General features: G+C 51.9%; 3 protein-coding genes and 1 non-coding gene across 5 annotated transcripts; 1 reads left to right on the forward strand and 3 right to left on the reverse strand.

Moving 5' to 3' along the window:
- Positions 1-25,291: 25,291 nt before the first annotated feature.
- Positions 25,292-42,743, reverse strand: LOC102450711 (E3 ubiquitin-protein ligase TRIM10-like). Of its 2 annotated transcripts, none has more exons than XM_075913608.2 (9): positions 42,543-42,743; positions 39,277-39,742; positions 36,748-36,843; positions 33,402-33,632; positions 33,123-33,145; positions 30,321-30,436; positions 29,189-29,398; positions 28,133-28,177; positions 25,292-27,228 (listed from the first exon to the last, which is right to left on the reverse strand). In XM_075913608.2, the coding sequence occupies exons 2-9, from the start codon at positions 39,691-39,693 to the stop codon at positions 26,690-26,692; spliced, it is 1,677 nt and encodes a 558-aa protein (XP_075769723.2). In that variant the 5' UTR covers positions 39,694-39,742; positions 42,543-42,743; the 3' UTR covers positions 25,292-26,689. The 2 variants fall into 2 exon arrangements, with proteins under 2 accessions (XP_075769723.2, XP_075769722.2); XM_075913607.2 differs by having other exon boundaries at positions 25,294-27,228; positions 39,277-39,734; positions 42,543-42,742.
- A 17,882-nt stretch (positions 42,744-60,625) lies between these two features.
- On the forward strand, positions 60,626-60,815 carry LOC142823304 (U2 spliceosomal RNA). The gene has a single exon (XR_012898569.1). It is a non-coding gene; the product is annotated as a U2 spliceosomal RNA (small nuclear RNA).
- Positions 60,816-66,753: 5,938 nt separating this feature from the next.
- LOC149522238 (butyrophilin subfamily 1 member A1-like) lies at positions 66,754-85,778 on the reverse strand. Its single transcript, XM_089770659.1, has 4 exons — positions 84,214-85,778; positions 83,263-83,283; positions 71,050-71,082; positions 66,754-69,179 (listed from the first exon to the last, which is right to left on the reverse strand). Exons 1-4 carry the CDS (start codon positions 84,281-84,283, stop codon positions 68,674-68,676), a joined length of 630 nt encoding a protein of 209 aa, XP_089626785.1. The 5' UTR covers positions 84,284-85,778; the 3' UTR covers positions 66,754-68,673.
- A 4,925-nt stretch (positions 85,779-90,703) lies between these two features.
- Positions 90,704-99,003, reverse strand: LOC102448626 (myelin-oligodendrocyte glycoprotein-like). Its single transcript, XM_089770660.1, has 4 exons — positions 98,672-99,003; positions 93,632-93,748; positions 91,988-92,335; positions 90,704-91,259 (listed from the first exon to the last, which is right to left on the reverse strand). Exons 2-4 carry the CDS (start codon positions 93,729-93,731, stop codon positions 91,078-91,080), a joined length of 630 nt encoding a protein of 209 aa, XP_089626786.1. The 5' UTR covers positions 93,732-93,748; positions 98,672-99,003; the 3' UTR covers positions 90,704-91,077.
- Positions 99,004-120,252: the final 21,249 nt, after the last annotated feature.

Consider the following 120,252-nt stretch of genomic DNA (forward strand, 5'->3'; position numbering starts at 1 on the left):
CATACACACATACACTTATACACACACACTCAGGAGGACTCTTGGGCCAGCTGAGTAACAACCCTGTTTCCCCTGAGAGAGGGAGGGGATTCCTTAGCAGAGGTGCGGACAGACACACCTGTACATCCAGAAACATGGCAGGAAAGCAAATGTGTAAGTGTACAGCCCTTCAAATTGGGGCGAAAGGAGGTCTAAGTTGGATATTAGAAAATCTATTTCCTAGGAGGGTGATGAAACACTGGGCTGGGTTCCCGAGGGAGGTGGCAGAATCTCCATCCCTAGAGGTTTTTAAGTCTGGGCTTGACAAAGGCCTGGCTGGGTCAATTAACTTGGGATTGGTCCTGCTTGGGGTAGGGGACTGGGCTTGATGACCTCCTGAGGTCTCTTCCAGCTCTATGATTCTTCCAGGGATCAGCTGTGTGACAATGGGGCTGCCTCATTCCCAAGTCCTGTCATTCCCTGAGGTGGCTCCAAGTAATCCACCTGAGGTGAGCATCAGCATAATCATGCAACAAGTGCCCATTGCTGCTAAGAAATGTTCTTTCTAGAGATGAAGATAATTCATTCTCCTTCTCCATTCTGTAGTTGGCATCTCTGCTGAGCATACCAGCCAGGGTACAAATTTGTACTTGCTGTAAGTGTGATTTTGTGATGCACCTGCCCTCCACAGAGTGGTCTGAACCTAAACTGGTTTCACAGAGTCCATCAAAGGCATCAAATGATACCAAGTTTCATTCATTGCTGTTCTGGGGAAACAGATTAGAACTGGCATCAGTGAAAGACATTGTATCATGTTTCCAATCCCCTTAGCCATCCAGATTGCTTAACAAATAAATGTTTTTGCGGAGATGCCTGTGGCTTAAAGATGAAGTAATGATATTTCTAAAGTACAATATATAAAGAATTCTTATGTTCCTCATATGGATGCTATAGCTGCTTTTAAATTTTAGTCATGTTATTCGCTTTCATGAGCCTGATCCTGCTAGGTAGCCTTTAGTTCTGTTAACTTCAGTAGACTTTAAAGGGCTTATTGCCTCTTATATTTTATGACACTTTGAGAAAAAGTACTCACAATAGAGAATTATCTATTATTTACATATGAGGTGCAGAATAGTTGATGAATGAACTTAATGATTGATGATTCAAGCATTAGAGGAACCAGTGTGCAACTTTTCTGTATGCATTTATTATACCATATAAATAAAAGTTCACAAAGTTAAATCAAGTTTATATTGCAGAAACAAATTAACAGATTATTAAGGTCCCTTCTTCAGACCTTATGAAGTATTAATTATTAGTTTAATGAAAGTATCATATATCTTGTCAAGAAGTTTTTATTTGGCTAGTTATTTTTTACTACAGAATCATAGAATCATAGAGCTGGAAGAGACCTCAGGAGGTCAAGTCCAGCCCCCTGCCTAAGGCAGGACCAATCCCAACTAAATCAACCCAGCCAGGGCTTGGTCAAGCCAAGACTTAAAAACTTCTAGGGATCGGGGTTCCACCACCTCCCTAGGTAACCCATTCCAGTATCTCACCATCTTCCTAGTGAAATGGTTTTTCCTAATATCCAACCTAGACCTCCCCCACTGTAACATTATCTGTAAGTTAATCACCAATTTTCTCTTCAGACTTAAATCATATAACTTTCCCAATTGTTGAATGTTATATATTATTGGAGCATCAGATATACACTTTACTAGATCTGTTACACCTACAATTCATCAACATGCTTGCTGTGTTGCACATCAAAGGCATTGATGAATTGTAGGTATAAGAGATACAGTACACGTATCCATACATATATTTGCCTCAAAAACTTTAGAAACAGGCACAGATAGATAAAAAACACAGTCATTGTCTTAAGTTTGCAAGTAATGCACAAAGAACTCTGGGATTCATTTTGGCAATGCACAGGGATCATAGGAACTGTAACCACTTGCAGAAAAATTCCCTGCATAGAAGTCAGTTCAGGCCACAATGCAACCCTCTGCAATTCCTCATAGCACTCAGATAGAATCCATGTTAGGACATGAGGCAAGAAGAAGGGTACGAGAGGTAGAAACCAGAGTATCTGCAGCACTAAGCGCAACTGAGATTCTTGGCAATGGCACAGCTCATAGGTTATCTGACTAAAACTGTCGTAAATTAGAGCAGATCCCACCAACCCAAAATCCAGACAGTGCAAAAGAGGTAGTGCTAAGGCTGCATCTTCTGTGCCTTGGTATTGTCCCATTGATCTGAATGTGACTTCTGCATACAGGTCAGATTCAGATAAAAATATGTGCATTTATAACACACACCTTCCCCTTCCCCACCTCTAATATCATTGACTCACTGGCATTCACCTTCCTTCTCCCTCCCCCCCCCCCCAAATCCCCCTTCTGTTCTGTAATGTGATTTGTCCTTTTCATGTGTGTTCATTTTTTTTAAATTGTATCCTTTGGTATATATGGTTGTGACTATTTTCTTCCATTATTTGATCTGAGGAAGTGGGTCTGGCCCACGAAAGCTCATCATCTAATAAACCATCTTGTTAGTCTTTAAAGTGCTACATTGTCCTGTATCTTGAAAGTTCAGTTTCTTTGAGGTCTGCATTTGTTTTCATCTGTTTCTCATGGATTGCCATTAAAACACTGCATGGAAAATACAACAAGGTTATCATACACATATAGGCACCTATGCAGTTGAGAATTGTGAGGAAAATATTTATTTCATTTAATTGTCTAGTGTAGGTTAGCTATAGGCTTTCTACATAGTGTACAATACAGTGTAACCTTAGTCAATGGTGAAAATGACCTATCATGTTTCTCTAAAATGTACTCATGGGTTAAGTTCACACCCACTCTAGGAAACTGTGTTCATCCAATCTTCAACTAAATTGAATGCTCACTAATTAACAGGCATCCCTAATTTGTAACTGAAAAATAAAACAAAGATCAGGCAAAGAGTCACTGGTGGCAAATTATTAGCAGAAATGGACTTTCTGCATTCAGCTATATTTTGGTGTGTATATTTGCCTAAAGGATGGGGGTCATTGTCAGTCTTTAAACGTTTTGCTGTATCATTTTATTTCTCTAGGATGGATCCTCGGCTGATGTAAAACTGTACCCATATTGTTTTATTTTACCCCAAAACTGAGTGGATGGAAATCAGGAGAGCTCATATACAGTGGAAGAATCTAGCACAAATATGTGCATACAAGATTGAAGTCTATTTAATTAAAAATACAATGAATATTTTAAAGAAATCAGCCTAGAGTTATTCTAAACTTTAGTGCCTGAATCTTCATTGTATTACTGGATTATTTTGCTACTCTAATTTAACTGAATAGTGTAATCTATTACTGTACTAAAACTGGAGTAATGCCAGTTGTGAATTAGGCACACTTGGTCTGATTCTTATTTATACTAAGGGCTCTTCTACGCAAGGAAATTGACTGTAATAGCTACCATAGAATGACTGTACTGCTGTAACTTTGTATAACTCCACATTTTCAGAGCTGGCAGTAGGCGTAAGTAGACTAAGCAATTGCTTAGGGCCCCAGGTGGCTCCAGTGGCCCCCTGTTAATTATTATTATGTATTGTGGGAAGGGGAAAATATTCTTGCTTAGGGAATCCAATAGCCTAACACTGGCATTTCTATTTTATAATTTATTCTTCTGTAACTTTATAATGTTATTCTCAACTCTACTATCTTTACTCATAGGCTACATGTGTCTACACGGCACATTGTTGCGCAAGTAGATATGCAAATGAGGCATGGAAATGAATATCGCCGTGCCTTATTTGCATACTTTATAAGCTGCCATTGTTCACAAGGCGCTTTTGCACAAGAAGGAGCAGTGTAGTACAAAACCCCTCTCTTGCACAGGAGGGGAAAATAAGCGGCAGAAGGACTCTTGCTCAAGGGGGGGGGGTTGCGCAAGAAGGAGCAGTATAAACTTCTCCTTCTTGCGCAAAAGCCTCTTGCGCAAAAATGGTGGCTCATTTAGTATGCAAATAAGGCACGGCGATATTCATTGCTGTGCCTCATTTGCATATGTTCTTGCTCAAGACTGGGCAGTGTAGACATGGCCTTGTAGTGTAGAAATAGCCTCCGAGACCCTGGAACTTCATTTGCATATTCATGATGCATCGCGCAGTGTGACCCGTGTCCCTGGTCTGCAATGTCACACAAGGCGACGCCAGAGCAGTCCAGAAAGTGGACTGATGGAGACACACTGATGTCCCTTGCGCAGCAGGACAAGCCGTACAAACGATGCTCCAGGGGACAGACCAGCCCCCACAGGGACCAGCCACCTAGGGCAGGTCTGCGCACACTGCTGCCTTATCCCCTGTCCATGTGCCATGCCTGGGCTGCTGCAATCCGGCAGCAACTATCCCCCTAGCTTCTCCTGGTCTTCCCTCGGCCGTTCAGGGTCAGGTGCAAATCACCACGTGGGTGATAGTTCACATCACAGGACCACTGGATGTCTCCACGCTAGCACTCCACAAGGCCACCTGAGCCTCGGAAGAGGTTTGGGGTCCCTAAGAGGAACAGGAAATAGAGCAAGAATGTGGCTGCAAAAAGGATGGAGATGGATGTTTCTGCCACAACATCCTCTGGCAAGGAGTTCCACAAGTTGACTTTGTGCTATGTGAAGAAATACTTCCTTTGGCTTATTTGAAATTTGCTCCCTATAAATGTCATTTGGTCTCCATCTAGTTCTCGTGTCCTGGGAAGAAGTAAATAACACTTCTTTATGATTTTTCTCCATTGATTATAGGATTGTAATTTGTTTACTTGATAGTAATTTCTCCTTTAGTCTTCCACTTGGAGAAACCTAAAATGTTTCAGCCATGGAAGTGTTTCTACTGAGAAATTGGCTGTAATACAAAACATCATATTTCCCCTTGGAAAACTTGATCTGCAACTAGAAAAAATCCAGTTTTTGACAGGAAGTGTTTACAATGACCAAACCCATTTATTTTCATTTCAAATTGAAAAGTTCATTCTGGTTTTACAAAGCAGGACTGTCGCTGCTCCCTTTGTTCGAACGACTGAACTGCCCTGACAGTAGGTCCTGCCATGGGAAAGGGATCCAGGCGACTCCCCAGACCCCCAGGCAGAGCATTGCCACTGCACTGTGCCAGCAGCGGGTGTATTGTGGGAACAGGTGAATCCCACTTCTCTAGCCACGTGTTCATGCACCTTTTGTCCTTTGATAGACACCCCTCAGATCCCGTGTTAGCTGCCTCGTCTCTAAGTTGTGCAGCGTGATACTTTTAATTGTTCCTCGTCCGGACCCACTCCATGCTCTTTGTCATCCCTGGCCCTGGCTCTGAATTTTTTCTGTTCCCCCAGGGTCCTTTACTCTAAGTCACCAGCCACTAGATCCTGAAGAACCCATGCTCAGAGGGACACTAATATGGCCCTTTCTGATTGAGCGGCATGTTTCCAGCCCTAGTTTGGGACTCAACAGACCTGGATCTACCAGTTTCCAGTGGGGTGACTTTAGGCAAAACACCGCCCCTTTCTCTGCCTCAGTTTCCCCTTCTGCAGAATGAGGATAATGAACCTTCTGTCCTTTGGAAAGTAGGGTGAGTGCTGCTGATGAGACAAGCTAGAGGCGCTTTGCCAATGTATCAACTGTCGTTAATGTGGGGGAAGGAAAAAACTACCAGGGAATTGGTCCCACCTGTGTGAAAGAGTTTCTAGCAGGAGCTGATTCCAGCTCAGGACCTACCTTCAAGTCTAGGAAGAGAAGGGTCCATTATAGTATCCACGCTAGGGCTTAGACCAGTCCTATTAACAATTCCCCCCAGCCCTCCAACTTGTTACAGTGGCCTAATGTCTCAGGTGTTGGGGGAGGGGCAACTTTTACTGAATGGGCTTGTCTGGCCTGATACTCGGCTAAGGACGGACAAGCTGGGTGGAGCTGAGGGAGCAGCCCCTGGGGCGTTACTGCCCAGCCGGCTCGGCCCCAGACCTAGCTGCCATTCAGTGGGGTCCCAGGGGAACCCCTCAAACACCCAGAGGGGCCGGCCAGGGCCAGGTCATCAGCCTTGCAGGGGAGGGGTGGGTGTGGCAGTGACATCACAAAGGCCTGTGGCAGGACCTCAGCCTATTGGGGGACAGGGATGACCTCACAGAGAGACTCTGACAACAGCCAATCAGGACAGAGGCGCAAGGCCGGGGCAAGCTCAGAGATTCCCGTGGTTTGGCAGCAACGCGGCCCCTTCCCAGGGTCTCTGCGGGGGCCAGATGGAGAATTGGGACCGAGGGGCGGGGGCAGGAGGAGCCTCGTCGGCGTTTTCTACTTCCCTGCGGCCGGCAGTGTCGGACCCGGAGAGACGGTCGGAGCCTCAGAGAGGTTTGGAGCCTGCTCAGTTTGGTTCCCCTTTGCCCCCTCCCCTCCCTCTGTCTCGCCTTCTTCTGCGTCTTCCCCCCTTTCCCTGCTCCACCAAGCAGGGTGGGTGGGTGTTGGAGGGTTGGGGCAGTTGGAGGCCTCACTCAGAGCTGAGCTGGCAGAGCGCTGGGAGCCAGAGGTGACCTGGCCCGTCCTTTTGAACATCTGTTGAGCCCTCTCCCCTCCCCCTGCTGCCTCGGAGCTCCAAGTCTTGCTGCAGATTGGTCGAGTGGGTGGTTACTGACAGGGGAGACTCAAGGCCTTTTATTCTCTTTAAAACTGTTCTCGGTGAGTCGTTATTAATGGTTCCCAGCCATGCTGGAAGGGCCTAACACGTGGGGCTCTGCAGGGGCCTGTTCTGGGACGGTTCTGTTCAATCCTCATCAGTGATTTAGATATTGGCATGGAGAGGGCGCTTATTAAGTCTGTAGATGATACGAAGCTGGGCGGGGTGGCAAGTGCTTTGGAGGAAGGGTCAGAATTCAAAGTGATCTGGACAAACCGGAAAAATGGTCTGAGGTAAATAGGATGAAGTTTAATAAAGACAAATGCAAAGTGCTCCACTTCGGAAGGGACAATCCACGTCACACACAGAGAACAGGAAGTGACTCTCTAGGAAGGAGTCCTGCAGAAAGGGATCTAGGGGTCAGAGTGGACCACAAGCTAAACAGGAGTCAAAAGTGTGACACTTGTAGAAAAAAGCAACCATGATTCTGGGAGGCACTAACAGGAGTGTGGTGAGCAAGACAGGAGAAGTCGTTCTTCCGCTCTACTCTGCGCGGATTAGGCCTCACTTGGAGTCGTGTCTCCAATTCTGGGCACCATGTTTCAGGAATGAATTGGAGAAATTGGAGAAGGCCTGGAGAAGAGCAACAAAAATGTGGAACAGTTTAGAAAACATGAGAGTGAAAGAACTGGGCTTGTTTAGTCTGGAAAGGAGAAGACTGAGAGGGGACATGAGAGCAGTTTTCAAGTATCTAAAAGGGTGTCACAAGGAGGAGGGAGACAAACTGTTCTCCTTGGCCTCTGAGGACAGGACAAGGAGCAATGGGCTGAAACTGCAGCAAGGGAGGTTTAGGTTGGACATTTGGAAAATGTTTCTGCCTGTTGGGAAAACTTCCTGTCAGTGTTGTGAAACACTGGAACAAATTGCCTGGGGAGGTTGCGGAATCTCCATCACTGGGGATATTTCAGAGCAGGGTGCACAGACACCTGTCAGGGATGATCTAGACGGAGCTGGGTCCTGCCGTGAGGGCAGGGAACTGGACTTGATGGCTTCTCAATGTCCCTTCCCATTCTACTGTTCTGTGATTCACAGACCAGACGGATCAGTCCCAGACCAGCAGGGCTTGCGGGGGAGGTGTGTGTGTATCGGCAGGAGGGGGAGTGATCAAGCTGTTTCTCTACCTACCTATCTCTGGGCAGTTCCCGAGTCTCTCTAAGGGCCAGGGCTGCTCACACACTTGCTGGCGGTGCCCATGAGCAGTGGTTGGGCTGTGGCTGGTTGTACAGCTCTGGGCTCTGATTGTCCAAGTGTCCCAAGGTGCTGGCTGGGGGCAGGACACCAGCCATGTGGGGGGAGGGGACGGTGATGCCACAAAGGCCTGTGGGGGGAAGGAGCTGGGGGGGGGCGGGGGGGGCTGAGCTCATGGAGATCCCCTGACATCAGCTGCAAGGCAGGGCAGCCTCAGACACCCCCCCCCCCAGCCCTTTCTGGCTGTGTGGGAGCCCCCCAAAGAGGCAGGGCTGGAATCGCTCTGAGACCGACCCCTCGGGGGTGACCTGGGCCAACCCTTGGGACGTCCCCTGAGACCTCTCGGCCGCCCCCTCTCCCAGTCTCACTACTGATTGGCTGAGCAGGGGGCCATGGCGAGGGAGGAGGTTTCCCAGCGGTGACCCCGGCTCCTCTTCCTTTGCAGGCTCTGCATGGTGGGGTCTGGCCTCGGGCCGGCCCTGCGGGGGGACCTGCGGGCAGAGCCCCACACGGGCGCTCAGACAGCGGGGAGGTGAGCATGGGCGAGCAGGGGGAGGCTGTTTTCCTTTAGCACTGGGGGGTGGGGGTGGGAAAGGGGAGACAGGGACCCTTGGTCAGGGCTGTGTTGGGCCCTTCCCCCTCCAGGGTCAGGGCTGGGAGTGGAAGTTGATCTCAGGGCCTGGCTGGTTCTGGGAACAAGAACCTCAAATCCCATCCCCTCCCCCTCACAATTCCCCCCCTCCCCCCACTATGGGATCCATCCACATTGCCCTAGTCTGGAGAGACAAGGCCCTTCCCAAGAGCCAGGCCCCATGGATCCGACTCGCTCCCCTGAGCACCAGGGCCCAGCCCCGGGGATGGGGATGGGGGCTCGTTGGCACAGCCTGGGCACGGGTCGTGAGGAGGGAGGCGCCTGGCCCAGGGGGGTTGGGAGCAGGACTCTGATGGGCCCCATCTCCTCCCTTCCATCCCAGCTCAGCACACCCCCAGTAGGGAGCTCGGGACCCAGCTGGGACGGTCCCTCGGGGGCCCAGCCAAGGACATCGGCCGGTCGGCCAGGGAGGGGGCTGACCCCTCTGCCCACTGCTGCTGGGCCAGAGGTGAGGGACCCCGCTGGGCAATGGGCTGCTAGAGCAGACACCGGCAGATGCCAGGCCGGGGGCCCTGTGGAAATGACCCGCCCAGGCTCCCACCTGCAATGGGAGTAGGGTTACCAGGTGAGTAAAAAAATATCGGACACACTTGATCTCAGATGAGGGTGGGGGGCCGGGCCGGGAGGGAGGCAGGGCTGGCCGGGGGAGGGAGGGGGGTTGGGGCGGCCAGTGGGAAGCAGGCCTGACGGGGGGGGGGAACAGGTCGGGGGCAGCGGGACTGGACGGGGGAGATGGGGGGGAAACCAGTCGATGGGAATCAGGGCTGGGTGGGTTAGGTGTAGCGGGGCTGGCCGGAGGACATCGGGGGGAGGGGGGGAGAACTGGCCGCCGGAAGCAAGGCTGGCAGGTGCAGCGGGACTGGCCGGGAAAGATCAGGAGGAGAAGTGGGGAGAACCGGCTGCCGGGAGGGTTGGGGGGAGCGAATCGGCCGGCGGGGAGCGGGACGTAGCCGGGCATGTGCAGATCCCAGGGCGCTGCCTGTTCCGCACACGGTCCTGGCGCAGCGCCAGTGAGTTCTGCTGCGGCTGCACAAGGCGCTTGCCCAGCGCTCAGGAGCACAGACGGGGCTTCCCCCCCCCCCCCCAGGCGTCACTCCAACCAGAGGCTCCCAGCGCCGATCGCGCCCCCCTCCCAGCCCCTCCCCCCCACCAGGCTTCCGTCGGGCGCCCAGCCGGAAAACCAGAAAGTCCCGACATTGCTCATGCCCGGTGAGTTCTGACTGTTCTCACCGGGCAGAGGGCACAAAAACTGGACTGTCTGGTCGAACACTGGACACCTGGGACCCTGAATGGGAGCCCTGGGGCAGCCGGATGCTGTGGGGGAACAGCTGGCATGGGGGGGGGGGGAGGCGGTAGCAGCTCCTGCAGTGATAGGCCAGAGGGGTCTGGCCCTGGGGGCCCTAGAGAGGCACCGCCCAGGGCCAAGCCCCCACTGCCCCCTGGGTCCCGGGCCCCGCATATGACAGGCCCTTGCTGTCTTGGGACAGGAGGAGCCCGGCCACGGGGATGCACCAGCTCCCCCACCCCCAGCTTGGCTCCAGGGCCGGTGTTGCCTGCAGGGAAGGAGCTGCCAGCGAGAGTAGGAGCATCAGTCGGAGCTTTTCCTGCTCACGCCGGGACTGGAGCCACGGACCCGACCCGGCCCTGGACCGGGCATCAGGGGAGAAGGAGGAGCTGCCCCTCCCCCCCGCAGGGGATAGAACCTCCCCTCCCCCATCTCCTGTCCCTGGACAGGGACCTGCACAGCCCAGTGAGTCAGGGCCAGCTTATGGACTGTAGCCATTGGGCTGCACAGCCCTGACTAAAGGGGCAAGGTACCGACACTGGCCATTGGGCCACACTGGTTGGACTAAAGGGGCAAGAAACTGACCTTGGCCATTGGGCCAAACTTCCCTTAGAAAAGGGGCAAGGTACTGACACTTGCCATTGGGCCACACTGCCCTTAGAAAAGGGGCAATTACTGACTCTGGCCATTGGGCCATACTGCCCTTAGAAAAGGGGCAATTACTGACACTGGCCATTGGGCCACACTGCCCTTAGAAAAAGGGCAATGTACTGACACTGGCCATTGGGCCACACTGCCCTTAGAAAAGGGGCAATGTACTGACACTGGCCATTGGGCCACACTGCCCTTAGAAAAAGGGCAATGTACTGACTCTGGCCATTGGGCCACACTGCCCTTAGAAAAGGGGCAATGTACTGACACTGGCCATTGGGCCACACTGCCCTGAGAAAAAGGGCAATGTACTGACACTGGCCATTGGGCCACACTGCCCTTAGAAAAGGGGCAATTACTGACTCTGGCCATTGGGCCACCCTGCCCTTAGAAAAGGGGCAATTACTGACTCTGGCCATTGGGCCACACTGCCCTTAGAAAAGGGGCAATTACTGACACTGGCCATTGGGCCACACTGCCCTTAGAAAAGGGGCAATGTACTGACACTGGCCATTGGGCCACACTGCCCTTAGAAAAGGGGCAATTACTGACTCTGGCCATTGGGCCACACTGCCCTTAGAAAAGGGGCAAAGTTCTGACTCTGGCCATTGGGCCAAACTGACCTGAGAAAAGGGGCCAATACAGACTCCACCCACTAGGCCGCTCTGCCCTAAGGCAAGCTCTGCCAGAGGGAAGCTGGGAGCCTGCAGGCTTTGTGGCGGGAGAAGCTGCCGTCCCCTCGGAACCAGGCGCGGGCTGGACCCAGCGATCCGACGGAGACGATTCCAGCCCAGAGACGGGGAGTGTCACGGCGCAGACTGAAGACTAAACAACCCGCCCAGCAAGCAGGACCAGACGAGGTCACACACGGGACCAGGGCAGCGGAGGAGGAAACCGGCCGGCCAGGGCAGAGAGGGACCTGCTGAACCTCGGGGACCTGCTAAAGCTGGAACAGACGAAGGGACCTCCCCGTCGTGCCGCTTCCCCCAGACCCGAGCTCGGGCTGCCGGTGCCCTTCAGCCAGGACGCCGGGCACAGAAGCCCCAGCAACCGCGGCGCCTCGCAGCCCTGCCCTGGGCGTCGGAGACCTGGCCAGGCCCTTCCCAGGGAGACTCCCATCCAGTGCAGATCCCTACGGCGGGGGTGGGGAACCTCAGGCGCGGGGGCCGGATGCAGCCCCGGCTGGGGGGGGTCCGGCCCCTGAAGGTCGGGGCTCCCCCCTGCACTGGGGGCCCACGCTGGGGAGGGGAGGGGGGCTGTTTCTCACTTGTGTGCAGCCCCCCATAGATTTTTCTGTGGGTCAGTGGCCCCGACCCAACAAAGGTTCCCCACCCCTGCTCTGTAGGGGGTAAAGGTCCCTGGGAACCTGACTAGGGCACCACCCATTTCACAGCCAGGAGACGTGCACTGGGGGGCTGGGATGGTGGGGGGGAGAGGAGGGGATGGAGGAATGGCGAGGGGAGTCTGAGGTCCCAATGTGGCGAGGGGCCTGAGGCACCAGCTGCTCGCCTGGCCCTGCTGGGATGGGACAGGAGTTGTCCTGCCCCGACATGGGCACTTTCAGAGGGGGCAGATCAGAGCCACCCTGAGGGGCAGGGAGAAGTGAGGGTGGCTACTGGAAAGTGAAATTGGCACTCTTGGGACGCCCCCACCCCCACTGCACACAATCCTAGTTTGGGCCAGGACCCCGGGAGTGTGCCAGGGAGCAGTGTGGACACGGTCTGGCTGTGAAATGGGCGAGGTTGCAGGGGGACGCGATGGGGCCCTAGTTCCGGCGTATTCCCTGGAAGTTGTGGGAAAGGGTCTGCCAGAAACTCCTGGCCCTGTTGGTCTCCAGGGTCATTGGGGAATCCCCTAGTGCAGCCTTTCTCCAGCTGGGGCTCCCCACCCAAAAGGGGGTCCCAGGGCCAGGGGAGGGGGCTCGCGAGCAGGGTCACTGGCCGCCTGGGTTTTCCCAGCCATGACCTTGTCTTCAGGCCACAAATCTTCCTCTGGGCAGATGTCTGGAAATATTAAAAACTGTCGGATTTCTCCCGGCTTTCCCAGCTGAGTGGCTGGAGAGCAGCGGCTACTGTCTGGCCATCCGGTTTGGGGGCAGCCCCATTGACAGCAGCAGCACAGGAGGAAGGGAGGCCTGGTCCGGTGTTGCCACCCTTTCTACTGCACTGCTGCTGGCGGGAGGGCTGCCTTTCCATCTGGGTGGCTGCAGAGCAGCGGCCCCTGGCAGGTCACCCAGCTCAAAAGTCAGCGCCACCACCAGCTGCAGCGCAGAGGGAAGGGGGCAGTGCTGCAGGGTGTGGGGCTGCCTTCTGAGCTGGGTGGCTGGAGAGCAGTGGCTGCTGGCCAGGGGCCCAGCTTAGACGACGGCGTCCCTGCCAGCAGCAGCACAGAAGCAGGGTGGCTCCGTGTTGTGTCACTCCTACTTCTGCACCACTGCTGGCGGTGGCCCTGTCTTCCGAGCTGGGCGCCCCAGGAGCAGCCACGACTCTCTGGTCACCCGCTCGGCCGTCAGTGCTGCCCCAAGAGCGGTGCAGCAGGAAGTGCAGGAGGGGCGGGATTGCAGCACTTCCTTCAGCACCGCGGCGGGTGTCAGCCCTGCCTCCCAAACCGGGTGACCAGAGAGCGGGTGCCACGGGCCAGGGGCTACTTCAGAGGGCAGCGCCGATACCAGCAGCAGCACAAACTAGGGGTGTCAACGTGTGTAGCTGGCTACACGATTAACCGATACGTCTGGGCTTATTGGTTAATCCTGTCACCTCCACACACCCCTCCCCCGGCTGCCTCAGGAACAGAAGCAGCAAGAGGGGGGGAAGGTGGGAGCTGGTGTCTGTGGGGATCCAGCATTTAAGCTGCCTCCCCGTGAGCACCAGATCCCATGGAGCTGCCTGGCCCCCACCACGTGCTGCAGCCTCTCACAGAGATGAAGCAACATAGAGGTGAGGGGGGCAGGCGGGAGCTGATGCACACGGGAAGCAGCTTTTAAGACAACTCCCCATGTGTATCAGCTCCTATGGAACCACGTCTCACCCATCCCCCTCCACTGCTGCCTCCCTATCAGCATGCGGGCAGGGCAGAGATGAGATGAGCTGTTCGGGGAACTATCTTCTAAGCCGGCTCTCCACACAGGCCAGCTCCATGGAGCCCCCTTTCCTCCCTCGCTGTCTCACATAGAGGCGAGGGGGATGGGGGGCTGCTCGAGGGGAGCTGACTTAAAATCTAGTTCTCCATGAGCACCAGTTCTGCGGAGCTGCCTGCTCCTGCCTCTCATGTTCCAGACGAGGCTGCTGCAGAGCAGCCTCTGTCCAGGGCTGGCACAAGCTCTCGTCGCACAGAGGCTGCTGTGTGGGATGCCGGTGCAGCCTCTGTCTGCTGTGTGGGATGCCGGTGCAGCCCCTCATTGCTGACTCAGGCCCCAGGGACTATCAAATAATCGTGGAATTGCTACAGTTTGATGTAGTGACATGATTGTTCAGTGACTCCCTGTCTGACATCCCTAGCAAAAAGGGAGGGTGGCCCTGGACAGTGCTCCCCTCGTCCTCTGCCATCGCCGGCGCCACCTCTCACTCAGGGCAGCTGGACAATCCGCGCTGTCTCCGGTAACAGTGCAGAAGGCAGGTGGGCTGCTGCAGCTTTGCCTCCCTGCCTTCCGCGCCGCTGCTGCTGGGTAAGGATGTTAAATAACGATTCATGGACAAGTTGAGGAGTCGATGGAATTTCCATTGGCTACTCGACTAGTCGATGGGCACTTTCTGCACTTTGAACTGGACAAGGGCCCCAGCAGGGCCTCCTGTGCACTTCAAAACGGGAACTCCGTGTGCAGCCCGGGGCCAGCAGGAAGTTCCACTGACTCGGCTTTACGAGGGTCCTTCCGCTTTGAAAGGCTCAGGATCCTGGAGGCTCTTGTGCATTTCTGAGTGGAAGCACCTGCATGGAGCCTGGAGTCAGTGGGGGACTGAGACCTCTGGGAACCCGAAAGTCCATGTGGCGCTGCTCCTTTGGAGAACCCCCTTTTCACCCCTTTTCCCATGAGCAGGCAGCGCCAGCACCACCAGCAGCGCAGAAGAGAAGGTGGCCTGGTGTGGTGGTGCCTCCCTTCCCTCTGCACTGCTGCGGGCAGAGGCTCTGCCTACTAATGGGGAGGCTGAGGAAGTTATAAGGGGTCAGGTGCCCAACCTGGATGGCAACCCCACCACCAGCAACAGCGCAGGAGGGAGGGGAGCTGGTCTGATATCGCCACCCTCCCTGCTGTGCCGCTGCTGGCCGTGCCTCTCGCTTCTCAGCTGGGCAGCTAGAGAGCGCAGGCACCATGTGCACAAGGCCGCCTGCCCCCAGCGAACGCACATAAGGTCTGCGGCTGCTGCCCTCCCTTTTGTGCCACTGCTGGGGGCAGCCCTGCCTGCCACACTGAGGGTACGTCTAGACTACAGGCTTCTGTCCTCATCCCACGAGGAATAACGGGGCTGCCGACAAAGGGCTTTGATGTCGGCAGGGGAGTGTCCAGACTAGCGTGCTGAGCTGACAAACAGATGATCAGCTGTTTATCAGCTCAGCGCGGTAGCCATGTAAATTTAAATGAAGCCGCGATTATTTAAATCGCGGCTTCATTTCCCTTTGCCTATCTGTCTAATCTACATGCCTCCATCGACGGAGCCATGTAGTCTAGACACAGCCATACTGTTGAGAAAGCTTCTGTCGACAAAGAGTGTCTAGACTAAATCTAGTTCTGTCGACAGAGCAAGCCGCTTTGTTAACATGACAGTGTAAACGCAAAGGACAGTGTAGATGCAATAGCGCCTTCTGGTGACAGAACTCTCTCGACAAAAGGCGTTATTCCTCGTAGATGAGGTTTACAGCCCTCGACAAAACTGCTGAGTTCTGTCGACGTTGTTTCGACAGAATTCAGTGGCAGTGTAGATGAAGTCCATTTTTGTCGACAAAACCCTGTAGTCTAGACACACCAGCTACGTCTACATTGGCACCCTTTTCCGGAAATGCTTAAAACAGAACAGTTTTCCATTATAAGTATTTCTGGAAAAAGAGCGTCTACATTGGCAGGATTCTTTTCCGGAAAAGCCCTTTTTCCGGAAAAGTGTCCGTGGCCAATGTAGACGCGCTTTTCCGGAAAAAAGCCCCGATCGTCATTTTTGAGATCAGGGCTTGTTTTGCGGAAAAGACTACTGTGCTGTCTACTCTGGCCCTTTTCCGGAACAGTTTTTCCAGAAAAAGGACTTTTGCCCGAGCAGGAGCAGCATAGTTTTTCCGGAAACACAATGACGATTTTACATTAGATCGTCATTGCTTTTCCGGAAAAGCAAGCGGCCAGTGTAGACAGCTCGCAGCTTATTCCGGAAAAGCGGCTGCTTTTCTGGAATAAGTGGCCCAGTGTAGACACAGCCACCCTGAGTGGCCTGCGAGTGGCCCATGCTGGCAGGACTCCCAGCTGCAAAGTCGGCGCCAGCAGCAGCGCAGGAGGAAGGGAGGCCTGGTCTGGTATCTCAGCCCTTCCTTCTGTGCCGCTGCAGGCGGTGGCGCTGCCTTTGGACCTGGGTAGCAGCAGAGCAGTGGCTGCTGTTGTGGGGCCCAGTTCGGAGGGGGCCCCACTGAGCAGCGAGTGAGGGGTGGTCATTGACGGGTCCCCCAGCTCAGAAGTCAACGCCGCCCCAGCAGCAGCGCAGAGGCAGGGTGGCCTGGCATGTTGTTGCCACCGTTCCTTCCGCACTGCTGCTGGCAGGGCTGCCTTCTCCGCTGGGGACCACAGAGCAGGGGCCACAGGGGAGGTGCCCAGCTCGGAGGGCAGCTCCGCTCCCAGCAGCAGCGCAGAAGGAGGGGGTGTGGCTGCCATTGCATCCTTCCCTCTGCCCCGCTGCTGGGGGCATCGCTCCCTTCCAAGCTGGGTGGCCAGAGCGAGCGGGATCCCAGCTGTGGGGTCAGTGCCAGCAGCAGCAGCAGCGCAGGAGAAGTGGAGGCAGCGATGCCGTTTCTACCCTTCCGTCTGCGCCGCTGCTGGCCAGGTTGGGGGCAGAGAGCAGCTGCCCCTCCAGCCGCCCAGCTGGGGAGGCCAGGAGAGATCAGGGGCATTTCTTCTTATTTCCAAACTCCGCCGGGATGGGGACCTGGGGACTGAACACGAGGCCACGGCTGGGAAAGCCCAAACGTCCGGTGCCTCCGTGAGCGACCCTCCTGCTCTCGCCTTGCCGCCCCCTTCTGGGCAGGGACCCCCAGGGGGAGAAACGCTGCACTAGGGGATTCCTCTACGACCCCGAGGGCCACCACGGCCAGGAGTTCCCGGCACCCCTTTCCCACCACTTCCACGGAGGAGGCGGCAGGTTCTCAGGGGAGGTTTCCCCAACTCAGAGATCTGCCTGGATGGAGAGTGGAGGAGCAAAGGGAGGGCCTGGCCAGGAACGCCCAGGGCCAGGGCGGGCTCACACGGCAGCACCCACGGCAGGGAGTGGCCAGAGACTCCTGGGAACCGACGGGTGTGAAAAGAAACCTGCTGCTCAGCCAGGCCCAAAACTCTGTGTCTGCCGGCCACTGGGGCCAGCCCAGATGTATCCAGCCTCTCGCTGACTCTGGAGTCCCTGCTGCCTTCTCCTGCATTGCCTGGAAGAGGAGAAGTGATTCGCAGGATCCAAGAGATGCTCCCTCGATGCAAAAAATCTCCCCCCACCTCAGGTGCAGCAACAGCAGGAGCCAAGTGAAAAAATTGTGAGATTGGTTTAAAATAAAGAGAGTGCAAAGAAATAAACCGACCATTGATTTCATGAGCTTTGCTTTCTGCACGGCCTCCTCCCCAGGCAAAGCCCTCCCAGACTCCTGGCTGGAGCAGTCATGCCTAGCAGTCAGAGCAGGGGCTGTGGGTCAGAGCTGGGGTCAGGAGTCCCAGAGCAGCCCAAAGGTCGGTCTCCTGGTCTCAGACTTGAAGGGCCAAAGGAACCATCATGGTCATCTGGTCTGACCCCCAGCATCTTGCAGACCCCAGAACCTCCCCCACCCCTCCGGTCCCAGCCCCACTCTCCCTGGCTGTTACTGAGGCCCCCACGTCATGACTCAGCGATGGCAAGGGATGGAGAATCCCCCATTGACACGACTTGACCCCAGCCTGGGACTCTGCAGAGGGAGGCAGCCGCACCCAGCCAACCCCCACGGGCTCTGCACATCTGACCCCTTGACAAGCCCTTCCCACCCCCAGACACGGGGTCAGTCCCTGACTAACTGCCCGTCATTCCCCACAGAGGCGCTATGTACCTGACTAACTGCCAGTCTGTGCCCCAAAGGACAGAACCCCCCTGCCAGCCCCTCCCCACGTATCTGAATACCAGCCCCCCACTGCCCCACATCCCTAACTACCTGTCAGTTTCCACAGAGCCCCCTCTAACAGCCCCTCCCCCACGTTCCTAACTGCCAGCCTCTGCCCCACATCCCTGACTGCCAGACTGTGCCCCACACATAGAGCCCCCTTTCTACCTCCTAACCCACATTCCTGACTAATTGCCAGTCTGTGCCCCACACACAGAGCCCCACTCTGCCAGACCCGGTGGTACAGGGTGTGTGGGGCACATGGTCAATTTGCCCTCTCCCCTGGCTTCTCTCCGCGGCTGCTGAGAGGCTCCCCCTGCACCCTCCCGCGTCAGGCCTGACTCCCAGGGCCAGGCTGTGATGGGTGACGGGGTCACCGCTCCCTGCTGTGTCCTGTCCAGCCGCAGGCCAAGGGGGAGCCGCACCCGGCTGGAGTCCTCTCACCCTGAGCTGGAGCTAAGCTGGGGGGGGGGTCAGACGCTCCCTGCAGCCCCCCAGCACCCAGGAGAACATGGACGGTAAGTGGGGTCGGGGGCCGTGGTCATGGGGAGCTGCTGCACTCAGAGGGGCTGGGAAATTCCTGGTACCTCGATCCCCAGTGAAAAACCCCCCGACATTCCCAAGAGGAGGGGGCAGGGAGAAATCTCTGGTGTCCTGCTCACGGGCATGGAAACCTCATCCCTGCCCCCACCCCACACACACACAGCGGGAACCCCAAAATCATCTCTCCCTCCCCTCTCAGTGTTCAGTCCCTTCTCCCCCCCAGCCTGAGTTCCTGCCTCCCCTCCTCTGCCAGGCTGTTCGCTGCCTCTTTGCAAAATATACTGCAAGGCAGAGACTTTTTGTGGGTTTTCCTGCCTCCAGCCACAGTCTGGGGGCCTCTAGATGCCCCTGTCCCTGCCCCTCCCGATGCAGGATGATTTAGCCCATCCTAACATGTCACAGTGTTGGTCTGTTTACCCCCCTGCACCCCTGAGAACTTTCTAGATCCCCCCTCCCTCCAGGGAACGTGGTTCCCAGCCTTGGGCTCTCAGTGCGGATTCTTGCCTTGTCCACCTGTGATGCCTACAGGGAAGTTGTGACGTCGCGGGGTCTGTGTTCACTCTGTTTGCCTGGTGGTGCTGTATGTGAGTCTACTGTCCTGTGCTGTTCTATAATAACACTGTGGCTACGTCTACACTGGAATGATTTTCCAGAAATGCTTTTAATGGAAAAGTTTTCCGTTAAAAGTATTTTCGGAAAAAGCGCGTCTAGATTGGCAGGATGCTTTTCTGGAAAAGCACTTTTTGCAGAAAAGCGTCTGTGCCAATCTAGACACGCTTTTCCGCAAAAAAGCCCCGATCATCATTTTCATGATCGGGGCTTTTTTGCGGAAAAGAAATCTCTGCTGTCTACACTGTCCCTTTTCCGGAACAGTTTTCCAGAAAAAGACTTTTGCCCGAATGGGAGCAGCATAGTTTTTCCAGAAAAGCACTGATGATTTTACATTAGATCGTCAGTGCTTTTCCGGAAATTCAAGCGGCCAGTGCAGATAGCTGGCAAGTTATTCTGGAAAAGTGGCTGATTTTCCGGAATAACTGGCCAGTGTAGACACAGCCTGTGTGTGTGTGCCTCAGTTTCCCTGGGCACTGCAACACTGCTTGGTTGAGGAAGGGGAAGGCTGGACATGACCCACTGTGGAGGTGAATGCATCTCTCCTGTCCTGAGTCTCCTGTCCTGAGGACCAAGGGGCTGCAGACAAGACCTTTGGCCAGGAAGGGGAACAAAGGAACAGGCGGAGCTGATTCCAGGCTGGTGACTATGGCCTGGGGGGAAGGATCAGTCTCCGCTGGGTTAGGATGAGGGAGGGGGATTGAGCAGGAAGGGGGGAGCCGGGCCCAGAGCCCTTTTCCCAGAGGAATGGTCCTGCCTGCTCCTGGTCCCTGTGTTAACAAGGATTCTGCGCTGCGCTGTGTCCTGTGAACCAATAAACCTTCCGTTCTACTTGCCGGTGAGAGTCACGTCTGGCTGCGGATGGGGGTGCAGGCCGGTGACTCCCCCACACTCCGTGACAGAAGAAAAGAGCCAGGATGTGCGAGATGGGGCCTCCTGTCTCCTCCCCCCGCCCTGAGTTAACAGGGCTTCCCCTCCCCTTTGAGCGTGTGCAGAGGTGGGCGACCGGACCTGGCTGTAGGGTTTGTGCTGGGGCTTGAGGCTTAAACCTGAGCTGTCTGCTCAGTGGCAGCCCCCGCAGGCCCCTCCATAGCCCAGCCGGCAGAGCGAGGGCTGTAGCAGGCGCTCAGCTAGTGACCCTCAGGGGCTGGCTGGACTCGGGCTCCAAGGGGAGTGTCTCTGCCTTTCCCTGACTGTGCAGAGCGAGAGAAGAGAGGAAGGGCTTGGGGGCCAGCTGCCAGCTGCCAGGGCACCTGGACCTGTGGGTGCCTGGACATGCCACTTCCCTCAGCCCCTGGTCCCAATCCTGCTATAGCTGAGACCTGCCATGGCCCGGTCACCCCTTCCCAGCCTGAGCCCCCAGGCCCAGACAAGCTCGGGCAGACCCCCCTACCTGGTTTGAACCCAGCCATGGTTGGTCTGCTCACACCTGTGGTGACTCCCCTCCCCCGGCCTAACCCAGTCCGGGACTAGCCCTGCCGTGGCTGGGGAGGGAGGCCTGTCCTGGGGCCCAGCAGCAGGGGAGCCCCAGACACTGACCCAGCCCTCATGGCTGCCGACTATCCCTGGGAGCAGGGCCCAAAGGGGACACCGGCCGTCGTGCCCGGGGCCGTGCACCCGTCAGACAGTGGCCGGCTGGGGCAGGGCTCTGGAGGCTGCTGGTCCCCAAACACGGGAAAGGCTCCCCTGCCAGTGCTGGGCCTGGGTGGCCCATTGCCCCCGTTCCGGTCCCCTCCCCCACAGGAGCCCAAATCCCCCCTCTCCTCCATTGCTCCCCTCAGAGGCAGGTTTGTAGCCGGGTTGCTCCCGAGGGAGGTGCAGGAGCAAGGACCAAACCAAGGGGCTGCCGGGGCCTTTTCCATTCTGTGCCAGAGGCTGGTACTTCCTGTGTCCCAAACCAGCGTCACCGCACAGGCCCCCTGGCTCGCTGGCCCAGCGGTGCCTCCCTGGTCTGTCCCTGGGGCTGGGGCACAGCCCATGTCCCCGGCTGGAGCCCTGAGCGGGGAGGCCGGGCTGATGCCGCTCTGTGTGGGGTGTGACCCTGCTGCACAGCGCCAGGACGACATTCAGAGACACCCGCAGCCCCACAGCTCCCCGTGCAAAGGGGGCACAAACCTACAGACACGGCACTTGCAAACCAGCCCGTGTGCAGACACCTCGCACGGCCGCTCAGGTCTGGAAGGGGAGGGGGTGGGAGCCAAAGTGACCAGGCCCAGCCTGTCCGACCCTCCCCCGGTTCCAGTGCCACTGGCCTCCCTGTGTTCCCTCTGTGAGCAGCCTGAGATTTACCCAGCCCGGTGGCTCCACCCTGCAGCACGAGGCCCCTTCCCCCGGGGCGGGCAAAGCCCCCTCACTCCAGTCCATGCTGCGGGGGGGTTTGGGGCCATCTCACCTCCAGCGCCCGTGTGACGCTGCTCTGTCCCCATGAGCAGGGCTGCCGAGAGGGGCTTTACCAGGGGGCTGGGCTGTTTCCCACCCGCTCTCCAGGGTCTCCCTCCTCTCCTGCTCTACAGAAACAGCTGCAGGCCCTCCCTCCGCAGCCCCAGCCCAGGGGCAGAAACCAGCCTTGGCCAGGGAGCAGCTGCAGAGAGGAAGGTTTCAGGAGCCTGCGGACAGAGGAATGTGAACACTTGGGGCATTCCCATGGCCCTGTGCTGGGATGGAGCAGTCAGAAGGACGAGGCAAGGGGCTGCTTTACTCCATCCCTACCTGTCCTCTGCCTCTCCCTCCCGCCCACAGCCCCTAGCGGAGTGACTCACCCGCACCCTTCCTACCGGCCAATGGGAGAGCCGTGCCGGCTACGCACTGCCCAGGCTGTTCCCGCATTGGCAGGTCGGGTGCAGAAGGCAGAGGCCTGCCGAGGACGTGAGAACACCCTGCCAGTAATGGCTTGTGTTAAAAAACCCCAGGGTCACAGATTCCCCGGCCTCAGATTGGTAACGGTGCCACCCCCTAAATGCAACCCCCCTTGAGAACGCAGAAGGTGCACTCAGGAATTCCTTCCCGTCAGGGACCCTCGAGCACCTTAAACCTCCCCCTTGGGAAAGCTTGGAACCCAGTTGCAGAGATTGGCTGAAAATGGAAGTTTAGTTTCTGTGCGTAGTTCGGCTGTGCAGGGACAGGCGCACGCACAGAGCCTCCCTCGTTCTAGCACACGGGGCATGTTCTTAAAAGGGTGATTTTTCCTGAAAACTAAACAAGCAAACAACCCCCTCACCCCTGCTAGAAGAAAACAAGAAAACCAGGCAGAGGGGAGCTGGCTCTGGCGCTGTGGCCGATGGAGGGAACCTTCATCTTCCCTGAAACTTGATCTAGACAACAGGAAGGAGAAAACAAAAACTGACCACAGTGAGCAGGACACTCACTAGCATTAAGGCCAAATCTACACTGGCAAGTCACTGTGCAGTAAATCAGCCTCCAGCGCTGTGATGGTCAAGGTGTCCACACGGGCAAGGCACTTAGCCCTGGTCTGCACTAGGGCTTTATGTCAAAATAACCCCCCTGAGGTTGAATTTATAGGTGGAGCATCCACCCTAACAAATCCCTTATTTCCAAATCTGGACTCCTGCTTTCCTTGGGGAATAGCGCTTATTTCAAAGTTGTGCTAGTGTGGATGCTCCAGTCAGGAGCGGCCCTAGACTAGCAGCCAGCCACTGGCACCCTAGGCGAACCATGCAATCGGTGCCCCTATCTCCAAACCCCTCAATGATAAGGTGCCACCATTTGGTGCCCTAATTTAACTTGGTGCCCTAGGCAACCACCTAGTTCACCAATATGGATGGGCTGCCCCTTGCTCCAGTGCTGCTCTTTCAAAATAACTGCTCCCCAAAGTCATTGGAACTAATTGCTTCCTGGGGCTCTAAGTCAAAACAATACATCTTCATTAATGGAGCCTGCCTTGGACTATTTTTTAGGCTTCTCCATACAGGGCATCTCCACTATACATCTCCCCAGTATGTGTTGGTTCTGCACAAACATCATTGACACTCATAGGAACTGTCGCATAACAAGTACTCCCATTACCCATTTTTACGGTGTGCCGAAAAAAATAAAATAAAAGGCCATTTTCTGCAAATGGAAGTCACCCATGAGAAAAATTCCCGGCTTCATGTCATTTCACTCTACACCCCCGTGTTTTGGAATGAATCTTGGGTGGATAGCAGGGACACCCTGAAGTGGGAACACGCTATTTTGATGTTGTAAAATCAGGAGTTATTAAGTCAAATTTAGTGATATTGAAATCGTTTCCTAGTGTAGACATGGTTTCTGGGCGCACAGGCTCTGCAGTCACTGCACATTCAAAAAAAAGGCAGGACAAACATTAGTAATTCCATCAATGGGGAAAAATTACAATGAATGAGAAACTGTGGGTGTACTTGGGAGAAATAGTAAGATCCAGGCTCACTAAATGTGGCATGACCCTTCTTCTGATCCTACCTTACAGCAGTGCTGGCCTGAGCCATTCCTGTCCCCTGGGCAGCGGGGGCTTGGGACATGTGCAGCCCTGCCCTGGGTGCGTGGAGCCTGCTTGAAGTGGTAAGGGGCGCTGTGTCCCCAGTGCATGGCACATGCATGGCCGCACCCCGGGCACATGCCCCCCGTAGGTAGGCACCCCGGGAAAGCTGCCTGGCTAGTCCCCCCCCCTTAAACCGGCTCTGCTTTAAAGCAAGGTCAGAGTTTTGATTGAACCAGGACAAAGGGACATATGTGGAATGTGACTGTTTTTCCTCCGATGCAAAGGGATGGGTGTGATACCCCAGAATGAATATAGAGGGCGGGAGGGTGGGGTGAGCAAATGTCCCAACTCTGGTACAGAAACGGGCAACAAAAATGAGGGGTTTGGAACAGGTCCCATATGAATGGATGAAATAAACTGGGACTTTTCAGCTTACAAAAGAGGTAACTGAGGGCTATAGGATAGAGGTGTAGAAAATCATGCCTTGTGTGGAAAAGTGAAGAATGAAAAGTTATTTACTTGTTCCCATACCCTAAGAACAAGGAGTCACCAAATTAAATGAGCAGGTAGCAGGTTTCAGACCAACAAAAGGAAGCTTTTCTTGACACAGCGCACTGTCAACCTGTGCCTACATGGCAACTTTATTTTGAAATAACTTAGGGTATGTCTACACTACAAAGTTAATTTGAACTAACAGACGTTAGTTTGAATTAACTTTGATAGGCACTACACATACAAACCGCTAGTTCGAACTTAATTTGAACTAGCGGAGCGCTTAATTCAAACTAGGTAAACCTCATTCTACGAGGACTAACACCTAGTTCGAATTAAGGGCTGTGTAGCCACTTAATTCGAACTAGTGGGATGCTAGCCCTCCCCAGCTTGCCCTGGTGGCCACTCTGGGCACCACCAGGGAAACTTGTCTGCCCCCCTCCCAGCCCCGGAGCCCTTAAAGGGGCATGGTCTGGCTATGGTGCCCGTGCCAGGTGCAAGCCTGCCAGCACCCAGCCAGCAGACCCTGCACCTGGCACGGCAGGAGCCAGCCACCCGCTGCCACCCAGCTCTCCGCCTCTTCCTGGGACCAGCCTGGCGGCTCCCGGGAGCCTGCCCGGGGCCGCAAGAGGAAGGCACCCGCCTGATCTAGTGCAGAGATCGTGGACCTCATCCAGGTTTGGGGTGAAGCCTCCAATGTCCACGATCTCCGCACTAGGCACAGGAAAGTGGCCGTCTAGGGCAGGATAGCTGCCAACCTGGCCACCCAGGAGCAGGTTTGCATGAAAATCAAGGTGGTCCAGTGAGACCCCCAACCCTGAGCCCTGAGCTTAGAATGGCCGTACTAGGTCAGACCAAAGGTCCATCTAGCCCAGTAGCCTGTCTGCTGACAGCGGCCCACACTAGGTACCCTGGAGGGGATGGACTGAAGTCAATGACCAAGCCATTTGTCTCGTGCCATCCCTCTCCAGCCTTCCACAAACAGAGGCCAGGGAAACCATTTCTACCCCCTGGCTAATACCACTCCATGGACCCAACCTCCATGACTTTATCTCACTTCTCTTTAAACTCTGTTCTAGTACTAGCCTTCACAGCCTCCTGCAGGAAGGAGTTCCACAGGTTGACTATTTGCTTTGTGAAGAACTTTCTGTTATTAGTTTGAAGCCTGCTACCCATTCATTTCATTTGGTGTCCTCTAGTCCTTCTATTATGGGAACTAATGAAGAACTTTTCTTTATGCACCCTCTCCACACCACTCATGCTTTAATAGACCTCTATCATATCCCCCCTCAGTCTCCTCTTTTCTAAGCTGAGAAGTCCCAGTCTCTTTAGCCTCTCTTAATATGGGACCTGTTCCAAACCCCTGATCATTTTAGTTGCCCTCCCCTCTCCCACCCTCTCTCTTCCCCTCTCCCACCTCCTTTTCCCAGTCTCCCTGAGTTTTGTTCAATAAAGAGAGTTTCTGGTTTTGAACACACGTGTCCTTTATTTTGTACATCAGGAAGGGGGGCTAGGGAGGGGTATGTGGAAGAAGGTGAGGGAGGAATGGGGTACAAGCCCCCGATGGGGAGGACTGGGGTGGCTCCATGGGCTCCTCGGGGTGGAAGCTCTCCTGCAGCCCCCCGACTGACCACCCCCCCCCCCCCGGATGGCAGCCTGCGGCAAGTGCAGCCGGGCTGATGGCTGAGTGCTGTGATGTGCCGAGTGTGGGCATTCAGGGCACTCTAAGCCAGGACTGCTTTGCTGTCCCTCATCGAGGTAGACAAGTGAGCGGGGCACCCCTGAGAACTGTCTGTCCGGGGTGGGGGCCGGGTCCCTTTAAGCACAGCCCTCGGCTAGCCTGAGGCAGCAGCTCCACGCTCTAAGTCCTAATCTGATGCCCTGCCGGCACTGCTTCCTGCCATCCTTAATCTCGGTTCAAGGTCCACTCAATGTGGACATGCTAGCTCGAATTAGCAAAACGCTAATTGGAACTAGTGTTTAGGTCTAGATGCACTAGTTCGAATTACCTTAGTTTGAATTAACTCATTCGAATTAAGTTAGTTCGAATTAGTGCTGTAGTGTAGACATATCCTTAGTCTGTGTCTACACAGCAGGCAGTTATTTCGAAAATGTCAAAATATTGCCAAACTGGAGAACTTCTTACTCCAATTCCTGTAACCCTCAGGCTGTGTCTACACTGGCCAGTTATTCCGGAAAATTAGCTGGCAGGACACTGGGCTGGATGGACCATTTGTCTGACCCAGTCTGGCTGCTCTGATTTTCTCTGCTGAGCGCCTCCGGCTCCCTGCCTGACCGGCTGGCTTGTCCCAGACACTCCCATCCCCCGTAACTCAGGCTGGGGGCTCACAGCGTCGTGCCAGGGACTTTCTGGGCAGCTACAATTCCAGGCAGCGCCGTTCAGCGTTGCAATAGCCCAGCCCCTGCCTGGCGCTCGCTCCTTGTCTCCAGCTCTGCAGGGGAGAGCAACGTTCCCAGCAGGCAGCAGCTTCAGGAGCCGGGGGCCGGCTGCTTTCCTGAGCCCAGCTGGCCCCCAGACTCCCCAAGGCAGCCAGGGGAGTAGTGAGGGGTAGAGCCATTGGGTTGGTTGATTTGTGTGACCTCATCTGAAATTTTGTCTGTCCCCAACCCAGCTGTTAGTTCTGTCCATGCCCATCCCCCGGCTCTGCCCTTCAGGGCCTGTCTGCTCCCTGGGGCTGCATTTCTTCCTTCTCCGAATCTGTGAGGCAGGGGGAGGAGGTTTCAGGGATCACAGAGAGGAGGAGCCAGGGGCTGGGTACAGGGGAGTCCTCCAGGGTCACACAGACTGGGGTGTGTGAGGCCAGAGGGGCTGGTGTCAGGGAGACAGTCGGAGCTGGGTGTTTATGCTCCATACCCCCAGCCAGGGTCGGATTCTCTCCCTGGGGAGGGAGCCTGGCGGGAAAGTGAAGATCGGGGCCTTGGAACTAGCATCGATAAATGTCACCTGCCCCCGGTCACAGTCCAGGCAAACCTGGATCCTGCTGGGGGGCCTCAGAGGCAGGGGGATCACAAAGTCAGTGAGAGCCCAGAACACATCCCCTCTTTGCTGCACAGCCCAGATCCCGTTCTTGGGGCTGAGGCTGATCCATCCCTTCCTGCTCACAGACTCTCTGGCCACCCCCACAGCCCATTGCCCATCCCCCACCTGCACCTCCCAGCAATGTCTGCCCGAGGTGAAGCCCTCACGGCCCAGCACACAGGGCACAGAGTCAAATCTCTCCGGGGTGTAGGGCAGTAACCGCAGATAGGACATCTCCGGGGTGTTAAGATGCGAGTATTCAAATCTCACACGTTTCCCATCCTCCGACAGGATGAGGTCGGGACTCTCCGTGTCTGGATCCAGAGTCACGTTGGCTGGGGGGAGAATCAGAGTGTGAGGGGCAGAGCTCCGCTCTGGGGGGGGTTGATGGCGTCAAGGACAGAATCTGCCCCAGCTGGGCAGTGACTCAGGGACTCTCCTGCCTCCAGGGGCACCCGGCTCTGAGTGGGGAGCAGCCCTGAGGTCTCGGCCCAGCCCAAGGGGCAGCTCACTCCCCGGCAGGGAGGGGCCGTGGCAGAGAGAAGGGGTCAGAGGGGCCCTGACACTGGGAATCTGCCCCCCTCTCCCTGGGCCGGGGACAAGCGACTCTGGGCCGGGGACCCCAGAGGGACGGGATGGAAACTGCCTGGTCAGGGCTGGCTGAATCCAGGCCCTGCCCTCAGCTGGGCCCCTCCCCATTGAAATGTCCCTGGGTCCCAGCTGCCTCTGGGCAGGGTTTGTGATTCCCCCTGTGACACGTCTCCCCCCGCTGATCTGTGCAATGGGGCTGTGGCGTTTCCCCAGGTTATTGCTTGGTTCCTCTTCCCTTTTCACAGGTGTCTTTTCTTACGCTCAGACCCAGGGCTCCAGGCTGGGGGAAGGCCGAGGGTGTTGGATACCGGAGGGGGCTGCACACTCAGGCGGGGAGTTGGGTGCTGGAGGGGCTGAGGGCTCTGGGATAGCCCTGGGGATGAGGGTTTGGGATGTAAGAGGGGGCTCCAGTTTTGGGGAGGGACTCTGGGCTGAGGGTTGGTCTGTGGGGGGCTTGGGATAAGAAAGGGGGAGCAGAAGGTGGCCCCTGGCCTAGAGGAAACTCAGGGTTTGGGGCGGGGGGTAGTTTGGCTGGGGCCCGGCCAGTGGTGCTAAGCAGCCTGCCCCGTGCCTGCCTGTCCTGAGGCACCGCACTGTGCCCGGCAGTGGCCAGCAGGCCTGGCTCTGAGGGGGTCTGAGGCAGCTCACCTGGGCTGTATCCTCTTTGTGCCACTAGTGCAGCCGGCAGAGTGACTGGAGGGGGAAGGATAAAAGAGGTGAGATTGAAGGTTTGCAGAGTGAAATCCCTTCCCCCCCCCCCATTTCTGTTCCACCCCCATCCCTCCCTGGGACACACCCCTGTCCCCCTTCCCCCACCTCTGCAGTCCCACACCATTCCCAGCCCTCTTGGGCACAGGCCTTTGGCCTGCAGCTGCTGGGAGGAGGCACCAGAGGCCCCTGTGCTGGAGGGACCCCTCGACGTGGGGAGGGGGGGGGGGCTTTGTAGTTCCCTGCAGCCTTTTGGCCCAGACGGGCGGCCAGGCGGGACCAGAGCTCAGGGAGGGGCTGGGCCCAGCTCAGACAAACACCCTGTGACTGAGGGTTCAGATGTCGGGTGCTGCCCTTTGGCCAAGGGCCTGGCTCTCAGCAGGGATGTGCCAGGTTAAGGGGCTAACCAGGAGGCAGCACCCTGGCTGGGCCGTGCTCACTGGGGCTGGTTCACCGGTACCCAGTGGAGGTGGAGAGGCTCCGTGCCGGCCACGGGAAGGGGGCTGTTCCTGGGCCCGCGGGGGACGGGGCTCTCCGATGGGAGCAGGGAGCCGGCAGCAGCCCCCGCCCAGGGCTGGTGGTGAGAGCCCCGCAGGTCGGGGACTGCTCCACCGGGGATGGGGCAATCGCCAGCCAGACCCATCTAGTCAGATAACGGGTTAGACACGAGGTTTGCATCCCTGGTTCTCAGGGCGGCTGGGCCCCTGCAGCTCCCACAGAGCCAACCTGCATCTAGGGGGGCTGCACTGCCCTGGGGCATCCGCCCTGCAGCCCTCTGTCTGGGACAGACGCAGGGGCCCAAGCGAAGGGATTTTGGTAAATCTGAGCCTGAGTGTTGTGACCTTTGGTAAGTCGGGAATTGATCTGAGCCTCCCTGATGCCTGGGTCCTACCTCTTCTCCGCTGTGTCTGCTTGGCACTAGCCAGTACGGGAAGGGCTGAGAACTGGCACCAGGGGCCTTTTTTATTCATAACTGTAGAAAAACTGAGCATTTACGTTGAGTGGCTGGGCTTGGGCCTGGTGAGCCGTGTGCTGGCCATATGGGAAATGTTTCCCACAGTGACCTTGCTCTTAAAGTGCCGTGTTCCTGAGTTGTTCTGAAGGACACAGCTGTGTTGCCCACACAAGGCACTTGCAGACTGACACCCAAAGTGACCGGTCCAGGAGCAGTTAGCGAAGTCCAGAGACCCACTGTGGAGAAGTGACCTGTGCACATCAGAAAAGAGAATAACCTGAAAATTGCTTGCACAGCAAAAGCCTGACAATTGAAAGCTCCTGTGTGTGCGGCGTGGGAGTCACACAAGGCACTTACTGCTCCTAACACAAAGGTGATTGGACAGAACTAATCCGGGTCCAACTTGCCTGGGCCTGTGTGTTGTTGTGGGGATTCTAGTCACTCCTGACCTCATCGTGTCCAGTCTGTTTTACAGTCACTCTCTTTGCTTTGTTGTTCTCTATGGGATTCCTACTGCCTGTGCCCTTCTGTGGTGACACTGTGGTGCCTCAGTTTCCCTGCACGCTGCAACACTGCCTGGGGGAAGGGAGGGGAGGGATGGCTGGCTGAAGACTTGTATTCAGCTTCTCACACTTGAGGGCCAGACAAGAAGAGATAACTTCTGCCCCAGAAGGACACAAAGGGCAGATGAGGCCAACTGCTAGTGGGGGCCTAGGGCCTGGGGAAGGGTCGGTCTCAGGCTGGGTTAAGATGGGAGAAGGGGCTTAGAGGAGGAATGGTCCTGCCTGCTCCTGGTTCTGTAACAAGGATCCCGCATTGCCCTGTGCCCGTCTGTGAATAAACCTTCTGTTCTACTCGCTGGTGAGAGTCACATCTGGCTGTGGATTGGGGGTGGGGAGGGCCCAGTGAATCCCCCACACCCCGTGACAGCAGAACATGTCAGACATGGGAAGGGGCGGTCAGAGCACCACAGGAGAAATGCATCATCCTCCCCCACCCCCACCCCATGCTCCAGGAGAAGAGAACGGGGCATGATTTGTTTCTCTGTCATTTCTCACTTTCAGTCAGTGTCATTGCAAACGTTTCTGAAGAAATAGGGGATTAAACGAATGAACCTGAATGTCCCGCACCCCCACTTTGTGCCATGCGCCCTGTTCGGTCCCTCTTAGGTACCTCTGAACTCCCTCAGACTCTCCGACAGCGCAATAACTTTCTGGGAGAAATCCCGGACTCGCTTCTCCAGTGCAGGAGCCATCTCCTCTGGCTGCTGGGCCTGCCCCTCCTCACACCTGGGGAGAAACAACGTGCCCTGGTGACCCTGCACTGAGTGACTCAGTTCTCACCCTCTGGCCAGTGAGTCGCTGCCCTGATGGGGCTGGAGTTAGAATTTCTCTAGTTCTCCCAGCCTGAGAGCAGGGGCAGCGCAGCCCTCGGCCGGGCGACCTTCCCCGCAGGGACTCAGGAATGTTCCTCACATCCGGCCTGAGGAGACCAACTCTGGGGACAAAGGGGAACTGAGTCTCCTCGGCCAATTCACCCCTGGGCCTCCAGGCGCTGAGGGACGGGAGGTTCCCGGGGGCAGGGCTGTAGAATCTGCCCGCTGGGGACTGGACCAGTGATCACCGAGCAGTCGATGGGATTTGCTGGTAGATCCTGGAGCCTCTGACAGGGGATCCTGACTGGTTGAACCAAGAGGCCATTGAACCCAGCATTTCAGCTGCCCCTCCCCCCACTGCTGGGCATCTCCTGCCCTTTGCCTCGGAGAGGTTTCCCTGTGGGTGGGGGGGCATCCTGCTTTCTGGGCAGGGCAGGGAGAGGAGGCTGCTGCTGTCAAGATGCCCCCTCCCTCCCTGTATCCTGTCTCCACAGAGCAGAGGAGGGGCACAACAGGGCTAGGGATACAGCAAGCTCTCTGGCCCTTTTGGGAGTGGTGCAGGGCCAGGACGGGGTGAACCTGCTTTACCCCACTGCCCCGCCAGCCAGGAGCCACCTGAGATGAGCAGGGCCCAGTCGGAACCCAGATCCTGAAACCTCAGTCATTAACCTCCTTTGGCCCCCCAATCCCCTGCCCAGCCCTTGGACTAGACTGAGACACCAGCTCCCCTTCCCCCGCTACACAGGTCTCCAAACAGCCCTTGGGCGGGAAAGCCCCTGGATCCCTGCTGCCCTGGGCTGAACGGTGCCCAGCGCCCAGCAGGGACAGGCCCATGTCCCGCCCCTCAGTCCTGGGGCAGCCAGTCCCCAGGGAGGGGGCAGCTTTAGGGGTATGTCTACACTGCAAAGACAATTTGAAATAACAGCCGTTATTCTGAATTAACTTTAATAGCGTCTATACATGCAAACCGCTATTTCAAAATTAACTCAAAATAGCGGAGCACTTAATTTGAATTTGGTAAACCTCATTCCATGAGGAGTAACGCCAAATTCAAAATAGCTATTTTGAATTAAGTCCTGTATAGACACTTAATTTGAAATAGGGAGCATCCATCCCTTCCCAGGGAGCCCTGGTGGCCACTTTGGGTACAGCCAGGAAAACTTACTCTCCTCCCTCCCAGACCCAGAGCAATTAATGGGGTAGACTCTGGCCATAGCACCTATGCTAGCTCCAAGCCTGCCAGCAGTGGCCACCGGGGCCTTTGACCCAGAGCCCCCAAAACATGAGCCAGCAAGCCACTGGCAGCCAGCCTTCCACCGCTTCCCAGGAGCAGTCTGCCAGCTCTCAGGAACCTGACAGGGGCTGGAGAAGGCAGGCACTTTCCTGGTCCAGGGTGGAGATCATGGACCTTATTCAAGTTTGGGGGGGATGTCCCCAACGTCCATGATCTCCGCACTAGATGAAGGAACGTGGCCATCTATGGCAGGATAGCTGCCAGCCTGGCCACCAAAGGCCACATGCAAATCCAGGAGCAGATTTGCATGAAAATCAAGTTGGTCCGGCGAGAGCTCCAACCCCGAGCCCTGAGCTTCCCCTCCCCCTTCTTCCCCTTGCTTCCCCCTTCCAGCTCTCTCCTCCCAGGTTTCCTTCTCTCCTCTCCCACCCTCTCTCTTCCCCTCTCCCACCTCCTTTTCCCAGTCTCCCCAGAGGTTCATTCCTACCCCGCCCCCAGTTTTGTTCAATTAACCCATTTTCTATTTTTGAATGTACGTCAATTTTGGACGTGAGGGAGGAATGGGGCACGAGCCCCCGGTGGGGAGCACCGGGGAGGCTCTGAGGGCTCCTCAGGGTGGACGCTCTCCTGCAGGGCCATCTGGATCCTGACAGCCCCCCGATAGAACTCCCTGATGGCAGCCTGCAGCAAGAACAGCTGGGCTGATGGCAACGACCCCACGAGACGCACCAGCGTGCTCAGGAGCAGCTCTGGCTCCATGTGGCCGAGTGCTGTGGTGTCCCGAGTGCGGGCACTCAGGGCACTCCAAGACAGGACTGCTTTTCTGTCCCTCATCGAGGTATACAAGCAAGTGGAGAATCCTGAGAACTGTCTGTCCAGGGTGGGTGTAGGGTCCCTTTAAGCACGGAGCTCAGTTAGCCTCAGGCAGAGGCCCCATACACTAAGTCCTAACCTGATGTGCTGCCGGCACTGGTTTTGGCCAGCCTTAACTTTGGTTCAGGGTCCACTCAGAGTGGACGCACTATTTTGAAATAGCAAAATGCTATTTCAAAATAGTTTTTGTGTGTAGATGTGTTAATTCAGATTAGTTTAATTTGAATTAACTATTTCAAATTAAGTTAATTAGAAATAGTACTGTAGTGTAGACATACCCTAGGAAACACTTGAGGTCACTGAATGGAGAATTCCAGAGTCTCTGCACAATGTGAGAACCTCAAACTGAAGTTTATCAGAGAAATTTGCGTACAGCCTATGACCTTCCCCCCCTCCACATTTGGCCGTGGAGCCCTGGGGAACGTGGTGCTAACATCAGCTCCTAGCTCATCCCCTCACACCGCACAGGGCTGGGAGAGTGAGAGCCACGTACCTGCTCAAGGTGTTTCTGATATCCTGGAGGAGAGAGGGAAAAGAACGTCAACTCCACACAATACACAGGGAATAGCCCATCAGACAGACAAAGGGGGCCTCAGAGAAGCGGTTTAGACGTAGCTCTGTGCCTGGGACTCTGCAAAGCCCAACAGTCGCTCACGTGTCAGCAAAGCACCCGCCGAGTTACACCCAGAGCTGACAGCTGGACCCCGGCACTTGTGATTCAGGAGCCTCCCTTCCCTGTGTGGGGGGCTGAGCTGTTTCCCCTCTGTCTCACCTGCAGGAATTCACTCGCTGGCTTCTGACACTTCCCCTCCAGCTCCCCGATCAGCTCGCTGAGACGGGAAATCTGCTCAGAGAGTTTCCTGTCATTCTCGGTCTGGTGCTTCGCAAGCTCCTCATCCAGCTTCTGCAGCTGGGCCAGCAGGAGTCGCTCTTGCTCCTCCAGGAACTGCCGCAGCTGCTGAAACTCGGTCACAATCTTCCGCTGCTCGGCTTGTGTCTGTTTCTGTGTGAAAACAGGGAAAGGGCTGGTCGGGGGCAGTAATGGAGCCTGAAGGCCCTTAACACAGTCTGGCAAGAGAGACAATTTCTAAGACATCTGTGCAGGGACCAGAGCCTGAGCTGTCAGACCTAGAGCTGCGGCTGGAGGTCAGGATCTAAAGCCTGAGTCAGACCCAAAGCCTGAGTCAGGATCTTACTAAGGGCTGTGGCCATAACTAAGAGCCAGAGTCATGACAAAGGCCGAGCCAGAGTCAGTGTCTGGAGCCACGTGGGGGCAGGACTGAGGTCAGATTCAGGCTACCAGGTGACATGACAAGCCAGAATCAGAGACAGGCAGCAGTGCCCCAGGCCAAACCTGGTAACACCAGGGCCAAGCCAGGGTCCGAGACCAGCCCAGCAGCAGACAGGGAAGAAACTCAGTTGTTTGTATCACGTCCCATGACTCCTTGAAGTGTATCTAACTATCACGCATCCATAGGGTGACCAGATTTTCCCATGCCAAATATGGGACACCAAGAGGGGGTGCTGCTGGCACTTGGGGCTTCAGCCCTGTGAAGGGTAGTGGAGGGGCAGCACTTGGGGCTTCAGCTGTGCAGTGGCAAGGGGGCACTTGGGGCTTCAGCTCTGCAGAGTGTGTGTGTGTGTGTGTGTGTGTGCACAACTCAAGGCTTCAGCCCTGTAACAGGGGTGGGGAAGGAGGGAATCAGGGATCCAGCCCCATGGGGAAGAGTTGGAGGGGAGCCACCAGCACTCAGTTTCAGTGGCTGAAGCCCTGAGCACCAGTTTTCCCACTGGGGTTGGCCGCCTTTCAGAAGAGACATGCCATGATTTAATCTATTCACAGATCTGTGTGCTGGGGGAAGAGGGGAGGCAGGGCCAGGCTGGGTACAGTGACCATATTTTCTGAACCAGCTGCAGCGAGGGAGAACGGTTCAATTTAAATGAAACAGATGAAGCATTTTAAATTGTATATGTTAGTTTATCAAAATTCATTTTAAATAAAGTTAAATATTAACTTATGTCCAACACAAAAAGTTTCAATGCCTCTATGTATGGGAGGGGATCACTGATCCACAGAAAAATCAGCTGGAGACCACACAGGTGAGAAGCAAAAAACTTCTTCCAAAAAATCCTCAGCCCTTACTGATGTGACCTCCAAATGAGGGTACATCTACACTGTACAGTTTTTCTGGGATATCAGAGGTTCTGCATCCAGGGAACACATTTGTTCTTCCACTTTTGGGGGGAAGAGCAAACGTGCTTTTTCAGAAGCCCCTGCATTCCTCCTTCTATGAGGAATAAGGGGGCTTCTGAAAAGGGGTTTTTTCCCAACATTTGGCCCAGTCTAGACTGGCCAAATGTCGGCAAAGCCTCTTCTGACAAAAGAATCGGGAAAAAGGAAATACAGAATATGGGGCACATTTTGTGCAGCTTTTTCTGAAACAAAACTGTGTCTAGATGTATCCTGAGACACCTCACTCCCCAGAGCTCCAGCCTCCCCTCACATCTTCTCTCTGTTCCAGCTTCATTCCCCTCAGCCCCATGATTCTCCCTGTTCCTACAGTCTGACCCCCCTGTATTGCCCCATGCCCCCTCAGTGCAACCTTTAACCCCTCCCATCCTGCCCTCGCATCTTCCTTAACTCCCAGGAGCTGCAGCCCCAGGCTGAGTAGGAGCAGCCCCAAGGACTCGCATGTGCCTTTCCCACCCCTTCCCTTTCCCATCTGGCAGCTGCAGCACAGGCTCCCTGCTCTGTGAGGGAAAGGACCACAGAAAATTGGCTCGTGTGCTCACCGAAACCCTGCTGAGTGCTGGCTGCTCTAGGGAAATATGGGACAAAGTCAGAACACTGGGAACAGCCCTTAAATATGGGACTGTCCCAGGTCACTTTCAGCATCCAAACGTCTGGTGCAATCCGAAGCTGAGCTTCCCAGGGTCAGTATGTCCCAGTGGCCGAATCTCTAATGCTCTTTGTTGGGGCGTAAGGGTTTGTAGTAGGGGGGCCCAGGCCCTCCCTCTCCACCAAGCCCCACCCAGGGCCCTATCAGTGGTTGGCGGCTTCCATCACTGGCTCGGTCCAGGACTCCTCCTGCTCCCCGCCCTGGGCTGCTTCCTACCCTCCTCTGCTGACTGGCACAGTCCCCACCTGTGTGGGAGGACGCTGGAGCGGAGGCTGCAACTGGAGGGACAGTGTCCGCGTGGTGGTTGTGGCTGCAGCTCCAGCTGGGGGTGGCGGTTTGGGCTCTGACCACAAGGGCAGCTGCTCCTGTGCTCCCACAAGAGCTCCTGCCCCTCCGGAGGCCAGGACCAACTGAGCTGCTCCTCTGGCCTTTATACTGGGCCTGCAGTTGGAGCATGCCCAGTAGGGCTGCGTGGGAGGGGCCTTCTCAGCCCAGTAGGCCTGGTGAGCCTCCCCTTGACCAGTGCAGGGCAAATACACCCCATCACACCCTCCAACGGGAGGCCAAAGGGGAAACTACAACAGTGGCACCCAGACCTCCAGACCCTTTAAATCTCCACCAAAGTGCAGGGGGCATCCCTACCCCTTCCTTCTGAGGCTCCACCCCTTCCAGGAGCATGGAGCTGCCTCCCCCCCACCTTGCTTAGTGGGCTGTCAAGAGTATCAGCTCCCCTGACTGGGGTTCAAAACCTTTGATCCTTCATAACTGGATGCTTGACTATATGTTGTCATCACAAGGGGAGGACTTTTTTACAGCTTTGCTCTCAATATCCAGGGCCGGCTTTAAGCCGATTCCCCCAAATTGGGCCCCGCGCCTAAGGGGGGGCCCGCGTGCCTAAGAGGGCCCCACTCCCAGGCATGTGGCACATTCTTGCGCTCCAAGCCCCGAGCGCGCGGTCCATGTGCAGTGCCGCCCCCGAGTGCGCGTCGCATTTGGGAGAAGTTGTTTGTGAACATCACAGTGAATAGAAATTAATTTATTCACTGAAATGCATCTTCCATTTTTTACAGAAAGAGAATATTTGCGACTCACACACTATCCCATGAGAATGGAGAAACTCACATAAACCCACATTCACCAAGGCCACAGAGAAACCTAACTATAAATAACCCTAAGCCCTACCTGTCTCCCAGCTGGTGAAAAATGACAGACACCTACCAGATACTGCTGGCTTCTCTGCTCACTGGTCTCCTTTAACCTCAGCAGCTTCGCTCTCCTTTCCCTCAGAGTCTCCACATGGGCCTGGAGCTTTTCCTGTACAACAGAAATGAGTTTGTGGTTTTATTTTGCAGTGGTGACTATTTGTAGGGGGTGTTTTTCCACCCAAACTGCAAGACAATCATCAGTCTCCCTAGACAGACTCCTTGGGGAGGTGATATCTTCTACCTGTCAGCGAGAGAGCCGAGCTTTGGGACTTTCACAGAGCTCAGCTCTGGGGAACAGACTCTTTCCTGGACCTGAACACGTTGGCTGTGTCTAGACTGCATCCCGTTTCCGTAAAAGGGATGCAAATTAGACACATCGCAATTGCAAATGAAGCGGGGATATAAATCCCCCCTTTCATTTGCATAAACACGGCTGCCGCTTTTTTCCATCTCGGGGCTTTGCCGGAAAAAAACGCCAGTCTAGACGTGGATCTTTTGGAAAATAAAGCCTTTTCTGAAAGATCCCTTATTCCTCTTAAAAGGAATAAGGGATCTTTCAGAAAAGGCTTTATTTTCCAAAAGATCCCCGTCTAGACTGGCGCTTTTTTCAAAAATCCCTGCTTCATTTGCAATTGCGATGTGTCTAATTTGCATCCCTTTTACGGAAAAGGGATGCAGTCTAGACACAGCCATGGGGACCATGAGACTCCCTCCCAGTCTCCATGCCACTCTGGGCCCCTTTGTACACACAGGCCCTAGTCTGCAGCCACCGTGTTTTCAAAGCAGAGTCAATAGAGAGAGCCCCATGCCTGCCAACAAACTGAGTCCAGCTGCTCCCTTAAGACCTCTGTGCTGTATCTGCTGCATTAAGACTGTTTAAAGCAGTGGTGACCAACCAGTCAATTGGGATCTACTGGTAGATCTTGGAATCTCTGACAGAGGATCCTAACTGGTTTGGCCATGTGGCTATCAAGTGCCAGCACTTCAGCTACTCCTTCTCCCACTGATATGCATCTCTGGCCCTTTGCCTTGGAGCTGTTCCCCCAGGAGCCTCCAGGTTGTGCTGGGCAGGGGAGGGAGAGGAGGCGCTAATGTCATGGTGCCCCCTTCTCCTCCCTGTATCCTGTCCCCACAGAGCAGAGAGGGGGCACAACAGGACTAGGGATACAGAATGTTTGCTGGCTGCTTTTGGGAGTGGTGCAGGGCCAGGACAGGGGTGAGCCTGCCTTAGCCCCACTGCCCACAGCCTGAACTCCTACCCAAGTCACGAACCACCTCCTGTACCTCAAGCCCCTGCCCTAGCCCTGAGCTCCCTGCATCCAAACACCTTCCCAGGGCCAGCACCTAGAACCCCAACAGCCTGCCCCAAGCTCTGCTCAGAGCTCTTCATGCTCTGAATCTCTTAACCCAAGACCAGAACCTGCATGCCAACCCTCTGCCCAAGCCTGATGAAAATTAATGAAAGTGGGGAGGGAGGATGCAGTGAGCAGAGGCGGGGCCTCAGAAAGAGGTGGGGCAAGGAGCCCAAAGGAGGTGGGGCAAGGATATATGGGCTTGAGGTAGATCTTGGGTGGCACTTAAATTCAAAAAGTGATCTCATGCTTAAAAAGGTTGGAGACCCCTGGCTTAAAGGATACTTTTTGCCTTGTAACTAACACATGCCTGTTGTATTGGACAAATGTTCTTTCATGCTAAGAGATTAGCTCCTGCATTCTGCCATGTATCTTCTCTACCGTCTGCCCTTCCCTTGTGTTGTTACAGCGACTCCCAGGGAATGGCTCCTGGGGTCTCTGCCAGCCTTGAGATTCTGTGATTTACCCATATGACACGGTTACATCTGTGTGGGGCAACTGGTGATGCCATTAACCAGTAATTACAATCTAAAGTTATTACTCATTAGACTGAACAGCAACTTAGCCCTAAGTATTCCTGGGCAGCTTCCTCTCTGGGAACCACCGTGTGAGTGCGATGAGCCCGGGAACAGATGCCAAGCCAGACAGGCAGAACTCTGATCATCTTCATGGAACAATTTCAGAGCCTCCTGGCGCTCCCTGTGCACCCTCCTGATCCCTTTGCTGCCTCTGGACACTGTTTCTGTGTCTGTCACCAGCCGCCTGTCTGGCCTGAGGATTCCCTGTTGTTGTTTGTCGTTACTGGGGGCCGTGCCTGGGCCTTCAGGGCTGTGATGGGAGCAGCTCATTCCCTCCTTTCCCAGCCTGGCAGCAGCACAGACACATCTTGATTCAATCCTGTGTGGGGGAAAGTGCCTCTCGCAGGGCTGTGGGGCCCACCTCTCCCTAGGGGTAGAATCACAGCTCTGGACGGAGCCCTGAGTGGTCTTCAAGTCCAGCCCCTGCATGTACGGCAGGGGGCTGGGTGCCATGAGTGCTTGGGGATCCCTGCACCTGCCCAGAGGAAGGAGCTGCAGGGGACAGACCCAGAGATCAGGGGGAAAATCTGGGAAATGGGGAGATTCTGGGGCTCAGAGAGACTGAGTCTGAAAAGGGAAGGATGGAATTAGCCCTCATCCAGAGTGTCCTACCTTGTATGGCTGGGCAGCCTCCTCTGGGAGCAGCACCCGGTGAGATTTGTGCTCTGGGGATCTCCAGCAAACCACACACACGGCCTCCCAGTCCTCCTCGCAGAACAGATCCAGGGCTTTGCCGTGTCTCCCACATGGATTCTCATTGCCTGGGCTGAAATCCAGTTGTCTGAGTTTTTCCACGATATTTGCGAGCTGATAGTTATTCCGGAGGGCCTCTTTCTGGATTTGGGTTCTGCAGCTGGGGCAGTACAAAGAGTCATAGTCCCTTTGTGTGTGCGCCTCACAGTACTGAGTGATGCAGCCTCGGCAGAAGCTGTGTCCACAGTCTGTGCTCACTGGGTCTGTGAGATAGTCCAGGCAGATGGGACATTTGGATTCCTCTTGGATTTCCCGTGCAGGAGTCGGTGTGGCCATGGCTTCTGGGAGATCTCTGGGCTTCTGTTCCAGATCAACAGCTGTTTTGCTGGTAGTCAAAAACATAAACAAAGAAACAAAAAAGAGCTTTTATTTCATTCAAGCTGTTTTATGAAAAAAATGTTTTGAGCTAAGTCATGGACAAATATGAAACTTTTAAAAAGAAAAAATATATAATTTTGTTGACAAGTGATGGTGAACAATCATTTCTATTTTTAGCCACTCCTGCAGACTTATCCTGAAAACAAAACTTGTTTTCTGCAGTGGGAAAATCTGTTTGCACCATTGCCCCTCTCATAATTGTGTCATGGAAGCTTTCTGAAAGGCAGGACCATAGATCACCCCGCTCACCTCTCTTCCACTGTGGCTGCTGGCCTGGCTTCCAGACCCCAGCATGCTTTATGAAAACTGACTTATGAATATACATATTTCAAAGATGCTTTAGGCAAAATGCACCATGTGACAGGCCATTTTTAAAGTATCAGTTTTCTGAATGGCTACGGCTACACTGGCATGATTGTCCAGAAATGCTTTTAAAAGAAAAGTTTTCTGTTAAAAGCATTTTCGGAAAAATCGCATCTAGATTGGCAGGACACTTTTCTGCAAAAGCACTTTTTGCGGAAAAGCGTCCATAGCCAATCTAGACGCAGTTTTTCGCAAAAAAGCCCCGATCGCCATTTTCGCGATTGGGGCTTTTTTGCGGAAAACAGTACTGTGCTGTTTACACTGGCCCTCTTGCGCAAATGATTTGCACAAGAGGGCTTTTGCTCGAATGGGAGCAGCACAGTATTTCCGCAAGAACACTGACGATCTTACATGAGATCGTCAGTGTTCTTGTGGAAATTCAAGCGGCCAGTGTAGACAGCTGGCAAGTTTTTCCGTAAAGTCAGATGATTTTGCCGAAAAACTTGCCAGTCTAGACACAGCCAATATGTATATTCTATCTCTGTGCATGTATGATTCTTGTATGTTGTGATGGGGCAGCGAGGCCCCAAACTCCAATCATGGGCCCAGGGAAATGGTTTGCACTGGAACACTACGGCGCCACTGGTGTGAAGCCAGGGGAAGTGGTGGTCAGCATGTGGGGGGAAAAGATGCTGAGTCCAATAGCATGGGACAGGTAGGCACAAGGGAAATGCTGGAAGCTGACCCCACCAAGGGTGATGCATGCACCGAGTATAGGGCCAGTGCAGGGAGGTCACATACCACCTACCACCCCGGAAGCTCGGGACATACTGGCAGGGAAGAGCACAGAAGGTCAGAAGGGGGAGGGGGGGTTCCACGAGGTGTACAGCTAGTTCAGATAGGAAGCCTAATCCGAACTAGCTAGTCCGTGCCGCGTGTAGCTGCGCGGCACGGGGTCCGACCTAGCCGGCATTTAAAAATGGCGCCGGCTGGCTTTATACAAATGAAGCCCGGGAAATTCAAATCCCGGGCTTCATTTGCAACTCCATATGACTACATTACCCCCCCTAGTTCGAACTAGGGGGGTAGTATAGACATACCCACAGCTATCCCCTGAAGCTTCTGATTTTTCTTAAGGCTAGACCTGACAATGTCCAACTCCTTTTGTGCTGATCTCTATTTAATGAATCGATCTCTCATTAGCTTCTGCCGATCAGTGCACGCAGACACACATAAACCCACACCAAATTACATGTGTAGATGTCTAAACACTTAGGCTACATCTACTCTGGCATGATTTTGCGCAAATACTTTTAACACAAGAGTTTTTGCATTAAAGTATTTGCACAAGAGAGCGTCTACACTGCCATGTGCCTTTGCACAAGAGATGTGCTTTTGCGCAAAAGCATCCATGCCATTGTAGACACTCTCTTGCACGAGAAAGCTCCGATGGCCATTTTAGCCATTGGGCTTTCTTGTGCAAGAAATTAAGTTTGCCTGTTTACACTGGCCTCTTGCGCAAGAACAGCTGCGCAAGAGGGCTTATCCCTGAGCGGGAGCATCAGAGTATTTGCGCAAGAAGCACTGATTTCCTACATTAGAATGTCAGTTTTCTTGCTCAAGTACACGCGGCCAGTGTAGACAGGTGGCAAGATTTTGCGCAAAAGCACCTGCTTTTGCGAAAAATCTTGCCAATGTAGACACAGCCCTTGAAGTTTCTGCCCCCAATTCAGCAATTAAGTCCATCCCTATTCAACAACATATTTAAACAAGTTGCTTCACTTAAGGCACATACTTGATTTCTGTGGATTTTAAAATAAGTGAGAGGCACTTTTCTGTTTGATTCTGCCTATAATACGACTTTTTTCCCCCCTTGAGGCTCTCAGAACAAGAGGATTCAGTGCACCCTCTGCCACCCCAGGAAAAAGCAAGGAAAATAGTGGCAGCAGGCAGGAAACTATCATTAGGGTCCTGCAAATCCATGGATATCCACTTCATAGCCGCAGGTATCCGTATCTGTGGATGTGGATATCTACTGCTCAGTTTTGCAGATGAAGATGCAGATACATTTTATATCTGCACGGAGCTCTAACTACAGTAATGGTGTCTGGGTTTCTTTCAGTATGCTAAATACAGGATGTTTTTTTGCTACAAATCTTCCTTTGCATTCACTGGTGTGGGATCTGGCCCAGTGCTCCTGAATAAAATACAATAACAATCTCAATGAATGGCTACATCAAATGGTGTTACAGCACTAGAAAACTGATCTGGAATGTATTATGCATGTACATGTAACATAAAAAGTAAAATAAATTCTCATGGGATTACCTAATCTTTGTATTAACTGCCCATGCCAAATAATAATAATAATTAATAATAATAGCTCTTAAGGTTAATATAAGTCCTTTAGTTCAATGGTTTTCAAGCAGCCAAGATTCACTTACCTGATTTGAGAAGTTTTTAAGGTGTGACCCAGCCTTCCAAAATCCTCATCAGGTAACTGTATCAATTTGCACAGCTACATCTAGCTGTAAAATAGTTGAAGAGTTTTACTGTAGCTTTTCCTTACAGTTTTAAGAAATTCTTTTTGTTCCAAACTGGTACATCTGCTTTTCTCTTTCAGATGAAAATGACTGATTTTGAAACTGCAAGTGCTAGAAGAAATGAGAAGCTGTCATCATTTTAATCCTTCCAATGAGGGCAGATTAGTCTTCTCTAAAAAAAACCAGCCCCATTCCTGCTCAAACAGAGGTGACAGTAGAAGAACAGGAAAATGTCCATGTAACCCAAGTGACCAAAATACAGTAAGGATTTTGAAGGGACTCTTCTTCTTGGGGTCCTCTTGTTGGTTTGTTTTTGTAAACTGCAATAAACATCACAAATAGTAATTAATTTTTAACATCTGATTATCATCATAAAAATTCTCTTGTGGATAATAGGAATAGGATGAGCCATGTCTGGAATCAGAGTGACAGTCGCTGGGGAGAGAGAGAATCAGAGTGTTTCTCACACTCCACAGCGGCTCCTTTCCAGTTGGGGAATCCTGCATCCCAGGGAGCCGCTGGAGTGGACACCTGGCTGATTCCTCTGTGACTCCCAGAAACAGATCCGTAGAGAGACAGAGGAGAGAGTCTGACTCTACTGGGAGGATGTTGTAAGGAGGCTGGAAACAGATTTAACCACCCTGGGAATCCTCTTCCCCCAGCTGTTCCTCCCTGCCTTGTCCTGGGAGAAGAAGGGACGAGGTGGCATTGGGGAGCAGCCACTCCAGGCCAGAGAGTAAGGAGGAGGAGGTGGTACTGTGTGAGGTAGCCCCTCCCTGCCCCCTAGAGACTAAAGGCCATGGCTTCACTGGAGGGAAAGCCATTTGCTAACCCACGAAGACATGACCAGTTTGGAGGGAAAAGCTAGAAAGAGCTCAGCCCAAGGGAATGGGAGGATGCTGAAGAAGAACCAAGAGGCAGACTCCCTTACTCCACTCATTCCTCTGGATTTAATATGCAGCAGATGTGTGAAAGCCTCACAGAATGGAGAGCAGAGTTAGGGGTGTCTGGATACTGAACAGTGAAAATGTTTCTATTCCTGATCATGAGCATGAACTGAACAGTGTGGCTGGTGTCAGGATAGTAGTTATTACTCAGAATTGACTTTAACTTGGGATCTCCTCAGTGCATGGCGTGTTTATTGCTAGAGGGGTGTATTTGACTTGTTACTTTATCTACACATTCACTACCATGCTTCCATGGGAATTTTCTCTTTCTATAAAGAAAATCTTACCCTGGAGTTTTACCATCTCTATGTGATATGATGGGTTCCCCCTTCTTCTCTCCAGTTGAGAAGGTGGGACATCTGGGAAGTGCAAGGGAGAAGATGAGATTTCACGCTGTTATATTTCTAATGACATCCCTGTTCTGAATGAACATACTGTCATAACAAATCCCAAAGGGACATGGCCTCCTTGCATACTGAACATCGCTCAGATTAATCTCTAGCTAAGTCCTTAACCTGGTCCAGATGCCTCTTCAGTTTCTAGCCATCAGTAGTGGTCATATAACACAGCCAAAGCTTTTGGTGACCACACAATCACTGGCCATGCAGGACCATTCTGTGGTAGACATGTTGGGAATTTTTTGGTGTCCCAGCCTAATAATCTGTCCCTACTAAGAAAGCCACCAAAACTGAACCAGTACTGATGGAGGTGATTATTGGATTCATCTTTAAATAGCCTTGAATATTTTAACTTACATAAGGGTGTTTTATTTATTATTCATAAAGGCTATGTCTACACTACGAGTTTACACTGCAAAAATATGCTAATGAGGGACTTATTTGCATGAGTCACAATCTCATTTGCATATTTTCTTCTGATCCGTTTTTGCGCTAGGGGTTTTTGTGCAAAAACAAGCAGTGTGGACATTTTCTTTTTGCTCAAAAAACCCTTTTCTCACAAGATTGGTATACCTCCTTTTTTGGGGCATAAGGAACTTTCAGAAAAAAGAGAGTTTTGCACAAAAAGAAAATGTCCTCACTGCTTGCTTTTGCACAAAAACTCCTAGCACAAAAACAGATCTGCAAAAAATATTCAAATGAGATCATGACTCATGCAAGTGAGTCTCTCATTAGCATATTTTTGCCAAGAAAACTCGTAGTATAGACATAGTCAAAAAGACAGAGGGACAGATGCATACAGAAAATGTTAATAAACATCTGGGACTCATATGGGCTAAGACCGTGGTCACCAACCAGTAGATCGCGATCTACTGGTAGATCTCGGAGGCTCTAGGAGTAGCTCTTGAGCCCTCTCTGTACAGTGCGCCTGCGCAGTACATTTACATTTGTAAGCAGGGTCAGGGTAAACTCTATCCTGACATCTAGTGGCCAACTGTGGCAAGTGGTGCAAAGAGACTTCAGGGGCTGAGCCCAATTTGCATAGACACACCCACCCTGTCTAGTATGTGCTCACAGCAGCCCAAATCGTCACTTTGGCCACTGTGGGAGCCCCAGTCTCTCTGTTATTAAGGCAGGGGGGATAAAAGTGTTGTTACCCTGATTATGCGAATCAAGGACAATGGAATGGTGGAACTGTTTATGCCAGAGGGATTCGCCATAAACTAAGTAGCACTTGCTAGACAAGGGGCATGGGTTCCAAACCCAGTCAATTTGAGAGAGGTTGGGGGCAGATCTTTGTACCTGGTGGTGGGGCCCTGTTTAAGGGTCTAAACAACACTGATTGCACCCCCTCCTCTCTCCACTGTGGCATATCAGAGTTAATTTAGATTCCATTAGGAGTCTAGTTGTGAGCTGTAGAGTTAGCTTCACTGTGGGCCAGTGGAGCACTAGTGCTAAGGCTCCTCTGTTATGAGCAGAAATCACTGTGTGCTGTGCTGTGAATGAGAGCTGTGGGAGAGCCCTGTGCTGCGCTGCAGACAAGAGCTGAAACCACTGTTGCTGAGGGGAGCTGGTGCTGGGCTACTAGCAGAGCAGTTTGCAAGGGACAACCAGAAAGCGCAGGCGGACAGTAGACGCAGCTGGCAGGGCGACCTGCGCGTGCGGGCAGCTGACGGGGGCAACCTATGGCTGGTAGGAGCAGCAGCAGGAGCAACCAGCTGGCAGCCCGGAGCCGAGACGGTTGGTGGATTTGCGGAACCGGACAGTGGAGGCGGCTCACGTTGACGGCAGGGGAGCGGACAGTGGAGGCGGCTCACCTGAGTGTGGCGTTGATGGCGGCGGCAGAACCCCGCGGAGAGGCGGAGCCATCGGCAGCGGCAGAACCCCACGGAGAGGCGGAGCCATCGGCGGAGCCACCACCAGACCATGTAAGGTGCATCGATCCCCACCCCTCCAGGTTGGGATGGTGAAACCCTGTGAACCCTCGGGTGGCACTGACCCAGGGCTGAGACTTTTGGGGTGTTGGACTTTTGGGACATTGGGGAGATTTGTGGCTGGGGGGAGGGCCTTTGCTCGTTGTTTGGTCGGTAAATCCGAGTTGTGGTGTTTCCCCAATTTAATGCAGATGTCGATTACCTCATGTTATTAAAGGTTTGCTAATATACTGAGGCTCTGTGCTTGCGAGAGGGGAAGAATTGCCTCTTTTGAGGCACCCAGAGGTGTATGTAAGATTTCCCAGGAGAGGGGAAGAATTGCCTCTTTTGAGGCACCCAGAGGTGTATGTAAGATTTCCCAGGTCACTGGGTAGGGGCTCGAGCCGGTGTTGTATTACCTCGTTGGGAGGAGACCCCTAGATACTGAACCCGGCCCTTGCTGCTATTTACTCGGCCTGGCAGAAGGGTTACACATTAGATTTCCTCATTTGAGGAGCAGCTACTCACCGAGCAACAGCACAGATGAGTAGCTGCGAGGAATGGTGGGAATTTTTTTTAAAGTAGCAGTATAAGGATTGGGGATAGCAAGTGATGGAGAGGAGGAGTATGTCTACACTACAGCGCTAATTCGAACTAACTTAGTTCGAATTAGTTAATTCAAACTAAGCTAATTCGAACTAACGCATCTAGAACTAAAAACTAGTTCGAATTAGCGCTTTGCTAATTCGAACTAGCGCGTCCACATTAAGTGGACCCTGAACTGGGCTTAAGGATGGCCAGAAGCAGTGCCGGCAGGGCATCAGAGGAGGACTTAAAGCGTGGAGATGCTATCTCAGGCTAGCCGAGGGCTGTGCTTAAAGGGTCCCGAACCCCACCCCAGACAGACAGTTCTCAGGGGTGCCCCGCTGGCAAATCAGTCCTGGCTTGGATTGCCCTAAATGCCCACACTCGGCACATCACAGCACTCGGCCATCAGCCCGGCTGCACTTGCCGCAGGCTGCCATCTGGGGAGAGGGGACAATTGGGGGGCTGCAGGAGAGCTTCCACACCCAGAAGCCCGCAGAGCCAGCCCAGTCCTTCCCATCGGGGGCTCGTACCCCATTCCTCCCTCACCTCCTTCCACTTACCCTTTCCTAGCCCCTCTTCTTGATGTACAAAATAAAGATAACGTGTCTTCCAAAATGGAATCTGTCTTTATTGAACAAAACTGGGGGAGACTGGGAAAAGGATGTGGGAGGGGGAAGAGAGAGGCTGGGAGAGGGGAGGGCAACTAAAATGATCAGGGGTTGGGAACAGGTCCCATATGAAGAGAGGCTAAAGAGACTGGGACTTTTCATCTTAGAAAAGAGGAGACGGAGGGGGGACAGGATAGAGGTCTCTAAAAGCAGGAGTTGGGTGGAGACGGTACATACAGAAAAGTTCTTCATTAGTTCCCATAAAGAAGGACTAGAGGACACCAAAGGAAAGGAATGGGTAGCAGGCTTCAAACTAGTAACAGAAAGTTGTTCTTCACAAAGCAAAGAGTCAACCTGTGGAACTCCTTGCTGCAGGAGGCTGTGAAGGCTAGAACTGGAACAGAGTTTAAAGGGAAGTGAGATCAAGTCTTGGAGGTTGGGTCCATGGAGTGGTATTAGCCAGGGGGTAGGAGTGGTGTCCCTGCCCAAGGTTTGTGAAAGGCTGGAGAGGGATGGCACGAGACAAATGGCTTGGACATTGTCTTCAGTCCATCCCCTCCAGGGTCCCTAGGGTTGGCCGCTGTCGGCAGACAGGCTACTGGGCTAGATGGACCTTTGGTCTGACCCAGGACGGCCACTGTAAGCTCAGGGCTCAGGGTCGGGGGTCTCAGTGGACCCCCTTGATTTTCATGCAAACCTGCTCCTGGGTGGCCAGGCTGGCAGCTCTCCTGCCCTAGATGGCCACTTTCCTGTGCCTAGTGCGGAGTTCATGGATGAGGTCCACGATGTCTGCACTAGCCCAGGCGGGTGCCCGCCTCTTGCGGTCCTGGGCAAGCTCCCGGGAGCCGCCAGCCTGGTCCCGGGAAGAGGGGGAGGGCTGGGGGGCATCGGGTGGGTGGCTCGATCTGTGCCAGGTGCAGGGTCTGCTGGCTGGGTGCTGGCAGGCTTGCACCCGGCACGGGCACCGTAGCCAGCCCGTGCCCCTTTAAGGGGTCCGGGGCCGGGAGGGGGGCAGTAGAGTTTCCCTGGTGTTGGCCAGAGTGGCCACCAGGGAAAGCTGGGGAGGGCTAGCCTCCCACTAGTTCGAATTAAGGGGCTACACACCCCTTAATTCGAACTAGCTTGTTCAAATTAGGCTTAATCCTCGTGGAATGAGGTTTTCCTAGTTCGAGCTAAGCGCTCCGTTAGTTCGAATTAAATTCGAACTAACGGAGCGCTAGTGTAGCGCCTATGAAAGTTAGTTCGAACTAACGACCGTTATTTCGAACTAACTTTGTAGTGTAGACATACCCGAGGAGAATAGAGAGGGCGGGGCTTCAAGGAAGGGGCGGGGTTGTAGATCTTGGCTTGGTCTGTCATTTAAAAAGTGATCTTGGGTGTAAAAAGGTTGGAGACCACTGGGCTAAGATAACGTGTTTGGGTGTTTGGAGACAGTATTTCTGGTTATTAGTGTCTTTGACTATGCCTTCATATTTCTTTAATGAAGACCTTTCCATGGGAATTTTCTCTTAATTTCAATATAAACACCCCTTGAAACATCACCCTTTCTCTGTGATGCCAGAGATCATCTGCTGTTCTTCTCCATTTCACAGGGCAGAGTGTCTAGAGCATGGGTTCCCAAACTGGGAGGGTGTGACCCCCTGGAGGGGCATGAGGGTTTCTCAAAAATCAGAAAGGGGGCATGATACCGAAAAGTTTGGGAACCACTGGTCTAGAGGGAATAAAAGGACAAATGAGATTTTGTTCTGAGACATTCACTACTGTTAACCGACAGAATAATGTTCACGTTATTTCAGTGGGAAACAGGCCCATTGATCCTTCTAAAGAGGCCTGAAAAAATGAATCAAACACTCTGCACTTCTGGTTCCTGGAATCAACAATCTGTAAACCTCATGACTATATTGAGAAATAGTCTCTGGGGAAGATTTCCAGTGCTTGTCCACTTCCGCCTCTCCTCCCACATCCTCATTCTCTCATTCTCCCATTGCAGAGTCTCCAAACCTAGACCCTGCTCAGGCCTCTCTGCAAAGCAGCATTTCACACTTTGGTTCCTTTGCCGTGATTGGAACTTTGACTCTAGCCAGGTGCAGGTCCTGACCTGTGAGCTTCTTGGGGCTAGTTACTCAGTGTCTATGCAGAGCTCAGCACAATGGGGCCCTCTACAACATTGTAGATGGGGGCACTGAGGCAGGGGCCGGTTGGCTCAAGGGGCCAGATTCATTCTTGTGCTGGAGGGAGAGAGAGAGAGAAGTTTAGGACTCCCCTAGTCAGTGGCTACAGGGGTTGGGGCAGAGCTTGACACAGGCTGGGGAAGCCCTGAGATCCAGCCTGAGCTGCCCCCCTGTGTCAGTGGCCCCTGTGGGGCTTTTCATGAGTCAGCCTCTCCCCTCCCCAAGGGAAATAATGAAACTAGCCTAGAAATGGTCCTGATTCCTCATACCTAGGCTGGTGGTGGAGGTCTGAGGAGGAGCAGAGGATCTGGGCAGTTACTCACAGTAAGAATGTTAAGTGACGGTTCATTTACTAGTCAAGTAGTTGATGGAATTTTCATCGACTACTCGATAGGCACTTCTGCAGTGGGGATCTTATACATTTCAAAGGGAATGTGGACATGCAGCCCTGGGCCAGTGGGAAGTCCTGGTGACTCCAAGCTGCAGGCAGCATGCCAGTTTTGAAATGTACAAGAGTCCCCAGCAGGGGCTCTTGTGCATTTCAAAGTGGAAGCACAGCATGGAACTCAGGGTCAGTGTCTCCTGCTGACCCTGGACTCCATGCTGCACTGCCGATTAGAAATGCCATGTGGAGCTGGGGTCAAGTGGGGACTGACCGCAGTTCCACACAGCATTTCCCTAGACCCTGGGGTCAGCTGGGGACTCCCCAGCTGATCCTGGATTCCACAGAAATGCCACCCTGGAGCCCAGAATCAGCTGGGGAGTCCACGCACGGCAGAGTCGCACAGCTGATCCCAGGCTCAGCTGTGCAGCGCTACCACGTTGAAGTATTCCCTCTCCCCCCCCCCCTTTGCTGATAGAGGCGGGGGGGGGAGAGGGGAATCAACTAGATGACTAGTCGACTAACTATCCGATAAGCATTTCCTTATTAGATAGTCAACTAGTCCTTAACGTAGGAATCTGTTTCCCATGAGAATTTTCTCCTTTTCTGTTACTGAACATGCTCCAGTGACCACAACACACTCAGCAACATCTGGTGAAGCCGCTAAGCCTGTGAGCCATGACATCTTCCGGCAAGAGTCTTCATGTGGGGTTAACCTAACATCTCATCTGTGCCTCTCTGCATGTGCTATGATATATAACACAGCACAAAGCTTCTCCCCATGTTTCTCCGCTTGTCCCATTACCGAATTTGAGGGAAGCAGCCAGATCACTGCTGCACCCATAGGTGGTGGTCTTGGCCCCAAAAATAGTATAAAAGGGGGCCATGTGGGGTGTTGAATAGAAGCTCACTGTCTGCTAATCCTAGGTACTCTAGTCATGTGATTGTATAATGTCTGTGTGTGTAGTTAGGAATCTGTAATCTGTGTGGATACTGAATATTTCTCTGCATGTGGTTGAGCATTGGGCAGAGCCCGGCCTATGGACATGCTAATTAGCGAGGCCCTGTGGGACAATGGTACTCAGTGGGCCAAGGACACACCTAAAGAATGAGGGCTGACACCTGAGGGCTGCCAGCAGGGAACACAGGGATAGGCCACTGGCCAGGTGAGCTGCTGCAGCCAAGAAGAGACCAGGAAGGATGTATAAAGAGTCCATGTGGTTGACTCCATCTTGGTACTCAGCTCAGCACTTCATCCCAGAGGCAGCAATGCAGAGATTGAAGAGCCAGAAAGAACTGTGGACCCATCCTGATCCTAGGATGCGCAACAAGGACTTTTAAGCCAGCAGCTGTAACATCTCTGCTAGAGCCTGCATCGAGAACTGGGAGATTCAATGCATGTAATGTACTATCCTTTAACAACCTTACTCGCATACTTTTCTTTATTGTAGTAATAAACCTTTAGATGTTAGATGCTAAAGGATTGGCTCAGTGTGATTTATGGGTAAGGTCCAGAGGGCAAATTGACCAGGGATCTGTGGCTGGTGTCTTGGAACCGGACAGAACTTGTTCAGGGTAGGTGGGATTGGGTGCTAAGACCCCCCACCTGTGTATGAGGCATGGATATTGCTGGGGTGTTGGAGGGGTTTTGCTCGTGAGGCTTCAGGCAGGCAGCTGAAGCGCTCTGTGGGACTGGTTTGTGGCCTATTTGGAAAGGTCACCAGTCTAGGGGCTGTAAGGAGCCCTGAATTTGAGCAATTCGCCCTGAGTGGACGCCCTCAGCTGTGCCCAGACCGGCCCAGTCCGTCACACTGCTGCATGAGAGTGTTCCTCTCCCCTTAAATGGGATGGTTGGACTATTTTCATCTTTGGTTTTAAACTAGCAAGCTCTGAAGAAAGGTCATTTTAAGGTCTGAAAGTGACGAGCAAGGAGCCATGGACATGAGCAATCACACATCAGCTAAAGTGTGTGAATGTGGAAACAACAGGATATTTAGAAGAAGTTACTTACCACAAATCACCATCCCCTGCATTCTAGGCTAGGATCTGAAATCTCTGAACTCATATTTGGGTTCTTTGGGTCACCCAGAAACAGAAACAGCATTGAAGTTCCACTTCTGATCATGAGTTCACCACCTCACCATTGCTGACCTCTTAACTATCACTTCTCAAATACGTCAGTACAGAAAATGGAAAAACCCAGCAATGGCACCCCCACCCCAGGCAGGAACCCATCTGGGTTATCATCAAACAGTTACACCCCACACTTGGTAGCCACTCCAGTCTTCAAGAAACCTTCCACAAACCTCTCTCTTTCAGCCTTCCCAGTGTCCCCCTCTCTCACGGAGCTCCTCACCGGAAGCTCAGCCCCATAGACCAGGCCTCACCAACTCAAAGCAGCACCAGAAGGGCAGGAAAACCTGCAGCAGTGCCCCCAACATCTTTCAGGATCCAGGGCCTTACACACATTTCTGTTGATTTCAGGGGTGAGGAGCCTTTTTCGGGTTGTGGACTGCTGAACCACAGAAAAATCAGTCAGGGGCTGCACAAAAGAAATCCCATCCACATTCACCTTGCACACCAGAGATGAGTGGGGCCTGGACTAGTAGATTTTGTGGGGCCCTCTATGCTCCGGGGTAGGGCCATAAACCCCTAAACACTGCCAGTAGCAGTCCTGAGTAAGGCACCCCAGTGGGAAATTACCCTCATGTTAAAAAAATTCCATCTCTTTCCAGGCTGAAAATCAGGAGACCTGAAAAGGGACTGGGCTGGCTGGAAATTGAACCCAGATCAACAGTCTGGAAAGCATCACACTTGCTGCTGCCCACCCAGGCTCGTAGGATCATAGGATCCCTGGGCTGGCAGAGCCCTCAACAGTCATTGAGTCCAGCCCCCAGCCCAAAGCAGGACCAACCCCAACTAAAGGCTCTCAATGTCGTATCAATACGGCCTCTGTTAATAACAAAAGGAGCCTAAGCTATGAACAGGGAGACGCCAGCGCCACTTGAGACACAAATACACACAACAACGATGCAGGCACCATTTTATCATGAGCTCCTGAACCCCTCTCTCCATCCCTGACCAAATTGTGTGGGTGAGGCACAGACTGGCAGTTAGTCAGGGATGTGGGGAGGGGCTGATTGAAGGGGGCTCTGTCTGTGGGGCTCAGATGGGCAGTTAGTGTTTGCATGGGCAGGGCACAGGACTCAGCATTGATGCAGTTCATACCCTCAGTCAGGAAATCACGACCCCACCCCGTGTTATGGGGGCAGCTGGACCAGCCACTGCGGTTCCTGGTGCCTTCTTCTGAGCATCCCCTCCGGGAGCAGTTAGGGGCTGTTGTGGGAGTCACTAGTATGATGCTGTCACATTATTGAATTTTAAGGGGAGCAGCCAGATCATTGCTGTGCCGCAAGGGGGTAGGTCAGAAAGTTTCTGGCTAATTGAAGAGCCCATCCTTCTTGCTAAATTAGTAATGGACAAAACCTGTGTCCCTGAAAAGGCGCCATTCAGCAGAAAAGCAGGTTCAGGTATATAGACAATAAAAATGAAATAAGCATGTGAAAGAGGGGAGTAAAAGTCTTGGGCCTTGTGTGGGCATAGCAGAAGAATAAGGAAAGGGGTAGTACAGGCATTGGGAAAGTTAAATTACTGGAACAAGGAAAGTTTTCATTGAGGAACAAAGCAAGTAATTAAGGGCATGAGAAGGTGAGGAGTTGATTCTGTCGAGTATGGGAGGAATCAAGCAATTGTCCTAATGTGTTAAAGAAAACCTGCTATAAAAGGACTCCTTGTTTCTGTGTGGAAATTTTCTAAATGGAAATTAAGGGGTTCTATTAAACATGACTGGTTAAATGCATAACAGGGAATACATTGTAAATTTGTTTGGTAGGTTTCAAATGAATTGGTTTTACTTTGTTTTAAATAATGCCCTCTCACTTAAAATTGCAAACAGACAAAACACCAATAACTAGTGCTGCTTGTCTTGGGGCATTTACTGTTAAAGGTGGTTCTAAGAAGCAAACTGTTATGCTAATAGCTACATAAAACCTGTAAAATATCTCATTCACTTCCAAGAGACACCACAATGTGTTTGTATTTTTGCTGTGTGATCTAAAAGCAGAACTCTGAAATTTCACTGTCTCTCTTTCAAGGCTAAGTCTTTGGGTTGCTCATAACTTTGAATCTGAAAGCAAGTGTGAGTGAATTCCTTGGCTGTTAATGAACAGTTTGAATCTTCTGTAAATAATAGTAAAAGAATAAAAAGGGCCTGTTATTCAAAATTTTCAAGAGGATATAACATGCATTGTCCTCTGTAGTAAATTGTCCATATAAAAGATATGGTACATAACAAAATATTCATAAGCCCCTACTTGAAAGAAATTTAATGCTAATGTTACTGATAACATGGAAATAAATGTAGTGCTAACGCTGTACATGATACTTTCTCAGAAAGAAAGCCTTTTAGGCTTGCTGGAATGGTAACTAGCCAACACCTTGTGCTAAGGAAAATCACTATAGCAGTATATACAGTTACTACCTGTAAATAAATTTGAAGCTTCACAACAGACAGACTAAAAACCTGCTCTGTGGTATAAGAGGAAAATTAAGGCATACCACCTTTAACTTAATAATTGAGAATGGAAGTAATTTACCCAATCCCTCAGAAGCTGATTTACAAAATAAAAGCTTAAGTAATTATTAGGTAACAGCAGTCTAATAAAGAAGTCAGCAAAATACTTGTAAAGTAAAAAGGATTACAAGAGATATAATGTGCCACCCTCATGGGGGTAGGAAAATGTTCTTTTATCTTTCAGAACATCAGAAAGTGCTGGTACCAGCTGAAGAGCAACAGAAGAAAAAACCATGGTTCTACTGTCAGAACATAAGTTGTGTTTTGTGTTCTAAGTTTGTTTTATTTTGTCTGGAGCACATGTATTGCAAACATCGTTGTTGTATATTGTCTTTTAAATGAAAGAACATTCTGGCTACGTCTACACTGGAATGATTTTCCGGAAATGCTTTTAACGGAAGCATTTTCGGAAAAGCACGTCTAGATTGGCAGAACACTTTTCCGCAAAAGCACTTTTTGTAGAAAAGCGACCGTGGCCAATCTAGACGCGGTTTTCCGCAAAAAAGCCCCAATTGCCATTTTCATGATCGGGGCTTTTTTGCAGAAAACAAATCTCAGCTGTCTACACTGGCCCTTTTGCGCAAAAGTTTTTCGGAAAAAGACTTTTGCCCGAATGGGAGCAGCATAGTATTTCCATGAGAGTATTTCCATTTCTCTTACATGAGATCGTCAGTGCTTTTGCGGAAATTCAAGCAGCCAGTGTAGACAGCTGGCAAGTTTTTCCGCAAAAGCAGATGATTTTGCGGAAAAACTTGCCAGTCTAGACACAGCCCCCGATTAACATAATTTGTAGGGAGAAAATCAACATGGGTTCTGTAAAGGAAAATCTTGCCTTTCTAATCTGCTAGAGTTCTTTGAGGGAGTCAACAAAGATATGGACAAGGGGGATCCCGTGGATATAGTATACTTAGATTTCCAGAAAGCCTTTGATAAGGTCCCTCACCAAAAGCTCTTAAGTAACATAAGTTGTCATGGGACAAGAGGGAAGATCCTTTCATAGATTAAGAACTGGTTAAAAGACAGGAAACAAAGGGTAGGAATTAATGGTAAATTTTCAGAGTGAAGAGCGGTAACTAGTGGGGTCCCCCAAAGGTCTGTACTGGGATCAAACCTGTTCAATTTATTTAAAAATGATCAAGAGAAAGGGGAAACACTGAGGTGGCAACATTTGCAGATGATACCAAACTGCTCAAGATAGACTGCAGCCACGTTCTTTTGAAATTAAATCGAAAGAACATGGCAGTGTTTTGACTGTGAAAAACCTCATTTTACGAGGAAGATTACCTTTTTTCAAAAGTGCTCTTTCAAAAAGACGTGCTCTTGAATGCAAACAAGGCTTTTTCGAAAGAGTATCCAGACTGCCTGACTGGGTCTAGACTGACCAGTTTTTCTGGAAAATCAGCCGCTTTTCCAGAAAAACTTGCCAGCTGTCTACACTGGCCGCTTAAATTTCCGCAAAAGCACTGACTTCCTACTGTAAGAAATCAGTGCTTTTTGCGGAAATACTATGCTGCTCCCCTTCGGGCAAAAGTCCCTTTTGCGCAAAACTTTTGCACAAAAGGGCCAGTGTAGACAGCTGAGATTTGTTTTCTGCAAAAAAGCCCTGATTGCAAAAATGGTGATCGGGGCTTTTTTGCGCAAAAACGCATCTAGATTGGCACAGACGCTTTTCCGCAAAAAGTGCTTTTGAGGAAAAGTGTCCGTGCCAATCTAGACGTTCTTTTCCAAAAATGCTTTTAACAGAAAACTTTTCCGTTAAAAGCATTTTCGGAAAATCATGCCGGTGTAGACGTAGCCCCTGGATACTCTCTTTCGAAAAAGTGGCTTGCTTTTTCAAAACAAGTGGTTGCAGTCTAGATGCTCTCTTTCGAAAGAGGCTCATATTCTAGACGTAGCCCTACAGTTTAACGCTCTCTGGAAGCTCATAGTAGTTGTGAAGTATTAAATACACAAACGCTTTGCTCTGAGTCTTAACAAACAGAATTGCTCTCTTACTAACTTGTAGGATCCTGGGGAAATTCTGCACTACTGCACATGCAGTTCCACCTTTTCTCCACCACCAGAGGGTGCTGTGGCCATAACCCAGCGGCTCCTGACCAGCAAGGGAAGAGAAGGAGCCTGTGGAGTGTTGTTCACAGCACCTGCCAGGCCAGGCTAGGAGACAGGGGTGATGGGGAGACAGGCAGAGTGAGGCTGCTGGGGGTACATGGAGGCATAAGGGCTAGTGGGGGAGGGAAGAGTAGAGCAGGGGCTGAATGGGTGGGAGGTGCAGGGCCATGGGGAGGGGAGAGGTGCAGCACTACATAGGGACAGGCGAATGGCTGGGTGAGAGCACAGATACACTAGTCAGAAGGGGAGAGTGTACAGAACCACATGGAGTGGGGGAAAATGGATATCTGAGTAAAGGAACATGTGGACTTCCCTTTCCCCTCTGACTTCCCTTTCCCCTCATCAATGGAGGGTTACAGGAGTTGGAGTAAAATTTGCACCCCGCCCCCTCATGACAGGGCCACAACTTGGCCCACGGCTGAGCCTGACCCTGGAGCAGAGGGGAGCTTCTGCCATGTGTTCCTCCACACACTCCACCTGGGAGGGGGGGGGGGCGCATGCACTATCCCACTGTCAAAGATGGAGGATAGTCAGCCTGGTGGGGGCAGAGGCTCCCATCTTCTTTCCAAGAAATGTTCATTGAGTTCAGGGTTAGGCCGGGCCACACACAGAACCGGCTCTGATTTGAGATGTGTCACCTGCCCCAAAACAGCACCGGACTCACAGCCCTCTGCAGCCACGCCCAGGAACCTTGGACTGTCAAATGTGTGCAAATGCGCTCTTGGGTGCGCTACTGGCTGCGATAGGGACGAGTGCAGGGCTATTCGCTGGGCTACAGGCTGCAAAAGGGACCAGTGTGGGGCTCTTTTTTGTACTACAGGCTGTGAGAGGAGCAAGTGTGGGGCTGGTTGCTGGGCTACAAGCTGCAAGAGGAATATTGTCTGGTTTTGTTTTGATTTTATTTTTTACTGTGCTATGGGCTGTCCAGGCTGCCTCATTCCCCAACCTGCACATGGAGCTGGAAATAATCCAAAGAGCAGTTAGGCAGGTTAATTCATTAATTCATGTTGTAAAACCTAAACACTCCCTGGAATTTCTGTGCTTCCAAGTGTGGCCCTTATTCAGGAAAACCCTTCCGGTCCTAGCCACAAACGTAAAAAAGTAAGGGTATGTCTACAGCACTAATTCGAACTAAGCTAATTCGAACTAGTGCATCTAGACCTAAAAACTAGTTCGAATTAGCGTTTCCCTAATTCGAACTAGCATGTCCACATTGAGTGGACGCTGAAACGGGGTTAAGGATGGCAGGAAGCAGTGCCGGCAGGGCATCAGATTAGGACTTAGAGAGTGGAGCTGCTGCCTCAGGCTAGCTGAGGGCTGTGCTTAAAGGGACCCAAACCCCACCTCGGACAGACAGTTCTCAGGGGTTCCCTGTTCGCTTGTCTAACTCAATGAGGGACAGCAAAGCAGTCCTGGCTTGGAGTGCCCTGAATGCCCACACTCAGCACATCACAGCACTCGGCCATCAGCCCAGCTGCACTTGCCACAGGCTGCCATCCGGCGGGTGGAGTGTCAATCGGGGGGCTGCAGGAGAGCTTCCACCCGAGGAGCCCGCAGAGCCACCCCAGTCCTCCCCATCGGGGGCTCGTACCCCTTTCCTCCCTCACCTACTTCCACTTACCCCTCCCTAGCCCCCATTCCTGATGTACAAAAAGGACACGTGTTCAAAAATAGAAACTCTCTTTCTTGAACAAAATTCGAGGAGACTGGGAAAAGGAGGTGGGAGAGGGGAAGAGAGAGGCTGGGAGAGGGGAAGGCAACTAAAATGATCAGGGGTTTGGAACAGGTCCCATATGAAGAGAAGCTAAAGAGACTGGGACTTTTCAGCTTAGAAAAGAGGAGACTGAGGGGGGATATGATAGAGGTTTCTAAAAGCATGAGTGATGTGGAGAGGGTGCATAAAGCAAAGTTCTTCATTAGTTTCCCATAACAGAAGGACTAGAGGACACCAAATGAAATGAATGGGTAGCAGGCTTCAAACTAATAACAGAACATTGTTCTTCACAAAGCAAATAGTCAACCTGTGGAACTCCTTGCTGCAGGAGGCTGTGAAGGCTACAACTAGAACAGAGTTTAAAGGGAAGTGAGATCAAGTCATGGAGGTTGGGTCCATGGACTAGTCTTAGCCAGGGGGTAGGAGTGGTGTCCCTGCCCAAAGTTTGTGGAAGGCTGGAGAGGGATGGCACGAGACAAATGGCTTGGTCATTGTCTTGAATCCATCCCCTCCAGGGTACCTAGTGCGGGCCGCTGTCGGCGGACAGGCTACTGGGCTAGATGGACCTTTGGTCTGACCCAGTACGGCCATTCTCATGTTTTTATGTTCTAAGCTCAGGGCTCAGGGTTGGGGGTCTCACTGGACCACCTTGATTTTCATGCAAACCTGCTCCTGGGTGGCCAGGCTGGCAGCTCTCCTGCCCTAGACGGCCACTTTCTTGTGCCTAGTGCGGAGGTCATGGATGTTGGAGGCTTCCCCCCAAACCTGGATGAGGTCCACGATCTCCACACTATACCAGGCGGGCGCCCACCTCCTGCGGCCCCGAGCAGGCTCCTGGGTGCTGCCGGCCTGGTCCCAGGAAGAGGGGGAGAGCTGGATGGCAGTGGGTGGCTGGTTCGTGCCATGCCAGGTGTAGGGTCTGCTGGCTGGGTGCTGGCAGGCTTGCACCTGGCATGGGCATCGTAGCCAGCCCGTGCCCCTTTAAGGGCTCTGGGGCCGGGAGGGGGGCAGACAAGTTTCCCTGGTGTTGGCCAGAGTGGCCATCAGGGCAAGCTGGGGAGGGCTAGCCTCCCATTAGTTCGAATTAAGTGGCTACACAGCCCTTAATTCGAACTACTTAATTTGAACTAGGCATTAGTCCTTGTAGAATGAGGTTTACCTAGTTCGAATTAAGCGCTCCGCCAGTTCTAATTAAGTTCGAACTAGCGGTTTGTATGTGTAGCGCCTATCAAAGATAATTTGAACTAACGTCTCTTAGTTCGAATTAACTTTGTAGTGTAGACATACCCTAAAAGAGGAAAATAGTAAAGAATGAAGGAAGAAATTTAAAAAAGGAAAAAGTACACAGTTATAAATGAATCTATAGAGGGAAAAATTAAAAGAGAAAAAAACAAAGTGAAAAGCAAAAAAGAAGTATGAAATTAAAATCTAAATGTTAAAAATCTAAAAGATAAAAAACTAAAAAGAAATAAGTAAAAAGTGAGAAAGTTAAAGAATAAAAAGTAAAACGGAGCAAAATGTCATAAATGAAATTAAACATTATAAAAAAGAAAATTAGAAAAAAGTATCTAGAGAAACATTACAATGCAAAAGTAAAGGTAATAAGAAAAAGTAATTATTATAAAAATACATAGTAGAAGAGGAGACGTAAATAAGGGGAGGAAAGTAAAAATGAACAATTGAAAAAGTAGAAAGTAACAAAGAAAAATTATAAAAGTAAAAAATTAACAGATTAGAAATGTGAAGAATAGAATGTAGAAGAAAAAACTAAAAAAAGATTCAAAAATTCCAGGCCAAGAAAAGCGGGGGGGAAGAGCCGTTTCCACGATCTGTGCAGTTATGGTCACGCAGAAGGCATCTCCGCTCTGGTGCGCCAATGCGGATGGTCCGGGCTGAGCTGCTCCCTGGCCGCTCCACATCTCCAGCCCCGGCTCCGCCTTCGTGGACTTTTGCCCCCTGCCTCGCCCCCTCCCACGCTGCGAACCAGAGTGCTCCACATCCCCCGGCTGCGCTGCGCTGCGCCCGCCCCCTCGGTGTGTCCGTCCCCGGCACCGCCTCCTGGAGCAAGGGCGTCGCGAGGTTCTCCTGCGCCGGGGGCCAAAAATGAAATGTGCCCCCCCCCCCGCAACAGGGCCCCAGCCTGGCCCAGGACTGAGCCCGACCCCGAAGGAGCAGAGGAGCTCGCATCACTCCCCCCCACACTTTGGAGGGGGAGGGGCTGGTGCACGCACTATCCCGCTGTCAAGGGGGGGGGATGGTCAGACGGGGGGGCTCCCATCTTATTCCCAGGAAATGCTCATTGAGTGCAGGGGTGGGTGGGGCCACGCACAGAACCGGCTCTGCTGGGAGATGACGCGCCCGCTCCGAAAGGGCGCCCGGACTCACCGGCCCCCGCAGCCTCGCCCAGGGACCTCGGACCGTCCCACGTGTGCGAATGTGCGCTCGGCTGCGAGAGGGATGAGTGCGGGGCTAGTCGTTGGGCTACAAAAGGGACGAGTGCGGGGCTATTTGCTGTGTTACGGTAGCACTCTCGTGTGGTTGGGGCTAAGATCCAGTGTCTGTTCTGACCTGTGTACCTGCTGGTGGGGTCTCCCTGTGCGAACGGGGTGTGAAAATGATTTTTTGTGTGACGGGCTGGGACAGGGAGCTTGCCCCAGCCCCAGGGCGCATCGGCCCAGTATTGCAGGACCTCTGGGAGCGGGGCACTCCCCCCAGGACCGCAGTGCGGGTGGATAAAGCAGACAGGAGGCCGGGGAGAATGATTTGCCTACGTCTGTACAGGTTTCTCTGGGGCAGGTGTAACGACAGTAACTGAATCCCTCATTTGTTGCGCCTGGCTGCGGTTTCTGCCGCGCGTACATGAAATTCTGGGCTGCTGCTTGTTTCTGTCGTGCTGCACAGGCCCTGGCTGCGGCCCCTCCCTCCCCAGCCCAGAGGCAGAAACCAGACCTGCAGCCTTTGCCAGGGGAGCAGCTGCAGAGAGGCAGGTTTCGGGGCCTGCGGACAGAGGAATGTGAGAACTTGCGGTGGGGGGGGGGTCATTGACCTGGGTTTGGTACCTGGGCGAGCCATGGGAGTGACTGAACTGGACCTGAGAAACTGGACTCAGCTCCAGGCTGAAGGACACCCCCCCTGAATCCTTTGGCTCACTGGGGTCCCTGGCCCTGTGCTGGGATGGAGCAGTCAGAAGGAGGAGGCAGGGGGCTGCTTTACTCCACCCCACCTGTCCTCTGCCTCCCCCTCCCGCCCACAGCCCCTAGCGGAGTGACTCACCCGCGCCCTTCCCAACGGCCAATGGGAGAGCCGTGCCGGCTACGCACTGCCCAGGCTACACGTCGGGTGCAGCAGGCGGACGTGGGAACACCCTGCCAGTAATGGCTTGTGTTAAACTCCCCCAGAGTCATTCGAACTAATTACTCCCCAAGGCTTCCCGGGGCTCTATGTCAAGGCAGCCGTTCCTCATTAATGGAGCCTGCCTTGGACTACTTTTGAGTCTTCTCCATATGAGCCATCCCTGCTATACATCTCCCCAGTCTGCATCAGTTCCTCACTAGTGTTGTTGACACTTGTAGGAACTGTTGTGTTATACGTCGGCCCATTCCCCGCTCTTACGTTGTGAAAAAAAAAAAAAAAAAAAGACCAATTCATGCAAATGGAAGTCAGCCGCAGGGAAAAAATATCCCCGCTTTACGTCATTTTGCTGTCCATCCACCTTTTTTGGAATGTATCTTGGGTGTACAGCGGGCATGCCCTGAAGTGGGAACACGCTATTTTGATGTTGTAACGTCGGGAGTTATTAAGTCGGATTTAGTGATGTTGAAAGCGTTCCCTAGTGTAGACACGGTCTCTGGGCTCACTGGCTCTGCAGTCGCTGCAATCTGGGTAAACCACCATGACGAGGGGTGTAGAGCTTGCTGGGCTCTGGCCCCAGCGCTGGTGGCAGTGTGGACACCGTGAGGTAACACCACTTGTGACTGGCCCCCGGCGCCCTTCCCCCCAGGGACCTGCGAGGAGGGTAGTTTTCAATTCTTTCTTATTCTGGCATTAGAACACCCTTTCACTGAACTTAACCATGTGGCTCGTCATGAGTCTCATTTTGCCCCATCCCTGCAAAATCCACTTTCAAAAAAAAAAGGTAGGTCAGGGCAGACATTGCTAGAATTCAATCAGCGGGGAAAAATAAAATGAATGAGAAACTGTGGGTGTATTTAGGAGAAATAGTCTTGGGTTTTTATCACTCAGGGGTATGTCTACACTACAAAGTTAGTTCGAACTAACGTCCGTTAGTTCGAATTAACTTTCCTAGGTGCTACACTAGCGCTCCGTTAGTTCGAACTTAATTCGAACTAACGGAGCGCTTAGTTCGAACTAGGTAAACCTCATTTTACGAGGATTAAGCCTAGTTCGAACTAGCTAGTTCGAATTAAGGGCTGTGTAGACCCTTAATTTGAACTAGTGGGAGGCTAAGGCTTCCCAGGTTTCCCTGGTGGCCACTCTGGCCAACACCAGGGAAACTCTATTGCCCCCCTCCCGGCCCCGGAGCCCTTAAAGGGCCACGGGCTGGCTACACAGTTTGTGCCAGTTGCAAGGCTGCCAGCACCCGTGCCAGCAGACCCTGCACCTGCTACACCATGAGCCAGCCACCCGAGGACACCCAGCCCTCCACTGCTCCCCAGGACCAGCCTGGCGGCTCCCAGGAGCCTGCACGGGGGCGCAAAAGGTGGGCGCCCGCTTGCTCAAGTGCGGAGATCGTGGACCTCATCGAGGTTTGGGGGGAAGCCTCCAATGTCCACGATCTCCGCACTAGCCACAGGAACGCGGCTGTCTACGGCTGCATGGCTGCCAGCCTGGCCGCCAGGGGCCACCAGCGCAGCCGGGAGCAGGTCCACTGCAAAATTAAGGACCTGCGGCAGTCCTACTCCCGGGCCTGCCAGCCAGGGGCCGACCCGGAGGCCTGCCCCCACTTCCATGCCCTGGACCGCCTCCTGGGGGCTCATGCCGTCCCTGCCCCCCGGGACATGATAGACCCCAGGGCAGAGGGCCCGCTCCTGGAGACGGAGGAGGAGAAGGAGGGCTCTGAGAGCCAGGAGCCTGCCGCCAGCCTGCCCAGGACCCGGGACCCCCGAGGCACCCCACAGAGCTGCTCACCTGTGTCATCCGAGGCTGGGGAGGCGTCCACATGTGAGTACCCTCGTGTTCCCCTTATGTGTACGGGGGGCTGGGGCGAGAGGGAGCCCCGGGACCGTGCGCCTGGGCCTTGCCCACCAAGGAGCAGCAGCTGGGGATCCTGCAGGGGCCCTGGCCTTGCAGAGGGGAGCTGGGTTTCACACACCTGGGCCCCTGGGGTAATTGACCGCTAGTCTTGTTGCACCACAGCTGCAGCACTGGGCCTGCAGGGCGCACCACCCCGCCTGCAGCAGCCGCCCGCGCCCGGGCAAGCAGGAGAGCCAGGAACGAGGAGGAGTACCAAAGGCGGCACCTCCGGTTCATGGACCACCAGCTCTGCACCCAGGACCACTGGGTCCAGGAGGACCTGAGGCTGCGCCGGAGGAGTCTGGAGGCCCTGGAGGAGCAGGGCCGTGCCCTGCGAGGCCACCTCCAGAGCCTGCTCGACCGCTTCCCATTTCCTCATCCCCCTGATCCCCTTTCTCCTCCTGCTCCCCCTCCTGCTCCCGCTCCTGCTCCCGCTCCTGCTTCCGCTCCTGCTTCCTCCACACCCCCTGTCCCTCCTGGCCCCCCCCCCCTCCACAACCATTTCCCACCGACGCCCCCAGACCCACAGTGTGGCGAGACGGGAGAGGCAGCCGGACTCCCACCACTGAGCTTTCCTTTCCCTTCCTCCCTTCCCTCCCCTTCCAGCTCCCTCATCCCAGGTTTCCCCCTCCCCTCTCCCACCCTCTCCCCTCCCTCTCCCCACCCCACTTATGTTAAATAAACATACGTTTTTGTTTGAAAAACAGGTGTCTTTATTTCACAGTAGGTAGGGAGGGGAAAGGGGAAGGGGGGTAGGGTGGAAGAAGGCCCCAGTGGGGCATGCAAGGGAGAGGTCAGTCCTCCTCCTCCACCAGGAAGCTCTCCCGCAGGGCTTCCCGGATCCGGACGGCCCCCCGCTGGGCTTCCCGGATGGCGGCGGTGCAGGGCTGACCGTAGTGTCCAGCCATGCGGTCAGCCTCAGCTGGCAGGAAAGCCTCCCCCTTCCGCTCACACAAATTGTGGAGCACACAACATGCTGCCACCACGGGAGGGATGTTGTGCTCGGCCAGGTCCAGACGGGTGAGGAGGCATCGAAAGCGGGCTTTCAGTCGCCCGAAGGCCCCCTCCACCACGATGCGGGCCCAGGTCAGCCTGGCATTGAAGGTCTGGCGGGAGGGATTGAGGTGCCCCGTGTAGGGCTTCATGAGCCACGGCTGCAGTGGGTAGGAGGCATCCCCCACCAGGCACATGGGCATGTCCACGTCCCCGACCCTGATGTGGCGGTCGGGGAAGAAGGTCCCGGCCTGCAGCCGCTGGCACACGGAGGAGTTGCGGTACACCCGGGCATCGTGTGCTTTGCCGGACCAGCCCACATTAATGTCCGTGAACTGTCCCCGGTGGTCACACACGGCCTGCAGGATCACGGAGAAGTACCCCTTGCGGTTGACGTACCGGGATGCCTGGTGTTCCGGGGCACGGATGGGGATGTGCATCCCGTCAATGGCCCCCCTGCAGTTGGGGAAGCCGAGGGTGCCGAATCCCCGGATGACAGTGTCCGGGTTGGCGAGGCGGACCACCCTGCGGAGCAGCACCCGGTTGATGGCCTTGACCACCTGCGGAGAGAGACACAGCAAAGCGCCAATCAGTGGGGCACCCGGGTGGCTGGGAGCGTTCGTGCCCTGGCAGTGGCCCACGCCCCACTCCCGGTAGCAACCCCCCTGGCGGCGTGTAGTACGGCCGGGACAGACCGACCCCTCCGGTGCGGGGCGCTGTCACCTCCGCCCGCCCCCCCCCTTTGTCCCTGGGGCAGCCCATCCCCTCCTCGCAGCCCCCCTCCCCCACGGCTCGGTGGCCAACGAGTGCCATACCTGCATGAGCACCGCTCCGACGGTGGATCTCCCCACGCCGAACTGGTTCCCGACGGATCGGTAGCTGTCCGGCGTGGAGAGCTTCCATAGGGCGATGGCCACCCGCTTCTGGAGGGGGATGCCGGGCCTCATGCGAGTGTCTCTTCTGCGCAGGGCAGGGGCGAGCCACTCGCAGAGCTCCAGGAAGGTGTCCCTCCTCATCCTGAAGTCCTGGGTCCACTGTCGGTCCTCCCAGCACTCCAGGACGATGCAGTCCCACCAGTCGGTGCTGGTGTCCAGACGCCAGACGCGGCGGGGCACGCCGGTGCCGGGGCGCCGCCGCGGCTCCTCCACGGCCCCCAGGGCGGCCAGGCGGAGAGGCAGGGGGCTGACGTGCACCAGGTGGTGCCAGGCAGCCTCGAGCCATTGGTGGCAGGCTTGCAGCAGCAAGTCCAGAAAGTGCACCAGAAGGTGCAGGGCGAGCTGTGGCTCCATGTTGCCACCTGCGGCGGTCCCCCCCGAAGGGAAGCACCGACACAGACGGGCACAGAGACCAACGCTTTGCTGTCCCTTGGCAAGGTTGGCAAGGAAGCAGGAAAAGCTGAGAACCGGCTGTCCAGGGGGCTCCCTTTAAGCTCGAGCCTCAGATAGCCTCAGACAGCAGCCACACAAAGCAACTACAGACCTGATGCCCTGCCAAAACCTGTTTCAGCCGCCCTTAAATGCCCCCCTGCATCCAATCAGTGTGGACGTGCTAGTTCGAATTAGCAAAATGCTAATTCAAACTAGTTTTTAGTTCTAGACGCGTTAGTGCGAATTAGCTTAGTTCGAATTAACTAATTCGAACTAAGTTAGTTCGAATTAGCGCTGTAGTGTAGACATACCCTCATTTCTTTTCTTCCTACATGGCAGAGGCAAAATGATTCCCCGCTGTACACAGAGTTGTTATGTAGCAGGGACGACAGAGAAAGATGCTCCCCCTACTGCTGGATTTGCAGAAGTTTGTAACTTACTTCACAAAACAGAAACCCACTCTATATTTGAGAGAGTTTGCATGTCTGTCTGTCTCTTTCTGAGTCTGTTTGTTCAAGTACTCTTCCTAAATGGTAAGAGCCAGACCCACCATATGTGGCATGCAACTTTCTCTGATCCTACCTTAGAGCAAGGTCAGAGTTTGGTTGTGCCAGGATAATGGGATGTTTGTGGAATGTGACTGATTCTCATCAGATGCAAAGGGATGGGTGTGATGGCAGGGACAGTACTACTCCAGAATGAATACAGGAGGTTGAGCAAATGTCCCAGCTCTGGGTCAGAAAAGGGCACCAAAAATGAGTCGGGGTTTGGAACAGGTCCCATAAGAAGAGAGATGAAAAAGAGTTTTCAGCAAAGAAAAGAGATGAAAGGGGGATAGGATAGAGGTCTGTAAAATCATGATGGGTGTGGAAAAAGTGAATAAGGAAAAGTTATTTACTTGTTCCCATCATATATATAAAAGCCTAATGTCTGTCATCCCACTCTCCCTACCTTTAATATCAGCAATTCACAGACACTTACCTTCCTTCCTCCCCCTTCCCACCCCCCCGCATCCCCCTGCTGTTCTGCAATGTGATTTGTCCTTTTCATATTTGTTCATTTTTTTTAAATTGTATCCTTTGGTATATATGGTTGTGACTACTTTCTTCCACTATTTGATCTGAGGAAGTGGGTCTGGCCCACGAAAGCTCATCATCTAATAAACCATCTTGTTAGTCTTTAAAGTGCTACATTGTCCTGCATTTTGCTCCAGAGCGTAACGCTGTGCTTCTGTAATGCAGAAATAATATTTTCTGTTGCCACTGGGCGGCACTGTTGCCTCTGTAATGTCCTTCGCCTTCCGCCATGGCACTCGGCTGACTTCTGCGGCACTCAGACGGGCCACCGCACGGGAGCAAGCAGCGAAAACGGCCGTTTAGGCTCTGCAGTCCCCATGCAGCATGGGGGTGGCAGCGTAGAAGTCAGCCGAGTGCCACAGCGGGAAGCGAAAGGGGTCGAGAAGTGTGCATCCCCGACGGAGACAGAGAGGGGGGCGGAGGAGCATGGAGGAGAGCAGAGAGAGCATGAGAGGCAGAAGGGGGAGAAGAGAAAGAGAGATGGAGAGAGGCAGGAGGTGGAAGAGAGCGGAGAGAGGGACAGGGGGAGGCAGTAAGAGGAGGAGAGAGAGAGAGACGGAGAGAGAGACCGGAGGCTTAGGAAAGAAGAGCAAGATAGAAAGGGAATAGGACATAGAGGAGAGACCTGAAAATCCATTCTTATGACGGGCTAATTGGCTAGTAACCTAAGAACAAAGAGTCACCAAATTAAATGCATAGGTAGCAGGATTAAGACAAACAAAAGGAAGATTTTCTTGACACAGCGCACAATCACCCTGTGGAACTCCTTGCCAGAGGATGTTGTGAAGACCAGCACTTTAAGAGTACGTCAACGCTGCAACTTTATTTCAAAATAACTTAGTCCGCAACTACACAGCAGGTATTTATTTCGAAATTGTGACAAAATATGGCCACATTTATTGTACGAGGAATAAGGGAAGTTGGAGGACGAGAGCTCCATTTCAAAATAAGTGCTGTGTAGACGTTCCCAATTTCAAAATAAGATACACAGTTGACGTAGCTCACTTTGTGTAGCTTATGTTGAGTTGAGCCCTGCAGTGGAGACGCAACTTTAAGGGGTTTAAGTAAGAGCTGGATAAATTCATGGAGGTTCGGTTCTTCAATACTTATTTGCCAGGATGGGTAGGGATGGGGACCCTGGACTCTGTTTGCCAGGGGCTGGAAATGGGCGACAGGGGAGGGGTCACTAGATGTTCCCTGTTCTGTTCCCTCCCTCTGGGGCACCTGGCACTGGCCACTGTGGGCCGACAGGACACTGGGGTGGACGGGCCTTTGGTCTGAGCCAGTCTGGCTGCTCTGATGTTCCCTGGTCAGCGCCCCCCATAGACTAGCTCAGGCAGCTCCCTGCCGGGCCTGCTGGCTTGTCCCAGACACTCCCATCCCCCGTCACTCAGGCTGGGGGCTCGCAGCGTCGTGCCAGGGATTTTCTGGGCAGCTACAATTCCAGGCAGCGCCGTTCAGCGTTGCAATAGCCCAGCCCCCACCTGGAGCTCGCTCCTTGTCTCCAGCTCTGCCGGGGAGAGCAAAGTTCCCAGCAGGCAGCAGCTTGAGGAGCCAGGGCCGGCTGCTTTCCTGAGCCCAGCTTGCCCCAGAGTCCCCAAGGCAGCCGGAGGGCTAGGGCGGGGCAGAGCCACTGGGTTGGTCGATTTGTGTGACTGGATCTGAACTCTGCTCTCCCCCTGCCCCAGCCCCCAGCTCTGCCCTTCAGGGCCTGTCTGCTCCTGGGGCTGCAGTAGGGTCCTTCCACCTCCCGTAAGTGGAGCTGCAGGGAGGGAGGGATAGGAGTTTCTGGGGTATAGAGAGGAGGAGCCAGGTGCGGGGTACAGGAGAGTCCTCCAGGGTCACACAGACTGGGGTGTGTGAGGCCAGAGGGGCTGGTGTCAGGGAGACAGTCGGAGCTCAGTGTCTGTGTCCCACACCCAGATCCAGGGTCGGATTCTCTCCCCAGGGAGGGAGCCCGGCGGGAAAGTGAAGATCGGAGCCTCGGTTTCAGCATCGATAAATGTCACCTGCTCCTGGTCACAGTCCAGACAAACCCGGATCCTGCTGGGGGGGCCCAGGGGCAGGGGGGTCTCAGGGTCAGTGAGAGCCCAGAACTGACCCCCCCACCGCCCCACAGCCCAGATCCCACCCTTGGGGCTTAGGCTGACCCCTCCCTTCCTGCTCACAGACTCTGTGGCCACCCCCACAGCCCATCGCCCGCCCCCCACTTTCACCTCCCAGCAATGTCTCTCTGAGGTGAAGCCCTCTCGGCCCAGCACACATTCCCACATTCTCTCCGGGGTGTCAGTCAGTGGCTGCCTTGTCCTTTCCCAGCTCACATGTTTCCCATCCTCCGACAGGACGAGCTGGGGATGCGCCGTGTCTGGATCCAGAGTCACGTTGGCTGGGGGAGAATCAGAGCGTGAGGGGCAGAGCTCGGCCCTGGGGAGGGTTGAAGGTGTCAGAGACAGAATCTGCCCCAGCTGGGCAGTGACTCAGGGACTCTCCTGCCTCCAGGGGCGCCCGGCTCTGAGTGGGGAGCAGCCCTGAGGTCTCGGCCCAGCCCAAGGGGCAGCTCACCCCCCGGCAGGGAGGGGCCGTGGCAGAGAGAAGGGATCAAGATTTGGCAAGAAAATGGCAAATTAAATGTTATGTTGATAACTGTTAAGTAATGCACACTGGAAAAAATAATCCCAACTGTACATACTATATGATGGGGGCTAATTTAGTTACAGCTAATCAGGAAAGAGATCTTGGAGTCACAGTGGATAATTCTCTGAAGAGGACCATGCAGTGTGCAGCGGCAGCCGAAAAAGCAAACAAAATGTTAGGAATCATTCCAAAAGGGATAAAGAATAAGACAGAGAATATCATATTGCCTCTATCTAAAACCGTGGTACGCCCACATCTTGAACAGTGTGTGCAGATTTGGTTGCCTCATCTCAAAAAAAGCTATATTGGCATTGGAAAAGGTTCAGAGAAGGACAACAAAAATGATTCGGGATTTGGAATGGGTCCCATATGAAGAAAGATGAAAAAGACTGGGACTGTTCAGCTTAGAAAAGAGGAGACTAAGGAGGGATATGATAGAGGTCTGTAAAATCATGTCGGGTGTGGAAAAAGCGAATAAGGAAATGTTATTTAGTTGTTCCCACAATATAAGAACTAGGGGTCACCAAATGAAATTAATAGGAAGCAGGCTGAAAACAAACAAAAGGAAGTTTTTCTTCACTCAGTGGAACTCCTTGCCAGAGGATGTGGTGAAGGCTAGAAGTTTAACAGGGTTCAAAAAAGAGCTAGATAGATTCATGGAGGTGAGGTCCATAAATTGCTATTAGCTAGGCTGGGTCGCAATGGTGTCCCTAGCCTCTGTGTTTCTGGAGGTGGGAGACAGGGGAGGGATCACTTGATGATTTCCTGTTGTGATTCCCTCCCTCTGGGGCACCAGAGACTGGCCTCTATTGGCAGACAGGACACTGGGTTAGATGGGCCTTTGGTCTGATCCAGTCTGGCTGGTCTATGTTCTTATGCGATGTCAGGCCAGGGTGTCGCAGAGGCAGCTCTGAGCAGCGAGCAGAAGGAGGAAGCCCAGTGGGCAGAGGACAGGAGGAGGGGGCAGGTGGCAGCAGCAGGGGGCAGGGACAGAGGATGGGTAGGGGACGGGTGGCAGGGGCAGGCAGCAGCAGAGACGTCACCGACTGCCCCTCTCTCCCTCTGGGGGGGGGCGCCCATGGGGAAGAGACTCTGGGTCGGTGCTGCCAAGGCTGAGGCCAGGGACACGGCCAGGGACCAGGGGTGGGCGCGTGCGAGGGGCTGCAGCTGCGCAATGGGTTTGTGGTGTTTCCCCAGGTTACTGCTCGGTGCCTCTTCCCTTTTCACAAATGTCTTTTGTTACGCTCAGACCGGGGGGACGTGCTGCCTCCTAGGGCAGAGCAGCCCAGCCCAGAGAAACCCGCCGCTGCCCCGGGCCAGCCCACCCTGGCTCACAGGGCCTAGGCTGCGGGGGGCGTCGTTTTCCCAGGTTACTGGGGAGGGATCAAGCCGGCTCTGTGAGGTGTTGTTAAAAGGGACCCTGGATATTGAACTTGTCCCTGGTTGCTGCCAAAACCACCTGGCAGAAGAGTCGTGACTTGACGGCATCTTTGAACTGCAGCTGCTGGGGCTGACGCCCTGAAATCTCAGGCCCCAGCCTGCTCCCACCGTGATGGCAAAGGAGCCGCATTGTCACATGGGAGGGGACATCTGAACACTCACAAACCATTAACGTCAGTTACCTTCTCCTGTAGGGAATGCAACTCCTCTCCAGCCTGAAACCAAGCAGAGAAACCCAGCTGAGAGTGATGGGAGCAGACGCTCGATCTCAGAAACAGCAACCCACGGCCCATGGGCCCCATCTGCCCTGCCGGCCCTTCTATCTGGCCCTGAGCTGCGTCCTCAGCCCCATCGCTTATTTCCCTTCCCGCACAGTCCCTTCTCTTTACGCCACTGGCAGGGTGACAGAAGCTGTGTCCAGGCAGCACAGCTGTGGTGCCACCAAGCCTCGTGCTCTGGGTGGTGCAGTCATGGGGCAGAGAGCGGAGGGAGGGGGAATTGGACATAGGACAGGCGTCCGGGGGTGGGGTGGCCTGGCCAAGGAGCAATGGGGGTTGGATTGGGGTAGGCAGTCTTGGGGGGGCAGTAGGGAGCTGGAGAACAGGGGGTCAAATGGGGCAAGGCCTGAGCCATGCCTGGCTGTTTCCTTCCCTGCCTGGCCACCCCTACAATTTCCGTATTTTGATGTGGCCACAGGCCGAAAAATCTGCCCACCCCGCTACATACACAGGATTCAACATTGTACAGAGTGACACGGTGCAGAAATTGGAAGGTACAAATTCTACTAGAAATGTCGAATAAATGAGAAAAACCCCCACAGCTACACACACACTGCATAAGCCTTGCGGTTGGGTTGTTTTGTATTTCAAACAGCTCCACTGCCTGTGGAACGAGTCCTACGAAGTTACAATCAAACTCTACTTGCAAACATGTTACACTTACAAACGAGCCAAGAAAACCTATTTAAAGCAAGTTTCTGCTTTTGTGGAAAACAATGACGCCTGCCACTGAATCATGTAGTTACAGGGGTTATTCTAAAAAACGTACAAGTATGGGGGGGAGGGTTTCTTACACTAGTCTTTGAGCACTTGCTGTTTCTTTGATTTCTAGTCATAGAACCCTCCTCCCCTCTTCATACATCTTGACCAAAGGATGATTTCCATGTTGTTATTTCATTTTATTTCATTTCCTTTTCAGAACTAAGGTTAAGGCTCCACTTCTATTCAAATAGCAGCACATTGTGGTAGCTCAGCACACTCTCTGAAGTGACCTTTTGGTGTGAGAATTCTCATGCTTATTCTGAGACCATCATTAATTTGTAAAGTTAAATTATAAAAATGACAAAAAACCCAAACCCATCAGCAATACAGCCCCGTGGTGAGGACACACCTTAGCACAACAGGGTTTACACGTAGGGAGAAGGAGAATGACACTTAGGGTATGTCTACACTACAGTACTAATCTGAACTAACTAAATTCGAATTAGTTAATTCGAACTAAGCTCATTCGAAGTAGTGCATCTAGACCTAAAAACTAGTTCGAATTAGAGTTTTGCTAATTTGAACTAGCATGTCCACACTGAGTGGACCCTGAACCGAGGTTAAGGATGGCCGGAAGCAGTGCCGGCAGGGCATCAGATTAGGACTTAGAGCGTGGAGCTGCTGTCTCTGGCTAGCCGAGGGCTGTGCTTAAAGGGACCCGACCCCCACCCCGGACAGACGGATCTCTGGGGTTCCCCGCTCGCTTGTCTAACTCGATGAGGGACAGCAAAGCAGTCCTGTCTTGGAGTTCCCTGAGTGCCCGCACTTGGCACATCACAGCACTCGGCCATCAGCCCGGCTGCACTTGCCGCAGGCTACCATCCGGGGTGGGACAATCGGGGGGCTGCAGGAGATCTTCCACCCCGAGGAGCCCACAGAGCCACCCCAGTCCTCCACATCAGGGGCTCGTACCCCATACCTTCCACTTACCCCTCCCTAGCCCCCCTTCCTGATGTACAAAATAAAGGACATGTGTGTTCAAAAATAGAAACTCTCTTTATTGAACAAAACTCAGGGAGACTGGGAAAAGGACGTGGGAGAGGGGAAGAGAGTGGGTGGGAGAGGAGAGGGCAACTAAAATGATCAGGTGTTTGGAACAGATCCTATATGAAGAGAAGCTAAAGAGACTGGGACTTTTCAGCTTAGGAAAGAGGAGACTGAGGGGGGATAGGATAGAGGTCTCTAAAAACATGAGTGGTGTGGAGAGGGTGCATACAGAAAAGTTCTTCATTAGTTCCCATAATAGAAGGACTAGAGGACACCAAATGAAATGAATGGGTAGCAGGCTTCAAACTAATAACAGAAAGTTGTTCTTCACAAAGCAAATAGTCAACCTGTGGAACTCCTTGCTGCAGGAGGCTGTGAAGGCTAGAACTATAAGGGTATGTCTACACTACCCCGCTAGTTCAAACTAGCGGGGTAATGTAGGCATACCGCACTTGCAAATGAAGCCCGGGATTTGAATTTCCCGGGCTTCATTTGCATAAGCGGGGTGCCGCCATTTTTAAAACCCCGCTCGTTCGAACCCCGTGCAGCACGGCTACACGGGGCACGAACTAGGTAGTTCAAACTAGGCTTCCTAGTTCGAACTACCGTTACTCCTCGTGAAATGAGGATGATTTTTGCTTTGTCCTTTCATGTCTTTATGAGGACTCTGTTGAGGAGGGAAAAGGGAGGAAACGCATAAAGCAAGGGTGTGGTGTCATACTTGAAGATGAGAGCATCCCTGGGGGATTGCTTCCCCATGCCCGCTTTGGAGCAATGCATTGGGAATGTTTTTGTTGGCCTTGTTGGCAAATAGGTTTATGTGTGGATAACCCCGTTGTTTGAATATGTTCCTCAGAACTGTGTAATTGAGCTCCCACTCCTGATCCCGGGGTAGAGCTATGCTGAGGGCATCTAGGGTGTCTCTAGACTACATGCCTCCGTCGACAGAGGCATGTAGATTAGACAGATCGGCAGAGGGAAATGAAGCCGCGATTTAAATAATCGCGGCTTCATTTAAATTTACATGGCTAGCACGCTGAGCCGACAAAAAGCTGATCAGCTGTTTGTCGGCTCAGCACGCTAGTCTGGATACTACCCTGCCGACATCAAAGCCCTTTGTCGGCAGCCCCGGTAAACCTCATCCCACGAGGAATAACGGGGCTGCCGACAAAGGGCTTTGATGTCGGCAGGGGAGCGTCCAGACTAGCGCGCTGAGCCGACAAACAGCTGATCAGCTGTTTGTCGGCTCAGCTCGGCAGCCATGTAAATTTAAATGAAGCCGTGATTATTTAAATCGCAGCTTCATTTCCCTCTGCTGATCTGTCTAATCTACATGCCTCCGTCGACGGAGGCATGTAGCTAGACACACCCCTACTGTTGTATTGAGGGCCCAAGGGAGATGGCATGCTCTTATGCAAATTCTCAGGCTAGGAACCAGTTCCAAAGTGTGATGGCTTGCTTGCAAAGAGTTTGTGATCGAGCACTTCCTTGCCTGTTTATGCAGAATATACATCCCATATGGTCCGTATATATTCCGATATGAATTCTCGTGGTATGGGGAAGTAATTTTTGGCATGCTAGTCATACTGGCCTAAGTTTGAGGACACTGATGTGTGGTTTGATCTGCTGAGGTCATTAGGCTTTGTGCTGTCGGTCGTTTCATGTGTGCTCCCCATCCAGTGAGAGAGGCATCTGTGGTGATGACTACTGTAAGTCCTGGGCTTTGAAAGGGTATGCCTGTGCAGAGGTTGGATAATTTTGTCCCCCATTATAATGATGCCTTCACTGCGTGTAGGAGTGATAATATTCTGGTCATCTGGTGCACATGTGGCTTGTATTTGAGTTGGAGCCAGCCTTGGAGACATCTCGTAGTCTTGCATTGGGAACCACCAGGTTGCACAATGCCATGTGACCTAGAAGTTGTAGGCAGTCATGGGCCGAGATTGATGGCATCTTGCGGAGGAAATGTGCTAGTTGGCTGATGTGGATGAATCTGTTGGTAGGTAGAGAGACCCTGGCTGTGATAAAATTGAGATGGGCACCAATAAATTGGATGGATTGGATAGGCACTGAGCATTGACTTGCCATGGTTTACAAGAGGTCTTAGAAAGCGGAAACAGCTTAGGACCACATGAGTGTGATGATGGGAATCGTGTCTGGTTCTTGTAGGCAGTCAGCCAAGTAAGGGTAGATACTGACTCCACATTTTGTGAGATGAGCAGTGACCACTGATAACACCTTGGAAAATACTCTGGGTGCTGTGAAGAGTCTGAAGGGTAGGACCATATACTGGTAATGTCATGAACGTAGGGTAAATGGAGAAAACATCTGTGAGCCAGTAATATGGGTATATGGAAGTATGCATCCTGTAAAGTCAAGGGATGAAAAGCTGTCACCAAGCTCCAGAGCTGGTTATCGGCACACCAGGTCACAAATCTCCGCCACTTAGCTAGGTAAGTCCTTCAGGTAGACTCCCTTCTACTATGTATTAAGATTGCCTTTACTTGCTCCGAGCAGAGATCTTCAGATGTTTTGAACCAGCTAGGAGCCATGCTGTTAAATATAGGGTCTCTGGTCTTGGATGAAGGAAAAAGCTGCAGTTCTGAGAAAGCAGGTCTGGTGGGGAGGAAGAGAGTAAGGTGGTTGTAAGGACATTTGGCACAGGAATAGGTACCATGATTGTCTTCCCCATGCTGGAGCTCTGAGAATCACTCATGCTGAATCTGTGTTGATTTTCTCTAGAACTGAGGGTATGAGCACAGTTGGGGGAAACACATAGTTTAAGGGCAAAGTGGCGAGGAGTCCTGTGGCACCTTATAGACTAACCGAAGCATTGGAGCATAAGCTTTCGTGGGCAAAGACCCACTTTGTCTGATGCATGTAGACGAAGGGGGTCTTTGCCCACGAAAGCTTATGCTCCAACGCTTCGGTTAGTCTATAAGGGTATGTCTACACTAGCTCATTAGTTTGAGCTAGGTAGGTAAATGAGGGCAACCGGGGTTGCAAATGAAGCCCGGGATTTAAATATCCCGGGCTTCATTTGCATGTTCCCGGGCACCGCTATTTTTAAATCCCCCTTAGTCTGAACTCCGTGCCCGCGGCTACATGCAGCACAGAGTAGGTAGTTCGAATTAGGATCTCTAATTCGAACTACCGGTACACCTTGAGGTTCCACGAGGAGTAACGGTAGTTCAAATAAGATATCCTAATTTGAACTACCTACTCCGTGCCGCGTGTAGCCGCAGGCACGGAGTTTGGACTAAGGGGGATTTAAAAATGGCGGCGCCCGGGAACATGCAAATGAAGCCCGGGATATTTAAATCCCGGGCTTCATTTGCAACCCCGGTTGCCCTCATTTGCCTACCTAGCTCGAACTAACGAGCTAGTGTAGACATACCCTAAGGTGCCACAGGACTCCTTGCCGCTTTTACAGATTCAGACTAACATGGCTACCCCTCTGATAATAGATTAGGGGAATCTTCCAGCTGATCAGGAATGCATCTCCCAGTGATTCCTTCCCAATGCCTGCTCTGGAACAATAGTGGTGATACTTTGTGTTGTTGTAGGTGGTGAATAGGTCTATTCGCAGAGATCCCCAGAGGTGGAAGATGCACCAAAGGATGTCCATGTGAATCTCCCACTCGTGATCGTGAAGGAAATGTCTGCTCAGCGAGTCTGCAACAGCATTGCCCGTGCCAGGTAAGTAAGATGCTATTAAGGTGATGTCATTTTGAATACACCAGTTCCATAGCTGGATTGCTTCCACACAAAGCAACTGGGAGCGTGCCCCTCTCTGCTGATTTACATAAGACATTGTTGTGATGTTGTCGGTCATATTATGATGGTTGTCCCAGTTATGTGGACATGGAAGTGTCTGCATGCATGGAAGACTTCTCTGAGCTTGAGAAGATTTATGTGAAGAGCCAATTCTGTTGTTGATCACCTGCCCTGGACTGTCATGCCATTCATATGGGCACCCCAACCGGTGAGGGAGGCATCTGTGGTCAGCTGATTCAACGGTTGAGGTCAGTGGAATGGGACACTCGCCATGAGATTATTTGGTTTGGTCCACCACAGTAGGGATCTGCGAACATGGGTTAGAGGAGCTACTGTCTTGTGAATGCTGTGTTTTGTCGGGATATACACTGATGCCAGCCAATGCTGAAGGCAGTGAAAATGTAGTCTTACGTGCTGAACCATGAACGTGGTGGCAGCCATGTGCCCCATCAGTTGCAGCCAAGTGAGCACCGACACAGCAGGGGCATGCCTCAGAATGGTAATTAGATCTTGTATTGCCTGGAATCATTCCACAGGTAAGTATGCCCGAGCCGCGATAGATTAGAGTCATGCCCCTATGAAATTTATGGCCTGTGTCGGCTCCACCATGGACTTCTGTTTGTTTATGATAAGGCCGAGGAAGTTGAAAGCCTGGCTAGTGTGACCATATGGAATGTTTCTTTCTGTGATCGACCTTTTATGAGGCAGTCGTCGAGGTAAGGGAAGATCGTGACTTCTCTGCGACGCCAATACTGAAAGAGTTTTTGCGAAAACCCTGGGAGCAGATGTGAGGCCAAATAGTAACACTCGATATTGGAAATGATTGTTGCCAACAACAAAGCAAAGGAATCCTCTGTGTGCTGGATGGATAGCAATGTAGAAATAAGCATCTTGAAATTCAAGGGCTGCAAACCAATCTTCATTGTTTAGGGATGGTATAATGGTAGAGAGGGTCACCATTTTGAACCACTGTTTCTGGAGGTGGTGATTCAGCTTCCTCAGATCGAGAATGGGTATCCATCCTCCTGTTTTCTTCTGAGTGAGGAAATAACGGGAGTAGAAGCCTATTGCTCTGAGCTGTCTTGGAACTCTCTCTGTGGCCCCAATAGATAGGAGGCGATGGACTTCCTGTTTTAAGAGATCCTCGTGAGATGCGTCCCTGAAAAGGAACGGAGATGGTGGGGTGGTGAGAGGAATGGATATGAAAGGGATTGTGAAGCCGGATGCCACAACTTCCAAGACCCATCGGTCCGATGTTATGGTGGCTTGTTGATTGCAGAATAGCCATAGGCGATGAAGAAACAGGAGAGGGACCTGACGTTGTGGCTCGACAACACGAGCTGCTTACATGCCCTCGACCAAAAAGTCAAATCTGGTGTTTCGCTGCAGACCGATTGGTTGCATGAATTGACTGAGCGCGTCTGTGCTGTAGACGTTGTTTTGGGCAAGACTGGTCGTAGGCACAGTGCTGCTCTCTTTAGAATGGATAATCATACCTCCTCTGGGTATGTCTACACTACACAGTTAATTCAAACTAACAGACGTTAGTTCGAATTAACTTTGATAGGCGCTACACATGCAAACCGCTAGTTCGAACTTAATTCAAACTAGCGGTGCGCTTAATTCGAACTAGCGGTGCGCTTAATTTGAACTAGGTAAATGTCATTGTATGAGGCCTAATGCCTAGTTCGAAATAAGTAGTTCGAATTAAGGGCTGTGTAGCCACTTAATTCGAACTAGTGGGAGGCTAGCCCTCCCCACCTTTCACTGGTGGCCACTCTGGGCACCACCAGGGAAACTCTTCTGCCCCCTCCTGGCCCTGGAGCCCTTAAAGGGGCACGGGCTGGCTATGGTGCCCGTGCCAGGTGCAAGCCTGCCAGCACTCAGCCAGCAGACCCTGCACCTGGCACAGTACGAACCAGCCACCCGCTGCCACCCAGCCCTCTGCCACTTCCCGGGACCAGGATGGCGGCTCCCAGGAGCCTGCCCAGGGCCGCAAGGGGCCGGCACCCGCCTGGTCTACTGCGGACATGATCGTGGACCTCATCCACGACCTTCACACTAGGCACAGGAAAGTGGCCGTCTAGGGCAGGATAGCTGCCAGCCTGGCCACCCAGGAGCAGGATTGCATGAAAATCAAGGTGGTTCAGTGAGACCCCCGACCCTGAGCCCTGAGCTTAGAACGGATGTACTGGGTCAGACCAAAGGTCCATCTAGCCCAGTAGCCTGTCTGCTGACAGCAGCCAACACTAGGTACCCTGGAGGGGATGGACCGAAGACAATGACCAAGCCATTTGTCTTGTACCATCCATCTCCAGCCTTCCACAAACAGAGGCCAGGGAAACCATTTCTACCCCCGGCTAATACCACTCCATGGACCCAGCCTCCATGAATTTATCTAACTTTTCTTTAAACTCTGTTATAGTTCTAGTCTTCACAGCCTCCTGCAGCAAGGAGTTCTACTGGTTGACTATTTGCTTTGTGAAGAACAACTTTCTGTTATTAGTTTGAAGCCTGCTACCCATTAATTTCATTTGGTGTCCTCTAGTCCTTCTATTATGGGAACTAATGAAGAACTTTTCTTTATGCGCCTTCTCCACACCACTCATGCTTTTATAGACCTCTATCATATCCCCCCTCAGTCTCCTCTTTTCTAAGCTGAAAAGTCCCAGTCTCTTTAGCCTCTCTTCATATGGGACCTGTTCCAAACCCCTGATCATTTTAGTTGCCCTCCCCTCTCCCACCCTCTCTATTCCCCTCTCCCACCTCCTTTTCCCAGTCTCCCCCAGTTTTGTTCAATAAAGAGAGTTTCTATTTTTGAACACACGTGTCCTTTATTTTGTACATCAGGAAGAGGGGCTAGGGAGGGGTAAGTGGAAGAAGGTGAGGGAGGAATGGGGTAGTGTGACGGCGCGTTGGGGGTCCCCCGTCTCCTGCACCCCGAAATGGCACAAACAGACTGCACCAGCCGGTGGAATAGAGGAAGTTTATTGCCTCTCCAGGATACAGCACAGCACAGATGTAATCTGGTCACAGAGCTGGGCTAGGATGCCTCAGGCCTCCTTGAGATGGGGGAGACTGGGCCCCTAAACTCCAGCCCCTTTCCCTAGGCCATCTCCTCCATGCTCCCAGACAGCCACCAACTAACTAACTCCCTTCCAGCCCTGCCCCCCAGGCAGGGCACCATTCCACCTTCCTTTGTTCCTCTCCATGGGGGGTGTCTGGTTCAACAAGTTTGGCATCACCTTTGCATAGTGAGGTTTTCCCTGCTGGGTCTTGCTCCAGACAGCAGGGGTCACCACAGCCCAGCAAGTACCCCCACTACGTCACAGGTACGATCCCCCAATGGGGAGGACTGGGGTGGCTCTGCGGGCTCCTTGGGGTTGAAGCTCTCCTGCAGCCCCCCGATTGACTCTCCCCCTCAGATGGCAGCCTGCGGCAAGTGCAGCCGGGCTGATGGCCGAGAGCTGTGATGTGCTGAGTGTGGGCACTCAGGGCACTCCAAGCCAGGACTCCTTTGCTGTCCCTCATCGAGTTAGACAAGCGAGTGGGGAACCCCTGAGAACTGTCTGTCTGGGGTGGGGGTCGAGTCTCTTTAAGGACAGCCCTCGGCTACCCTGAGACAGCAGCTCCACGCTCTAAGTGCTAATCTGATGCCCTGCCAGCACTGCTTCCGGCCATCCTTAACCTCGGTTCAGGGTCCACTCAATATGGACATGCTAGTTCGAATTAGCAAAATGCTAATTCGAACTAGTTTTTAGGTCTAGATGCACTAGTTCGAATTAGCTTAGTTCGAATTAACTAATTCGAATTAAGTTAGTTCGAATTAGTGCTGTAGTGTAGACATACCCTTTGATAGGGGTAGTGCCTCTTGTGCTTATACGGAGAGGTATACATACCCAGGATACCAAAGGTTGTAAGCGAGTTCTTCCTGGTGTGCAAAAAGCTTCTGCTTCTTGAATGGGAGGTCCTCCACTTTACTCTGAAATTCTTTGGGAACTCCGTCCAAGACCAGTCAAGATGACCTTCTCATAGCAATCGCCGTAGCTGTGGAATGTGCGGCTGTGTCTGCCACATCTAGGGTGATCTGTAACCCTGCTCTAGTTGATGTGTGACCCTCCTGTACCACAGATTTTAAGAGGGGTCTCTTAGAGTCAGGGAGGTATTGAACAAGTTCTGTCAAGTTGGAGTAATTATTGAAGTTGTGATTTGAGAGCAGGGCGGCATAATTTGTGATGCAAAGGAGTAGAATGGCTGATGAATAATCTTTCCTGACAAAGATATCTAATTGTTAATGTCCTTGTCTGTCCCAGTGTTTCTGTATTGTGGCATCTTGGATTTGTGGTGAGCCACATCAACCACGAGAGAATTCACTTGTGGGTGACTGAATAAAAATTCGAAGCTTTTGGAGGGCACAAAATATTTTTTATCGGCCCGCTTACTAGTTGGCGCTGCACAGGTTGGGATCTGCCAAATGTCTTCTGCGGCCTCCATGATTGCTTCCTCAATAGGAAGAGCGATTTTTAATCATTGTTGAGAGTGCAGGTTCTTCAGTAGGGGATACTGTTTGCCCTGCACCTCAGCTAGATGGACCTCCTGAGTCTCCACAACTCGCTTGAATTGCTCCTGAAATTGTTTCAGGTCATCTGGCGGAGACATATTCCCTGGAAAACCACTTCATCAGGGGAGGATGAGAACTGGCCTCACCCAAACAATGAACACAAGCCGAATGGCCATCAGAGGCTGGCATGGCTTCCTGGCAAAGAGAGCACTTTTTAAAACCTGGTGAGCCAGGCATTGTGAAGCCCCCCTGCATCTCTCACTCAGTGGAGAGACGCTGAACAATCAAACAAAGTTTCTTTAAAAACAAAAAAAAAGCCTAATTAGATAAACTCTAAAACAGTAACTACCGTGAAATCTTTGTTATCCGGCACTCTATTCACCAGAAAATGTTGTTAACCGGCATTGCCCCCAGCCAGTCTCATCTTCAGGCACACAGGCCTGGCTTGGTTTACTATGATTGGTGTAACAATTTTTTATTTAAGAAATACGAATCATCTTTCACTCACAATAGAAATGTGAGACCAACTGCCTCACTCAACAAAACTACCAATATTAAAAACCTGAGTTTTACTATTATTGTCCATTGGTTTTTCCTAGGTTGATGGGACCCTCAGATAAGCGGGGTTAGGGGGCTAGGCTTTGTGCTCTTGGAAGGGACAAGGCCTCAGATGGAAGGAGTGAGGCTGAAGGCAGCTAGACCCTCCTCACCAGCACTCCAGGCAGTCCTCAGAGCCACCTGGAGCATGCCGCACAGCACTCTGGTGCTGATTTAAAGGGCCTGGGGCTGCAGCCACTGCTGCTTCTGTGGTAACGGCGGCGACCAGGACCTCTGGGGCCGGGGCTACAGCCCCCTATGTCTCCCCTGTTGGCAGGCCTGGCCCAAACATCCTCTTTCAGCCCCTCTATGTAGTGACAGCCCGACACAATAGACACTACTGGGCCATGTGGCAAAGCCACGAGAGAGTTAACCCAGGCAGATTAACATGGGTTTTCCAGGTGGCAAATTCAGGGAGTGCGGATGCTGAAGTATCATCACTGAGATTTCATGTGATTTTCCAGTTGATGTCTCTTTAGTCATCATCATCTACCAAATATTTGAGGGTGCGTCTAGACTACATGGCTCCGTCGACAGAGCCATGTAAATGAGTGTATTCGGCATAGGCAAAGAAGCGGGGATTTAAATAATTTCACGAGGCATACCGGAGCGGTCGACAAAGGCTTCCCTTGTCAACCGCGGAGCGTCTAGACTGCCCGCTGTGCCGGATCAGCTGATTGTCAGCACAGCGCGGTGGCCATGTTTATTTGAATGAAGCGGGGATTATTTAAATCCCTGCTTCGTTGCCTATGCCGGGTAAACTAGTTTACATGGCTCCGTCGACGGAGCCATGTAGTCTAGACACACCCTGAGAGACTTTGCGTGTCTGTCTGTGAGTCTGCTTGTTCCTAAATGGAAAGAGCCAGGACCACCACATTTGGTAGCAGCTTCCTCTTCCCATAACTGAAAGCAGGGTCAGGTAATGGGGTGTGTCTGGGGTGTGATTGTTTCTCATCAAACGGAAAGGGAGGGCTCTGATAGCAGGGACGGTTCTACTGCAGAATGACCACAGGGGGGCAGCAAGGGGCCAGAGATGGGGACTGGGACAGTTATAACCCATTGGGGCACTGTGGGGCAGGGGGGACAAAGGGACAGCTATGCCCTGTATATTTACAAGAGTTGGTCTATCTGTCTGTCTGTCTGTCTTCCAGTTGGGGAACATGCACTCTCCCCCATCGGTGCCCATTGCAGCTGTAGCAGCCATGATGCTTCTCACTTGACCCCAAATTGTTGCAATGACACAGACTGTTCTCTCCCAGGGCAGCCTGCAAACTGAACCCCTCATCCCAGCCCCACCCCAGAGCTCGGGTTTCAATGAAAAAAACACAAATTATTTCAATTAAGGACCCAAGCAAGGCTGGGGAAATCTTCTAGTCAATGAAACAGCCCAACAGTGCACAGAAAAGGCTGCATTGGACAAAAATCGAACTTACCAATTGTGCTAAGATGTTTCTCTAGGGAAACAAAATAAAGACACAGATGGAAGCACTAATTACTGAAGAATATTTTCAGATACTGCAGATTAAAAGGGGCGTTTTCATTGTATGAATCCCTAACACTTGGGTCATCAACAAACCTCCATTTTCTATAGGTAACTGTTTCATATTAACTGGGGCAAAAGTGATCAGATTTGCTCTCATCCCAATTTCTTATTTAATATCTGATAAAATCACACACTGGTCCCTTAATGAGAACAATGCACAGTCCTCATGCTGATCCAGCTCTGTGCCAGATACTGAGCTGTGAGGCTAAGTCTCATCCTAATTTATGTTTCAATTTAAAGGGGCTACCTACCCCCTGCTTCCTACACTCACCCACCTGCCCCTCAGGGGTAGGCAGCCCGGCCTGGCCCTGGGGAGAGCGAACTGAGGCATAGCATCCTTGCCCTGTCCCAGCTCTCCCCCCTCCGACCAACAAGGGGAGAAGGGTGGGCCGAACAGAGGTCGTGGCTTGCTGGCTCTCTCCACTCCCGCTGCTGGGGAGGGTTGGGCCAGACGGAGGCTGGGACAGGGGAGGCCATGCTGCTCCAGCCCCCTGCCAGCAAGAGGCAAGGCTGTGAGGCTCCAATGCACTCCCTACCCCCAGACCACCAGTGATGCTGCACATGTCCTGTGCACCCCTCTCCCCACTCGAACCTCATGAGGCTCTGGAGCTTCTGCATATGTCCTCCACGCCACCCCAGTCCTTGAAAGGCCATGTGGCACCTGCATCCTCCTCTCTAGCACCTGAGCCCCCAGGACTCCAGGGGAAGCCTCACCTTCCCCCACCTTAGTCCATGCAGCTCCTGCACACACCTCTCCCCACACGAGCCCCTGCAAGGATGTGCGGCTCCCGCCTGACTCCCACCCAGAACCCCAGGTAGAAAAAGGCCATTTGAAACTTACCAGCCTCTCCAGTATGTTTCCCTGAAAAGTACAGAAATAAAGATAAATGATTATCAGCCCCTTGCTCCATTAAACAGTGTTATAGGCGACATCCTGTACTTACACGATCCATTAGGAAAGATGTCGGCTTTCTTTGGACATTCAGACGACATCCCTTCTGGAGGAAGTTCTCCTGGGTCTGGATGGCTGGGTCTGAGTTCATAGAATCCCAGGGCCAGCAGAGACCTCAGGAGGCATCAGATCAAGCCTCCTGCTCAAAGCAGGACCAACCCAACTCCATCATCCCAGCCAGGGCTTGGTCAAGCCAGGACTTAAACACCTTTAGGGAGGGAGATTCCACCACCTCCCCAGGGAACCCAGCCCAGAGCTTCCCCACCAGCCTAGGGAAATAGTTTTTCCTAATTTCCAACCTAGACCTCCCCCACTGTAACTTGAGACCATTGCTCCTTGTTCTGCCACCTGCCATCACTGAGACCAGCCTCTCTCCATCCTCTTTGGAACCCCTCTGCAGGAAGTTGAAGGCAGCTCTCAAATCCCCCCTCACTCTTCTCTTCTGCAGACTAAACAAGCCTAAAATCCCTCAGCCTCACCTCATAGGTCACGTGCTACAGCCCCCACATCATTTTGGTTGCTCTCCGCTGGACCCTCTCCAATGGGTCCCCAGCCTGTCTGTAGCGGGGCACCCAGAACTGGACGCAATACTCCAGATGTGGCCTCACCAACACTGAATAAGAGTTATGTGAGTATGGGGTTATTTTTCTTACCCCGGTACTTATTTTTAACCTGGTAAACCTCATCCCATGAGGCATAATGGGGCGGTCGACAAAGGCTTTTGATGTCAACTGCCGAGCGTCCAGACTACCCCGCTGTGCCGCCAAACAGCTGATCGGCACGGCGCAGCAGCCATTTTGCTATGTCTATAACCCTCATCTACATGGCCCGGTCGATGGAGCCATGTAGTGTAGACATACCCTAAGGCCTATCTCTGTGTGGCTGGGATGAGCTACTCTTTAATAGATGGGAGGAAGGGGGAGGGGCACAGCGCCCAGCCCTCTCCCTATGGCTGGGACGGGGGAGGCGGTGCAGCTCCGGCTCCCCGCCAATGAGAGACAAGTCTGTGTGGCTCCAACACACTCCCTACCCCCAGACCACCCGATGACACCTCACATGTCCTGTGCACCCTCTCCCCCACCAGCATCTCCATGAGGTTCTGGGGCTCCCGTACGGGTCCTCCCCGCTCCTTAGTCCTCAAAAGGCCACACGACTCCTGTGCCCCCTCCCTGCACCCAAGACCCCAGGGCTCCCACCTGCACCCACTTCCCCCTGCCTGAGCCCACACAGCTCTTGCACACACCCCTCCCCCACACGAGCCCTTGCAAGGTTGTGAGTCTCCTATAGACAACCACCTGACCTCAAGATGATTCTTACCAACAACCACAGGACATATCACACTAATACCAACCCTGGTACCTTCCCTTGCAACAAACCCCATTGCCAGCTTTGTCCACATATTCACTCTGCTGATACCATTATTGGACCTAACTAAGTGGCTACGTCTACACTGGCCCCTTTTCCGGAAGGGGCATGTAAATTTCACGAGTCGTCGTAGGGAAATCCGCGGGGGATTTAAATATCCCCCGCGGCATTTAAATAAAAATGTCCGCCGCTTTTTTCCGGCTTTTAAAAAAGCCGGAAAAGAGCGTCTAGACTGGCCCCGATCCTCCGGAAAAAGTGCCCTTTTCCGGAGGCTCTTATTCTTACTTTGGAGCTGGCACAGGCACTGTGGCCAGGGTCTACCCCTTTAATGGCTCCGGGGCTGGGAGAGAGGAGAGTAAGTTTTCCTGGTTGTGCCCAGAGTGGCCACCAGGGCTCCCTGGGAAGGGCTGGAGGCCCCCTATTTCGAATTAAGTGTCTACACAGCACTTAATTCAAAATAGCTATTTCGAATTTGGTGTTACTCCTTGTAGAATGAGGTTTACCAAATTCGAATTAAGTGCTCCGCTATTTCAAATTAATTTCGAAATAGTGGTTTGCCTGTATAGACGCTATTAAAGTTAATTAGAAATAACGGCTGTTATTTCGAATTAACTTTGCAGTGTACACATACCCTCAGCAATTATCAGCCCCTTGCTCCATTGAACAGTGTTAGAAGCGACATCCTATAGTGAACAATCCATTAGGAAAGATGTCGGCTTTCCTTGGACATTCAGCAGATATCCCTGCTGGAGGAAGTTCACCTAGGCCCGGACAGCTGTATCTGAGTTCATAGAATCCCAGGGCTGGCACAGCCCTCAGGAGGCATCAAGTCCATGCAGCTGCCCAAAGCAGGACTAACCCCAACTCCATCATCCCAGCCAGGGCTTTGTCAAGCCGGGACTTAAACACCTTTAGGGACAGAGATTCCACCTCCTCCCTAGGGAAACCCATCCCAGTGCTTCCCTACTCTCCCCGGGAAATAGTTTTTCACAATATCCAGCCTAGACCTCCCCTACTGCAACGTGAGCCCATTGCTCCTCGTTGTGCCATCTGCTACCACAGAGAACAGCCTCTTTCCAGCCTCTTAGGAACCCCCCTTTAGGGAGTTGAAGGCTGCTATCAAATCCCCCCTCACTCTTCTCTTCTGCAGACTAAACATACCCAACTCCCTCAGCCTCTCCTCATAGGTCATATGCTCCAGCCCCCTAATCATTTTGGTTGCCCTCCACTGGATTCTCTCCAATGCATCCACATCCTTTGTGTAGTGGGAGGCCCAGAACTGGACACAATACTCCAGATGTGGCCTCACCAACACCGAATAAGAGTTATGTGAGAATTGGGATTTTTTTTATTACCTAACTGAGGGACAAATGTGTTTATTTCCTGATGTACCACAGGGGGCCTATCTCTAGGGCCTATCTCTGTATTGCTGGGGTGAGCTACAATTTAACAGCAAAAGAGATTTGTAGTCCTAAAGCCTACGACCAGAGACAGACAGTGGTATTCCCATGTGAACTAGCCGGGGTGGGAGAGGAGGGACATTGCAGCAAACAGATGGATTTGCTATCATCAGATTTGCTCATTCAGTTCTATTTCCCCAGACTCTGTTCTCCTGTTCTATCCCTCTCCACACACACCCTTCTGCCATTCCCTGCTATTGATAAACTCTCCCTCTGATACTCACCTTTCATTTTAAACATATAAATGGTGAGACCAATGCTACAAAACCAAACCACCAGGATCACACTCAGAGCCACCACGCATTAATTTGTTAGTCTTCAAAGTGCCACCAGACTCCTTTTTGTTGAAACAGACTAACCTGACTGCTTTTAAAAATACCTTTACTAGTTCCCCAAATACACTGGAAAGGAGGAGGGTTTAGGAGAAAGAAAGAGCCTGAAGCAGGGGCTTGATGCCTGAACCAAAGGTAGCAAGAGTTATACTCCGAGGGCATGTCTACACTAGCCCCCTAGTTCGAACGAGGGTGGCTAATGTAGGCATTTGTGGAATGAGGTCTAACAGTTATTCCGAACTAAGAACTTAGTTCGGATTAACTTTAGACTGTCGTGTGTAGCTGTGGGCAGTTAGTTCAAACTAAGGGGATTTAAAAATGACGGTTGGATGGAAGGATGCAAATCAAGCCCGGAATATTTAAATCCCGGGCTTGATTTGCAACTTCGAATGCCTACATTAGCCACCCTAGTTCAAACTAGGGGGCTAGTGTAGACATACCCTGAGTAACAGACAGGTCATGTGAAAAGCAGATGTTTGCCTGGATATTAGTGTCTGTCAGCACTAGAGCCGCTAGCACTGATAAAAGCCCATGGAGTGTGTACATACATTCCACCAGGACAGCACAAGGACACTCCAACTTAGCACATGATACTATAGTTTGAACAGGAGGGAGAGCATGACAAGGGAGGGTGAGTAGGGATGCTTTGGAGGAAAGTCCAAGGAGACGTACCAAACGTGCCATTAATGCACAAGATGATTCATTCAGCATGTACCATAGATTGTTTGTCTCCACCTATAAATGTTGGGGTACCTTGACTTAACTCCTTCTCCAGCCTAGAGGGCGACAGTAAAATCCATATTGTTGACTGAGCTGAGTCCTTTGTCCTGAGTACAAATGCATAGGGCCTCAGAGGCTATCCGGCTACTGATGACTATTAATGTTCTTTATTTGTCAATAAACCTGACTCAGGTGCCTTTGTATTTTATCTGAGTCTGTGGTCTTTGGGGGCTCTCATGAAGTCTATTGCACTAGCTACCTGTGTAGAGCTGGCACAATCTGAGGGAGCCTATGAAAACACACGCAGCCAAACACTGGCTATCACTACTGCTCTCCTATTGAACTCAGCAAAGTCCCAGAAAAAGTGGAATGTGGCCGCCAACATTCCATCGGACACTGCAATGACCGCGAGTACTTCTGCTCCGCCGGGTTCCAGTTTCCAGGGGTACAGAGAGCACCATCCTGGAGAGTCCAGAAGATCTTGGAGCTCATTGAGGTGGGGGGAGATGAAACCATCTTGAATGAGCTTAGACCCAGCAGGAGGAACACTGAGATTTACAGCAGGATTGCAACCTGACTGGTGGCTAAAAGGAAGTTACTCATCCAGGGGTGACCGGTCACCAACAGTGGAGCACCCACAGGGACATGGCCCAAAGAAGAACCAAGTCCCTTTGTGGGCCTGGGCTTGTGGAAATTAGTCTAGTTCCACTAATTTCAACAGAGTTATTTTGACTTATACCAGCAGAACCATCTGACCTAAGAGGTCATTTCTAGACAAACTTCCTTTTTTTTTCTCTTGCTGGTGAGGTTTGGTCATTGCTCTCTGACATGCAATTTCTCACAGGTAGGCCTGGTCTACACTAGACTTGGAGGGTCGGCTTACCCCAAGCCTTGGTGGAGGTCACTCTGGGGGAGGCTGACGAGAAGAAATGCTTCCATCCCTTCCATCCCTTTCCCTTTGTTCTCAGAAAAGGAGGAGCACCTGGTGCTGGCGGGGGCTGCCTTCATCATTTGATTTATGTGTCTATACTAGACCTGCTAAATCAAAGGCCAGAAGGTCGACCTCCAGAGCGTCAAGTGTTTGGTCAGCACAGATGTGTCCTTAAGCTCCCCCTGTTTTAAAAAATGTGAATAGCAAATCTGCCAAAAGAACCAGGAAACACCATCCCCACCCCCTCCCCCATGCTGCTACAAGGACATGACCATGTACAAAAATGTCATGTATGGAAATAGTGATTGAAATGTAGCCGTGTTAGTCTGGGGTAGTTGAAGCAAAATGCAGGACAATGTAGCACTTTAAAGACTAACAAGATGGTTTATTAGATGATGAGCTTTCGTGGGCCAGACCCACTTCCTCAGATCAAAAAAAAAAAAAAAAAAAAAACCAGAGGGAGAAGGAGACTTACTAAATGGCTCTAAGTGCTTCTCCTCATCAGAGAACAGATTCATTTACTAACCCACTGGCTGCTCCTCAAGGAGCACTAGTGCAGCACAAGGCTGCATGGCACTTGATGAGCAAAAAATTATTTTAAGTATAGAAACTGGGCTTGGCAGGGCCATGTGGGAAGGTGTAGCAAAAATGCATATTTAATCTTGGTTATAAGATCATAAGTATGAGCATAATGATTTGATGTAATGACTTGCTTATAAGTTCTCTTTGTCTCTCATAATTAAATAATGTTACTGCAAGGCCTTGCTCTCTGTTAGTATTGAAATTAAGTTGTACCCCTAGTCACTATTGATCTTGTCTGAAACTCTGTACAATTGTTTGGTGTGAATGGAGGATGAGTGAGTGAGGCCAGCACAGAGGCCCAGGTGATCAAGAAGAAGTAGAAACTTTGAAACATGCATTTTTTCTTGAGGATGAATTGAATTAGCAGCATTGACAAACCCTGGAGACAGGCAGAGACCCCCCCAAGAGTGAGAGACAATGGCTAGAACCCTGACAATCACTATCAAAGGAACACAGATTAACACCTCCTAAGCAGCAGGACACTGCAAAACCCACAGACTCCAATGGGAACTGTCATGGATAAGAAGAGAAACTCTTGCCATGGAACTCTGGGTTCAGTCCTGCAAGCTGAGCCTCAGAGGAGCTGTGAATTGCGATCGAAAATCCGACTCCTCACTCAGTCAGCCTTGCCTGGTCAGTAAGACGGACTTGAGCCACGATGGACTAGTAACTATGGAACATCTGTAGGACTCTGTGTGTGTCTTCAGAAAGCATATGCTAACTGCTTCTCTGCTGCCTTCTTAATAAACACAATGTGTTGCCTTCTCCCCTGAAAAAGATCCCTGTGCTTCTTATAAGCATAACAAAGGGAGACCAGAGCCAGACGGGAGCGACCATGGAGAACGGGGAGAGGGAAGACGGAGCAGGATGCAGATACCTGCTGTGATCTGGCTCTCTGGTCCGGCCCCACTGGCTAATTTCCTTCTCCTTCCAATCCCATCCCTCCTGTGTTTCTGTGTGCAACCCCCCCCCCCCCCCCCCCCCCCCCCCCCCCCCCGGCAGCTGCACTTTGACAAGCCCGTGTCTGGCACAACTCACCCACACAGGGGAGTGAGGGGAATGAAACCTCCTTAGCCCCAGGCCTGGGCTCCCTGGCTCCTTGCTGTGGCATTGGGTGGGGAGGCCCAGCTGGTGCAATAGGCCCCGCTGCAAAAGTGGGTGGGGATGGCCCAGGGCAGTGGACTGAGCTTTTCACCCCGTCCTCCAGCGCTGCCGTCAGGTCCTGGGGAGACGTCTCCTGAGCCTGCAGTCAGGGGCTGCTGCAGACGATCAGTCCACAGACAGAGGGGAACCTCAGTGGCATTTCCAGCCCTGTGCTGCGGGGGTGGGGCAGTTCTAAGCTCCCGTCATGCCGGGCCAAGTGTCAGATCTGTCCCTGTGCGCGCGGCTTCGAAGAAAATCCCTTGGGAATGTCCCTGTATTTCCTGCTCCAACATTTACCTTTGATTCTGAAGAGATAAACACTCAGGGCAAAGGAGCCCAGCAAAACCACCAGGGTCATTCCTAGAGACGCCATCCAGGGATTCACCTTCGGGAAAAAGGGATCTGAAAAACACACGCCCAGAGGCACCCACATTACACAGTGAGCCGGGACCCAGCTCTCACGACTCCGTTGTGTGTAAGGTTCCTCCCAGCTAGCCTACTCGTAATCTGGTCCTGCTTGTAGCAAGGCCACAGCTGGGCAGGGATCAGGCGGGAACCTCCCTCTCTAGCCCCCCGGGGCCTGCCCAGCCCTGCTCTGCTGATGGTGCCTTCTCTGAGGGAACCAGGCCCTGCACCCTCCTTGGCCAGGCCCTCACTGACTCTCTCTGCGGGCAGCTCTCTCTCTATAGGGCTGTCCCCGCAAGCTGCACCCTGCTCGGCTCTTTCAAACCCCTCCCCACAATGGGCCAGGGTTCTGCCCAGGCCCCTCCAGCCTGCACTGACCCTTCCCAGCCAGCGTGGGGCCATCGCCCCCCCACAGAAGGGTATTTTCATATTGGTCAATTATCTCAGGAAACAAAAAGTCATTCCTGGGTGTTAGATTTAATCGTATGACCATGGGAAATCGGGTTTTGTGTCCCTGTTTTGTCCCGTTTACCACACCCAGGAAGTGTTAGGTGAAAGGGTGAGATGACTCTTGATGAAGAAGGAGTAATAATCCAGGGGCACCTTCTCCACTTGCCTCCACATTTGGTACAAGTAAGTGAGCCACCTCGGCAACCAACCATGGGTAAAATGCTCAAATCTTTCGACTCATTCAGCACCATCCCCAAGAGACACACGCTACTGACCTGCCACCATTAGTTCCAGGATGGCTTCTTCAAGAAAGAGGCCATCTTGAACAGAACAGCTGTACCGCCCTTCATCCGAGAGTCTGACATGGAGAATTTTCAAGGCAACATTCCCATGGGTTAGACCATCTTTCAAGAGCTCTGTCCTCCCCTGGTATTCTGGCATCTGCTCCCCATACTGGTCCTGTCCATTGCTACAGCGATGGACGAATGGGGAGAGCTCGGACCGGTACCAAGTCACCTCCATGTTCTCAGCGCTCATCCTGGGGGCCAGGTGACAGGGTAACACGATCTCCTCCCCCACCACGGCCATGACAGGCCGGTCAGGTCCCACCACTGTAAACTGTGCTGTGGAATGTCCCAGGAGAGAAGAGAGAAAAGCTCAGAGAGAAGATCTTGTCCATTTAGTCAGTGGCACACACAAAACTGGTCCTATTTGCTGTAGTTTGTATTCCCTGGAGCTACTGGGAAGAGAGCCGGCACAAGGAGATGCCACCAGCCAATGGGCCTTGAAGGCCGGGCTGGAGGGAGACCCCAACTGAGAGCTAATGCCCGGGAGATTTCTGCCACCTGGAGCCTGTGGGCATGTGGCCACCTCCACAGCAAGTGTCCGACCCACGGCATCCCTGTGGCACAGCCAGGAGCAAGCTGACGGGATTTCCTTTAACATTCCCCAGTGCCCGGTGCAGAGACAGCACCGTGGAGTGAGGACAACTCAGCTCCCACCTTAGATTTAGTCCCGCAAGAACCCTGGGCCCAGCATTTCTGAGTTCCAAGGACTCTGCCACAAGGAAAATGGAAGTGGAGCCCTTGAGGTCGAGGAGGCCGCTGGGGCTGTGTCTTCCCTGCCAAGTTACTTCGAAATAATAATTAATTCCCCAAATAACTATTTGAAATAAGCCTTTTCCTCTTCCCAAGCAGGTGTTGTTATTTCAAAAAAACAGGGTTGGTCGTGAGGACGCTTGCCTCATTATTTTGAAATAAGGGGGGTTGTTTTGCAATAACTTCCCAGTGTAGACAGACCCTGGGTAAAGACGTTGGAATGAGGACTCAGATCCTGTCACTATCCCATTTCACTGGGATAGTACAGAAGCCAGGAGAGTGCCCCACAGTTGCAGGACCATCCCTCCCCCCCCACTTAACACAGCAAGCTCAGTGTATGTTTACACACTGTGGGTACTTCTGCACTGCACGCTTATTTCAAAATAGCATGTCTACGCTGCAGAGAAGCCTCAAAACTAGTCGAAGGCAGGCTCCTTTAATGTAGACACACTATCTCAATTTAGAGCCCCAGGAGGTACTGGGGAGGAATAATTTAGAAAGGCCCTGGGGAGGGGCTATTTTGAAAAAGCATCAGTGGAGCATCTACACGGGCCTTATTTCGAAATAGCTATTGCGGAAGAGGTGTTATTCCTCATGGAATGAGGTGTTATTCCTCATGGAATAAGCCGCCCATTATTTTGAAACTATTTTGAAAGAAAGGAATGGCTGTGCAGAGGCCCACAATGTTATTTCGAAATACCGGTGCAGTGTAGACACACCCTGGGAAAAGTTCCACTGACTCCGAGTTGTGCATCTTGTTAAGACACTTCCGGGACTTAAATAAACCCTCTAAGAAACAGCAGCCCCAGCGCAGAGTCCTACCTGATTCCATGCTGCGGACATAACAAGTCAGGAAGAAAACAAGAAAACCAGACAGAGGGGAGCTGGCTCTGGCACTCTGGCAGATGGAGGGAACCTTCATCTTCTCTGAAACTTGATCTAGACAACAGGAAGGAGAAAACAAAAACTGACCACAGTGAGCAGGACACTCACTAGCATTAAGGCCACTGCTACACTGGCAAGTCACTGTGCAGTAAATCAGCCCCCAGCACTGTAACATTCAAGGTGTCCACACAGGCAAGGCACTTAGCCCTGGCCTGCACTAGGGCTTTATGTCAAAATAACCCCCCTTAGGTTGAATTTATAGGTGGAACATCCACCCTAACAAATCCCTTCTTTCAAAATAATGGGCCGCTTATTTCAAAATCTGGACTCCTGCTTTCCTTGGGGAATAGCGTTAATTTTGAAATAGCTATTTCAAAATAGCATTAGTGTGGATGCTCCAGTGCCATTATTTCAAAATAACTGCTCCTCAGAGGAATTTGAACTAGTTACTCCCTACGGCTTCCTGGGGCTCTAAGTCGAGGTCTCATGTCCTCATTAATGGAGCATGCTTCGGACTATTTTTGAGGCTTCCCCGTACAGGGCATTCCTGCTATACGTCTCCCTAGTATATATCAGTTCCGCACTAATGTCGTTGACCCTTGTAGGAAGTGTTGCATTATACATCCTCCCATTCCCCGCTCTTATGTCATGCAGAAAAAAAGAGACCAATATGTGCACATGGAAGTCAGCTGTGGGAAAAAATATCCCTGCTTTACGTTGTTTTGCTCTACACCCCCGTGTTTTGGAACATATCTTGGGTGTACAGGGGGGACGCCCTGCAGTGGGAACACGCTATTTTGATGTTGTAAAATCAGGAGTTATTAAGTCGAATGTAGTGATTTTGAAATTTCTTCTTAGCGTAGAAACTGTCTCTGGGTGCACTAGCTCTGCAGTCACTGCACTCTGCCACACGCAACAGCCTCCTTTCCCTCCCCTCCAGCAGGGTGGGTAGGGCAGCTGAACCAGCTTCCAAGGGTGCATGGCCCCTTCCTCTCCACCTACCCTCCCTCCCCCCACTGAACTGCCTTTGCTATGTGGGGTCCGATGACACTGCCTCCTTCTCCTCCGGGCTGTCTTGAGAGCTGGGTTGCCGTGGGGTGGGGCATGCTTGAGCGTGGCAGGTTCAGCAGAGGCCACCTGTGGTGCTATTTTTTAATACCCAGGTCCCAGTCCCCATGAGCAACCCCAGTTCCAGCTGGACTCAAGTGGCAGCCACACAATGTGTGTTCCAGCTGGGTCAGCCTCACCAGAATGGGCCTCCTGCAGCTGCCGCTTGAATCCAGCTGGAGCCAGGCAGCCAGTGGGGACCAAGACCGCAGTACTAAAAATAGCACCACGGGTGGCCTCTGCTCCAGTCTCAGCACACAGTCCCACACCAGGAGCAGCTGGGACTGAGACTGCAGTAATAGCATCGCAGCCCCAGGGCCGGTCCACAACATTTTGGCCCCTGAGGCGGGGAGCTCAAATGACACCCCCATGCCTGCTTTTCTCCTGCCTGCCTGTTATGTCTCTTGTGCCCTCCTTCCTCCAGCACAGCACTTCACCATCTCTGTGAATCTAAAGCAAAGTCAATACATATGCACCAGCAGCAGACACAATTTTCTACAGTCTGGGTCCTAGTGGTTCCCCCCCACAGTCTGGCACCTCATGGTAAGGCCTGCTCTGCACAGCCCAGCTCCAGCCCCACAAACTGCTTTGCACATGGAAGGCAGAAGGTGAGAAAAGGGGCAGGGGGAGTACTAAGTGGAAGGAGGGCAAGGAGAGGAAGGGGCTTGTGCGGAGTGGAGAGGGGCAGGGCAGGAGAAGAAAGGGGCAGGCACCAAGGGACAGGGTGAAGGAGAGACAAATGCCAGGGACCAAGAGGAGACAATGAGGAAAAGGGCAGGGGAAAGGGGAGGGGAGGTGTCAGTGGGAATGGGAGTAGGGAGAGGACAGCATGAAGCTAGGAGAGGAGAGGAGAGAGACAATGGGGGCAAGAGAAAGGAAGAGGGGAGGGGAGGAGTGGGTGCCCAGAGAGGAGGGGTTGAAAGGAAGGGTGGGCATGAGGATGGCAGGGGATGGAGCAAGTCATGTGAGAGGGCGCAGAGGGGTGTGAGGAGAACTGGGGCAGAGGGTGGTGAGTGGGTGGGCACCAGGAAGAAAGGGGACAAAGAGGGCAGGGACAGAGAGGTAACAGGAAAGTGCAGGGTAAGGGAAGGTGCAGGTGCCAGGGGATTAAGGGGGTGAAGTAGAAGGACACAGGAGGGAAGAGGCAGGGCAGGTGGGCAGAGGGAGGTGCTAGGTGAAGGAATGGGGGAGGGATAGCTCAGTGGTTGGTGCATTAGCTTGCTAAACTAAAGGTTGTGAGCTCAATCCTAAAGGAGGACATTTAGGGATCTGAGGCAAAATCTGTCAGGGATGGTACTTGGTCCTGCTGTGAAGGCAGGGGACTGGACTCCAGGACCTTTCAAGGTCTCATAGACTTTAACTCATAGACTTTAAGGTCAGAAGGGACCATTATGATCATCTAGTCTGACCCCCTGCACAGCGCAGGCCACAGAATCTCGCCCACCCCTCTTAGAATAATCCTCTCACCTATGTCTCAGATATTGAAGCCTTCAAATACTTTGAAGGCCCCAACATGCAGAGAGTCCTTCAGCTGTGATCTGTGCCCAATGCTACAGAGGAAGGCGAAAAACCTCCAGGGCCTCTGTCAATCTACCCTGGAGGAAAATTCCTTCCTGACCCCAAATATGGCGATCAGCTAAACCCTGAGCATGTGGGTAAGACTCACCAGCCAGACACCCAGAAAGTTCCCTATAATGAATGGTCAATTAGTTACCAAGATCATGTTATTTCATCCAACCATCCCCTTATCATAGAATCATAGAACTGGAAGAGACCTCAGAAGGTCGTCAAGTCCAGCCCTCCGCTCTAGGCAGGACCAATCCCAACAAAATCAACCCGGCCAGGGTTTTGTCAAGCCGAGACTTAAACACCTCTAGGGATGGAGACTCCACTACTTCCCTAGGTAACCCATTCCCTAGGTAACCCATTCCAATGCTTCACTACCCTCCTAGTAAAATAGTTTTTCCTAATATCCAACCTGGACCTCTCCCACCACAACTTGAGACCTTTGCTCCTTGTTCTGCCATCTGTCACTACTGAGAACAGCCTCTCCCCATCCTCTTTGGAACCTCCCTTCAGGAAGTTGAAGGCTGCTATCAAGTCCCCCCTTACTCTTCGCTTCTGCAGACTAAACAGACCCAAGTCCCTCAGCCTCTCCTCGTAGGTCATATGCTCCAGACCCCTAATCATTTTGGTTGCCCTCCGCTGGACCCTCTCCAATGCGTCCACATCCTTTTTGTAGTGGGGGGCCCAGAACTGGACACAGTACTCCAGATGTGGCCTCACCAAAGCTGAATAAAGGGGAATAATGACATCTCTGGATCTGCTGGCAATGCTCCTCTTAATGCATCCTAATATGCCATTAGCCTTCTTGGCTACAAGGGCACACTGTTGACTCATATCTAGCTTCTCATCCACTGTAATCCCCAGGTCCTTTTCTGCAGAACTACTACTTAACCGGTTGGTCCCCAGCCTGTAACTATGCTTGGGATTCTTCCATCCCAAGTGCAGGACTCTACACTTGTCTTTGTTGAATCTCATGAGATTTCTAGTGGCCCAATCCTCCAATTTGTCTAAGTCACTCTGGACCCTATCTCTGCCCTTAAGCGTATCTACCTCTCCCCCCAGCTTAGTGTCATCTGCAAACTTGCTGAGGGTGCAATCTATCCCCTCATCCAGGTCATTAATAAAGATATGGATGGTCCCTTCCAGCTCTAGGAGATAGGTATCTCCATTCATTCATTTCACAGGGGGAAGAGAAGGGCTGGGGAGAGTGAGAAGGACAAGAGCTGGGGGGATGAGGGCTATGGGGGGAGCAGCAGGTAATATGATCACCAGAGGTATAGTCTGGTCTTGTGTTGTCTGCAGGGGCACTCGAACGCTGTCTACAGTAGGGAGCTCAAAGCCAGTTAAACTACCCCCAAACTTTTTACCTCACCCCTTTCTCCCTGTTTCTCCCTGTCCATGCCCCCAAACCACATTTTGCTTCTAGAATTCATTAACACTGATTTTTCAATGAAATCGATACTAAATGGAAAATAATTAATTTATTCAAATTGAGAACACCTACTCAGGAGAAATACAAATATTTATTCACCACATCCTCTCTCAAAGGAGAAAGGGGAGCAAAATGAAAACTGAAAGAAAGAAAAACCAAAATATTTCCTGTTCCATAATACATGATTCAAACCAAACCAACCATAACATGTAATTTCCCAGCCAACTCTACCAGTTCTGAATCGCTCTCCTCCCATAGGTTTCCTCAGGATATTGCAACGCCAGTGGCTTGTCACGAAAGAGGAATCGATCCGTTTCACACCGTGTAACACATTTCCCTTTTTCAGTGTAGCCTGGAGTCGCCGTCCCCCCCCCCCCCCGCCAGTGACACCCTGGAGCACAAGATCAGCTTCAGGCACGTGCAGAAGGAACCAGCTGCGGTTTGCTGCCCTGGCTGGTTCCCGACAGGACTCTATTGGGCTTTACAAACCCAAGAGGATTCACCCCCCCGGCAAGAGGCGGAAAAGCGCAGCGAGAGCGGGCGGGAAGCCAGACTTCGTGCAGCAAGTGGCCTGTCTCCGAAATATCTGTCGGGGTTTGTCACAGGTCGCTCCGGAGAACAGGAGCGGGCGCCTGGTCTTGAATAATACGCAAAAGGCAGAATTTCCCAACCCAGCCGGCGGGCAGAGGGACACCGCGGGACACCCTGCGGGGGATGGGACCGGAGATCTCTGCGAACGGGGCACCCCGGGCCGGTCCCGCACGGAGCGGGGCCAGTACTCGCGGGGTGGCCCCCGCCGGGTGTTTCCAACCATCTGCCCGCGCCCCGCGCGCTCCCAGGCTCGACCAACCCCGCCCGGGGGCAGCACGTACCGGGCTGGAGCCGCTGGGCGCGGGACGCTCTGCCGGGCGCGGCCGGACTCCCTACCCCGGGGCGCTACATGCCGCTGGGCCGGGGCCGGGCCCGGGTCCCGCTGCTCCCGCCGGGGCGCTCCCAGGTCCGCAGGGTTCCCGCGCGGCGTTTGCTCCGGGGTCACCGGGGGACAAGGGAGCGTTCGAACCCCTCGCTCCCCGGGGGCGCAGCCCCGGCTCCCTCCGGCCAAGACAGCGGGGCGCTGGGCGGAAAGTGAAAGTGACAGTGGAACTTTCAAACACGTCCCGCCCTGACACAGACACTAGGGGGGCGGTGCCCCCTGCTCGCTGCGCTCGGCTCCCCGCCCCTTCCCCCCGGCCACGACCCAGGGCAGGGCCGCAACTCGCTGCATTTCCAGCCTGTCACGCGGGGAGCCTGGAGTCTCCTCTTGAGAGACTCCGCCCTGCCCTGCCGCACCCCACGCGTGTCTGCACCGACACGTGCTCAGTGGCCCGGGGGCCGGATTCCAGGCGGGATTTCCGAGGGAATCTTCTCCCTGCTTTTGCTGAATATAATAAACCAATGGTAAACAACCCCTCCCCCGCACACAACAACAGCAAAGCGGCCCCTGCCTTTCGTTCCCAAAATCCATTTCCAGCCCAGCTCTCAGAGTGAGAACACACCAGAGAGCAAAGTGATGGGAACAGATTGAAAAGAGGAAGTCACTCACCTGGCGCAGTAACCACAGTTTTTCCAGAAGTGTGTCCCTGGGGATGCTCCGCTGTTGGTGTCGGATCATCCTGGCACCATAAATCGGAGTTTTCATTAGCAGTAATCAGCTGGACCTTGCTGCATGGTGGGCGCCTCCTGCCATTCACACCCTTCTGCTCATGTGCGCAGCCCAGCTCCCACCAGTTACTTGACTCCACCAGTGCATCTGAAAAACACAATTAAAGAGGGAGACTCCAAAGCAGGGAGGAGGGCAGTCAGTGGAGCACCCACAGGGCACACATCTCAAAGAACCATTGTTACTGCACCAGACAAGTAACTTCTTCGAGCGATGTCCCCATGCATGGCACTTCACTGTTGGTGACTTTGTAGCAGTACCCGCAAGCACCTGGAAGGCGGATCTCAGAGACATGGTTTAACAGCTGTTGGGAGTACTGCTGAGTCTAGTGGGGTGTTATTAGTTAATTGCTGGGAGAGTGCATAGTGCTTCATAAAAGTATCATTGGCAGAGCATGTGGCCGCATGGCAGATGTCTCTGAGGGAAACCCTGGGGAGGAAAGCTGTGGGTGCTGCAACAGCTCTTGTGGAATGAGCTTTAGGTGTTCCCAGAAGTGGTTTATTTTGGAGGGTGTAACACTTACTCTTCGAGTCTGGAGATGGGTTGAGAGAGAGCCAGGAATGACGCTCAGAATCAAGCCCCCACTAGTGAAGAGAGAGGCAAGTTTCTCATGCAAGATGGGCTGTTGTACAGGGAGCCCGCCCAGGGGAGGAAGGTTCCCAGGCAGCAACTCGCAGGCAGATGGTGGTGCCTGAAGTGTATCACGAGGAATCGTTGAAGTTGGCTCATGGCGGTCCGTTTGCAGGGCATCTGGGCATAGGCAAAACTTGTGACAGGCCAGAGCAGAACCTCTATTGGCCTCGCATGTTCAGGTCAGTGAGGGAATATTGCAGACACTGTGAGTTGTGCCAGAAGCGTAAGGGGCCAAGGGCTTATCAAGGCCCCCCAACAGCCTCTATCTGTCATTGGGGAGGCCTTTACCAGGAAAGGGTGAATGAAGTGACCTATGATGTGAGGAAGGCCCGTAGCCGGGGCGTGTGCAGACGGTGCATGTTAACAGGATGAAAGTGTACCCGAAGAGGGAGGTAAACGTGCACATGCTCTGTTGTGCTGAGGAGGAGGCCATGTCAGTCCCTTTGGTGGATATGCTGGCTGATGCCTCTTGAGAGCATAGAGATGGGGGAGGGCTTGACTCCCTTCCAAAGGAAGGATTTGCTGGTGCTGCTGAAGCATCACCAGGGAACATTCTCCAACAGGCTGAGGCTCTATCCACATGACAGGGCCTAGAAGAGCCTACAGGCCCAAGGGAGAGGCAGCTTCAGGGGGTGGAAAACATGTTGGCAATGGGCATAATCACCAAACCCTCAAGCCCCTGGGCATCCCCTATTGTGATAGTGCCTAAAAAGGACAGGACCATGAGGTCCTCTGTGGACTATAGGAAGCGGAATGTTATCACCCTTTCCCCACCCCCAGAAGAGGATCTGTTAGACATGGTGGGGGAGGGGGGTGAAGTTTATAAGTACTCTGGATCTGACATGGGGTACTGGCAGATTCCCCTAGACGTGGATGTGAGGGAAAAGTCTGCCTTCATAGTGGAGTCTGGCCTGAATAAGTTCAAGGTGCTTCCCTCCTGGCTCAAACTAGGATTGTGTGCAGTGCAGGCGGGGGCATCCCAAGAGTGCCAATTTCACTTCCCAGCAGCCTGCGGAGCAGGGCTAGAGCCGTTTCACCCTCGCTTCTCCCTGCCCCTCAGGGTGGCTCTGATCTGCCCCCTCCGCGATTGCCCATGTTGGGGCAGGACAATTCCTGTCCCATCCTGGCCGGGTCAGGAGAGCAGCCGGTGCACCAGGCCCCTCGCCACGTGGGGAGCTCAGACTCCCCTCGCCATCTCCCCACCCCCCATGTTGCACGTTTCCTGGCTGTGAAATGGGTGGGGCCCTAGTCAGGTTCCCAGGGACCTTTACCCCCTACAGAGCAGGGGTAGGGAACCTTTGCTGGGTCGGGGCTACTGACCCACAGAGAAATCCATGGGGGGGGTGCACACAAGTGAGAAACAGCCCCCCTCTCCTTCCCAGCATGGGCCCCCAATGCAGGGGGGAGCCCCGACCTTCAGGTGCTGGATCCCCGCAAGCCGGGGCTGCATCCAGCCTCCGCGCCTTAGGTTCCCCACCCCTGCCATAGGGATCTGCACTGGATGGGAGTCTCTCCGGGAAGGGCCTGGACAGGCCACGAGAGCCCAGGGCAGGGCTGCGAGGTGCCGTGCTTGCTGTGGCTTCTGTGCCCGGCTTCCTGGCTGAAGGGCACCAGCAGCCCGAGCTCGGGTCTGGGGGAAGCGGCGCGATGGGGAGGCCCCTTAGTCTGATCCAGTTTCAGTAGGTCCCCGAGGTGCAGCAGGTCCCTCTCTGCCCTGGCCGGCCGGTTTCCTCCTCCGCTGCCCTGGTCCCGTGTGTGATCTCGCCTGGTCCTGACTGCTTGGCGGGTTGTTTAGTCTTCAGTCTGTGCCGTGACACGCCCCGTCCCTGGGCTGGAATCGTCTCCGTCGGGTCGCTGGGTCCAGCCCGCGCCTGGTTCCGAGGTGACGGCAGCTTCTCCCGCCACAAAGCCTGCGGGCTCCCAGCTTCCCTCTGGCAGAGCTTGCCTTAGGGCAGGGCGGCCTAGTGGCTGGAGTCTGTAAGAGGCCCCTTTTCTCAGGGCAGTTTGGCCCAATGGCCAGAGTCAGCATTTTGCCCCTTTTCTAAGGGCAGTATGGCCCAATGGCCATAGTCAGTACCTTGCCCCTTTAGTCAGGGCAGTGCAACCCAATGGCTACAGTCCATAAGCTGGTCCTGACTCACTGGGTTGTGCAGGTCTCTGTCCAGGGACAGGAAGTTATTTTGAAATAACAAGGCGAGTTATTTCACACTACCAATAATGTCTCCTGCTCGTGAAGAGGAATACTGCCATTTCAAAATAATTATTTCAGGTGTTATTATTTCAAAATAACTTATTCCAAAATAAGCGTGTAGTTCAGCCACAGCCTCAGAGAGTAGTTATTAAAGGTCCAGAGTCATAACAATTGGGGCTTTACAGGGGCCAGTTTTGGGACTGGTTCTGTTCAATATCTTCATCAACAATTTAGATATTGGCATAGAGCAGAGGGTCCCAACCACCAGTCTGCAGACTGGTGCCAGGCCACGAACCGCTGGCTGCCAGGCTCCGACACACTACCAGGCCATGCCCATGGGGCTAGAGTATACCCCTGGCAAGTGGCTGGCCAGGAGGGGCCGTTATACCTGAAAAATCTTCCTGAGACATCAATAAGGCCCAGGAACGGGGCCTCCGGAGTTGCACGCGCTCCCCTATGAGCCGCCTCTCTCACCTTGTAGGTGAAAACTGGTCTACTGCCCTGCCCCCTACAAGAACCTTGGGCTGTGTCCGCCTCACATTACTATTCAGTGTGGGAAGCCCCCAACCTCCCTCTCCACTTATCCAGTTGCAGGGACGGCAGGGCCTCTCTTGACCGGGGCTGCCCATCGCAGCTGCTGGAATCAATATGTTCCCCATTTAAAACAGCCCTCTGCTGCAGGCTTCTATTGCTTTGTCTGCTTCGCGTCGTGCCACGTCCTGCCCAGATGGCCTGTGTCTGTGAGATTGGCTCCCACGAGCAATGTCAATCAGGCAGCCACAGTGCTCCCATCAGCGCTTGCGGGCTCGACAGGTGACAGGCAGTGGAGACAACTGGTCTAGGCCACAACAAAGGAGGAGAGGGCCCTTGGTTCCTGGCATAAGGACACTGCCAGTTCCATCCTGGATTCTCTCTTCCGTGGCTGCACTATGGAGCGGGGCACCTTATAGTTAACCAGCTACCTGCCAGTCATCTGAGTCTTCTTGAATACTGGGGGGGTCTAACCTCTTCAAATTCCAGTCTGGGGGACTACAGTGTGTCCTTCTAAGACACCTCCTATGATTCCAGCCAGCCATGGGATTCCTCTTCCGTCATTTCCCCATCACATTGTATAGCAGTGCTGTGTGCTCCTGAACTGCTGTTGAGTTTCATCCCAGAGGTGGCTACATTTCAGTAGCAGGGAAATGATTCCTGTGAGTACTACATAGTTTGTAAAATCCTTTGGGTATGTCTACACTGCAGGGCTGTGTCTACACTGGCAAGATTTTGTGCAAATACTTTTAATGGAAGAGTTTTTCCGTTAAAAGTATTTGCGCAAAAGAGTGTCTACAGTGGCATGTGCTTTTGCGCAAGAGATGTGCTTTTGCGCAAAAGTATCCATGCCAGTGTAGATGCTCTCTTGCACAAGAAAGCTCCGATGGCCATTTTATCCATCGGGCTTTCTTGCACAAGAAATTAATGTTGCCTGTCTACACTGGCCTTTTGTGCAAGAATACTTGCACAAGAGGGCTTATCCCTGAGCGGGAACATCAGAGTATTTACACAAAAAGCACTGATTTTTTTTTTTTTTTTTTTATATTACAACATCAGTGTTCTTGTGCAAATACTCGGAGCCAGTGTAGACAGGTGGCAAGATTTTGCACAAAATCTTGCCAATGTAGACACAGACCAGAGCTTTTTCAGAAAAACGTCTGTTTTTCCAAAAAAAACTTCACTGCAATCGTGTTCTTTCAAAAAAAATCAAAAGAACAGAGGGGTGTTCCTGACATTGGTAAACCTCTTTCTATAAGGAAGAAGCCTTTTTCTGAAAAAGCTCTTTCAAAAAAAGGTGTGTGTGGACGGGGAAAAGGGAGTTCTTCCGAAAGAAGAGGAAAGGGGAAAAAGCACAGGTGGCCTGGTGGCCACTCTGTCCATAGTAATCACAGTTGAAATGCAAGAGAGAGTCCATTCAGTGTGGATTCTATCTGTCAAAAAAAAGATCGCTTTTTTGATGTGATGTGCCTTTGCTGTGTAGACACTCTCTTTCAGAAGAAATTTTTTTTGGAAGAGCTCTTCCGGAAAAGCTTCTTCTGAAAGAAGCCTGCAGTCTAGACATAACCTCTGTGATCCAAACTTGATAGAAATTGCATTATTATTATACTGTCATTAATACTGCTTGTGCTCTAGCAATGGGAGGTACTCTGGAAGGGACCTCACAAGGAAGAAACCAGAAGGGAACACCATCTACTGGAAGGCATGGGATGCGTAGTCCTACAGATGGGGGTTCCACGGCCACCACGCCCAAAAGGAAACGACGGGTGGTGGTGGTCGGGGACTCCCTTCTAAGAGGGACTGAGCCATCCCTCTGCCGTCCGGACCTGGAATCTCGAGAGGTGTGCTGCTTACCGGGAGCTCGCATTCAGGATGTCACTGAGAGGCTTACCAAGCTGATCAAACCTTCTGATCGCTACCCCTTCCTGCTTCTCCACGTGGGAACTAATGATATGGCCAAGAATGTTCTTGAGCGTGTTACTGCGGATTATGTAGCGCTAGGAAGAAGGATCCAAGAATTTGGAGCGCAAGTGGTATTCTCCTCCATCCTCCCTGTTGAAGGGAAAGGACTGGGCAGGGATCGTCGAATTGAGGATGTAAATGCGTGGTTGTGCAGATGGTGTCGCAGAGAGGGCTTTGGTTTCTTCGACCATGGGACTCTGTTCCGGGCGCAAGGATAGTTAGGAAGAGATGGGATCCACCTAACGAAGAGAGGAAGGAGCATCTTCGCGGGCAGGCTCGCAAACCTAGTGAGGAGGACTTTAAACTATGTTTGTCGGGGGACGGTGACCAAAACCCTGAGGGGAGTGGGAAAGTCGGATACCGGGAAGAAATTCAGAGAGGAAGGGGCAAGAAAGGAGGACCCATGTTTCGAATGGAGAAGATAGGATGATCAACTGGTTACCTGAAGTGTTTGTACACTAATGAGAGAAGCCTGGGCAACAAACAGGAAGAACTGGAGGCCCTGGCCCAGACCAAGAAATATGATTTAATTGGGATAACAAAGACTTGGTGGGATGACTCGCATGACTGGAGTGCTGTCATGGAAGGGTATAGACTGTTCAGGAACAACAGGCAGGGGAGAAAAGGAGGAGGAGTTGCACTATATGTAAGAGAGCACTACGATTGCTCTGAACTCCAGTATAAAGAGGGAGAAAAACCTATTGAGAGTCTATGGGTTAAGTTTAAAGGAGCAAACAACAGCCTTGATGTTGTGGTTGGTGTTTGCTACAGGCCACCGAATCAGCTGGATGAGGTAGATGAGGCTTTCTTCGGACAACTGAGCGAAGCTTCCAGATCACAGGCCCTGATTCTTGTGGGGGACTTTAATCACCCTGACATCTGCTGGGAAACCTATACGGCAGTACACAGGCAATCCAGGAAGTTTTTGGAGAATGTTGGGGATAACTTCTTGACACAGGTGCTGAAGGATCCAACCAGGGGCCGTGCGCAGCTTGACCTTCTGCTCACAAACAGGGAGGAACTAATAGGGGAAGTGGAGGTGGGTGACAAGCTGGGAAGCAGTGATCATGAGATGGTAGATTTCAGGATCCTGACCAAAGGAAGAAAAGAGAGTAGTAAAATACACACCTTGGACTTCAAAAAAGCAGATTTTGACTCCCTCCGAGATCTGATGGGCAGAATCCCCTGGGACGTTAACATGAAGGGGAAAGGAGTCCAGGACAGCTGGCAGTATTTTAAAGAAGCCTTATTGAAGGCACAGAAAGAAACCATCCCGACGCGTAGCAAGAGAGACAAACATGGTAGGAGACCGGACTGGCTTACAGGGGAAATCCTTGGTGAACTTAAGCACAAAAAGGAAGCTTACAAAGAGTGGAAACTTGGACAAATGACCAGGGAGGACTTTAAAGGTATAGCTCGAGAATGCCGGGGGGTTATCAGGAAGGCGAAAGCGCAAATGGAATTGCGACTGGCTAAGGATGTGAAGGATAACAAGAAAGGTTTCTACAGGCATGTTAACAAGAAGAAGGTGATCAGAGAGGGTGTGCGGCCCCTAATGGATGAAGGAGGTAACCTAGTGACAGATGATGTGGGGAAAGCTGAAGTACTCAATGCTTTCTTTGCCTCTGTATTCACGGACAAGGTCAGCTCCTGGACTTCTGCGCTAAGTGACGCAAGATGGGATGAAGATGGACAGCCCGTGGTGGGTAAAGAACAGGTTAGGAACTATTTAGAAAAGCTAAACATACACAAATCCATGGGTCCGGACTTAGTGCATCCAAGGGTACTGAGGGAGTTGGCAAATGTCATTGGGGAGCCTTTGGCTATTATCTTTGAAAAGTCGTGGAGATCGGGAGAAATCCCGGATGACTGGAAAAAGGCAAATGTAGTGCCCATCTTCAAAAAAGGGAAGAAGGACGACCCAGGGAACTATAGGCTGGTCAGTCTTACCTCGGTTCCTGGAAAAATCATGGAAGGGATCCTTAAGGAATCCATATTGAGGCACTTGGATGAGAGGAAAGTGATTAGGAATAGTCAGCATGGATTCACAAAGGGCAAGTCGTGCCTGACCAATCTGATGAGCTTCTATGATGAAGTAACTGGCTCGGTGGACATGGGGAAGTCAGTGGATGTTATATACCTTGACTTTAGCAAGGCTTTTGATAAGGTCTCCCACAATATTCTTGCCAGCAAGTTAAGGGATTGTGGATTGGATAAATGGACGGTAAGATGGATAGAAAGATGGCTAGAAGGCCAGGCCCAGCGGGTAGTGATCAATGGCTTGATGTCAGGATGGCGGTCGGTTTCTAGCGGAGTGCCCCAAGGTTCGGTTCTAGGACCAGTTTTGTTCAATATCTTTATTAATTATCTGGATGAGGGGATGGTTTGCACCCTCAGCAAGTTTGCGGATGACACTAAGCTGGGGGGAGAGGTAGATACCCTTAAGGATAGAGATAGGGTCCAGAATGACTTAGACAAATTGGAGGATTGGGCCACAAGAAATCTGACGAGGTTCAACAAGGACAAGTATAGAGTCCTGCACTTGGGACGGAAGAATCCCAAGCATAGTTACAAGTCAACCGGTTAAGTAGTAGTTCTGCAGAAAAGGACCTGGGGGTTACAGTGGATGAGAAGCTAGATATGAGTCAACAGTGTGCCCTTGTAGCCAAGAAGGCTAATGGCATATTATGTTGCATTAAGAGGAGCATTGCCAGCAGATCCAGAGATGTCATTATTCCCCTTTATTCAGCTTTGGTGAGGCCGCATCTGGAGTATTGTGTCCAGTTCTGGGCCCCCCACTACAAAAAGGATGTGGACACATTGGAGAGGGTCCAGCAGAGGGCAACCAAAATGATTAGGGGGCTGGAGCATATGACTTATGAGGAGAGGCTGAGGGACTTGGGTCTGTTTAGTCTGCAGAAGCGAAGAGTGAGGGGGGATTTGATAGCAGCCTTCAACTTCCTGAAGGGAGGTTCCAAAGAGGATGGAGAGAGGCTGTTCTCAGTAGTGACAGATGGCAGAACAAGGAGCAATGGTCTCAAGTTGTGGTGGGAGAGGTCCAGGTTGGATATTAGGAAAAACTATTTCACTAGGAGGGTGGTGAAGCACTGGAATGGGTTACTTAGGGAAGTAGTGGAGTCTCCATCCCTAGAGGTGTTTAAGTCTCGGCTTGACAAAGCCCTGGCCGGGTTGATTTAGTTGGAACTGGTCCTGCCTAGAGCAGGGGGCGGGACTTGATGACCTTCTGAGGTCTCTTCCAGTTCTATGATTCTATGATTCTATGACCGCTAGATGTCACTGCTGCTCCTCTGTGCAAACAGCTGAGAATTTAGTTTACTTAAAGATTGTAAACTCTCTGGGGCAGGCAGTGTGAAACAACCACATCGGTAGAGAAGGCAGTAACCACAGTATTCACCTTGCACCCACCAATTGGTACTGACAAAAATTAAAATTGACAGAGGAGCTTGGGGTGGAGACTACATCACTGCTACTGCATCTACAGCATCACAACACATTTAAAAGCTCTGCATCTACTTTAAAACATCACCCTATTGTCTGAACATTGTTTTCCTGCTGCAGTTATGAGGGGTGCTGACTGACAAAACAATGGCCTTTTTCACAATGAAATTCTTCACAGAACACGTTTTGCATTTGAACATTTCTAGGTTTTCTTGAACCAACCTTCTGCTTCCCCAACCCTTTGATTAACACAGTGGAGTCCAACATACTTGCCACTAGCCACACGTGGCTATATGGCCAGTTGAGTGTTGCTAGCTCAACCCAAGGGACTAACAAATGGAAGTTTACTTTATCGTTAGCCTCCTTTACATGGTCACATTAGCAGTGCTGCCATCTGTCATGTTTTTATCATGCGTCCTCTGAAGTTTGCTGTTTTCTTTCAAGCTCCAGCTCCTGGAGCCAGAGGATTAGGTAAGACTCTCAGTTTCATGAAGGAAAGCTCCTAGCCTCATAATGACTGAGAAACGCTTGACTGCAGGGCCCAAGTGGCTCACTAGATGGCAAATAGAAACAACCCAAACTGTACAATTTTGCTAGAATAAACCAGTTTCATGCTTTTTAGGGCCTCACTCATGGTTTGTGAATGCTTGGGAATCACAGCACTGGAGTAATGTGGATAAAGGGGTCTTGCTATGAATGAGAATGTGGTACACTGTATTTCAGGCTCAGTGTCCCTTTCCTATGATGACTGGTTTCTTGTCACAGCAATCATGCTGCAGACTCATTAAGGGAGAGTGAGTCATGGATTTGGGACAGTAGGAGCCGTGGGTACCTGCTGAACTGCCATGTTGGGGTTCACCTAGAATTGATTTCAAGCGAGATCGGAAATCCTCCAGGCAGGAGCTGCATTCAGTGCTACTGACGATTCTGGTTTCATTCTTCTCAGAAGTGTTCAGAGCTGCTCTGCTCTGTCCTTCACCAGAGCCCTGCAACTGGGAAACTTCAAAAGAACAACACTGTCAAAGAAAATCACGTCTGCGGCAGCTATTTAAGGACTAATAAAACAATTGTGAGATCTGGGGGAGGGGTGTAAAATCATCACACAGTGCAGAATCCAGCCAGTGCTGGATTAACAAAGGTATCTTAGGGGCTGTAGCCCAGGGCCTTGGGCTAAGGGGAGCTCTGCAAAAATAAATCCAAGTCATCACCAGCCCGCCAATGGTGATTGATGGCTCAATCCTGGAGCCTCTGCCAGTCAATCTGCTGCCATCTCTCCAGTTCTGGGTCACTAAAAGTCCAGCAGCACAGCAGGTCTTAAACAGGGTACCAGCTTGCCATGGGCTCACTCTATTCCGGAAGCTGTTGGGTGCTGGACATCACTGTGGCTTGATTGGGGGAGAGGGAGAGCTGCTCCATGTGCTGCTTCCACCCTCAGCACCATCCCCTCAGCCTGCCTGAGCCCTGCTGTGAGGACAGGGAATCCCATTCACTGAACACACAGGTGCATTCCTGTTTCCCCCCCACATGTCAAAGTGAACCTGCCTGAGATGGACCCCACATGTTTCATTCATCCAGGGCTTAGCTCTGTCTTGTTCCTGGGACATTTTCCCCTGGTGCGAGGCGATGCCTGCGCGTTTGTTCACACACCGACTGGAATTGGGATGAGAACGTCACTCAGATATGAGGATGAGAAGAGAATTCGTGGTGCAGCATCAAGCCCAAATGGGTAAATAGGTGGGTGCCACTTACCCCAAGCCCCCAGCGCTATCACAGCTACTGTCAGGACGATGTTCCCAGCCCATCCGACTCCCACAGCGATGCGATGCCACTGGGGACACGGAGGGGAACCTATAAGAGACATTGTTTGGAGAAACTCCATCAGCCCGCAGGTTGTAGGCACTGGCATGTCACTGATTAAGGAGGGTGAAAAATCACACCCTCCCCCCACACCTCTAGTTCTGCAAGTTACAGCACTGCAGTGGGGCTGAAGACTTGCTGGGCCCTGGGCAAGGTGAATTGCGGCTCCATCCCTGGAAGGGGTGTGGTCAAGAGTGGGGGGGGGCAGTCAGCCCTTAGCCCCTCCCCCAGCCCTCCCAGCCAGGAAGAGCATTGCTGTGGTGCTCCTGTGGCAATTGACAGGGGCCCAGTCTCTGGCCACTGCCACTGCCGCAGTAGCGATGGGGGCACCTCGGAGCTCCAGGTCCCTTTTAATCTCCAAGCTGCATGGCAACTGCTCCTTTTGCCCCATCTCTCCAACTCCTTGGGGTGGGGGGGCCTGCAGTGCTGTAAAGCGCCAGCGTGCAGCAGGCTACAGAACTGGGCACACAGACTGGTTCACACAGGGCGCTGGGAGAGCTCTCTGCCTGCACTCGTGCCACGGCAGCGCTAACACTGCTAAGTGCCCACAGAGCCCCGGTGTGAGAATTATCAATGAGACTTGTTCTTCCCCAGAGTCTGTTGCAGCCTCCTGACATGGGACTTCCCCTCCTCTGCATAGAGCACTGGGGCAGCTTTAACAAGGGCAGCCTCTGTCACCTGTTTTCCCAGAAGCACTTTTACACCTGTATCTCCACTGTCCCCTATGAATGGATAGAAATCATCGTGTACAGCTGCTACTCTGCCCTGCTTCACATCTTTTCCTATGGCCTCCTTGTAGCATGGCCGTTCTGATAAATGACTATCATGGCTCCAGCAGGCAAGGGGCTGACACACGGGGAGACAAATGGGACAGCCGGGAATCTTCTGTACCTTTTGTAAACTGAACAGAAACATCTTTACACCTAACTCAACCTATATTTTCAAATTATGTGCACTAGAGTAAAGGCTAGAAACTAATTTTTGTTACAAATGAAGCCTGTGACACTCTTGAAACCACTCACAGTTTTTAATTACTAAAAGAGACTTAAATTTCTTCTTGTTGTGACCAATGTTAATTCTGAGTCAATTAAAAAATTGCATTCTTCTGTTCATAAAAGCGGATTTTTGTGTGTGGATTGTTACACACACCTCATTTGGATCAGTACTGTGAACTCTACAGAACTAATTATTCTGGGATTACACGTGGACACAAATAGTGGAAATAGTTTTCGAAAAGTGAAAATTTGGTAACTAATGTTGAATAATTAATGGCGGGAGTTGTGTTTTCTGTCTTTGTTTTAAAATGGCTTGTTTATCCTATTTTACCTTAAATTTCTCAGGAAAACTACTTTACTTTTATTTACTATAACATTTCTCAGGAAAATTATCTGGTAGTTTTAGGAGCTTCAGGGAGTAGCTGAGTTAGGGTACGTCTACACTACAACGTTCATTCGAACTAACTTAGTTCGAATTAGTTAATTCGAACTAAGCTAATTCGAACTAACGGATCCAGACTAAAAAACTAGTTCGAATTAGCGTTTTGCTAATTCGAACTAGCATGTCCACATTAAGTGGACCCTGAACCAGGTTTAAGGATGGCCGGAAGCAGTGCCGGCAGGGCATCAGAGGAGGACTTAGAGCGTGGAGATGCTGTCTCAGGCTAACCAAGGGCTGTGCTTAAAGGGACCCGACCCCCACCCCGGACAGACAGTTCTCAGGGGTGCCCCGCTTGCAAAGCAGTCCTGGCTTGGATTGCCCGGAGTGCCCACACTGGGCACATCACAGCACTTGGCCATCAGACCGGCTGCACTTGCCGCAGGCTGCCATCTGGGGAGAGGGGGCAATTGGGGGGCTGCAGGAGAGCTACCACCCACAGAAGCCCGCAGAGCCAGCCCAGTCCTCCCCATCGGGGGCTCGTACCCCATTCCTCCCTCACCTCCTTCCACTTACCCCTCCCTAGCCCCCCTTCCTGATGTACAAAATAAAGGACAATTGTGTTCAAAAATAGAATTTGTCTTTATTGAACAAAACTGGGGGAGACTGGGAAAAGGAGGTGGGAGAGGGGAAGAGAGAGGGTGGGAGAAGGGAGGGCAACTAAAATGATCAGGGGTTGGGAACAGGTCCCATATGAAGAGAGGCTAAAGAGACTGGGACTTTTCAGCTTAGAAAAGAGGAGACGGAGGGGGGACAGGATAGAGGTCTCTAAAAGCAGGAGTTGGGTGGAGAGGGTGCATACAGAAAGGTTCTTCATTAGTTCCCATAAAGAAGAACTAGAGGACACCAAAGGAAAGGAATGGGTAGCAGGCTTCAAACTAGTAACAGAAAGTTGTTCTTCACAAAGCAAAGAGTCAACCTGTGGAACTCCTTGCTGCAGGAGGCTGTGAAGGCTAGAACTAGAACAGAGTTTAAAGGGAAGTGAGATCAAGTCATGGAGGTTGGGTCCATGGAGTGCTATTAGCCAGGGGGTAGGAGTGGTGTCCCTGCCCAAGGTTTGTGGAAGTCTGGAGAGGGATGGCACGAGACAAATGGCTTGGTCACTGTCTTTGGTCCATCCCCTCCAGGGTCTCTAGGGTTGGCCGCTGTCGGCAAACAGGCTACTGGGCTAGATGGACCTTTGGTCTGACCCAGGATGGCCATTGTAAGCTCAGGGCTCAGGGTCGGGGGTCTCGGGGACCCCCTTGATTTTCATGCACACCTGCTCCTGGGTGGCCAGGGGGCATCGGGTGGGTGGCTCGATCCGTGCCAGGTGCAGGGTCTGCTGGCTGGGTGCTGGCAGGCTTGCACCTGGCATTGGCACCGTAGCCAGCCCGTGCCCCTTTAAGGAGTCCGGGGCCGGGAGAGGGGCAGAAGAGTTTCCCTGGTGTTGGCCAGAGTGGCCACCAGGGAAACCTGGGGAGGGCTAGCCTCCCACTAGTTCGAATTAAGGGTCTACACAGCCCTTAATTCGAACTAGTAAATTCGAACTAGGCTTAATCCTCGTGGAATGAGGATTACCTAGTTCGAACTAAGCGCTCCGTTAGTTCGAATTAAATTCGAACTAACGGAGCGCTAGTGTAGCGCCTATGAAAGTTAGTTCGAACTAACATCCATTAGTTCGAACTAACTTTGTAGTGTAGACATACCCTTAGTCTGTTACAGAAAAAAAAAACAAATAGTCTGGTAGCACTTTATAGACTAACAAAAAATGGAGATGAGATCATGAGCTTTCACCATCTACATGTTTTGTTAGTCTATAAAGTGCTAACAGACCATTTGTTGTTTTTTCCTGGTAGTTTTAGACTATCATGAGCTAGTTCAGGCTGAAAGGACAGGGGTTTTTAAAGCAAGGAAGTGGGAAAGTCAAAATTATCCTTATATCAGAACTTAACTTCTAATTTATATTTCATGTTGTGGCTTCACAATTTTAACATCGGTTTATGTGACATGTTAATTTTAATTTCAGCCTGCGGCCCTGAACCTGTAAAGATTTCAGCACAGGTGTAATGTGAAACCTGTGAGTGTCTGCTGCAGTGGGGTGATTCGTTTGAGTGAAGTTAAAGCTGGACCTATGTGTCTGCAGATTCAGGTCTTGGGAGGACCCACAGCACAAAGTTCTGCACCCTGGCTGCAAGCATTTGAAGGAGCAGGCCCTTCGTTTTAGGACTGGAAATACCTTGTTACCAAGGGTCATAGTGGAGTCGTCATCACTGACAAGTTTAAACTCAAGACTGGATATTTTCTCAAGATCTGCTCTAGGAATTGTTTTGGGAAATTCTACTCAGCATGTCAGACTAGATGATCACAGTGGTCCCTTCTGGCCTGGGACTCTGAATAAAGGCCCCAGTCCTGCAGTTGGATCCACAGGGTGGGCCCTTGTGCCCAGTCACTTCAATGGGCAAGACTGAAGTGCCCATTCACTTCAATGGGTGTGAATGAAGGTCCATCCATAAGGAATCAGGTCAGATCACAGGACTGAGGCCTAAATTTCCATCCCTTAACATAGTGCCAGGCTTCAACATAACAAAATTATATAACTCTGGCTCAGTAAACCATGTAAAGTCAAATTCAGCTCTTAGGCTAGGTCAAGACTGCAAAGATAAATCGGAAAAAGAAACGTAATTTGCAGTATGCAAATTGCGTATCTTTTTCCTCTTTTCAATCAAAAGAGGCTTTTCCAAAAATTTGGCGTCTCTGCATGGCCCCAAATTTCTGAGAAAAGTGCTCTTTCAACACATCCTTTCTTCCTCCTAAAACAAGGTTTATAGGGATGAAGAAAGAGTATGTATACTGTTTCAAATTTTTTTCCAAAAAAGCAGACACATTCGTTGGACACAATATCGCTTTTCTGGAATATCGGCAGTATCCTGGAAATGCGCTGCAGTCTAGACGTACCCATAGATACAGAGCTGTGGGTCTGGAGCAACTTCACTGACCTCTGTGGCATCACTCTGGATTTACCCTGATGTAACAAGCAGAATCTAACCCCTGACACATTTTTCAAGAGTAGATCAGATCCTGTCTGAAAACAATTTCTAGCACAGACAGAAACAATTATATGCCTGCTCACAACAAGAATTAAATTTAACTAGACAACCACATATTAAGCTCGGATTGTTGTGATATAAACAGATACCACAGCTAACTCTGTTGGAAAACATCAACCATTAACAAAATTCTGTCAGGCACTTCAGTAAGAAACCCATTCAGAAGCTGTACAATAACTCAGTTACGTTCACAAGATGTACATGTATATCAAGAATTTTTATAGCTATATTTAAAGAAGGAAAATTTATGAGCTAAAGGAAGCAAAAATAATGAGCAATATACAAATATAATTGATGGAAGTGGCATATAATATGTTTAACTTATAACATATCACATTTAATAAACAGCCTGATTAAATATTTGCATTATTAAAGTGAGATTTTTAGAAACACCTAAGCCACTAAGTCATTTCTGAAAATTTTACTTTCATGTAAATCTGTAGCCTTATGTACTTAAGAAAGATGTGCTCTAAAAATAACTTTAATATTTAAATTATTTTTCCCCAGTCTCCAAAATACCATGATTTCAAACTCATTGAACAATTTTTCAGGGAAATCACAAATTGTTTATGATACTCAGTTTATTTGCTTTAAGTTGAATTGTAACATGTTTGTGATGTTGCACCCCATATTCTTCATGGAAACATGCTTAGGAACAGGAAAATTTCTAACTCAAATAGGATTTATGCAAAATACTGCATGTAGCAGATCGTTTTAAAAGTTCTAAACTGCTGACTGTGTCTATTCTATTTGTGTGCATGAATCATCCCTGTGTTTGAAGTGAAAAATATGAAGCATAAATCTATTTACTGATCTAGACCTGTGATGTGAGGACCATTAATGGTACTTAAGGATCTTAATGCCTGGTATTTGAGACAATGAGTTGCGAAGAGTCTTGGTTAACTATGGTTAGTTGCTGGAAACCATTTCTGATGTGGTGTTTTTCCACTCAGGGTGAGAAAAGTTTGAACCAAACACAAAGGATTCATGCATGAGGCAAAATCTATAGAAAGGCATGAAACCAAACAATAGGGGCTGCTGCAAGATACCAGGACACCCTAGTTACCACCCAAGATGGCTTCATGAAACATCTAACACTGAACAAGGTGAAGGATAAAACCCAAGCTGGGAGGCTGTCTAGCTTGTGAGAAAAGATTATTAGAACTAATGTTCAGGTAAAAATTGCATGTACAGTAGACTTCCAATAATCTGGAACCTATGGGTCCTAGGTGGTGCCGGATTATCAGATATGCCGGACTATCAGGGAGTACTATAAGCTGGTTATATATATACTGAATACATTATATACTGTATATAAAGTATTCTTAACCCTTTTTATTGTACATACTGTATACAGTATACTGTAATGTTTTATTTTTTTTAACCCTTTTTAACCCTTTTCGCTCAGTTCAGCTGCTGTCGCTGTTACCTTGTGATTCATTTTTTTCTGAAGCTCATTCACTAGGCTCTTGCCTTTTTGATGCTGGACTATTGGAGTTTTACTGTAATAAGTTTCCTAGAACATTAAGTTTAGCTACCATGTTTTGTTTTATTTTGCTTAGTTAATTCTTTTGCTCTATGTGCTATTACTCGCAACCTATATTTTATACTTAATAAATAAAATCACGTTTGTTAGTTAAGGGGTGGAGGGAGGACAGCAGCTGTGCATATTTCTCTTTCATTGGTAAAGGGGGAGAACAACTTGTAAGCTCGTTCTGTATACATTTTATGCAGAGTGAAACAAATGTATCTGGGGTTTTGGTCCTGCTGGGGCTCTCCACCTGCTTATTTTCTCAAGTTCCACCAACTGAGCCTTCCCACAGCTGAGTTGATTCCAGTATTTGTGTTGCTCTGCTGTGGGCTGTGACCCCCCAAATCTGTGCCTTTGCTAGGAGATACCAGGGGGCAGGTAGGGTGGCCTAGGGGGCAGGTAGGCAGGCCTAGTGGTAATTTCAGCACATGCAACTGACAATCTCAAGAGGATCTCTGTGTCCGAACCCATCACAATATCGTTTGTTTCAATATTCCTAAAACACCTATAACTCAACAGTCTCCATTTTGGCCACTGTCTTCTGACTTTCCATGCTTCATTTGAGCTACACTGCAATCATTTCTCTGCCCTGGATCAGAAACAGAACATAAAATCTCTGTCCTTGCAAAGCTTTCTTCTTTTGTGTCCACTTCAGCACCCAGTAGAAAAATCCCCTTCATTGTCTCTGTCATTCTCATTCATCCACCCCCCTCTTTTCCTCCTCTTCTCTGCGCCTATTTTCTACATTCCTCTGATACTGGGCTTCCCTCTCCCTCCTTATATCACCACCGAGGTCAGTAGACCCATCCTGCTCGCCCCTATCATCTAGACCAAATGGCACCCCAGGCAAGGAGCATCTTTAGTGCTCCCTCCCCCTCCCATTTCTTAAACCTTTGTGTATCTTAATATTTCACTGCATTGGTAGCCATTTCCCCCTGAGCCTGGTACCCCTTAAACTCAGTACCCCAGGTGATTGCAAGGGTCACTTGCCCCTAAATCTAGCCTTGCCCACAGTACCCACCATCTGCCACATTCTTCATGATCCTCTGCACATCACTGGCTCCCCCCTGCCTACTCTCCAATTCCACCTCTTCTCTCAGGTATGTGGATTTTAACCCTCTCTCATATATAACAAATTCTATTCGGTGAGCCTCCCACATTCCTGGTAGAGTCAGTCATTCTATCTCAGACTCACCCAATGCACTGCTCTCTGCCCCCAACTCTAACCTTCTTACTATGAACTGATACCTCAATAGTTTGCTGGTATGTCCTGAAAATGTGCAGTCAGTAGGAAGGTACCATACAAAGTGCAGCTATTGCCTTGCACTTGTATTTGCAGGCTTAGATGGTCAGCAGTTAGGAAGTTTTCTGTAACATGATGACTAACAAACTAAAGAGCACTCTATTACCTTAACAAAAATCAGTTGCCAAATGCTGGGAGCAGTAAAGGCTTTCCCATTAGCTAAATCCTACCACACATAACGCACAGATCTACTCCTTGGCCCTAGACAAAGTTTCCCTAACTACCTGTGCTACAAGTTAAAAAAACAGCCCTTAGAACAGACTGCCCATACTGGTGCAAAAATAAGAAATTAAATCACTTACTGAGGTTCCGAGATTGTTTTGGTGGCCTCGAAGAAGAACTGGCTCCAGGAATGTTTAAATCAGCATAAACTATTTCTCCAGCCATGGCAAGGAGAGAGGAAGATGTGAGCGTACAGCTGTGCCTAAGAGCAGCCTCATGTAGACATCTGCCCTCTGGTGAGCAGTAGCCTATTTCTGTTCTTTTCTATGCCAGATCTTATGACATGCTCCTCACCATAATGTCTGAGGGACTTTTGTTAATGCCTCAGGCAGTGGGACTAACATCGGTCACGTGTATGTTCTCGCCTCACCTCCCCCCCCGGAGATAGAAATGTGCAGCAGAATGTCTTGGTTTGGTAGTGTGTGGGGGTTTTTGTTGTTGTTTTTTTTTTTCATATAAATATACCTGTGGCTGTGTGGCTAGAGATAGCAAAACAGGAAGGCAAGAGAAACGTGTCCTGCACTTGGAGCAGAAGATGGGGACGTTTGTGATAATTCTTTGTTCTTTGGGAAGTTCATTCCAGGGAATGTTCTGTCTCCTGCTGCTGCTGAGTGTGCTGTTGGACCAGAGAAATGCATTTCACAACCACAGTCTTCACCCTAGAGTTTTAGATGGCGATTCAGATGCCTTGGGCCTAGGCCACTGAGTGCTTTGAAGACAAGGATTGAGGCCACATCTACATTATGAGATTAGATTGAAGTTATTAAGGTCAGTGTCTTATCACCTGATTTTGTTAAGACAAAGGTGCATGTCTCCACTTCGCTAGATAATTCAACACTGGTCGAAATAGCACAGCCCCGGTTGGGAGTCTACCATCAACTTTGAGATCAATGCATTGTGTGTAGCTAGCCTACAGAAACTGCACCCTTTTGCATTCTGGGTTAAGTTCCTGCTGGACGCTGAGACCAATACCATGCATCATCTGGTTCTGGGTATGTGCCACAAATATCCCAGAATGTGCTCGTTTGTTCACTTCTTACCCCCTCAGACCACTTTATTGTAATGGCAAACATTCTTTTCACACCCCTTCTTTACCTGGCTACCCATGCAGATTCCATGGCAGTGTGAGCATGGACTCCACGCTAGAGTTCACTGCACATCAAAGCATTGTTTTAATGATGCTACCCATCATGTGCTGTATGCTGGAGCATATCCACATGATGTCCAGGGTCCATCGGAATGTGGACAAATTGCAGGACGCCATGAACATGATCTTAAGTGATGCACCTGAGCTGAGTGAGTGTCTAATGCTGCCGACATTTAATGCTCTGGAATAGTGGAACCCCAGTTCTGGTGCTGTCAGACATGCACAGACTGGTGGGACCCATCGTGATGCAGAGATGGGATGATCATCAATGGCTACAAAATGTCTATAGGCACAAGGTCACATTCATGGAACTTTGTAAATTGCTGTTGTGATCCAAGTAGCCAAGGCCATCAATATCCTTCTGCTATAGGCTATGTCTAGACTGTAGACTGCTTTTGGAAGAAGCTTTTCCTGAAGAGATTTTCCAAAAAACACTCATTCCAAAAGAGCGTATCCATGTTGTGGAAGCGCATTAAAAAAGCAATCTGCTTTTTCAACAGATAGGGTATGTCTAGACTAGGCTCCATCGACAGAGCCATGTAGATTAGGGTGGTCAGCATAGGGAAATGAAGCCGCGATTTAATTTAAATGTAAATGGCTGTCGCGTTGTGCCGATGAACTGTTTGTTGGCACAGCGCGATAGTTTAGACATTCCCCCATCAATATCAAAACCCTTTGTCCACCTCCCCGTTATGCCTCGTGGGATGAGGTTTACCGGGGAGGTCAACAAAGGGCTTTGATGTTGACGGGGGAGCATCTAGACTATCATGCTGTGCCGACAAACAGCTGTTCAGCACAGTGCAGCAGTGTGATGGGGCGAACAGGCCCCGCACTAAAGGACTGGGAGTAGCCCAGGACCAGATGGCTGAAAGAGCCTCGCCCTTACAGCCCTGCTGGGCATGCTCCCAGCAGAGCCAGCATATAAAGCAAGAGGGAGTCCGGCAAAGAGAGAGGGAGCTGGAAGTTAGAAGGGCCCAGGCCGCAAACCCGGTGTTCCTGCAACAGCTCAGACCAGAGCGAGGGCCAGCCCTGGACTCCGCGAGAGAAGCCGGCCGCCAACCTCGCCTGAGGGACTGGACCACCTACGCTCGGTAAGGCCCGACGCTCAGGCGGACAGACCATAGGGGTGCCAAGGGGGTAGGAACAGCCCAGGGCAAGGGATTCATAATGCAGCCTGCTGTGTATTGGCTGGATTTCCCACCAAGCAGGCAGGACCCAGGGTCCCCATCTACAGGGCCCTGGGCTGGGACCCGGTGGAGAGGGAGGGCCCGGGTCCCCCTACTGCCCCTTTCCACACCCTGGGAAATCACCCCAGCAAGGAGAAGTCTTTTCCCAGAGCTAGGCCTCTAGTACCGTATATGCCCTGAGAGAGGGGCCTAGACTTTGTACTGGGAG

Source organism: Pelodiscus sinensis, chromosome 19 (assembly GCF_052426305.1).
Source record: "Pelodiscus sinensis isolate ZL-2025 chromosome 19, ASM5242630v1, whole genome shotgun sequence".
NCBI classification, from domain to species: domain Eukaryota; kingdom Metazoa; phylum Chordata; order Testudines; family Trionychidae; genus Pelodiscus; species Pelodiscus sinensis.

Bases quoted from the DNA above. Each gene is read 5' to 3' on its own strand.
- LOC149522238 (XM_089770659.1), bottom strand. From the start codon at position 84,283: ATGGAGCAAGGGGCTGATAATCATTTATCTTTATTTCTGTACTTTTCA. The intron at 71,083-83,262 runs GTAAGTTCGATT...GCTTGGTTTCAG, and splicing joins GAAACATCTTAGCACAATTG to GCTGGAGAGGAGTTGCATTC. The intron at 69,180-71,049 runs GTAACTGACGTT...ATTCTCCCCCAG, and splicing joins TGCATTCCCTACAGGAGAAG to CCAACGTGACTCTGGATCCA.
- LOC102450711 (XM_075913608.2), bottom strand. From the start codon at position 39,693: ATGGCCACACCGACTCCTGCACGGGAAATCCAAGAGGAATCCAAATGT. The intron at 33,633-36,747 runs GTAGGTGTCTGT...GTTTTCACACAG, and splicing joins AGAGAAGCCAGCAGTATCTG to AAACAGACACAAGCCGAGCA. The intron at 27,229-28,132 runs GTGAGCTGCCTC...TTCTCCCCCCAG, and splicing joins ACAAAGAGGATACAGCCCAG to CCAACGTGACTCTGGATCCA.
- LOC102448626 (XM_089770660.1), bottom strand. From the start codon at position 93,731: ATGAAGGTTCCCTCCATCTGCCAGAGTGCCAGAGCCAGCTCCCCTCTG. The intron at 92,336-93,631 runs GTAGGACTCTGC...GACATTCCACAG, and splicing joins TGTCCGCAGCATGGAATCAG to CACAGTTTACAGTGGTGGGA. The intron at 91,260-91,987 runs GTCAGTAGCGTG...TGTGTTTTTCAG, and splicing joins CCTGGAACTAATGGTGGCAG to ATCCCTTTTTCCCGAAGGTG.